The 126,286-nt window shown below is 45.3% G+C and overlaps 5 protein-coding genes and 1 pseudogene across 5 annotated transcripts; 2 read left to right on the top strand and 4 right to left on the bottom strand.

The window, feature by feature from the left end:
• The window catches only part of LOC144250828 (protein Tob2-like), a 33,705-nt pseudogene extending 26,902 nt beyond the window's left edge, over window positions 1–6,803 (bottom strand).
• Window positions 6,804–25,821: 19,018 nt separating this feature from the next.
• On the top strand, window positions 25,822–27,921 carry LOC144250829 (PWWP domain-containing DNA repair factor 3B-like). The gene has a single exon (XM_077794002.1). It carries the CDS (start codon window positions 25,822–25,824, stop codon window positions 27,919–27,921), a length of 2,100 nt encoding a protein of 699 aa, XP_077650128.1.
• Window positions 27,922–35,026: 7,105 nt separating this feature from the next.
• On the bottom strand, window positions 35,027–82,649 carry LOC113177664 (uncharacterized). The gene is made up of 5 exons (XM_077794003.1): window positions 82,461–82,649; window positions 82,098–82,298; window positions 36,274–36,522; window positions 36,140–36,190; window positions 35,027–35,887 (listed from the first exon to the last, which is right to left on the bottom strand). The coding sequence occupies exons 1-5, from the start codon at window positions 82,647–82,649 to the stop codon at window positions 35,027–35,029; spliced, it is 1,551 nt and encodes a 516-aa protein (XP_077650129.1).
• A 154-nt stretch (window positions 82,650–82,803) lies between these two features.
• On the top strand, window positions 82,804–84,255 carry Pnma6a (PNMA family member 6A). The gene is made up of 2 exons (XM_026403510.2): window positions 82,804–83,862; window positions 84,070–84,255. The coding sequence occupies exons 1-2, from the start codon at window positions 82,804–82,806 to the stop codon at window positions 84,253–84,255; spliced, it is 1,245 nt and encodes a 414-aa protein (XP_026259295.2).
• A 12,976-nt stretch (window positions 84,256–97,231) lies between these two features.
• LOC144250830 (paraneoplastic antigen-like protein 6B) lies at window positions 97,232–98,683 on the bottom strand. The gene is made up of 2 exons (XM_077794004.1): window positions 97,625–98,683; window positions 97,232–97,417 (listed from the first exon to the last, which is right to left on the bottom strand). Exons 1-2 carry the CDS (start codon window positions 98,681–98,683, stop codon window positions 97,232–97,234), a joined length of 1,245 nt encoding a protein of 414 aa, XP_077650130.1.
• A 12,787-nt stretch (window positions 98,684–111,470) lies between these two features.
• Window positions 111,471–112,862, bottom strand: Pnma3 (PNMA family member 3). Its single transcript, XM_026403543.2, has one exon. The coding sequence runs from the start codon at window positions 112,860–112,862 to the stop codon at window positions 111,471–111,473; it is 1,392 nt and encodes a 463-aa protein (XP_026259328.1).
• Between the last annotated feature and the right edge of the window lie 13,424 nt (window positions 112,863–126,286).

The following is a 126,286-nucleotide window of genomic DNA, read 5'->3' on the forward strand; positions in this document are numbered from 1 at the left end:
ACAGTGCCTGGTACAAAATTAATTAGATGACAAAATATTTTATAAATCTATTGTGTATGATTCAGAAAACAGAATCCTCAAACACAAGGGGTGGGAATGGTGTGTTACCAAATTCGACAGACCTCCAAGTATTGCTCACATAACTCTCTAAAGGCTTTCATTTTCTGGCTCTGAACAAATTGAGATTGTTGGAAAGCCTTTTGTTGCTGTTGAAATATACCCTACAAGCACAAAAAGAGACAGGTGTAATAACAATTGGAGGAAAACTTAAAACTTAACAAAACACAATAATTTTGAGATACACTCTCAATATTTCCTCATTTAATAGCATGACCAAATTTCCATGATGTGAGTTCACCAACCCTAGAGGAAAGCTAGGCACCAGTCCTGTCTCCTGTGCACTTAGGGGGCAATGTTCCTTTTTAACAACATCCAATACATCTGGCTCAGGTCTTGAAGATCTGAAGAACCACACAGTGAGGTGTTCCGGTAATGGTGGACTCTGTGTTTTCAGTCCCAGCTTACATTACACGTCAGTCACCAGACCTCCACCCTTGCATATATACTCCACACCCACTCCCCATCCAGGACAATCCAACTCTCCAGCTGCTTGGCCACAGCCATGCCAACTGGCTTCACTTTAAACTCCTGCTCCCTAGGTCACAAACCAAAGTTGGTACGAATCACCACTCAGCATTTGTTTCCCTCGTCCTTCCAGCGGCCTGCTCATAGGAAACAATCCCCTGCCTTCTCCTCTGCCCTGAAGGCAGCATCTGCTCCCCATCCCCACTCCCAGCTGATGACTTTGCCACCTCACCACGGAAGCACTAGCAATCCCAAGGGGACATCCAGTCGCCCATCACCACACCCTCCTCCCACCTTGGTCCAGCTAGCCTCCTGCCCTCCACCTTCCCTCCTGAGTGTTTTGCATGAACTCTTGCCCCTGGAGATGGTGGTAAAATGAGTAGCCGTAAAGCTAAGCCTGATACCAACAGCCAGTTTTTCTCCTTGCTCCTTGACTTTCTTCACATCTAGATTCCACATCTGAACCAAAGTCGCAAACTGCTGAGAATATTCTTCATAAAGCTCCTCCCTGTAAGAGATAACGATAAACATGGCGATATGCCACGACAATCAGAAAGAAGTAAGAAAAATTCAAAAAAACTGATTCGTCCTGATTTGTGCCAGCAATGGAAGAGGGGCAAAAGAACAGCTGAAATCTTCTGAGGGGAAATTGCAAAAATGAGAGAGGTGATTTAGCCTTATTCCTAGAATATTTGCTCCTAACCTGCTGAGAGAGATCTCCATGTGCCTTAGCTCCAGAAAACTCAGCAAGATTTACCACATTATATAAATGTTCTGTGAAAATACACTTCACTAAAAAGAAGATTTTTATTTATAATCTTTTTCTGAATCATAAATTTATTGAGAATAATCTATGCATTCATCATCAAAGATTTCCAAGTAGGAATACTTCATTTTTCCCCCACTCTGTGCCCATAAGGAATTTGTACTAAACGCTGGTGAATCCCCATTCGGTCCATTTTGTTGTTGTTGTTGTCTTTTCTTTTAGCCAGGGTCCCACTATGTTGCCCAGGCTGGTCTCGAGCATGTGGGTTCCAGTCAACCTGCCACCTCAGCTGCTGTAATGCTCAGACTTCAGGTGTTTGCCACCGTACCCAGGTCATTCAGTAGATTTATATATTATTCACAAAGTAAGATGTACCTCCCTCTCACTATTATAAAATACACGTAGCTTGCACAAGAGAAATGGTCTGAAATATTTAACTTAAAGACATTTTTTTTTTTTTGGATACTGGGGATAAAACCCAGGAGTGCTCTACCACTGAGCTCCATCCCCAGCCCTTGGTTTAATTGGGATTTTGAGACACAGCCTCACTACGTCGTCCAGCCTGGTCTCAAAATTGCAATCCTCCTGCTTTGGCCTCCCGAGTGGCTGGGGTTAAAGGTGTGTGTACCTGAGTGTGGTGACTTATTTATTTATTTATTTATTTATTTTTAGTACTGCTTTATTGAAGTATAGATTGACAAAAATTCTTTACCCTGAGTGTGTTTTGAATTAGAATGTGTCTGAAGTCTAATATAAATATTTTGGTGCTGCAAAATGATAAAATGATGTTTGGTTAGTAATTAGTTTCCTCATTTGTAACAAGAATAAAGCAAAGTTCACAAGGAAAACTATAAGGAATGACAAAAATCGATCGATATAACAGTGCTGCACAGTGAAAATAAATGATAGTTATGATTATTACTAAGAGAGAAATTTAAGAATGAATGTAAGCCAGACATGGTGGCGCCTGCCTTTAATCCCAGCGGCTTGGGAGGCTGAGGAAGGAGCATCACGAGTTCAAAGCCAGTCTCAGCAACTTAGTGAGGCCCTAAGCAACTCAGTGAGACCCTGTCTCTAAATAATTTTTTTTTTCTTTTTAAAAAGGGATGGGGGCATACATGGCTTAGTGGAAGATACCAGAATCTACCATTCAGGAGTCTATTTATCTTCTTGAGATGTGTACCAGCAGGGTTAAGTCCCTTGATTTTTTTCCAATACTGAATCAACAATATTCTAAAACTACATTAAGGAAGGTGAAGTGAATGCAGTATTTTTTTAACCTCTAATACTTTTCAATTACATATGAAAGCTACAAAAGATACTGAGATAGGATGTCTTTGGTTTTGAAACTCCCATATATTTCAGAAACTTCCAACTTTCTTAACTAGAGCCATAGAAGCAAGATTAAATATAATAACTGTTTTAGAATGAAAACTGGGAGGTTTCTCACAAAGATCTTGAAATAATATATCTAGCATATGCTAAAATTCTAAAACTAATAAAAAGTAGATATCAATCACTGGATAATAATGAAATCATATGGTTAGGTTTGCTTGAAATTTGGTAGAAATGTCTAAAAACTCAGAATGATATTGGACAATGATTTCCTAATAAGCACGAAAGATATCCAGTTATACGAGATGTAGATAGAAAAAAGTATTTGGGGGAAAAAATAAGTTTGGAGAATTTGAATTTTTTTTTCTATTTTTGGTAGGGAGAGGGAAAATAATGAAGTGTTGATCATCTTCAAAAAAATAATTATACTTAGCAATAAAAATCCAGCAATGGTTGTCACATACACTATTTTCATTGTGTTAAATGAATGAGCTATAAACAGAATAGAAATCCGGAGAATATAGTATTAAGTGAAAAAAAAATTATCTTTTCTATTTTAATAAAATACAGCAATATCCTTCTTAAACATGCATTATTCTACCTAACAGTATTCATTTAGTTAATATAAAATTCATTTAGGTAAACCAAAGTAAATATATGACCAATACACTTGTGGAATACGATTAAGAAATCTCTTTACATTAAATTGCAGGGACCATTCTTGTTTTTTCACATGCCTAGCACAGTGCCTGACAGACAGCAGATGCTCCATAGATGTTTAATGAATAGCTAAGTACAATCTGTTTTGCACATACATTTAAAATCCAGACAAGTTTGCAAAGGTACATATGTTGGACATAGGCTTTCTGGGTGACTTCATGGGGTCCCATTGAAGACTAGGAGTGAATCTTCATATCCATAGAAAACTGGCAAGTTGATAATTGTCTTACTATTCTCATAAAATATAAAACTCTTAAGTGCTGTATGTGGTCTCGTACTTGACAGTTTCATTTCTTTCCTGCCCCCCACTTTTGAGTGCCTTCCCTGGAGCTGTGGAGGATGACACAAAGGGTAATAAAGGGGGGGGGGGAGTGGAGGAGGAGGAGGAGGCGAAGGAGGAGGAGGAGAGCTGGGGAAGTGGCTGCTCCTGGGTGTAGTGAGATGTCTCCAGCCAGGGCCAAGCAGCAGCCACAGCAGTAGCAACAGCAGCAGCCACAGCAGCAGCCGCAGCCGCAGCAGCAGCAGCAGCAGCAGCAGCAGCAACAGCAAAGGGTTTGTGTTGCTAAGAGGCTTTTGGTCTCTTTCTCTCCTCCTCTCAAGGCCAAAGAGAAGGAGGGTGGAGGGGGCTCAGGAGGGAAGCCAGTGGAGGGGTGAGGGGGTAGGAGTCTTGGATGGAGGATTTCGAAGAGGAAGATACTCCTTCTCCTTCTCTCTCAGACTCAATCCCCCTCTCAGGGCTCCGGGCTGGAGGGTGGGGGAAGGAACTCAGCTGCCTTCCCCCCACCCCCTTCAATTCAAGGTTGAAGCGGGGGTAAAATTAGTGTCCTATCCCTTTAAAAATAGAAATAAAAGGTGCCCCCCCAACCCCCGCCACTGCCTCTCTCTTCATCATCATCAGCTGCTGCTGCTGCTGGGGTCTCTCTGTGGTGACTTATTTAATTTTAACGAAGCAAACTTTCATGGAAAGAGTGCTCACTTCCTCCCGTGAAGGAAATTCAACTGCAATCTGAAGAGTCAAGAAGAGGTCATCTTTATTGATTGACCTCCAGGAAACTAATGATCAATGATCATGCAAGGATATAGGACAAAAGAAATTATTTTCCAAAGAAAATTCAAGCCAATTTGATTTACTTTACAATCTCTCTTCCAACAAACAAAAGACCATCCAAGTCTCAGGAGTAGTGTGCACCCACGGACACAAACTGTTTGGCTCCAGAATAGCAACAACCTCACCTTTGCTCATGCTGGATTTTCAGAACATGCTCAATTTTCTGCTGAAAGGTTTTGACAGAAGCACTGATACTCATTTTGAAATTTCTTCTCTTGGCCTGAAGAAGCTTCTTGATGTCCCCTACATAGAAAATATATCCTTGTTAACATGCAGCGTCAAGCCAGTAAGGGTAACCTGGATTTGACAGCATGATGGACACTTAGTGTCAACAAGCAGGCATTTCTTCCAAAGGCAAGATTATATGCATCCTTCCTTTCAGTGAAAATTCATGGCAGTTTGAAATTTGACACTTGCACTTCAGTCTCCATACTGTGGATGTAAAACATGTGTAAGGAGAGCCAGGTTCTATTTTTCCAAAACATACAAACGGGGTCTCAAGCGATAGTGTCCAACATCTTCACGAGAAAACACATACAAAGGCTAGTTTTTAACAAATGTACAAAAATATCCTCCAATTCAAGGTCACGTTTAGAGGGAATATGGTCAGACCGCTTCATGCAAAACACAAAACAATTCCTTTCACAGCCTGCTCCAAAGCACAAAGATCAATACTGGCATGTGAACACAAGAAAAGTCCATTTTAGTTTACCAGTCAGGCTTCTCAAGAAATTGAACTATGGGATAAAGACCACAAAGAGTTTAAGGGCATGAATAAATTCACTCACAGACCATTTCTACATGCTGGGTACATCAAGGCAAAAGATTCTAAACTGATTCTGGCTCTATGTTTAAGAGTCTGACACTGAACACAGTTAGTGGAGATAATATCCATCACAGCCATCTAAAACTAGGATTAGATCCTTATCATCCAACCATCACTCACATTCTAACAATGTTGGCTTCAGGCCTCCAATACAAGGGTTATTTATGTCAGTAAACAGTGAGGAGATATTAGAGAAGATTCCATCTTCGCTACCCCCAGCCCAAAGAAAAGAAATGGGGGTGGTCATACAAAACATGTGAAATGAAGTCTAAAACTTTAAAATAGATATAGCCCTCACTGTGTGACCTAATGTGGAGTACAGATATCTCATCCAATGTTCTTTTCACATTTCAGTGTACAGGAACAAAAGCACCACTCTTACCTGAGGCCTGCAAGTACCATGCTCTTCACATCAACAATTAAAATGGGTAGGGAAATCTATTAAGTCCAAATAGTCCATACTTGTGTAACAACCTGCCTCGGAGAACGAGGTGTCAAAGATGGTCCTGAGGTCCTCTGATGAATACTTCCTGGGATAAATGCCTTTGATTTGAAACCTTTTACTTAAACTACCAATATCTCCCAAAACGTACCTTGAAACTTGGCCAACATATTCCGTAGTTCATTCCTGTGAAGAAATTGCATCAGCTTTTTAAATGAATGTAGGCAAAACACCGCCCTTGGTTCTGCAGAAGGGCAGGAGGCCGAGCACATTAGGTCGACTAGATGATGTGTGAGCAGAAGGCAGACTTTTCTGAAATCACCCTATGTGACGCAGCAGGCAAAAAACGGCTTTAAACACATTACCCCATGTCTCGCTCCTGACGACCTGTGAAAGAACTCTCCTCCCCACTGTCATCAAGTCCTGAACTGGTTGCTGCATAGAAAAGAGAAAGGAAAGATGTTTTTCAAGCAAGTGTGCTATTTGATCCACTCTTTGCAGAGATATCCTCTCCCTTGTGCAATTTCCCTGGCTCTTCAGGCCAAGGAAAAGATCTTGATGCAGACAGACAGACAGAGGTGGAATCCCTTAGGTGTAGGCCACAATAAATTTGGTCAGGGCCTGGGGCCACTGGAAGGAGGAGGCATCTTTACCAGGGCCAAAGTGCATGTCCTGCACCTGGGACAAGTAGGAAGTGAGGGCTGCCAGCGGTTCAGAGGAGCAAGAACCGGAATCCCGTGAAGGTGCTTGAGACACAGGGGCTTCTCGGCGCTGGAAACACGTGGGGTAGCCCCAACCCAGGGCCAGGAACTCCAGCCGCCCACGAGCTTCACGGCCCCACAGGACAAGAGGGGAACACCTCTGACACGGGGATGCCCAGAGCAGAGCCTCCCCGCTGGAGGGACCCCTGGGACAGGAGCAGTGTTTCACCTGGGCACTCAAAGTCATAGACGGACAGGTCCTGAGGCTGCACCTGGGCCTTGGCAGCTCTCCTCAAGCTCTTCCTTGCCGTGGGTGCCATGGCGACGGCTGCCCTGTGTTGCACAGGAGCTCGAAAGCTCCAGAGGGCAGGGATGCACTAAAGAAGGTGGGAGGTGTCACAGAGGAGAATCAGGGCATGGGGCTTTGGGGCTGGAGATTGGTGTGGCCTTGTGGCCCGACACGTGCCCTGGAGCCAGGGGGAGGGGAAGGATGGTGCCAGGGTAGAGTCCCTCCCCCACCCAATGATGCCATGGTCATGTCCTGCCCCATCCAGTCCAGTCCTGCTACAGGAGGGCTGAAACCCAGGGGACAGGGGACAGGAAGGATGGCCCCAGTGTGAAGAGCCGACAGGCCCCATCCAGTCTCTCTCCCTGCTGGATCCCGAGGGACCCGAAGGAGAGCCCCAGGGTCAAGTCCCTCCCCCCCCCAAAAAAACGTCCAGTCCCACCCGCTGGAACCCAGGGGACAGGAAGGATGGCCCCAGAGTTGAGCCCCGCCCTGTCCAGTCCTACCCGGCTGGAACCCGAGGGGAAGGGAAGGATGGCCCCAGGGTCCAGTCCCACCTAGCTGGAACCTGAGAGGACATGGGAAGAATGGACCCAGGGTCAAGCCCTGCCCCGCCCTGTCCTGTCCCTCTGGAACACTAGGAGAAGGGAAGGATGGCCCCAGGGTCGAGCCCCGCCTTGTCCTATCCACTCCCACCTGTCCCGTCCAGTCCCACCCGGCTGGAACTGAGGAGACACTGGTAGGATGGCCCCAGGGTGGAGTCCGCCCCGTCCCATCCAGTCCCACGCAGCTGGAACTGGAAGGGACACAGGAAGGATGGCTCCAGGGTCAGAGTCCCACCCCGCACCACCCTGCTGCACCACCTCACCTATCCAGTGCCCGTCCAGTTCCGCACCACCCCGCCCGTCCAGTCCCACCCCCCTGTCCCATCCTGTCCCACCCAACCCATCCAGTCCCGTCCAGCTACACAAGGGCCCCAATTGCCCCGCGCTCCTCCAACCCTCCGCCTCAGGCGCCTCTGCGGGATCTCGCTGCTCGGGTCCCCAGATGACCCCGGCTGGTGGCCACTGGGGAGGGCAGACGGTGGCCACACGACCCACTAAATGACTCCTCAGTAAGTTCCGTGGGAAGGGACCCCTCTGCCTGCACCAGTCTGGCACACCAAGGGAGGACACAGCCCCTCTCTGTTCTCTCCCTTGGGAAAGCCTCAGGGTCGCCTCAGGGGCCCGCGTGTCCCCTGATGAGGGCGGCCCAGCACCAGGGACAGCGCGGGCGGATCCTCCCCGCCAGGCCTCCAGCATCGCGGAGACCCTCCCGCCGCCATCAGGGCCCTTCCCTTCCAGACGCGCGCTCCGGGGCCCGCCGAGGCCCAGGCCACACCCATGAAGTCACCTCACACCTCTGTCCTCCGAGAGCCCCACACCATTGGCCCCCCGCAGAACCACACGCCGATCCCACCTCCCCAGGCCTGGCGCCTCATCGTGGGGTCCGGAATCGCTACCCCTCACCCAGCTGGGCGACCGCGAAGCTCCTCTCAGGGCCTTGGCGTCCTCCTCGTGGCAGCAGCCCGCAGGTTGTGTTTGCGCGCCTCACTCGCTGATTGGCTGGCGCAGTGCGCCTGCGGGAGGCGGGGCCTCTTGGAGCCATACCCCCTGCAGCTCCGCCACCCGCCACCGAGGGAGGGGGCGGCACTGCCATGGGCTGGGGTCCCTGGGGCCCTGGGGCACCAAGCCTTGGCAGCACCTAGTCACCCTCCTGACCCCATGAGGACAGGACATCGAATGGACGGCAGCGAGCCCTGCACCTCATGCGGGAAGGACGGGCCAGTGGACAGCACTGCCGTCTCCCTAAGCCGCCTTCTGTGCACAGGAGGCGTCTTCGCCTTGACCCATCACCCTGGTGTCTTGGACTTCCCTTCCCCTCTTCCTTTATTTCCCACCATTTCCCACGTGCAATCCCAACAGCCAGCTGAACTCCCTGTGCTTCACATACTCACCAACACTTCCTGTAGTGACATTTCCTAAGGTCGCCATTCTAACAGATGCAAAGTGATAGCTGTGCAGGTCTTTTTCGGTATGCGTCCCATCGCGAAAAGATGGAGCAGTTCTTTGACGCTCCCTGACCACTTGTGTTTCCTTTCGCGTTATAGTACCCCTGAGTGATGGTGAGCTGAACATTTGTCCCTTTGAGGCTGTGTATTCTGCTCGGATTTGAAGATGTGCTTTCTACATTTGGATATCACTCTATATGGCTGTGTTTTCCCCTGCTACATCTATGAAATAGATTAGTGCTTGCTCTGAAGTCATTCGAAATTCTCCGTTTTCTAAAAAGGGTTTACGATTTTATTGGGCATTTTCAAGTCTGTGTTCATCAACAAGCGATTTGGTACTTGATGTCCTGCCAAGATCAATTGCTTTGTTTTTCTTGCCAAGGTGGAAATTCAAGTTTCCCATTCCCATTATTTGAATAGTGTCTACTTGTCCACCTGCCAGCTCACTTCCTCAAAAGCCATCCTTTGTCCCGGTAGATTCAAAAGGTAACTCCCCTTGCAATTCCCCAGATTCCCATGTCTTGTTGAGGCTATTTCTGGACTTTCTGTCTGTTCCTGTGGGCGCTCTGTATATTCTGCCTCAGTACATTCTGCCTCAGTACCACAGTGGGTGAATTGTGGCAGATTAGGATGTACTGGGTTATGGCATGGGCCAGTCAAGCTCTTCATTTCCAGTGCTTCTGTAGCTATACTTGAACTTTTCTGTAGGCCTTATATTACTATTTTGATATCTGGGAGTGGGTGGGGGGAGGCATCTGGGGCATTTGTATTGGATTGTTTTACGTTTACAAGTGAACATGGTGAGGATTGCATCTCCATGATGTGGGATCAACCTGGCCAGGAATGAGATATTTCTTCCCACTCTTTCAAGTCCATTTTGAGGACTTTTAAAAGTGTTTCATGAGGCCCAGAGCTGTGGCACATGCCTGTAATCCTAGCAGCTTCAGAGGCTGAGGCAGGAGGATTGCAAGTTCAAAGCCAGCCTCAGCAAAAGTGAGGCGCTAAGCAACTCAGTGAGACCCTGTCTCTAAATCAAGTACAAAATAGGGATGAGGATGTGGCTCAGTGGTTGTGTGCCCCTGAGTTCCATCCCTGGTACCCTTCCCGCCAAAAAAAGTGCTTCATGATCTCTCAAAATATCTTCATTTTATTAGTAATATCTCTTCTGTTGATCTCATAAATGAGATTTGCTTTGCCTTTTTATTGTGTTTTCCAAGTGCTTGTGTATGATGTCTGTGTGTGTGTGTGTGTGTGTGTGTGTGTGTGTGTTGGAGAGGGAGAGAGAGAGAGAGAGACAGTGTGCGTGTGTGTGTGTGTGTGTGTGTGTAGATGTTGTTGAAGTTTGCATGCTTATTTTATATCCTGGAAAATTTCAAGATCCTTTTAATGTTTCAGTTGGTTCCACACCTGATTTGGAATAGCACTCCAGGTACACTATGGTGTCCTCTACAACTAGAGTTCCTTGTACTCCCCTTCAAATCCTTTCACTATCAATTGCTTTGTCTCACTAATTGCATGGGCTAAGACCTCCAAGACAGTGTTTAAAAAGTCACGCACACGTTGGGCGTTTTTGCCTTCCTCTTTATTAGTAATGCCTATCCACCACACTTTTCGGACAATGTTCAATTTAGGTTTTCGTCTTCAAGTCTTGTGAAACATCTTTCAGCATCTCTGTGGGCAATCTGAATTTCCCCACTTCCATCTACTAATATGACAATTTAAAAGGTTTCCTAATACTGAACCCTGTGATCCCAGAATAAATCTTACCTGGCAGTGGTGTAGTATAGTGTCATTGTGATTTTTGGATTCGGCTTGATAATATTTTATTTAGGATTGCTGCACTAAAGTTGGCAAATGATGTCGACCGGTCTTCAGTGCTGCTGCCATTATGGGGCTTGGGCAATTTTATTCTGCCCTTGCCTGAGAGAGTCAATGTTTTACTTCATTTTCTAGGCTCCAAGCCAAACTATTCGTGTTGACCCATTTGGCACCAAAGGTTTGGCCAGAATTCCCTGGGAAACAATGCACGCCTTGTGGTCTCCTGTGGGTTATGCCTTCATCTTTCTCCTCCTTCTGTGGAAACTGTCTTTTTCAAAACCTTTTTGTCCGTGTTGGAGTCAGTGAGAGCCAAGTGTATTTCCCCAAGACATTATATATTTCATTTGGTTCTGCCAAGTTTTCTGCATAAAGTTACGTAAAGTGGTCGCCTGGATCTTAGAGTTTCTTCTCGCTTGCTTTGTGTTTCTCCTGTGTGCCCTGTGTCTGTTTCAGGTGATAGATTGTGATCAATCTATCAGCTATAAAAATATGCCTTCACTCTGTTCCTTTGAATAAATTAGCACCTACTCTAGGTCTTTCAGTGATTTACAAAGAGAATCTTGATTAAACGATTTAATCTTGTGTTTTTGGTTATTTTCTCTGTCACCTGCCTGCATTAATGTTATTTCCACCTCAATGGTTAGGTTTCCACCTAGCTTTGTAGGTGGAAATTTCATTTACTTATTTATTTTCATGTTTCCATTTTCACGCATATGAGTATTCATAGTCGTGCATTTTTCTCTGATCACTGCTTATATACATATATACATATATATGTATAGATGAGTGTGTGTGTGTGTGTGTGTGTGTGTATAGATATAGATAGATTGATAGATAGATATAGATAGATAGGTATATCAGGGTTTCTGACAAGGAGGCTCTTTATAATAATTTATCAGTTACTACTATGTGATTTCCTGTCTTGTCTCCACTTTCACACAATACAGCCTCAGTGGAGAGCCTTTATGAGTTCTGGAGTGGGGGCAGGGGGACTTTGGCTTCTTCATGCCACTCAGCACTATTGCACTGTGCTCAGAGAGTGTCCTTTGGATCTGTCTCCTTTCCTGCACTTGCTGATATTTCCTTTGAGACCTGCTCTATGATAAGCTTTGTAACTCTTCCTGGTGTGCTTGGGAAGGTGTATTTGCTAGGATCATGTGTTAGATTCCGCACCTTCTCTCATTCTACCTTGTCACATGTGCCATTTTAAGCACTATGCCACAGGTTCTTTTTGGCCATTGAACTTGTTGTGGCAGACTGTGTTTTCTACAGATGGCCGCAGCACCTTGGCCTCTCCCTGTGATGTGACTTTGGTACTTTTTCCATCAAGCAGTGGAGGCCTCCTGTCTTCCTACTGAACTCGGGTGGCCTCTGCCACATGAGGATGCTATGGGCGTGGTGAAGAGACTAGGTCGTGGAAATGCCCTGAAATCACTCCTTGCTCCTTGAGGCCACTCAAACTGGGAACCCACCCGCCATGCTTGGAGGAAGCCTTGTGGTCTCCTGTGGGTTATGCCTTCATATTTCAAGAAACCCATGGGGAGTATCAGAGAGGCCCTGGCCCTGGCTCATGAGCTTCCAGCCCATAACCCCTCTCCACTTCCAGCCATGGAAGCCAGCTCCCTTGAATATGGATCCTCCAGCCCCAAGTGGAGCAACCCCAGGCAAGGGACATGAGGCGCAACAGGGGTGACGCATCCCTGCCTGGCCCTGAGAAACACAAATGATGGTTTTTGTTTGAAGCCAGCTCTCCCGCAGGGTCTTCCTTGACACCCCCTTAGCCAGAGCTCCTTTCCCCGACAGGAGAGCCTCATGCCAGCTGCCAGCTCTCCCTTTGCTCTCTTACCTGCTCAATCCCCACCTCATCCTCTGCCAATTTCCCTCCTTCCTGGCAGCGCACCTGGTTCTTCTCCTTCCAGTCTGTCTGTCTGTCTTGTGTGAATGACTTGACTCTCTTACTTCTCCTGCAGCCTCAACTTACCCCTGCTCCAGAGAAACTCAGAGCCTCCTTAGAAGGTTTGGAAGGGGCAAGACCACACAGAACTAATTTTCGTGCTTTTACAACGATCTTTAGAAGCCTCAGAGGCATAATTTGCAAACTGGTTCTCCTAGGAAGCCCTCTCTAGCAGCAGAGTCACCCACCACTTGTCCTCCTGTATCTGCTCACTGTGCCCTTCGGGACAGTCTTCTCACACCTTTGCATGCCCTCTGGCCTCTCGCTTCCTTGATGGCCTCATGTAAAATGACCTGATGCTGCATGCCACTCAATCCTTGACTCCTGGGAGGCACCTGTAGCAGCTCCCCTTCCACATCCCTCCTGCATGCATCTTGCCCTGGGAGCACAATGTGTTGAGAGCCACAGCCGAAGGGGCCCCAGCAAACTTCCAGCTGGCCCCAGCAAACTTCTAGCTGCCAACTGATTGGCTCCTCTGCGGTGATGCTCATTGGGCTGCTTCCCCGCCCTTTCCAGACCACGGAGCTGCTCATTGGGGGACTTTTTGGCTCCGCCCACATGGCCCAGCCAATCGGCCTCAAGAGCAGGAGGAGTGGGGGAGGTGGAGAGGCTTGTGGGAACCCGGTGGTGGCAGTTGGGCTCTGAAGGTTTTCCTGAAGAGCTGTGTAACCAGTTTGGCGTAGTGTGTGTGTGTGTGTGTGTGTGTGTGTGCGTGTGTTCTAAAAATAAAGTTTGTTTCTTTTGACAAGTGGCTCCTGAATTGTGCCCAGCCAGACTGTGGCAACAATGTCCAATCCTTGCAGCCTGCAAAGTCCCATGAGCATCCTACAGTCATTGGCCAGGCTATCAGGTCACCTGCTCCCCAGGACCATTTTCCTTTTCCACCATCCATGAGCCCCACCCATCTGCTTAGATTTGAGGTCTGCCATTTCTGTCAGTCTGTTCTGGAAGCACACTTCCTGTGCTTTCTGTACATTTGCCGGGCATAATCTTATTTCTGTAAAAACCCAAAATGCTCCTCCTCTTTGCCAGCCTCTTCCTCTGTTAGGGTCTGTAAACAAGTCAAGATGGCACCTGGCATTTTGCCAGGGGGAGTGGTTTGTGAAGTAACGCCAGCGAGCCATTAAGTGTGGAGATTCCTTATTGGTTGACTGCTGTATCTAGTTTATGTTAATTAAGATAAGCTGTGTGTAATGTATATATACCCCTCCTGTCCTACAATAAACGGCTCCCACTCCTGCTGCATCAATGCACACAAGTTGCTCGTCACGCCCCGGTTATTTTGCTGCAGCCGGACTGCAGCATCCTCAGTACTCATGGTGGAAATTGCCTACTGTGGCACTGTCTCACCATCTTGAATTTATGATTTCTAGCCTCAGGTTGGCATCCAAAGAGTTCCCTGATGTCCCACTTCCATCTGCTGGATTCTTTCTCCCTCCCAAGTGCCTCTTCAAGCCCTTTCCACTATACTCATTCTCGGCACCTCCTCTCACACCACCTGGTCATGCTCGGCATTGGACACCTCTCCATTTCTCTGACCCAATGTTTCAGGCAGAATCCTCCCAAACTCCCTGCATCAAACCTACAAGCCACCTGCATCCGTATCCAGTGTGTTCCTCCATTAGGGAAGGCGCATGTCCTCCCCCCTGTGCTCCAGCTTGCATGGCCTCCTTTCTTCCAGGAACCTCATATTTTCCATCATCTCTCTCTGTCCTCTATCTTCAGCATCTCTTAGCACCCCATCCCTCCCATCCACCTTTGCACAGAGTCAAATCTCCCCTTCCTTACAAGCCTGGGCCTCACCCTCAACCCGAGCCATCCTCCACTTAGGGTCAATGCTCTAGGAAGAATCATCTATGCCCAGGGCTTCCATTTTCTCACCTCCCACATTGCTCTTTAACACACTGTAAGCTGGTGTGGCTCCCACATCTCTTTCCAAGAGGGCTCTAGGTCTGTTGACCCAAGGGCCTTGGTGGGACTGTATCAAAAGGACATTCTCTGGACCTCATCTCACTTGATTGGCAGCAGCAGTCAGCACTGTTCTCTCTCTCCTCTCTCTCTCTCTCTCTCTCTCTCTCTCTCTCTCTCTCTCTCCTCTCTCTCCCCCCTGCCCCCCTTGCTATTCTATAATTGTTCTGCCCTGTGAGTCTCTTCATTCTGGCCACTTCTCAGTACCCTTGCTAGCTCTACCTCCTCCAAGAGGCCTTTACATGATGGGGTTTCCTGGGACTTGATTTTCCTCAGATCGCTTCTAGTTTACACTCTATCTCTGCAGACGCTTTCCTGTATGCCCAAGGCTATAATTAGCATGTATAATAGAGAATCACAAGCACGGTTTGTGGACCAACTTGGATCACGGTCTTGAGATAGATGACTGTTGAAATTCAGATTCCTTGGTTCTACCCAAAGCCTACCTAGTTTACCCTGTGGCTGGGGACGTGAAATCTGCATTTGAAATCACTCCTCTGGGTGTTCTCATACCAGGCACCTTGGACCCAGTCACTGACTGGCAGTCCTCAAATGTGAGGCTGAGATTAACAAGGGCGGCTCGATATCTCCCTCTGGTGGCTTCTTAACACCATTGTTTTGTTTTGGAGGCTACTGTCCATCCACTTATGGAAACCATTAGGCATGTGGAACCAAGAGCAAGGGATGCGAAACCAGAGTCTGTTCTGGGAACAAGCAAGAATACATGGGTGCGGGGGGCGGGGGGGGGACTGGAGTTATGACTCAGTGGTAGAGTACTCGCCTGGCTCATGAGGGCGGGGGGGCACTGCATTCGATCCTCAGTACCACATAAAAATAAATAAATAAAATAAAGGTATTGTGTCCATCTACAACTAAAAAATATATTTTAAAGAAAGAGTAAATTGGATCATCCTGTGACTTTGTGGCACCACCACAAGCTGCTCTGTGTCAAAAGGTTGAGGGACAATTAAATTGGCACCCTTCCATTCCCGTCCCGGGTGCCAGAACACAGGGCCACGCCCCTCTATGGATCCTCACACCAAGGTCCTGAAGTCTCACAGGGGTGCCAACATGTGTCATGAATTGCCAAAGTTACGCTTCCAGGGGGCGCCTGATCAAGAGCCTTCAGCTTTCCACTAATAGCTCATCGTGGGACACACTAGGGAAACTTATGTTCTACCCCCAACACTTTATTCTCATTCTGGAAATAATGAAGCTTCACAGTAAAATGTTACAAAAATCTATTCTTCAAAGGCAGTGCAATTCGCCCATTGTTCCACAGTTTAGAAGCAGTGTGCCATGTGTCGGGTGAGCAATGACGGACGGGAACAACCCTGTCGTGTCCTGAGCTACCAATGTAGCTGTGTCCTGCTCTGATTGGGTAGAGTTTCCTACTCTGGTCCTCGCTGAAGATTCTCTATGCTTCCCCTTCTATGGGCGTGGCAAACACGTGCAAAGATTCACCTCCCACCACCTTGGCATGTTACTCCTGAAGAGAGTATATGGAATAAGAAGGTATGAGGGGATTTCTTCACGGGCCCTAAGAGAGGATGATCTAGGACAATTTATTACAGATGTGCCCAGATTTCAGGACTGGACTCAGTGCCGAGTCTCAGAAGAGCACACTCTACCAAATACCACTCCATGCTCAGCATTGCCTCTTTGCTCCTCTGCTTACCTGGATGCGGGACCAAACACTCGCACTTTTAGAAGACTGTGGTGTGGACATCTGTGAAGGCTGTTTGACAGCAGCCCAAATGCCGCATGCTTTGTTTTTCTAGCAGTAGCCTCAGAACTCGAGGGGAGGGTGGGGCTTTGGGGTGACTATCTCAGTAGATGGAGAACTGAGGTTGGCTCCTGAAGCACTAGGAGGAGTTCTCGGCAGCGAAAACGAGGGAAGTCATCATGGTCCAAGCATCTGCGAGGTAGAGGGGTATGGAAGAGGCGCTCAGTCTCAGGAGCTGTCAGGGCAATGCAAACGAAACCTCAGTCAACCCAGGTACCCCCCCCCCCACTCCACCCCTTCTGGATGCCTCTTAGGAAAAGGAAAATAAGAACTGTTGCTGAGACTGGCAAGCTGTGGCCAGCCTCAGGCGCTGCCTGTGGGAATTTCAAATGGCACAGTTACAGTGGGAAACAGTTTGGGGGTCCCTCAAGCTATTAAACATAGGATTACCATGACAAAGTACTTGCATTCTGCGATGGTGTGGAGGTGAGGTGTCTCTTCAAACCTCCCCGTGTTCACGCAGAAGGAGGAACAATTGGATGGTGAGAGCTGCAGCCCCAACCGGTCCGTCCTAGTTTGAAAGGACTGTCTGGGTCTCTGTAGACAGGTGGGGTGTGGCTGGAGGAGGGGGTCACCTGGAAGGGTAGTTCTTCCCTGTACCCCTCCCCAATCCTCTCACCCTGCTTCCTGGCCACCACGAGGCCAGCAGCTTTCCTCTGCCACTGCCCTTCCACCCTGGCGTTCTGTATCACCTCTGGCCCAGACCAAGGGAGTCGGTCGACTCAGGACTGAGACCTCTGAAACTGTGAGCCAAAATAAACTTTCTCTCCTATGATTGTTCTCATCACATCGATTGGTCACAGTGAAAAATGTTGACAAACACTCACTCCTGGTGCATGTCACCCAAGGTGAAAGAGGCACTCAAGGACATACAGGTAACTGAATGTTCACTGGTGCTTCCAAAGGAAGCATCCCAAGTGTCACCTCAGCGTGGCAGGATGGCCAGCAGTGGTCTATCCCACAACACAAGGTTGGGCAGCCTTCGAGAGGAGTGAAGTCTGGATGCACGTTCTAACTTGGATGGACCTGGAAATGATTTCAAAGGAAATGAGCCAGACACCAAAGGTCACATCGTGTCTGAGCCCATTGAAATGTACAGAGAGGCAGGCCCAAAAATTAGTGTTGGAAACCCGAGTTGTCTTAGAAAGCAGGTTCATGGTGGCAGCGGTTTACAGGGAGGTGGGAGTGAGGAGCCCACACTCTGTGGGTGCTGGTTTTCCCTGGGGACCGATGAAAACCTCATGTGGGTGCCGAGATGGGCTGAGTTCACAACACGGTGAATTGACTTCATGCCACTGAAGGACGTCCTTCACGGGCTTAATTTCAGGTTCAGTTGAATTTCACTTGGATAAGCAACTTTTAATTAGAAAAGCACAACAGTTATTAGACTAAGTCTCAAAACCTTGAAGTATTCTGAAAAGGCTTAAGCGACAAATTCCTAAATATTTCCATTGAACCTTCCCATGAAGCCCGTTTATTCTCACTAATAAACATGGCTTAAAAGATAAATCTGCTTTTGAGGGGAAAACACATACTGGAACGTGCAGCATTGTTTCTCGTGCTTGCCAGCCTCGCGCCCACCCGAGTGGAGCTCAGAAGGGCTGGATTTCTCCAGCTGCTTCTTCATTGATCTGAGGGGAAGCACGCACCAGTCCCAGTAGGGCCAGGGACCACTGCCTAGGGCTTGCAAAATCACCACTGGGGAACCGCTGCAGACCTTTTTTCCTCTGTCCTCAACCCTTCCAGAGTAGACACACTTACAGTTCTTTTGGACAAATGGAGACAAGGGACCGGAGATGTTAGGGCACAAGGTGCACACCCCACAGCCGAGAAGTGGCAGAGCTGGGAGTCCAACCCACGTCCTTGTTTGAGAACGTCTCTCTGAGTTGAAGACATACATCACGAATGCACCCCGCTCTCTGCCCTCCCTGGGGAAGTAAAGAGGCCCGATGGTAGGTCTTGAGATCTGGCCCCCTTTCCTCCACAGGAGGAGGAACCCTTCATTCAGTCAGTGCACAGGCACAAATGGCAGTCCTCCCGTGGACGACATATGGAATCCAATGCTTTGTCTTGGTCTATAGAGGCCCACCCCCCACACCCGCCACAGGGCACCCCAGTCTGATCAGTGTGATGCTGGGCAGGGGCTGTCTGCCACCTCACGGTACAGGGCTGACTGTGGGCGCCACCCTGCCCCACTCAGTGTTCAGGGATCTCCTGCTGAGGGCTCGGAGGCAGTCACCATGGGGGTCTTCACACCAAGGGAGGGGGCATGCCCTCCCCATCAGAACTGTGTCCTCCTTCCTGAGGACTCCCCACAGCAGGGACGCCTCTAGACAAAATCGGTGGAAGAACCTCATCCGACGGCAGCTCTCTGTCTCTGGTCTCTGATGTGAATGGCTGACGGGAAGTGGGTGCTGTGTCCGCGGTGCCCTGTGGTGTAGGAAGTATGTGCCCAGCACACCCCAAGCAACTGTGAGGTTCATCCTCACCTCCCTACCATCCCAGGCCACAGGCACGCTGTGCAATCGCTCTCGTCACAGCATCCTTTGTGTGCTGAGCACCCCATCAGCATGCTGGGGTCCATGCACACCCAGGGTCCTGTGGTCCCGTCACCACCTAAGTTTCGGCTTCACCTTCCTCTGGGCTGAAGTGCTTTGCTTCACAATGTTTCTCTCTCAAAGGTCATTTTACAGTGACCAGGTGTCCTCGATCCCCGCTGCACAAACGGACCTGACCTCATGTGGTCTGGCGGTGTGTCTCAAGGGACAACAGAACGTCTTTTGCTTCACTCTCCTCCCCCCAAAACCCATTCTGGGAAAACTCCCTGCCTGCCAAGCCCATCCCATGGGGGGTGTAGTCCCGTGTCCAGTGCTTCACTCATTCATTTATCTGCTGGTGCCTTCCTCCATTCATTTCCTGGATTGGGTGGGTGTGACCGAATGAGATGGAGATCAACACTCTGCCTCTGAGGGTGTATTATTACTTCCTGGTTTCCATAGTAAACTAACGTCAAGGAGAGCATTTTGATGACATTCTGGTTTCTATGACAACCGGGGCAAGCCATTCCTTCCTGGCGGCAGGCACATTTCACAAGGATATTTACAGACTGGAGAGATGGGATAACTGTAGAAACCTCAACACTAGTAGGTGTCTGCTATCAACGTGAGTGAGTGCAGGAGTGTGTGTGTGTGTGTGTGTGTGTGTGTGTGTGTGTGTTCACAGGCGTGTGTTGGGTGTTGGGAGCCTGTGTGTCCTTTAATCGCACATTAAGGGCTCTCATCCCTTCTGTTTGTTAGGGAGGCTGGCGGCTCCTGATGAAAGGCGGGCTGGGGAGACTGAGTAGTAACGTGTCATCATGTCCCTAGATGACACCTGTTGTGTGAGGGCTTTGTCTTCCGAGTCGCCGAAAGCGGAGATCCCCTTGTATTTTATGAACGGCCACCTCCGTTTTGCGATTGTCGCGTGTACCCTTTACCGTGTAACTTTGCTCTTCTTACAACTCCTTGTCATAGAAACCTATTTCGTGTAGGGAGGTTGGGAGAGAGACACTTGAGGGCAGCGGGTGATGAGACAAGGCGGCTGGAGAGTGGGACTGGAAGATCACACCGTGTAGCCTAGGTGATAAATCTGTGCTCACCCTGGGTGCTGACACACACACACACACACACACACACGCACGCCCACAAAGAAGTGTCTTCTCTCAGACACATCACCTCTTGTCACACCACTCACCGCAGTTAGGTGGATTAAGCCTGAAGCAGTAAGTACTACTCGAGCACCTTCGCAAAGGGTCTGAGTTTGTTCGGTGCCTGTGAGGAAGCGCATGCCAGGGAAGAGGTGTTGTCTGTGGCTACAGAAAAGCCTAGGCTTTACAGGATAGCTGGCTGGGGTCTTTCCCAAGATCTGTGTGTTTGGAAGGAGCAGGATTTAGGTACAGGACAAGGAAGCCTCTCACTTTTACCCAAGGCGCTGCTCCTGATTCTGAATCTGGGACTCTGCCAGCCCTGCTCGAACCTCAGTCAGTCAGTCAGTCCTCATCAAGATCTCTCTGTCTCCCTGCATGTCCATCTCCCTATGCCTCTGCCTTAGCTGCCCACCAATCATCTTTCCTTCTGTCTATCTGCCCGTCCATCCATCCATCTGCCTGCCTACCTACCTACCTGTCAGTCTCTCTAGAGGGAGAGAAAACTGCTGTTTTCCCAGCTGTGCCAAGTGAGAACAGAAATCCACATGCAAGGGCTGTATGCAAGCCCTCCATAGCAGGTGTTTGGGCAACGGGCCAAAGCACGTGCTGAGAGGAGCACTTAATTAGGTGACCAAACACATGCGTCTTCTCATTGCCTCTCTGAAGGAGGCACTGCTGCTGTGACCAGAAAAATACGGGTAAGACACGTTTTGATTGCCTGCTCAAGGTCCTCTGTTAAAGTGTATGGTACCTGAGAACATGTAGCCAAATGGGGATGCTGAACAATATTGAAATAGGCTGGGAAGTGCTTAAAGCGTCTTGAATCCTTATAGAAACAAGCCTTTTCTTTTCCTTTTTTTTTTTTTTTAAGAGAGAGAGAGAGAGAGAGAGAGAGAGAGAGAGAGAGAGAGAGAATTTTAATATTTATTTTTTAGTTTTTGGCGGACACAACATCTTTGTTGGTATGTGGTGCTGAGGATCGAACCCGGGCCGCACGCATGCCAGGCGAGCGCGCTACCGCTTGAGCCACATCCCCAGCCCTAGAAATAAACCTTTTCAGTGGAAAAACATTTGTGGGTCCAGCCCGTGGCCTCATTTGTCAGCAGAAGGCATTGCTTTCCTGGATGATTGAATTCCGGATGCTTCGCCTATTGCTTCCTTTGTCATTTTAAACATGAGTTTAGATGTTCCCATGTATGTTTCCAATATAAGGAACTAAATGGACCTGAAAATAGTATCTATGCTGGAAGCAGAAACATTTTGGGGGACGGGAATGTGGAGAGGCAGTGAGCACGCATTGTACACGTGTGAACATGCGACCCAGGCATCTTGCATCTCTAACATCAAGGGATCTGAGTGTGCATGTGGCGGTGTGTGCATGTGCCCCAGCGGCTGCATGTTGGGGTGCGGTCCGGCTTCAGAAGGGTGCACAGTCATGCTTGCTGTGTGGGCTGGGCCGGCAGGTCAGTGGAGGAGAGACAGAAGGTCTGGAGTCCCCTGTTATTCCTTGTCCCTCTTATCCTGTGTCCTCAGGTGCTCCAAGGTCTCCTACTCTGAGTTTGCTTAATCAGGGGTCCCCCAACCTGTGCAATCTCACCCAGGAGAGGTTTCGCAGCGGTTACTCCAAAGAAGGTCTAGCTCTTCCTTCTTAGATGTTTCTTGTTACGTCTACCCTAAGTGCTGCTCCCTGATTCTGAATCTGGGACTCTGCCAGCCCTCTTGTATGTACATCAGTCCTAATCAAGACCTCTCTATCTCCCTCCATATCTACCCAAAGATGTGCACGTGCGCCTTTACTTTAGCAACACCTTTTTGCATAAGAAAACATATAATTTTGTTTTTGTGGGGGTTTTTGGAAGTGTAAGGTTTTGTGATGTACTTGTGAAAACTGGGTGGCCCTCGAAGAGGCATGATACTTGCCCTCCAGTAGCCTGGACTTATTAAAAGGACTGTCCTTGTGAACCATAAAGACATATAAGAATACAGCAGTATTGGTCCATACTGGTGAAATCTGGAAGGAGAGGAAAGAGGATGTGTATTGAAGGAGAGACAAATAATGAAGTGTGAGGAAAATGGATTCTAGGACCCAGGCGTATGTTTGGTCACATTACCTCCAGGATAACAAATAGTACAAAACACCACATAAGTGTCACAGAGAGGTCACATCCGTGTACTACTTCACACACTACATGCAACATGTTTTAAAAGGAGCTATGTAGAATTTGCCAGAGAATGAAATCTTACAGAAGCACGTGAAGACTCAATTACACACGAGGTGCATGTGGATAAAACTCACCATGACATCAGGCTGGGCCGTAGCTCTGTGGTAGAGCATTTGCCTTGCACATGTGAGGCACTGGGTTTGATCCTCAGCACCGCATACAAATAAACGAAAACAAAATTCGTCATGACAATGACAGCAATGTTCCCTCAATGTCATCTATAATATTTTTTATTTATTTGTTTGTTCTTTTTAGACACACATAACAGTATACTTTGACTTAGACATGTGCGGTATAACTGGTTCTAACTAGGATCTCATCCTTGTGGTTGTACGTGATGTGGAGGTTCACTGATCATGTATTCACATATGAACACAGGAATGTATTCTACTGTCTTTCCCATTCCTATCCCCCTCCCTTCTCTTCATTCCCCTTCGTCTAATCCAGTGAACTTTTATTCTCCACCCCCCTCCTCTTGTTGTGTGTGGGCATCCACATATCAGAGAGAACTTGTGGCCTTTGGTTTGGGGGGACTGGCTTATTTCGCTTAGCATGATAGCCTCCAGACCCATCACTTTACCAGCAAATGCCAAATTTTCTTTCTTCATGATGGCTCAGTGATGTTCCATGGTGTATATATACACCACATTTTCTTTATCCATTCATCTGTTGAAGGGCACCTCGGTTGGTTCTATAGCTTAACTCTTGTGAATTGACCTCCTAACCTTGCTGTGGCTGTGTCCCCTTAGTATGCTGATGTGAAGTCCTTCCAGATAACTAGGTCAAATGGTGCTTCCGTTCCAGGTTTTCTAAGGAATCTCCATGATGCTTTCTGGAGTGGTTGCACCAACTTGCAGTAGTCCCACCAGCAATGTATGAGTGAACGTTTTCCCCACATCCTAGCCAACATTTATTGTTACTTGTGTTCTTGAGTGAGATGGAATCTCAGTATAGTTTTAATTTGCATTTCTCTAATTGCTAGAGATGTCGATCATTTTTTTTTTCATATATCTGTTGACTTTTTGTATTCCTTCATCTGTGAAGTGCCTGTTCAATTCCTTTGCCCATTTATTGGTTGGGTTATTGGTTTCTTGGGTGTTAAATTTTTGATTTCTTTATATGTCCTGGAGATTAATGCTCTGAGTGCTCAGTCTGAGGTGCCAATGGCAAAGATTTCCTCTCATTATGTAGGCTCCCTCTTCATTGTTTCCTTTGCTGAGAAGAAGCAATTTCGTTTGGTAATGTCACACTTATTGATTCTTGATTTTACTTCTTGTGCTTCAGGCATCTTGTTACAGAAGTCGGTCCCTAAGCCCACATGATGGAGAGTTGGGCCTACATATTCTTGGAGTAGATGCGGGGTCTCTGGTCTGATGTCTAGGTCCTTGATTCTCTTTGAGTTGAGTTTTTTTGGCAGGGTGAGATAGGGGTTAAAGTTCATTCATGGGTTTCCAGTTTTCCCAGCACCATTTGTCTGAAGTAATCCATTCATGGTGAAAAATGTAAATGAGGAATAAAACGCGTTTGTGCAATGGATAGAACTAGAGGGTTTCCACTGCGTATTTGGGGGTGGAAGAGTAAGAAGAGAAGGATCATGGGAACGATTTCATGGGCTGCCCTACACTTTTCAGTAAGGTTGGAAGTTTCTGTGGTTGAAGTTTGGCATTTACGACAGTGATGCTGGAAAATGGCCCTTCACAAGAAGATGCGTGTCATAATGCTCCTATGATAGGAACTCTGGTTCCACATACCTGAGTGTGAGCGTGTGCCTGAATGTGCAGGTAATATGTTGGAAGCACACAGGTCCTTCCACTAAGAGTGAGTGGCTCGGAAAGTTCTCTCTGATCTGCAGATGGTAACACACATTACGTTTTTTTTTTGGGGGGGGGGGCGGCGGGGAAGAGTAAAAGTACTTTGGATTAGACAAAGGGGAATGAAGGGGAGGGACGGCGTGGGAAGGGAAAGTCAGTAGAAGGAATCAACATAACTTTCCTTTGTTCACATATGAACACAGGACCAGTGCAGCTCCATATTACATACAAACACAACAGTGAGAAGCCATACTCCATGTATGTACGATATGTCAACATACATTGTACTGCCATGTATACCCAAACAGAACAAATAATAAATAAAAAAAAACTCGAGTGAGTGGCTGCTGCATGCTAACCCTTGGCAGACCTTCCTATGCATTTCACGTTCTCAGCAAGCCTGGTTAATGTGTTCTAGAGTCAGACAAACCCCATTTTTTGATTCACACACCCTCCAGCACCCAGACTGATAATAGGAAATCTATGTGGCCAAGGCACATGAGGTCCTGAAAGGTGTAGTTCCTACTCTCCTGCAAGAGAAGCGATCACGTTATACTGAGTGGAAGAAGGTGGGTATATTCTGAAATGCAAGAGATGCAAGAAAATAAATGTGACATCTGCATTATGGGTGACATTAGGACATGGCGTCTGCTGCAGAAGTCATGCATTCCAGAGATGGGGAAGGTAGTCACACACAGTCGGCTTATTTTCCTACCTGTTTTGGGGTTTTCCAGATTAGCATCACAGGGCAACAGGTCGTGGCCATCTGCATTTGGGTGCCCTGGAGTCCCTGGAGGAAGAGTGCAGTTTGGAGGCACGGAGCAGAGTGAAGGTTCTGCAGGTGAGGAGTTGCAGCAGCAGATGTGGGACTGGACCTTCGTGACCCTGGGTAAGCCTCTCCCACAGCCCCCTGTTGCACCTTGCTGTTCGTTCAGACCCTTGTTTTCACGGTAAGAATCACAGATTTGGTATTGGAAGACAGAAGATGTAAACCACGAGACAGCAGTTCAGGCCACAGCTGGAGACCAGAGCCTGAACCAGTGTGTTCTTCCTCACCCCGCTAGGCAGGAAGAACCAGCAGGAGGACCTTCACAAACCCCTGGGTTCCACGTGCAAGCTCTTGAACGTGACATTGCACAAACACCTCCTGCAGGAGGGCAGGGCGGCACAAACCCCTCAGAAAAGAAGAAAATCCGAGGCATTCTCCAGGGGAGAAGCCCCAGGAGCCAAAAAGGCACAGAATGTACAGTTCGAGAAAGGGTACCCTGGCATGACACCCACTTCCTCGTGTGCTTGCTCTTTGAGCTGCACAATCCTTACAATTAGGACAAGATGTTGGATTTGCCTTGTTATGGAGCCCCCCTGACACCTCCAGGGTTTTGTCTGTTTTTCCCCCAAGTACTTTCCATTTATAAACCCTTCTGTGAAGGACGCGCTCTCTGTGTTTCCTTCTTTCATCCCTCAACAATCTCATAGAGCAGGGTGCTTCTACTTGCACGAGAGGAATTTTCCCTTTTGACACTTTTCTGCTTTTCCTTTTGTGAACTCCAGGTTGCTCCTGTATCACCCACAAAAACAAGCAGTCAGCCCAGCACCTCAGGGAGACTCGGGCGGGAAGAGAGCCACTCAAGCTGCCAGCCCTTTGCAGTCCCTGAGGACTGCACGCAGCCTTGGGACAGAACTGCATTAGCAGTGGTTTTGAGAGCCAGGCGTCCTGCCCTCCTCCAATCACCTCCTGACCCCCCAACTCCAACTGCAATGGACACCCAGTATGTCCTATGCTGTTGGAAAGGCCGCTTGTGGCCAGCCAAGGTTTTGTCCAGATCTTGGACTTTGCCGAAATATAAGAGGAGAAGGGTGCTTTCTCTCCAAGTCCAGATCCTCTCTGAAGACCAAAAATTGAGAGTGAAGGGCAAAGACGCAAGGGCGCTGAACAAGTTGGAAATCGAAGCCCTGGCCACCTCAGCCCGGGCATGGTCCAGGGCCACTGTGCCATCGGGGGAGAAAAGAAGGTACAGAAGAGCCCTTAGAGTGGCGCTGGAGATTCTGACTGAGAAAGCCCACTCGGATCAAGGAAGAAAACCCGAGGAGCCAGGGACCCCTAAGGTGCCTGCAGAGGTACTCCAAAAGCCAGCCAGCTCGCCACCTGGCAGAAAGTATCAGAGGCGCAAAGGGCACTTCTGGACTAAGAAAAGGGGACAACGGGGATCCCTGTGCGTGCGTTCAGAGAAGGGGCACGGCCTGCATGGCGAGAATTCCCAGGTGCACACAGCCATCCGCCTGTCTCCAGCTGAAAAGCAAGCAGAGGCATCGCAAGACACCCACGAGCATCCAGATTTCCTGCCTCCTAGTGGAGGTGACCGCCAGGAAGAGGGGGCAGAAGAAGCAGGCCCCTTCGCGCGTCCTCCCGCCGTGGGGGAGGATGCCTGTGCTAAAGACCAACAGCCAGCTTGGTCGCCTCCAGCAAGACTCTTTGCAGCTGTGCCCAAAGCTCAGCACCAAGAGGCGGGGGACACCCGCCCAGAGACCCCGGCTACTTCCCAGGAGACCACTGCCTTCGCAGAGAATGCAGAGGGCCCAGGCGAGGGTGCCTTGGAAGGGATGGCAGCATCCTCCACCGGCTCTACCCCGAGCCTGCGTCGCTCCCTCGGTTTCGCCCACAGGAAAAGGAAGCTCCAGGCGCCGGACCCCAAGAAAGGACTGCGGGGGCGCCCACGCCGTGTGCGCTCCCAGGCGATGAGGGCCGCCAGGGCCAGCACCATAAGGGCTGGCGATCGACCAGCGCGAGGAGCCGCAGCAGGGCCTTCGGCACGCGAGCCCTGCCCTATCAAAAGAGGGACGATGGTCTGGTTCAAGTTTCAGGATCATCCGTTTTGGCCGGCAGTGGTCAAGAGCGTGTGCAAAACCCAGAAGACGGCCCGGGTGCTGTTGATTGAGGCGAACCTGCGCGGGGAACGCAGCGGCATTCGGGTCCCTCTGCACAGGCTGAAGCACCTGGATTGTGAGGAGAAGGAGAAACTCCTGAAGAGAGCCAGCAAGGCCTACCGGCAGAGTGTGAACTGGTGCTTGTCGCTCATTGCCCACTACCGAGAGCGGGTGGGTCGGGGCTCTTTCGTGGGCTCCTTCCTGGACTACTACGCGGCCGACGCCAGCTACCCCATGCGCAAAGCCATCCAAGACGGGGACCTGGACGTCAGTTTTCCAAAGGTGAATTATGCCGACCTGGAAGATTCCGAGGAGGAGACCTCGGTGGGCGTGGGCGGCAAGAGGACCTGCAAGAAGCTGCTCCCCGACCGCAGGAGGGCCGCTCGGGACCGAGCCAACCAGAAGCTGGTGGACTTCATCGTGAAGAAGAAGGGGGCCGACCACCATCTGCTGGACATCGTGAAGGGCAGGAAGCAGTCCCGGTGGCTGACGTCCTTTCTGAGTGAAAGCCGGTACGTGTTCTGCATCGAGACGTACCTGGAGGACGAGGATCAGCTGGATGTCGTCGTCAAGCATCTGCAAGACATCTACGAGCAAACGGACAAGGCCTTGCTCACTCTCATCAGAGGTGACAAAGTGAGATTTCTTCTGGAAGTCCTGCTGCCAGAAGCGATCATTTGTTCAATCGCTGCGCTGGACGGACTCGACTACAAGGGAGCAGAAGAGAAGTACCTGCGAGGGCCACCTGTGCATCCACGGGAGAAGGAACTGTTTGACAAGGACATCTTGAAGCAGATGAGGAAGAGATCCAGGAGAGGCAGAAAGGTGGTCAGGTCTCTTCCCCAGCCCTGCACCTCCGCAGGGGCCTCCTCCTCTCCCCAACCCATCAGGCCGCCCCTCTGTGTGAAAGGAGGCGCCTCACCCCCTCCCTAGGCAGTCCCATATGCTGTGCACCTTCCAGACTTTTGGAAGGTGCACTCTTCATGGTGGATCCATCTCTCTCCCCTTGGTGGATGCCACCTTCAGCCACATTTCTTGTCCCCAAACCCCTCACCCGCTATTTGGCTCAAATACTGCAACACCCTTTGGGAGGCAGAGCTGCTCATATGTTGCTAGAGGAACATAACACCGTTTCTCAGGACACTCCTTCCCTTCCCACTTGATACTTTCATACAAGACACACACCAGCAAAGGCCCGGCCTTCAGCTATCTAGCAACACTAACCTGGGGAACCTCATGCGTGTGCTCACACAAACATCCCCTGGATTTTTCATGCGTCCAGGGACATGTGGATATACATATGCCTTGGGCTCCTTCTTGACATCATCCCCAAACTTTCCCTGCTACACCTATTTGCTTCTTGAAGTCAAAACCAATGACAGAGATGCTTTCTCCTGTGATATCATCACCTTCTGATACTTCTTCAAAAGCCATTCTGGAAGTCCAGCCGAGCACAGAGTTGCTGGATCACCAGCCCACCATCCTCCGGGCATGGGTGAAATCCTGGCACCCAAGGGCCCTTTTGTCCCGTGGGATCTTGCCTAGGAGCATCGACTTGGTGCATTCATGAAATTCCGCCTCTGGGAGCAGGGAGTGGCCCTTCTTCACAGGCTGAAGAGCAGCGGCTTCCTGAAGCACACAGGCCACAGGCCCCCTCCCATCACTGGCAGTGACTGGATCCTCCTCACATGGCCATCCAGTCCCAGGTTGACCACTTCACAGGCCAGCCACTCCATGGAGTGGATGGGAGAGGAGCCCATCCACAGAGGATGAGTTACAGGACAGCAAGCATTTGCTCTGGATCCCACAGGCCCTCACACAGAGACATTTGTCTCAAGGTGTATCCCCCGACTTCTTCACGGGCCAGCAGGCTCCCACCGCAGAAACGCAGACTGGGTCAGTCTTTCCAGGCAGCTGGCACAGTGCCAGTACCGGGACTGCCAAGTTGCAAATGGAAGATAGAAACAGCCTCTGCTCGGCCCTACCTGGCCATCGTCCAAATGTAATTAAACACACACCCTCAAATGACGCGGGCAAAACCCACGGATTCTCCTACTAACTTGAAGCGAAACGTCTTTCTGAGAATACGCGTGAGAAAAAAACAGTTTACTTTGAAAACTTGATTGGATGAAGCATTGAGGGTTGAGGGGATCCTGAGCGGGTGGGTAGCTGTTGGAGGAAGTCCCTTGTTCTCGTGTGTTAGGCTATGCTGTGTGTTCCCATGGCAGGTGCTTTTCTCGACCTTGCAAGGTGGCTCTCTGGATTCACAATCCAACTGTTGTGTCTTTCCCCTTGGACTCCTGCTCCATCACGCTTGAAATTGCACCATGGCTCCGGTGGAGCATCCAAGAAAGCGTATAAGCACACTCACCACGAAATAATATCACGGAAAGTATCATGGTGGCTGTTGTCATTTTGAAGGCTCATTGTGAGTTCCCTGCTCATTCCAAATAAATATTCATGTTTGTGGTTGACGTTGTGCAACTTTACATGTCGCCTTCCAAATGGTACGGGTGTCAGGCCTGACCTACCTCTCTTTGGACTCTGCCTGACAGAGAGCAGCCTCCTGGGGCCCCCTGAAGCCCTCATGGTCCTGGGAATCATTTTCAACAGACTGTAGGCCTCGGCACTCTGTGCAGACCCCGTTCACCTAGACAGTGCCCTCTAGCTTCTCCACGACCCTGTCTCTCTCTCTCTCTCTCTCTCTCTCTCTCTCAGCTGTCTGCTGGGGCCATGTTAGCATCTGGGTTCCACTCTCTCCCTCACTGCCTCATTCATTCATTCATTCCTTCATTTTTCATCAGGAGAGCAAGTGAGCTGTGGCTTAAGGCTCTGCTCTGAAGATCAACTCCAGGTGCCCTAGAAAGGGACGGGAATCTTGCAACCCAGGCGACAATCGCACTTGTGAGGGAACAAGGATATGACGCTTTGTCCTGTTAGTGAGAAATGTTGACCAGCCACATGGGCTGACTCCCTGCATTTGAATCCAGATCCTGCTTCCCCCCCCCCTATTTTTCAGGTCGGAGGTTTCTGTTGGTTGGGGTGAAGGGAGAGAGGCTGGTCTCTTTTGCATATCATCTACAAGTGGCACCTTTATCCAGGAGAGGCGGCCATGTCTCCCATGAGCTCCTATCTTCCTCCTCTTTGAGGCAGGGTCCCTGCTGGATCTCCATCGCAGGTGGGTTTGTGTGATGCCATAGCCTCACCTGTCACCTATTGTAAACCCTATTTCCAGGAGTCCACTTCTCCTCCAGCTGTAAGGCACGCTGCTGACGGCCAGGTCCTGTGCTAATGGATGTTTGGCATTGCTGCAGAGAGATGGCATGCGCTGGTGCACAGGTCTCCACCTCCACTGGGGAGCGGAAGAGGGAGGAGTAGAGCCCTGAGACCTGGAAAGCTGATGAGCACAAGGATTTGGAGCACCAGGAACCCCCAAGCTGTCACCCTAGAATCAGCAATCCCCTAATCATTGTGAACTGGGGAGCACCTTTTTTTGTCTCTGTAGGCCACAAAGACCGCCTCTAAGGGAGCCACCTCAAAAGACGTTGCTTGTCTTGGGCAGCATCCATCCTGTTAACTGTCCTTGCTGCAGGACCGATGACAAGGGCAAACTCAGAGTAGGTAAGATCACAGCCCATCGCAGCAGGGGAGGGAAGTACAGTTCCCGTGTGGGTGGGAGATGCCTTCTCCTCAGATGAACTGCAGGGCCTGGCTAAAATGTTCTCGTGTGAACTGGGAGAAGGCATGTGGGGGTGGATTTGGGGGATGCTAGACCAAGGCATGGTAAAGAATATCATTCAGTGGAGGGGGGGACTTGTTGGCTCACAAGCACAGAGCTGTGGCAGAGTTTCTGTGACCCAGGGAGGCCTATAGGCTGCTTAGGTGGCACTTCAAGCCTGCACAACCATAGCCAGCGAAGTAGATGCCAGCATAGGAATTGGCCTTAGCAATGGTGTTCAATATTAGGGATGATTTTTCATGTGAGTCTAGAGGTCCTGTCAGAGAACTTTTGTGACCTTGGAGGTCAGAGCTGCAATGACACTACCAAAACAAGGAATGTCCTGGTGTGGTTGCACTGGTATCTTTGAGAAGCACCCTGTTGACTCTTTTCTGATAGAAAATAAAATTAGGATGAATTGTCGAAAAGTGGAAAGGTCATACACATTCTTACAAAGTCCCAGTTCATGATAGAATAATGAAACTAATACTCAACATCTCTTGTGGGACCAAAGAGTAGTCATATAGACATCCCTATGCACAATTTACATTAATAGCTAATGTAAGAATGCTGGAGTACTACTGCAGTTTCCCCAGGGATGAATTCCTATTTCTGATTTCTTTTTTTATTTTTTTTTAGTTGTAGGTGGATACAATATCTTTATTTATTTATTTTTATGTGGTGCTGAGGATTGAACCCAGGACCTCACAAGTGCAAGGCAAGCGCTGTACCACTGAGCTACAATCTCAGCCCCTCTTTCTGATTTCTTAATGCATTGGTTATGAAAGGAATTAGTGGGACCTAGGTAAGTAGTTTATTAGATGACTATTGATATCTAGAAAATCAGATTGAATAAAGGAAGTTGAAAAACAACATTTTCAACTCTAGGTTTTTATTGCTTCTTGGAATAATACATTGGTACTATAGGTAAATCCTTGTACCTATATTACTAGTTATCTAGAAAGTCTTAAAAATAGAGGTTATTTCTTATGCAAATACTATGTTAACACTAAATATAATCATTGTTACCAATGTGACTATTTTACTATTTGTAATTTGAACAACTGGCTAAATATAGGTAATAGAAAAGTAGATTCTTCTCATCCAAATTCTTGGAATATTAAGTTATTACTAGAAACAGAATCATTCAAGTAGTATTTACATTAGGATAACTAATTTTAATTAGAATGTGTTGGTTCAGGACACTGACCTAAGTAAGAACTCTCTACGAGATCAGAGGTCACATTAGGGAGGTAGGGGGCAGAGGGATCAGCACCAGAGAAGTGTGTGGGGTTCATAGAGGTTGGATCTGTGGGTACTGGCAAGGCACACTAGTGTGATAGACAGAATGACATCCCCTGCTAGGATGTCCACATTCCCATCCCATGAACCTGTGAACATATTACCCCATGTGGTCGAAGTGATTTTTCAGTTATAATTAAGAAATTATCTTGGATTATCCATGTGGAGCTATTATTATCACAAAGGTTCTTATAAGAGGAAGGTAGGGGTCAGAGTAATAGTAGGTATTATGATGGAAGCAAAGTCAGAGTATAATTTGCAAATCCTACACCTTTGACTTAGAAGATATAAAGAGGGGCCGTGAGTCAAGAAATGCAAGTAGTCTCTGGAAACTACAAAAGGCAAGGCAATGGATTCTACCTCCAGAAAGAACACAGCTCTGCTGACACTTTGATTTTAGCCCAGCAAGATCCATGTTAAACTCTGACCTCTAAAACTGTAAGAGAATAAATTTGTGTTATTTAAGCCACTGACCGTGTGGTGACTTGTTATGACAATCCTTCAGAAGCTAATACAACTAGTAATAGGACAGTCTAGCTAGGATGTATTCTGGAAGCTTGAGTATTCATGGTGGGCTTTCAGGGCCAGCAAAGGCTGGGAGGAGTCATAGGGCACTGACATGGAATAGGTCACTGGAGCTAACCAAGACAAGAGTCAAGAAACTGGGTTCCTATTGATCTGGATTCGAATCCAAGTTCCCTCACTTATTAGTCATGTGACTTTGGCAATTTATGATACCATTCTGAACACTGATTTCTTTATCTATGAAATAGGAATGAGAGTACCTTCTGAGGCAGAGTCGTTAGGAAAAATAAATGGGAAAATTCCCATATGCTTGGTATAATGCCTGCATGACACATAGATGTGCCTAAGAAAACAGATCAAGATACTTTGGCTTTCAGCAGCAAAAAAGAGAAAGCCCACTTCCCAGTGGTCCCAGAAATATGTAAGATCTGTTATCTCACATCACGTGAGGTCTTGAGGCAGGAGCTCTGGGATTATTGTTGTGGTTGCCCTTTGAGGTCATTAGTAGCCAGGCTCTTTCTGTCTTTCAGTTTGACAACCATTAATGAGCCATGTGTGTCTTTGACTGGCTTCCTTCACAGTGAAGAGGCAACTGCTACAGTCCTTTCTAACATATAGTTGTGAGTAAGGAACAAGAATTCTTCCTCTGGCCCTTCCCCTATGCCTCAAGTCCCCATGCCTAAGCCAATTGTTGGAAAGAGCGATCATCTAAGGCTAAAGATGATCTGAGACTCCCCTGAGAACCATGGCCTTATGAAAAAGTTAGATACTTGGGCAAAATTGGAGTTCTCTGAGGAAGAAAAAGAAGAGATGTTTGGATAGTTTAGCATGTGTACTGCATATAGAAAAAAATGGTAAATATTTTTCTCAGATTAAGAAGGAAAATATGGGGCTGATTGTCTAAGAGGCATAGAGATGTTAACTTGAGTTCCCCTTTTCTTATTTTTCTTCTTGGAAATAGGGTAAGAACTGAATGAAACAAACCCAAAGGAAAATTTACTAGAGAAACTCCTGCAGAATCAAAAGAGAGAATATCATGCACATTTTTCCCCACATGAAATATCTTTAAGGCTGCATGGGGCAATTGTCACAGTATGTATTCTGATGGTTGTGCAGCAGAATTGCCCTGGGACATTTTTAAAAGTATATTTCTGAGAGTGGGCCTAGCCCTGAAGATTCTAATTTGGCAGCTTGAGAATGATCCCAGGAATGTGAATTTTTATTAAGCTACTCCAAGTAAGTCTGAAGCACCAGATAAGTTGAGAAGCACTGTCACCTCTTACCAAAACTGACAGATCCAAAGGTAGAGGAACTCCTCTTCTCCTTTCTGTCATTCATTACCCTATAGGCTCTCTCAACATGAAGTATATTGGCAAGTTCTTGAATGTTGGCATCAGTCCCATTTCCCCCAGCTCCCACCTGCAGCCCAGCACAGGCACTTCATTGGCAAACTCTTTCAGGTATCTCTTTAAATTCTGGCAATGAAAAATCTGGTAGGGGGCCAAAGCGAAGCATGAATTCAGAAGGAAAAACAGGAGGCATCAGGAGAGACACAGTTGGTAACATGTTATGTTGACACTTGAATATGGAGAAAACGGATTGCCTTGGACACCAAGTAAAAGAGAGATCCAACTTGAAATCAATCACAGAAGAATTTATTCAAAGGGCAAATTTTTAATGGATGTGAAATTTGATCTCTTTGTGTTCAAGTTAATAAGAATAAATGTGGAATAAAAGAAAGTTGATACACCTATTTGACTATTACTTAGATATGGAACAAATATAGAGCAATGAACTTATTACAATCCCCATTTAAGTATTAACTGACTTAAAACTTTGCCATGTAACCAAAGAATTCCAAATATATTTTTTTCTAAAATTTATCAAATGTTTAAAGTTACTAAACAATATGTAACTTTAAACATTTGAAAATTTCTAGACCAGATGACCCCACATGACCTTCTAATATTTTTCTCTTTCTCTCCCCTCTATCCAGAGTTCTCAGCATTCCTTACTGCCCCTTTCACACTACACAACCCTATCCACTGTCAGCATCACTCTAGCTGTATCCCTCCCTTCCAGTGTCTGTCACTTTGGGCCTTTTCTAGAGGCCCAGAAGTAAATAATAACAATAATAATAACACATGAGATCATCATGCTATGAAAATTCACAATTGTGTTTTATGTTAATATTTAAACAATATTTTTAATACTCAACATTTATACTTAGACCCATCTTTGATTTCAAAGCTCCAATAAGATTTAACCCTGGATTTCCTCTAAATTACAGCAGAGAAAGAGTTGCAATGGTGTCTTACCCCCACAATGTCCTATTCAATCCTAGGCAAAGAGGAGGACCCCAACATTTCTTAACCACATCCCAGGGTGAGAAGGGATGTTAAATGTTCCTTGGTGGTGGTTCATACAAGCAATGGTATCATTGAGCACTCCCACTCATTTATAGGCTCTTTCTCCAGAGTGAATACTCTGCTGCTAAACCAAGGCTGTGGATTCACTGAAGGAATTGCAACATTCATACGACTGTTCTGTGGAATGAGTTTTCTGATGATGCATAAGGGATGAATTCCGGCTGAAGGCCTTCTCACATTGTTTACATGTATAGGGTTTGTCTCCAGTGTGTGTCCTCAGGTGCTTTGTAAGGTGTGAGCTCTGGCTGAAGGCCTTCCCACATTCTTTGCATTTGTGGGGTTTCTCTCCAGTGTAAATTCCCCGATGTTCAATAAGGTGTGCACTTCTGCTAAAGGCTTTTCCACATTCTACACATTCATAAGGCTTCTCCCCTGTGTGTGTTCTTTGATGGTGAATGAGCCCTGAGGGGCCACTAAAGGCTTTTCCACATTCATCACATCTGTAGGGTTTCTCACCAGTATGGACAAAGAAATGCCTAGAGAGGGACCAGGTGTCTGTGAAGGCTTTGCCACATGCATCACATTTGTAGGGCCTCTCCCCAGTGTGGGTCCTGCGGTGCTGGGTCAGGTGCGTGCTTCTGTGGAAGGCCTTCCCACACTCGCCACACTCATAGGGCTTCTCCCCAGTGTGGATGTGCATGTGCTGGGTCAGGTGCATGCTCTTGCTGAAGGCCTTCTCACACTCTGAACAGCCATAGGGCTTCTCTCTGGTGTGGATGCGTTGGTGGTCAATGAGAGATGAGCTCTGGGTAAATGCTTTGCCACATTCATTGCACTCATACAGCTTCTCCCCGCTGTGGGTGCGAAGGTGCTCTGTCAGGTGTATACCCTGGCCAAAGGCTTTGCCACACTCTTTGCACCGGAAAGGCTTCTCTTCGGTGTGAGCTGTCTGGTGGTGGATGAGCAACGAGCTCTGGCTGAAGGCCTTCTCACACACACTGCACTGAAAAGGCGTTTCCCCCATGTGAAACCTCAGATGTTTGATCAGGGATGAGCTCTGGCTGAAGGCCTTCCCGCACTTGGGACAGGAGTATGGTTTCTCTCCCATGTGAATTCTCTTGTGCTGTACGAGTCCTGAGAGGCCGCTGAAGCCTTTCCCACAGTCAGGACACTTATAGGGCTTCTCTCCCCTGTGAATCAGCATGTGATGACTGAGGGAAGAGGCATCTGTAAAGGCCTTCCTGCACTCCTGGCACTCATAGGGCCTCTCTCCCGTGTGGGTCCTTCGGTACTGGGTCAGGTGTGTGCTTCTGCGGAAAGTGTTCCCACACTCGTCACACTCGGGGGCTTCTCCTTGTTGTGGATGCGCATGTGCTGGGTGAGGTGGGTGCTCTTGGTGAAGGTCTTCCCGCACTCGTGGCACTCATAGGGCTTATCGCCTGTGTGGATTCTCTGGTGGTCACTGAGCGAGGAGCTCTGGCTGAAGGCCTTTCCACATTCACTACATTTAAAGGGTTTCTCTCCTGTGTGAGACCTCTGATGCTTTGTAAGTGAAGAGCTCTGGTTGAAGGCCTTCCCACAGTCCTTGCATGTAAAGGGTTTGTCTCTAGTATGACTTTCCTGAAGGCCAAACAAGGTGGAATGGTCCCAGAAGGAGTTCCCTTGTTGGGTACACTGCCACGGTTTTTTATCCATACAGAAGCCCTGCTGAGTAATCAGGTCTAAATTTGGGCCTAGGCTCCCTACATGTGTGTCACCTGTGCCAAGACTTTTTCATGTAGGGATCCCTGGCTGTGAAACAGGAGCTGACTGGAGGCTGAAGCTTCCTTGGAAATCACTGCATTCACTGGGAATGTCCTCCCTGGAATTTCTCTTGTGCATTATTGCTGTTTGGGAGATCTCTCCAAGTGGCCCTCAGTCCTCCATGCCTCATACAACATAGAGTCCCAGGGACTGTTCCCTGTCATTCTATGTATCAGAGTTCCCTGGAATAAGCCTCCTTCAGAAATGTTCTGCTGGAAAGTTGATTCCTTAGCCTCAGGTCTGGTTCCCCAATCTGAAAGAAAATACAAAACAGGGAGTTCGACCAGCGTCATGTGATAGAAAACCTAGCCCCTAAGGCATTCATGGTGTCAACAACCCTCAGAGTTGGCTCTGCTGTTTCAACACAGGATGAGATGAAGGAGAGATGGACAGGAAAGCAGATAACCAGGTGACACAAGTGGTGCATGAGAAATGAACACCCAGAAGGGTCTGGAAAGGACAGAGGGAAGCTGGGAAAGAGAGGCACAGGAAAGGTGGCAGAGAAGGATGGAAGATAATGGGGAACAACAGATGATGATGCAAGGGCTCATTCTGGGACTAGAAGACATGACAAAGTCCCTTCTGCATTGTTGTCTCCATTTGCTTGGATTATCTAATGGCCTCTTGGAAAGGTACCTTCATTCCATTCCAATCAATCCTGCATATTGTCAGGGTAGAAAACTAAAAATTCAGATGCAGGAGTAGAATTTATATGCCTTATTCTAGTTGATAGTTACCTTTTTCTGACAAAGGAGAATACAGAAGGCAGAAAGATGCTGTGGTTTTGCTGATAAAGGTTGTGAACATGGTTCATAATGGTAGATGGTAGAACGGTGATCTCTTTGCAAAGGCTAAAGAGCTCATCTCAGAATTACTTTTGAAATATATTTTACAGGAGATTCATCAAATTGATGAATAAATTATTTTGAAGGGACTCAAGAAAAAAACACACTGATAAGTCAAACACTATGGTAGACAAGATTTGTGACACAGAGAAATACTGTCCAGTTATTTTCAAATGACAAGATAGGATGAGCAGTTCAAGATTAAGTCTCCAGCTGCCTCTATACTAATACATAGAGTAAGGGGACAATGATAAATTGAAATTGTTTACATAAATGGGTTTGACAGAGACTGCACTTTGCTCAGAAGGATTCAGAAACAGATTGTGGCAACAGAATGTAGACCCAAGAGATGTGAAAGTGACAGAAACATCAGAAGAAAGTTGCCAACTTAATTTTGAATTACTAATAGTGGGGAAAGGGAACAAACTTCATAACTGCATACAGTCAAGCCCTCTGCTCCTAACACCAGCTTCGTAGGCCTTCCATGATACTACCCCATACTCCAGCCTCTGAAAGTGAGCTTTGTCTCTTAGGAACTACCAAACCCTATGTAACTCTCTTCTAAGTCACATCACTGCCTATGTAGAAGCTGCGTTAGATTCCAATCTGTAACCCCACAAAATTTAAGCATGTAAAAGTGCTTAATACATTTTTGAATGAGCAAAAATGTTTTGAGAAACTAATTAAGAGATCTAAAAAGGAAACTGCCGCCTGAGGAATGGGAGAGACTATAGTATAGAATTCGTACTCTATAGCAGAGAATATCCCCATGAAAATGGGGGCCACATACCTAGGGATTCAGTTTGGCTACACTGGAGGTGTTCTTATGAACAATGCTGTAACAAACATGTGTGCAAAGAAAGAAAAGAATAGCACACCAGTAACATTAAATGTGGCATGTGGCTTACTTTCTCTTCCTTGGCCACCAAGATATTATTCCCTCCTGGTTTTTGCCCCACCTCCCCGCAGCTCCTTTTCAGTCTATTTTGATGGTTTCCCATTAGACCAACCTATACTTCCTCTTACCCTCTGTCTCATAGAGTTGTGTACACAAATACATGCACACTGACTTCTCCCAAATTTATCTCTCCATTCTGTCATTGAGCAAAAGACTTATGCATGTTTTTCTATTTGTATATCTAATTAGACATCCCAAACTTAACATGGTCAAAAACAAAAACCTTGGGGCTGGGGTTGTGGCTCAGTGGTAGAGCACTCGCCTAGCACATGTGAGGCCCTGGGTTCGATCCTCAACACCACATAGAAATAAATAAATAAAGGTATTGTGTCCAACTACAACTAAAAACTAAATATTAAAAAAAAACCTTTTCTGATCCTCAAATCTATGTCTCCCACATCTTCCCCATCTCAGTTATGTCAACTGTATCCTTCCAGTAGCACAGATCAAAAAACCCACCAGCAAATCTGCTAACTCTATTTTCAGAATCTGACTGCCTTTAATTACCTCCAGTGCTACCTCCCTGATCCAAGTCACAATCACCTTTCTCTTGGAATATTTCAGTAACATCCAAACTGGTGGCCCTGCTTCTGTTTTACCCCAGCCATATCCCCAACAACCCCCCAACACACACTGACACACCTTCCTTATGGCAGACCAAGTGATCCCATTACAACATCATGGCAAATCAATCACTGGTATACTCAGAACACTCCAGCAGCTTGTGCTCAGCCCCGACTAAAAGACCAGGTCTTTCCAATGTTGCTCAAAGTTCATGACATTATGGCCCTCAGCTCCTTCTGTCTCACCTATGCTCCCTCTTCCAGTCCCACTGGACTCACTGATTTACTCTAAAACATCAGATGCCCTCCTTCTTCAGAGCCTTTGCCCGGAACCTTCTGCAAGATAAGTTTTTTGTTGTTGTTGTTCTTGTTAAAATGCTGCTATGACCCAGTTTTTGAGGTCCTGTCCAGGGACAGGAAAATACCCTTGTTGAGTAGCTGGTTAAGTTCACAGTCCAATCACTTCTCTTATCAATCTCTCACATTCCAGACCACTATGCTCCTTCCCTAATTGTCCTGATGCCAGGAACCAGATAACTAGGGAGAGCTCTTATGCCCTGGAACCTGAGAAATTATTCAAATTAGCCAATCTGCAGAGAACCACAAAACCTAGCCACCCCAGCCCCACTTGCCATCAACATGTTGCCCCTAGAGCTCCAGCTTACTGTTACACTGTCCCCAGGCTTTATGTTCTGTGTAGCCGTGCATGGCAGCTTTCTCTCGTTAGGATCCATAAAAACAAGGAGTTCTACCATTTGTCTGGGCCAATATCGTACCATCAAAAGAATCTTTAAGTCCTGATACAACACTGTTTCCTTGGAAAGATCCATCATTTGCTCTATTAACCCCTTCAGATATTTTCTTGCTGAGGTTTTCTCTGACTGCACACCCCCCTCATGCTTGGCACCCCATCTCTTCTCCCTGCTTGACTTTTCTTCACCTTTGCCAGGTCTCATGTATGCATTATTTCAATTGTCTTTTCCTCTTGGGACATCATTTCTGTGGGAAAAAGGGTTTTGCCTCACATTACATGTTCAACAAATGCTTCTTGAATGAGAGTGAGTGAATGCATGAGTGGATGAAATGGTAAGAGGAAACTAGAGAAATACCAGGAATACTAAAGTTTCAAGTGACTGGCAAACACACATACACATACACACACAAACATGTCGGAGACCAGCTCCAACAGGGGGTCTCAGGAGACGAACGGATGGTGAGGAGTCGGTGAAAGAGGGGGTGGAGAAACAACACAGACACCAAAGTGAAGGTGTTGATCCCAATCTTTACTTGTGAAGTTGATCATATATACTTTTCATTTTGGCAGGCTTACAGTACTTTGTGGTTACAAAACAGGAATCATTATTCAAAGAAACAAAATATTACGTAGTTACAATTAGAATAGAAGAATGTATCTTGGCTTATGCATAAGCAAGCATTTGTACTTTCAGTTCGTGTTTTGCTTTGAGCTGTTTCTGCTTAGTTAACTTTTAATAATAGTTACAAATGTCCCAAACTATTGGCCTATACCTTGACTATTCTTTCTTGACTTACTGACTGGAACCGGTGCCATGGTTACGGCAAGTGGTTGACTTGTTATTAATTTAATCAAACAAGAGTAAGAGCACAAACCATTGTGCACAGGAACAAGAACAAGTTGCCCAGTACTAAGCACTAATCTGTCTTCTTAACATTAATTTTTCTTCTCTAGATTTTAATTTAATTTCTCAAAAACTTCCTTGACAGGAATACAGGGAGTTTTTCATTAGGCATTAACAATTTACGCTCCACAGCTGAATCATTGCATTTAGAGCAAACAGATCTATGATTTAGAAGTAGTTGCATTAGTTGGGAAAGTCATGATTTTTTCTTCATACTTATTGGTCATACGAGAAATTGCAACTATACTTATTAAAGGAATACAAAAACAAATCAGCCCATTCCCAGAAACATACTGCACTCTTCCAGAGGATGGACGTCTTGCGCCATCCACCTCAGTAGGGCCTTGCCATTGCCTGAGTCAGGGGAGGGGCGCAGCACAAACACACACACAAACACACTCTCTCTCTCTCTCTCTCTCTCACTCTCTCTCTCTCTCGCAAAAATATTTTCAGCAAAGCAATCCCTCGAAGATTTTTTAAGCTACATATGAAACAAGTTGCCCAAGTCCCTCTAGCAAAACATCCCTGTAATACTGCTAACCACAGATTCTATTTCTTCCAGCTACTGGGCTATAACTGGAATGATGTGTGTTGCTTCTAGTCCTAAGCACTTAAGAGCTGTTATTATTTGTTCTTTGGGTCTGAGGAGGTTCTTTGTTCCAGAGGATGCAGCTACAAGGAGTGGAGTCTCTATCAGCCCAGGTCCCTGAATGACTCTATGGAACAGAGACTTTTGTGATGATAAATGATGGAGATTAGAGGATATCAACTTTGTAGCACAGACTGTCCTACCCTGACTAATCCACATAGTCTTTCATGTGGTACATCTGGTCTCATAGGCTAGTGATTTATATATTCATTATAACTTTGAATATCTATAAGTGACATTTTATGTGGTTAATACAAATCATAATATAAGTTATATTTTAATTCAGGATGTCTTGCTTTGTTTTTCTTTGAGAGACAATGTGCACAGTGGTTAAAAGCCCAGGCTCTGATGTCAGGCTTCTTGTCCTAAATTCTCCAAATATACTCGCTACTCTCTGGGCCCTGGAACCTTATCTGTGTGATGAGAATGATACTGGAGTGATGAGAACGATACTGCAGTCTAGGTCTGTGAAGACTGAGAGTTAACACACATCATTTGTACACTTGGACACCAAGATGTGAGGTAAATGTCTTCCTGGGTCTGATACTCATTTCTGTTTGCAGAACACTCTCTTCCCCCTCTCCCTGAAATACCAAACTTTCAATATCCTATCATCAGACTCTAAGCCTCTCCCCTTCTCTACTCAGGGTCAGTTGCTAACAATAGTTCCTTGATGACAGTTCACATATCTCTCCAATTCTTGAGGGGAGGTGGCTCTTCCCTCCCCTCCACCTGCTGTTTCTTTGTGTTTCCTGTTCCTTTCCTTGTCCTGTCTTGAGCTCCCAAAAGTGCTTGTAGCTGCTGGGTTTCCCCCTACCACTATGTTTTCACCTCACTCTATACTCTCCTTGAATAATTTCATCCTGGCTTCAACTAGCACCTCTAATGATGGCTTTCAAAATCTGTACCTCTACCTTCTACCTCTGTCCCAAGCTTAAGACTCAGATTTCTAGGATGACTCAAAATAGTGTGGGCTTCTTATTTGCAGTGTGCCCAAAACCAAACATTATTTTCTTTACCACCCTTGGCATCCCTTCCAAAAGGAAATTAGCTCGACCAATTTCCTTCTGCATGAGGAGCATCTCCACTGTTGGCATCATTTCAAATTTAATTTAATCCAACAAATAAGTAATATGTATCCACTACAGCATCACACTCCATTGAATTCAGTCCAAAACATGTTCTGACTGCCTCTTATGAACCTGACCTAGGAAACCAAGCAGAAAAAAATAAATAACTCTGCTCCATGTACTGTGTGTGTGTGTGTGTGTGTGTGTGTGTGTATCAGATATAAGATATGTAGCCAAGGAATTACAGAAATGCTACATTCAGTATAGCCAGCCCTCTGTATCCATGGGCTCCACATTCTCAGATTCAACTATGGTTTAAAAATATTTGAAAAATAATTTCACCTATACTAAACATGTGCAGATTTTTCTTGTTATTATTTCCTGACAATATAGTGTAACCATATTTTCAAGATTTACAAGGGCATCATAACCTTCTGATAGCTACCAGATTTCACAATGTCCTGTTCTAGACCACCAGAATGGTGCCTAAAAGTCTCCAGTCATCAGTTCTTTCCAAACATCTTCCCTTTGTCTAATGGTAAAAGGAGCTTGAAACTTATGCTGAGGTACATTTTTTTTTCAGGGCATTAGTCAGCCATCTTCTTGGCCTTATGGTTTTCTGAATTAATCTTTTCTTTTCCCCAACAACTTGTTCTTGATTTTTGGCCCCTATTTGAGCAGTGAATAAATGGACTTGGGTTTGGTAACAACATGGAGTAAAACATAAAAGTTCACCATAATCCTCTTGCAGTCTCACATACTGCATTGCTCTGCCCAGAACTGCCTCAGCTTAGGAATGACCATGTCTTGGGTCAGACAGGAGCAACATCAGTCAGCGTAGGTTCTGCTTGGGGAAAATACTTAAAATCACTGACTAATGCTTTCAAAATATGAATTTTAAGTGATGTGAATATTATCTTAGACACAAGTCACAACAGACACTGAAGAATGTCACTAAGGATCAAGTAATTGAATCTCAGGTAGCAGAGTCTATGTTTTATATATATTCTATATAAATTGAGACTGCTTCAGGTCTTTAACATAATATTTCATGTTATTATTGTGGGACAAAAACACACCTTCTACTCTATAGCATTTGTCCTGGCTCCTACCACTCTTTCATTGGTCTTAGAATTAGAATCACTTGGGTACTTTTGTCACAAGACATGTAACCATGTCCCAGCACGACTTGCCAATTTAGAAATGATCTCTCCCTCTGGGATCTATGAGCTCTTTCTTTCTTCCTAAATTGTACCACATTCCCAAAGGAGTCCAAGCTGGAAGCTGGGTACTATTTTCTCATACCTCCTTTTTTCCATCTTCACAACATTTACAGTCACCAAATTCTGTCCTTTGAACGATCTTCCCAGTCCATCCACTTCTCTCTAACTCCACAGCCATACCCTGAGTCTGAGCTGCCATAATCTCTAGCCTAAACTACTGGTTACATTACACCCCCTATCCCGTCCTCCTGTAGCCTCACTTGTCCTATCTTCCTCAAAGGAAACAGAGAATCCTGTAAAACTTAAATCTGATCCTATAATTTCTTCTCTGAAAATATTCCAGTAAGAGCTCCTTAGAAATAAAACCTGATTCATTCTCATGGCCTTTAAGTCCTGCCTCACTGAGCCCAGTACCCATCTGACCCTCCCCTGTGCCAATCTTCCAACTCACTTGGTTTCAGCCACAGACCTCTTCCTTCTGGGGATACACCAAGTTCTAATGCACATTTCAGATGGCTCACACTTTCCCATCCTGCAGGTCTTTATTCTAATATGACTGCCTCAACAGATGTGGCAGGAAAGTTCACTTGGCTCCTTCCCCTTACTGCTTTTGTCATAGTTCACTGTAAGTGGAATATACTTCCACATTTCATTGCCTTTAGGTTTTGACCCATGACTTGCTTTGGTCAACAAAATGTGAGTGGACATGAGGTACACCATGTCCAGCCCAAGGCTTTACTGTGCTTGAACAATTTGACTTGGCCTGTTCTGTTCCTGTAGTGGACCATCATGAGACATTACCTCACTGAGCTAACCACTTTCCTTTCCATCAGGGGCTCAGAATGAGAAGATATGTGGAGTGGACCTGAAGCTATCCCCACAAGCTCACATAGCCACAACTGCCTCAAAGGCCCTAGATTGAGAAATAAATGTTTTTGTAAAGCATTAAGTTTGGTTTGTTATGCAGAAGTATTGAAGCAAACAATGGCCTCAGGGATGAAACACTCAAAACTAGAGAATGAAGCAGAAGTCTTCCAACTCTTTTCCAAAATACTGGTGACCAGGCAGAAGATAAAAGGAATTAGGTATGGTAGAGAAAAAAAAAATAGCTCAAGAGAGAAGACCTTCAAACATTAGCTATGAGAAACTTACCTTTAAAAAGTCAGTCCACCCAAACAAAGCCCTCCCCCACCCCACCACCACATGCACAAAACTTCCAATCAGTTCCAGTCTGTTTTAAGTGACTTGGTCTTTCTTCAATGCAAATATATTAAATTGCCCATTTTGATGTGGAAAAAGTGAATGCCCATCAAAACTGGCCCTTCTAATTTATGAAGGAGGTTATGGTATGCAGCCTGGGGCCCGAGCAGCCACACAGTGCTCTAACTCACTGCCTGTCTTCATGCCACTGCAACATTTGGCCTGGATAATTCACTACTGCTCTCACAGTCTCCCTTCCTTCTATCCCCATTCTCCACATGGCACATAAGAGGGTCATGTTAGAAGGCTTATCAGCCTCACAACCTTCCAGTGGCTCCAGATTCCTCTCTGTGGCCTATATGGACCCTGGGCTCACTTTTTCCTAGTCCTCCCAATTGTGGGCTCCTTCTCATCCTTCTCTCACTTTCTTTAAATCATGTCTATAGTAAGCATCCCTCTTAACGTTTGTTTTTCATATTTTGTACATTGACTATGATTTATAACTGTGTTTTCCCATTCTTCAAGTACCATTGATTTCTCTCCTTAGACTACAAGGAACACTAGAGAAGGCCTCACTATGGCATTCATGGTTAACTCCCCAGCATCTGGTATAAGGCCTGGTCCAGAGGAGGTCTTTTAGAAAGGACACTGGATGAAAGGAGATGATAGGTATGAAGTCCCTGATATCATGATTTTGTGTTTGGAAAGATAGGACATATTTATATAGAAACCCAATCTGGATATTTCCAAATATTGCCCCTTCCTTCCTATCTTAGTCCCACTGCTATCTTGAGTCACCCAGCTGATGCCTGCAGCAAAGGCAGGGAGAGAAAGGGAAAGCCTGTGTTCCTTATGCAGATTTAGGGGCACAGAAGAGATAGAACACAAAAGGGCTGTCAAGGATGGAGATGAAGAAATACTGGAGTCTGTGTAGGGAAGGAGGGAGGGGACTTCTGGATGGTCTCAGCAGTCCTGAGCCCTGAGAAAGGAGGCGGACACTCAGGCCCCCTGTGGGCACAATGGCAACATGCAAAGGGAAGTCTCCATCCAGATCAGAGTGGTGCAGGGTGGGCTCAGTGGGCCAGTGTGAATTCCAGCCCTCTCTTCCTTCAGTAACAGAGAAATACAAGACCCTCCTCTCCCCATGCTCACATCAGGGGAGGATGGACACTGAGCCAGGCCTGAGGACAGCTCTTCATATCCTAAGGTCCCTCAGGAAAATCCAGAGACAAGCAACACGGCCTGAGGCTGCAGGGTCCCAGGACTGAACTGCGCAGATGGAGCCCCAGAAGGGGGAGTAAGCAGAGAGCAGGGAGGCATCTGCCAGGGGCTGTCTCCTGACAAGGTTGATGGCCTCCATCAGCAGAAGATGTGCTGGGCTCTGGGCCAAGGAAGCCCCATCTCAGGAACACCAAGTATAGTGTGTGTTTGTGTGTCGGGGGAGGGGGGGGACATTCCTTGTTGCAAACTGGGAAGCTGCTGCTAACTGATGATGAGAGGAAGGAGGTCCATGGCCTAGCTAGATTGCTTGGGTCTGTTCTGTACCTGTGGGCACTGGCCCTACCACATGTCTAGGGCCTTCCCCAGGGCTCCTCCCAAGGGACATGTCTGCACTGAGAAGGATCCTGCAAGCTTTGGAGGGAGGTAGTTAGAGGCATCCCCTGAGCCAACTCTGACTCCACTGGCCCTGCAGGGTGGGGTCTCCCTGCCTTCCTTTCCAACCTCAGGGTACCCCTTCCCCACACACCATGGGTCACTCTCTCCAACTACAAGACTATGCCAGGCCTCTCCGAGCCTTTCTCCTTGGCCTCTAATGGAGAGATGGATTTCTAGTAGGCAATTCTTCCATGACATAGAGGAGGGCACAGGGATCCCTGAGGTCAGGCACAGTGGGGATTATAGCCCATACCTACAGACCCTTTGTCTGGCTTTCCAAAATAAAGCTGGGGGCAGCTGCCTTAGCCTCCCACTGTTCTCTTCCTTGTCATTTTTAGCAGGAGCTGTCCATTTTGCTTGTCATCTAGCATAGAATGAGGCACTTGCCTGACAGTTGGATGGAAAGAGACACAGCCCTCACAGAGTGCGGCTGGGATGTGACAACCCAGGCATTGCTTGAGAGATGCCCTAACCCTGGTCTAGCAGAGTGCTAGCCACAGGCTCTTCCCAGGAGAAGTGGGAGCAGTGGGAGCTGAGACCTGGCCCTGGTGTGTGCAAGCTGGGCCTCAGGGGCACAAGATTCCATGGATGCTTGGATCACTGCAGACGCTCAAGGAGAAAAGTTGAGAGGTCACAGCCATTTTGACCCCATGAAGACAGAGGCACTCACCGTGAGCATGTGATGTGTGTCCTTCCAGTCTCCTTCTTGGAAGACTTAAAAACATACTGAATTGATTGAGATTTTTTTCCCAATTATAGAAACAACTGGCACTCACCACTGAAAGAACACTGATGACTGTTTACCAAATGTCCTATGGCTGTTTCTCCAGCTGTTGTCCCATTAAGTACATGCTACATGTCCCTTGGCCATGATTCCAGAGGCTGTCACCATTAGCATGCTTCAAACCCCTTGGTTCTATTTCTAGGGCCTGCACTGTGGGGCTGCCAGCCTGAACTGGAATCCAAATGCTTCCACTCAATAACTGTGTGACTTCAGGAAAGTTCCTGAACCTTCCTGTGTCCAGTGTCCTGCCCAATTCACCTCTTGAAGGCTCCTGAGAGGGCTCGCCCATTTTCTTTCTCAATGCTAGCAAATGAAATGCCTATTTGTTTTCATTGAAATTATCATTTAAAAAATATTTTTAGTTGTATATGGATGTGATAGCTTTATTTTGTTTATTTATTTTTATGTGGTGTTGAGGATCAAACCCATGCCTCACTCTGCCATCGAGCTACAGCCCCAACCCTGAAATTAATGATAGAATTATCATTTTAAATTTATGTTTTATATATGGCAAAATTTATCTTTCTTTATTTGCCTTTCTTTGATGAATTACTGTAGCAGGACTGAATATTTACTGGCTACTTGTGCTTTCTCTTTGAAGAATTGCTTGTACCTACCAGTCACCTACTTAACTGGGGATTTCCTATTTATCCTCACAATTTAAAACTGATTCATATATTAACCTGTAGTCCACTATATTTCCTGCAGATGTCTTATTCCACTTAGTTGTGTCTATGATACTCAATGTATTTAAATTTTCTATACCATTGAATGTATCAAGATTTTTTCTGGGGCTGGGGTTGTGGCTCAGTGGTAGAATGCTTGTCTTGCACACGTGAGGCACTGGGTTTGATCCTCAGCAACACATAAAAATAAATAAATAAAATAAAAGCATTGTGTCCATCTACAACTACAAAATAATTTTAAATATTTTTCCTCTGTAATTTATTTCATTGATTTTAAGCTCAGATAATTCTCTCTTATCCAGGGAGGATGTATGCATTGGCCTTTAGCCTTTTTGACATATATTTTGGAGGGTGGCATGTGTGGATCCATACTTTTTCCTCTAAATAACTAAATAGTCTGGTCCCATTTTTACAGCATTCTTCAAAGGTGATCATTGGTATTCCCTTTGTTTATATTCTACATATGCATGTGAATTACACAGAACATTCTGTTTCTGATCCACTGACATGTCTATTCTGATGCTGTGGTAGCTTAATTACCCTACAGTCTAGAGTTTTATCATGTGGCACTGGTAGAAATGTAAAATTCTAACATCTAGTGAACCACAGGCAGAAATATGTGAAAAACTATTTTTAATTATCAAGTTTGTTGTGAAGATAATCAGTATGGTCTGAATGGGTTCCCCCAAATGCATGAATTGGAAACTTAATCCCCAATGCCACAGAGGTGAGTGGTAGTCTGGGAAATATTTAGTTCACAAGGGCTCTGCCACCAAGAATGGATTAATACCACTGTAAAAAGGGCTGATGGGGGTGGGGGGGACTTCACTCTCTTTTACTGTGTTGTTACATGAGAATTAAATGTTCATCCCCTTTGGTAATCTGTCTTCCAATATGTGAAGATGCAGCAGGAAGGCTCTTACCAGATGCTGACATCTAGACCTTGGACCCCCAAGCTCCAGAACTGTGAGAAATAAACTTCTCTTTCTTATAAATTATCCAGTCTTAGGTACTTTATTCATAGCAGCACAAAATGGACTAAGACAACAACCTACAGTTTGTATAGTGTTACTACTTTCATAAAATTTGGTCTTGCCCTATATTTTGACAAGGAAGCCAAATATCAAGAAGAAGGTAGGAAACATCCCCTGCCCCTGAAACTCCAGCCCTTGGGTTAGGAAGTTTCTCTCCCAGAACTCTGAGGCCCACAGCTCCAGCATTTACTATGGAAGCTCTCCCACTGTCAACAATACTTAATTACTATGGGGCAAAGGTCTATATGTCAAGAAAACCTGCATGTGCTCAAGGGCAGAGATACAAGAGAAGAAAGCTAAGTGCTCACTGATCAGGACCTCCTTCAGGGACAGGAGCACATGCTAAATAGACATCTGTGTAATTTTTTTTCAAATTAAGGAAACACACTAGTCACAAGAAGAAATAGGACCATGCATTAATCTCCAACCCTGATGGGAGTCAAGGCGGGTATGACTTCAGGAGAAAGAGATGAATTTTATGAATTAGGAGACAGAATAACAATAGGGGCAAGAGTCTGAGGAATCAAGGATGCCTTCTTTTATGGGATAAATATTTGGTTCTCCATGATATTGAAATTCTATCCCCAATGGTGATGATATTAGGGGGTGGGGACTTTGGCAGGTAATTAGGTCATGAGAGTGAAGTCCTCATGAATGAGATTAGTGCCCTTATAAAAAGAGACAGAAGCAAGTCCCATATTTCTTCCCAATGAGGACATAGCAAGAAGATGGTCATCTGCAAACCAGGAAACAGGCCCTCACCAGACACTGGATTTACGGACATTTGATCTTGGACTTCCCAGCCTCTAAAACTGTGAGGGGAAAAAAATGTCTCTTGTTTAAGACACCCTGTTCATAATTTGTTCTAATAGCTCAAGCTAAGACAGCTCCAAAGTGCATGTTGAAGAGCATGCTTCAGAGAGGAAGCTCAGAAGGATAGGAGAGTCAGATGTCAAAGTTAAGCATCTAGTACCCTCCAGGGCCCTGGCCATTAAAAGGGGACCATAGGAGGAGGAGAAATCAAGAAATGGCCAATAAACATTTGAATTTTTTTTTCAACTTCTTAGAAATAAAAATTAAATTTAAACTATTTTCCCCTTTTCAAATTGGGAAGGATTTGTTTATCAAAAAAGCAGCAGTACATACTGATAGGGTATAGTGAAATGTGTGTTCTAATACACTGCTGTAAGAGTCAATTAGAAAAATGTTTTGGTAAGCAATTTGTAATATGAATCAATCACCTTGAAAATTCCTGTTCTAGGATTTACAATGGAAGGGAGAAAGCAGTTGTGCAGAGAGATTTAGGTACAAAGATGTTTATAACAGTGTGAACAGTCACTTTGAAAAATAGGAAATTAAAGATGTCTGACAACTGGAAAATGATTAAATAAGTCATATACTAGATGATGGTATACTTCACAGTCATAGATCATGATTTTGAAGAAATTTTAATGGTTTGTGAGTTATGATTAAAATTAGCATATAAAATCACACACAAGTACATGGAAAAATCTTAATTTTAGAGCTATAATATATAACTATACATGCATGAAAAAATATTAGTAAGAAATACACCAAAACATTAGTTGTATTTCTCTTACAAGTGATTTTATTTACTTCTTTATATACTTTTCTATTATGAACATATGGTATTTTTATGATTAAAACAAAGTCCACCAAGAAACATTATTTCCAAATTAGAAGGGGGAAATATCAGTTTTCTCCAAAGAGCCAGGACAGGCAAGAGGAACCACATGTTGGCCCTCAAGGATGTGTTCACATAGCAGAAGAGGAGCATGGCCTGTGTGACCTGACCAGAAAGGCACATCAGCTGAAACATGACTGGGTGCCTCCAGAGCCATGCTGCATGGGTTTGGTTCTTGACTCAGCCACTTATTTGCCATATGAACTTGAACCAACTATGGACTTTCTCAGGGCCTCAGTTTCTTCATGTATAAAATACAGAGGATGGAATAGTCTACCTAAGACATTTTAAAGAACAACTAAATTGTATGTGAGAAGTACATGTAACTGCCTGGCACACTGTAAATGCTATACAAGGGCTCTTGTTCTTAATATTTGTTCCCATCCTGATGTGCAATGAATGGCTGCTAAAGAGTTCAGCACTGAAATAGAGGGGAACTTCCTTCTGTCAGAGAGGCCCCCAAAAGTGGGAATGATAAATGAGACTTGGGTGAAGATAAGGAGTTTAAAGAAATGCTGCTCCTACCCCAATATTATTCATCTTCATCATAGGCCTGGGAAATTTTTTTACTAATCTTTTTTGTTGTTCTTTTTAGATATACATGACAATAGAGTGTACTTTGATATATTATGCAGACATGGAGTATAACTGATTCTAATTAGGATCCCATTCTTGTGGTTGTGCATGATGTGGAGTTTATTCATATATGTTCAAGTATTCATATATAAACATAGGAAAATTATGTCCAGTGCCCTTCAACAGATGAATGGATAAAGAAAATGTGGTACACATACATAACGGAATATTACTCAACCATAAAGAAGAAAGAAATTATAGCATTTGATGGTAAATGAATGGATCTGGAGACTATCATGCTAAGTGGAATAAGCTAGCCCCTAAAAACCAAAGGCTGAACGTTCTCTCTGATATTGGATGCTAGCACACAATGGGGGTGGGGAGAATAGAAGTTCATTGGATCTGCTAATCTTTAAAGACCAATTCAATTCTACCTTGTGTCTAGTTAAAATGACTCAAGAGTGTTGCAAACAGAAAGGAAATAAGGTATTTAGACATTTTACCCTTTATCATTTGTCTCATCAATCCCACTCTGAGGAACTGAGTCACAAAGCATACCCTGTAAAGATTTAATGTAAGGTTGTTCATTTGTGTGTTGCACAGAATAATGAAAACCTGGAAACAACCTAAATAGTTATTAATAGTGGACTGGTTATAGATTATGATATATGAGTATAGCAGAATACTATGTAGCCATTCCAGAGAATGAAAATCTAGTTAAACCTATATGTTCACTGACATGGAAAGCTGTCCACCACACATGACTAATGGCAAAATATCAGGCAGTGAATCACAGTACATGCAGCAGAGTATCCACATTTCCACACATAACTGCAGAGGCCTCCTTGAAAGAAAACTCATGCAAAAGTTGATAGTGAATGGGAATGGGTGGTAGGATTTCAAGACTTTTCTTCATGTCTTTCTATATATTTTTATTTCTAGAATGGGCTCACACTATCTTTGTAATGAAGCAAATTCAATTGGGTAAAGTATCTATTTGTTAAAAGAATGAGTATAATGTCTTTAAAAAAACAAAAAATAAAACAACTCGTTTCCTTTGTCACTCTCCTTTCACTCCTTTCTTTGGAGTTAAGATGCCATCATTAAACATGCTATAATTTGAACTGGAATGTGAATTTCCTGCCAAAAAGAATGCAATTAGGAACATACCATAAATAATTAATACTAAATGCGAAGAGGTACCAGTGATCAACAAAATGCCCATACATTTAGAATGTTTAAAACATTCTCTTTTTTTTTCTCTTTAGAACTGGAAATTGCAAGCCTTATTCAACCCAGGTCCTGCAAATGGTTATTTTCCAGGCTTTGTATGAATTGATCAGGTATAAATGCCTACAATAAATAGAAACCTACTCTCAGTATCAGAACTTGAAACAGATCATGCACTCCTTCACTGACTAGAACGGTGTCGACTTACCTGGTTTTCACTCACTCACCTGTATAGAAGCCTTGCAACCTTTCTTTTTCCAGTACCCATGGTTCTTCTGTTGGCTCTAACTGGGAGAACATGTCTGACTTGGAAATTGGAATCTCTGGTTTTTGGAAAAGAAAAGAGACTTAGCTATTTGTGCTGGGACACAATGATATCCTAGAGTTCCACTCCAATTGCTTGGTATGCAGGGAGAAAAGGCATCCTAGGAGATCCTATGGACTTTTCCACAGGGCTCAATTCAATTTTCAAAAAGTCCTGAAAGTAGAGATAGGGTGGGCACAGCAGCAGAGGCAAGAAATTGACAGCTACAAGGAACAATTGGCTTTGCCCACGTGGATGGCACAGGAATCACATCATCTCTAATGGGAACTTATATGAAAATACTCCTGGTCTAGAAGATCAGAGGAACAGAGAGACCGGAGCCTCTGAAGAAGCTTAAATAAGTTTGTCAATAACACCATTTGGCACTGGCTTTTAAACCTGGAAGAGAAGCAGAAATTATCTGTCTTGTTTGCCAAGAAAATGGAAATCTAACCCCTGCTTCATCCAGCCACAGCTCAGAACGCCCAGGAGAAGGAATGCTGTTCTTATGCAGGGAGATCAGGGGTCTGTACCTGGTCATCATCTCACCTTTACCACATTCCTCTGAGTAGGGTCCAGATGTACCCCCCTCCTCCTGGCATAAGTCTATGAATATCACAGACTCATAAAATACCCAAAGCATTCTTACTTGCCCTGAGCCTCCTCAGGGAGGGTTGCAGTGGGCAGCATTGTAGGAAGAGGCGAAGATTGACAGGAAGAATGCAAAAGTAAGTAAGGGCCCTTCTTCAGCAAGTCCAATGCATACTGAACATCTAGTGTGTGCCTAGTTGAGTGCTTTACTCCACAGAAGCTACAAAAAAGAGTTGATGCATTTCTTCTCCTAAGAAGAAAGTCATTTTATTAGGAAGAAAAGAGCTAAAGAACATTCCAAAAAGTTCTTACATGCTGGACATAGCAGGATGAGAAATTCTCTCAGTAGCAAAGAAATTACTTGCTTGTCCCTTGGTATATACTGAGAGTTCCCAACTCCAATATCTTTCAGCCTTAGTTCTATGCCTATTATTGACTTGATAAACAGGATAATCAGGTGAATGAAATGATTTGAGAATTAGAGCCCTAAGGATTAATTTAAGTGGCTTTTTTTTCTTTTCGGTGCTGGGATGAAACTCAGGGGCTCATGCATGCTAAGCACACACTCCATCACTGAGCTATAGTCCCAGTCCAAGTGACTAATATAATGGTATATGTCATATGGCCTGCTGAAAGGAGGAGTCTGGGGTGAGGATGGTGATGCTGGAAAAACAAGAGCAGCTTTATAGGGGAGGTGGCCTAAGGAAGGTAAGACTTGAATAGGATGCTTCACACCCTTGGCCTATGTCAAAAGAATTTCTTAGGGCAGGGGTTCAAGACCCTTCAATTCCATTTGTGTGTGTGTGTGCATGTGTGTGTGTGTGTGTGTGTGTGTGTGTGTGTGCAGATATCTCCACTGTGATGGCCCTCATGGAGTTTTCTGCTGGATCATTGCAACTATCTCATAACTGGTCTTCCTGGCACCTTAAACTTCACACTCTACTGTTCCACTGTCTATGCTGCTACCAGCATAGCTATCCTGTAATGCAAATCTAGACATAGTAAGCTTCTGTTTAAATTCCTCTTCAGATACTCCTATGATGAAGTCAAGTTCCTTTAAGTGGCACTGTAGATATTTCCCAGTGTAGATCAAAGTTACTTATCTGGCCTCACCTTCTCCTACCTGTGGCCCCATAGATCCCATACTCCAGGAAAGTTGTCTTTTCCAATGCTCTTTTATTTATTATGCTCTTTTATGTTTCCAATGCTACTGTCCTTACCTTTAAAACCATTCAAGTTCAAAGGCAATTACCACCCAGTTCTAAAAGTGCCTTCACTGTCTCCTCAGGTATTTAAGAAACATACAGACCCTTAAAATTATATGAAAACATGAAAAAGGAGAGTCTGATGACAAGAATGGATAAGCAAATGAATGAAGACCACAAGGAAATACATAAATTTGAAATCAATTGTGTTGAGTAATAGAGATACGAACAATTTCCTTTTCTTCAACAACTTGTTAATGTTGGTTTAGCACATCTTTTTATTATTGAAAAATACCACAAGCAGTAATGTACCAAATGATAGCAAAGTAGGCGAGATACAATCTGACTATACTTGGTACCTCAAACTGCTGCCTGTGTGGCTGGTGTCTGAGAATACATATAAGATGCTAGAGCCTCTGAGAGATTCTACAAGAGCTGTCTTTGACACAGGCTGACTCTAGAATCCCAGGCATTTCTACACAGCCACAGGACAGATGAGCAGGCCAGAGATCAGCAAGCTCTGTAACCCACAGACAGAGCAGTTTTTGGTCCCTGTGCCCACAAAAGTTAATAAAGAAAAGTCACAGTGTGGGGGGAATAAGGCTGGTGATATAAAGTTGATACTGGTAACAACATGTTTCTGCTGCACAGCTAAATTTTCAGATGGTATTCCAAATGTGATGAGAAACAATTTTATATAATGGGGGTAATACAAACTAAAGTGATGTATACTCTGGCTAGTCCATAAAATGCCACAGAACCCCATTTTTTTCTAATATATTTGAAAGATCTGATTGCTTAAACTGTGTCTCAGCATCACAGTTTAAATTCAGTGTCTTGGAGTATATATGGTATTGTTTAACAAATGAGCCAAAATTATGGTAAAGCTAGTTTTATTTAGATCTCAAAGACTCTTAAAATCTTGTATTAATTCATACCTCATATACAAGCAATCAATATAAAGGAAACCTGAAATCTTATTCATTTATTTTCTATTCTATCTTTCTATTCTTTCTATTTATTTTCTATTATATCCATTTACCTGGTTTTGAAAAGAGTTCCACTGATGTTATTTGATCTGTTGATCTTATATGCAATAAATTATTTTAAAGCATACTACTTTGAAAATTGATCTGAATTTCTTAGCTGAAAGGTGACTTTAAATCACTGGAACTAAACACTTTTATTTTGCTGAATACAGCAGTAAAAGTGTAAACTCTCTTCTGCCTGAGTTTCCTTGAATCCAGTAAAAAGAACTAGCTGATACCAAAGAGCCACCAACTATTTCCTGGGGGTCTCTTGTACACGTTTGACTAGGTTGAACCTTATTACTGGGCCATGGGAAGGGAATCCTCCAGCAATCCATGAGCTAACTGGCAGGGGAAAAGTGGGGGCTTCTTTTCTTTTTTACTCATCAGCATGGTTTAGCATGTTAGATCTTTAAGATCTTTCTACTCTGTAGAACGATGGACTTTTGGAGGGTTTCGTAAGGCTCACTAATAGATTCTCACTTAAGTAACATGGGGATTGACATCCTGTTTCTCAGTGTCTACAATAAGTTTCAGTGAAGCTGATAGCCAAGAGTGTCAACCTCACCGTGGAGGATATTATATTCAGTGGAAGAAGCTAGACACAAAAGAGGATTCCACTTACAGGAGAACCCAGAGTAGTCCAATTCATAGAGACAGACAGTAGAAAGATGGGAGAGTTTTGTTTTTTTTTTTAAAGAGAGAGGGGGGGGGGGACAGAGAGAGAGAGAGAGAGAGAGAGAGAATTTTAACATTTATTTATTTTTTCTTAGTTCTTGGCGGACACAACATCTTTGTTGGTATGTGGTGCTGAGGATCGAACCCGGGCCGCACGCATGCCAGGCAGGCGCACTACCGCTTGAGCCACATCCCCAGCCCAGATGGGAGAGTTTAAGTTGGGGAAGTTGAAAAAATATCTAGAGACAGATGGTGGTGACAGTTGCATAACAATGTGAATATGCCTAATGCTACTGGACTACACACTTAAAATGGTTAAGATAGTAAATCTTAGTATGTATATTTTATTATAATACAAAAAATTAAAGAGTGTAGACACCCACTGGCTTCACTCTATGCATGAAGTCTGGACCTCCAGCCTGTCTCTCATTAGTCCCCCAAAAGGCTGTGTTCATTTCTGTTCCTGAGTTTTTGCTACTTTGCTCTACTCTGGATCATTGCCAGTCATCATTTTTAGTCTCCAAATGAAGGTTAAATTTCTCCTTCTTTTGTTCCCCATATCACTTTCTGTTTAAAATATTAAAAGGGAGCCAAGTGGGGTGGCACATGCCTGTAATCTCAGTGACTCAGGAGGCTGAGGTAGGAGAATTGCAACTTCAAGGCCAGAGTCAGCCTCAGCACAAACCTAAGCAACTTAGTGAGAACCTATCTCAAAATAAACAATGAAGAGGGCTGGGGATGTGGCTCAGTTGTTAAGTGCCCCTGGGTTTACTCCCTAGTTCCAAAAAATATTACATATATATAATTAATATTATATATATCATTATAGATGTGATTAATATCATATCTATATATATGAAATTCATCTTGCCACTTCTTGTTATTTGAGTATTTCATGCTCACAGTTTGCTCTGTTCCATCTCCTCCAAAAGGTCCCAAGTTCTTTGATGGTCATGGCTGGGTTTCACACTTGGCATAACAGAAACCTCTGAGCTACAGAGCAGGTTTCAAAGATGTGACAAATGATCAAATGGTGGGTTGAGGGGAGAATATTGCAGAAAGATGTCCCATGAAAGGTTCAAATTACTGGAGAGAAATGGGTTCAGCACAGATACTCCACAACAGGGGAGGAGAATGTATACATTACTTCTCCAAGAGTTGAGGGAACCTTTTGGGAGGAAAGAAGTCACAGCTTACCTCTAGACAGGCTGTCAGGAGCTCATCAGCATTGCCCTCTTCTTCTGGGTCATCTTTGTGGGAAACAGCAGAGTCCTGGGAAGGAAACACTGAAGGAAAAGGAAGAAATCATGCCCTGCAGCAAGGATGCATGCACCTAAATTGACAATGTGCACACTGCTTGGGTGCTTCTCACCTGTGAAACAGTACTACTGCCTGCTTTACCTGTCTTCTTAGTAAGGCTACTAGAAGATTTAAAAAGCATATATGTGACTCAGTGACTCACATTATATTTCTATTGAACAGTACAGACCCTGAGGGTGGCTGTCTGGCACACCACTGCACGATAACCTGATATGATTAAGGCATCAGAGGACTTCTTAGGTGCAACCCTTCAGCCTGGGACTGCCTACTTCCTTTGACCCACCCATGCTGTAGCATTGGTCTCCCCTCACTGAGTTTGGGGAAGGAAGGGGCTGATTCCTCCCCAGTCCACCACAGCCAGAGTCTTACCTCTCCATTCTGCCATCCGGGTTGGTTCTTCCATAGTCTCCTTTTTTTTTCTATTTGAAGAAAGACCTGTGTACCAAGCCCTTGGTCTGCTAGAGCCCCTGCTCAGGGCCCTTTAGGATTTGAGCATTTAGAATCCTCCATGGGAACGGAGGGCACAGTCCACTCTCGTGGGGAATGTAGTCAACCAGTCCCTGGTGGCTCTCATATTAGCGCATGCGCTCTATGCCCTAGTCGCAGCTAGGACCACCACTACTGTTAATGTCGCTGCAGCAGCCTCTGTGGTTCCTCCAGGACCTGAAGCCGTGTTTCCGGGGTGGTCGCCTCCTAGCCCGCAGCGGAAGAAACAAGCAACGGCTCCGCCGCAGCACACCTTACAAAGGAATGGTTCCCCTCTGTAACCCCCAAGCATACACGGGTGCACCCAAGTTCTCCCAGAGGGTCCTGGGAGTCCTAGTCTGCCGCCCAGGCACAGACCAGATCTATTTGGCCGCTGCCCCTTTGCAGGCTCAGCGGCGGGAACTTCAAGGAAGAAGAGTCCTAGGGACGACGCCCGCACGGCACTGCCAAACTATGCTCTGTATGGTGGGCACAGGCTCGGTGTGAGTGCCTTTCTCACACCACTGGCACCCCTCTGTGGTGTTCTTACAGACGGCAGGGGACACTGTGAAGATTAAGGAGTTAATTCCAGCTACAGTTTTGAGTTGAGTACCTGCGTTGGGCCAACCGCTGGTCGGGTTTAGTGGGTCAGGCAACCCAGAATGGCACACAGGCTGCCTTCAGGGAGTTTGGGGTTTGAATATTGGCGCCAGCGGGAAAGGGAGAGGCAGGAAGAGAAGCCCATCAGGCGCCATGTTGGGGTTTTGGCTGCCGTTATATGTTTTCCCAACAGGAAGCAAATCCTAAATTTCTCAGGCCTCATCTCCACAGATCCTAACTCAGCTCTGGGTCTATGGACTGGCCACATTGACCAAAGCCATTATGAAATATGGGAGTCCTCTCTAAATGCCCCAAACACTGTCCAATCCAACACAAACTTCAATTGATTTTACCTTCCAAATATCTTTCAGATATGCTTACTTCTCCCCATATTCTTCACTATCACCCTAATCCAAGTCAGGAATTTTCAAAATTGGGGTTCAGGGGCTGGGGTGCAGCTCAAATGGTGAAGCACTTTCCTACCATATACAAAATCTTGAGTTCTGTTCCCAGCACCAACACACACACACACAAACACACACACACACACACTTCTTAAAATTCTGTTGTGTGAAAACATGTTCCAAGACTTATGTGGAACAGTGCTAATTTTACTTTCCTATACAGTTATATTTCTGTCAGACTTTCCTAGACACTAAATGCTTGAAACCTGGCAACTGCCTCATACAGACACCTTGGCTATGGTCACAATTACCATTCTTCAACTAGCCAAAACAAAAGCATATCCACCCTGTTCGGTGACAAACCCTGTAATCCCAGTGACTCAGGAGACTGAGGGAGGAGGATGGAAAGTTTAAGACCAACGTCAGCAACTTACTAAGAACCTGTCTCAAATAATTTTTAAAAAGGATTGGGGAGGTAACTCAGTGATTAAGTGCCCCTGGTTCCCATCCCAAGTAATGAAAAAGAAAAAGAAAGAAAAAACAAAAACATACCCCTTACTCAACCTCAGATTTTTATCCTCATATACTGAAGTACATAGGCCTAGGATCTAAAAACTAACATAGCTGGCAAACAACTAGGTAAGTGCAATTACTATTTTAGAGGAAACTCCTTCAATGATTAATCAAATTAAACCAAGAACTTACATAGAACTAGACATTTCCATTCTTACTCAAATAGTATTTCTGTTGGGAATAAACCATTGTTCAAAAATAACAATATTTTATCCTATGATGAAATTTTATAAATTCAGATATATTACAAAATAGAACAATAGGAATGATTTGGTATCTACTGTCACATGATATCATTGATTTTTTTTCTCCTGAGGAAGAGACACCTGTCTTTTTCCACATGACTTTTTCCAGTTATTTTTTAAATATTTATTTTTTAGTTGTATTTTGACACAATACCTTCATTTTATTTATCTATTTTTATGTCATGCTGAGTATGAAACCCAAGGACTGGCATGTACGAGGGGAGGGCTATACCACTGACACACAACTCCATGGCTAGCACATGTCAATAACTGGGGATAAAAGGCACAGAGGAACAACTGAATTTACTTAGGATTCTCATTATTTTCAGGATATCTAGGATATTTTCTGATACTTTTAAATAATCAAGATATGGTAGCTAGAATTCACAGTTAAAAGGTTTACATGATTTTTTCAGATACAATGTACTTTATACAATCAGGTACTTAATATATCTACTTTTAGTATATTAAATCGTTAAATATTATTCCAATTACAATGACCTTATTTCACCATAAAAATGTTTTATATTTTATTTTTAATAAAAAAAAATGATAGGGGCTGGGGATATAGCTCAGTTAGTAGTGCTTGCCTAGCATGCACAAAGCCCTTGGTTCAATCCCCAGCACCATAAAAAAAATTATAGCCATCAGAATACTTAATTTTTAGCTATATATTTCTTTCATTAATGATATAGGAAAAGTTTTATCATACTACCTAATAAAATTAATAGTTTTGTTTCTTCAGTTTAACTGATTCTTTAATATTTACACCCCAAAGACCAACACCAGAGTTGAATGTCTGCAAGGATACATACCATGATTTTCATTATGATACTTTCTTTAATAATATGAAATTTCAGTAACAAATCATTGCTTTATTATAAATTAGGACATACAACATTATTACTTTGTTTTGCAATTTATGAGAAAATGAATGAATTCACGATATTAACTCTATAGCATTTCAATCTTAATGATTTAGTAATACCTACATTAAAAAGTATTCTAAAATTTTTAATGGTTTTTAAAATATCCTTTGAAATGCATATTAATATTATTATTTATTTTGAAAAATAAAGTCAGACTGTTCTGAAAAAATCGAGGCTGCTTTGACCCTTCAATGTGACAGTGATGACTGCTTTTTAAGTAAAGCTTTATATTTACCATATGTTGAATGAGCCAAATCTGAAGCTGATCAAAGATTATTATATGACCATAGACAGATATCATGGAAGGAATTTGAGGAATGAGATGACATACTACATAATTTTCATTTCCCTTCATCAATATCTTATTTTTAATGGTGCATAATTAGACCTAATAGTGGGATTCATTATGTCATATTTGTACATGTATATAAGATAATTTGGTCTATCTCATTCCCCATTGCCTTCCTTTCCTTCCCCACTTTCTTCCCCCAATCCACTTGTTCTATTCTACTGATTGCCCATCTATTATTATTATTATTATTTAATTAGTGCATTATAATAATATATATTGTATTAGGTTTTTCTCATTATGATCAAAATACCAACAAGAACAACTTTGAGTAGACAAACTTTTATTTGGGTTCACAGTTCTCAGTCCATGGTAGGCGAACTCCATTACTCTGGGTCCCACATGAGGCAGAACACCAAGTCCAAAAGGCATGGTGGAGGAAGGCTGCTCAGCACATGGCAGCCAGGAAGTAGAAAGGAAATGGGAAGAGGCTGAGACAAAGTATATAGCTCCCAAAACATGCCTTTAGTGACCCACTTCCTCTAGCCACATCCCACCAGCATACAGTTGTCACCCAGTTACTGAATTTTTTATGGTTTTCATGTGAGGTGTCCCCCCAAAGCTCACGTGTGAGACAGTGCAAGAAGGTTCAGAGGACAAATGATTGGGTTATGAGTGTTTTAACCTAATCAGTGAATTCATCACCTGATAGGGATTAACTGAGTGGTAATTGAAGTGGTAGGGTGAGGCTGGAGGAGGTGGGCATTGGAGCATGGTTTGGGGTATATATTTGTATCTGGCAGTGGAGTCTCTCTGCTTCCTGATCAACATGTGAGCTGTTTCCCTTTGCCACACTCTTCTGCCGTGATGTCCTTCTTTACCTGGAACCCTGAGGAATGGACCCAGCCTTTTATGGACTAAGACCTCTGAAACAATGAGCCCTGAAATAAACTTTTCCTCTTTTAAAATTATTCTGTCAAATCCTTTAGTCACAACACTAAAATAGCTGACTAAAACACCATTTAAATTATTAGTCCAGCAAATGGATTAATCCACTGATCAGATCACAACTCTCATAATCTCATCATTTCACCTCTGAACATTCTTGCATTAGCACAGGAGATTTGGGCGGACATTTTATATACAAAGTTACACATACTGTGATTCATTCTATTATATTTGTTCATAGGTTTAGAATAATTTGGTATATTTTATGTCCCAGCACTTCCCCATGCTTTCCTATACTTCCTTTCTCTGGAACCCCTTCCTCAACTCTATTGGTCCTCCTATTTTTGTGAGATTCCCCCCTTTACATTCTTTCAATCAATCAGTCTCTATCTTGCTTCCACATATTGGGAAAAAAAATTCAGTCCTTGACTTCTGAGTCTAGCTTATTTCACTTAGCATGATGATCTCTAATTCCATCCATTTACCAACAAATGACATAATTTCATTCTTCTTTATGGCTGAAAAAACTTTGTTGTGTATATACCACATTTTCTTTATTCATCATCTGTTGACAGGCCCCAGGGATGGTTCCATAATTGGATATTGTGAATTACACTGCGGTAAACATTGGTGTTCATGTATCACTATAGTATGCTGGTTTTAGATCTTTTGGATAAATAGCAAGAAGTGGGATATCTGGGTCATGTGGTGCTTCCATTCCTAGTCTTTTGAGGGATCTCAATACTGCTTTCCAGAGTGGTTGTACTAATTTATACCTACCATGTATAAATGTACCTTTTGCCCACATCCTTGCAAGGAAATATTATTATTTATATTCTTCATGATTGTTATCCTAATTCAAGTTAGAAGAAATCTCAGTGCAATTTTTTTTTTTGCTGTTCTCTGATTGCTAAGGATGTTGAATTTTTTATATATTTGTAAATCATTTGTGTTCCTTTGTTTTAGAAATGTCTGTTTAGTTCTTTTCCCAATGATTATTTGGGTTATTTATTTATTTATTTATTTATTTTGGTGCTAGGTTTTTTGAGGTCTTTATATATTCTGGATAGTAATCCTCTGTGTGAGTAGCAACTGACAAAGATCTCCCATTCTGTAGGCTCTCAATGCTCTTAATTATTTCCATTGCTGTGCAGAAGTTTATAAAATTCATGCCCTCCCATTTGCTGATCTTGGTTATATTTCTTGAGTTTTTGGAGTCGCATTAGGAAGTCAGTGCATGCTGTAATATGTTGAAGTATATTTATGTGTGTGTGTGTGTGTGTGTGCTGAGATTTGCTTTGTGACCTAAAATATTATGTTTTGGAAAATGTTTCATGAACTACTGAGAAACAAGTGAATTTGAGTATTGTTGGATGAAATATTCTATGAAATATTAGGTCCATTTGATTTATAGTATTATTTTGTTCAGAAGTGTCTTTATTGATTTTATGTCTGGAAGACCTATCCATTGATGACAAGGGTGTGATAAAATGACCTAGTATTGTCATAGTGAGGTCTACTTGGTAGTTAATGTCAAAAAGAATTTGTTTTATGTAACTAGGTACACTGAAATTTGGAGCGCAAATATTTACTATTGTTATATCTTCTTGCTAGATTGTTCCTTTTACCAGTATATAGTGACCTTTCTTTCCTCTTCTGATTAATTTTTCCTTGAAATCTGTTTTCTCCAATGTGAGAATAGGCACTCCTGTTTGATTAGGGGCTACATTTTCACAGAATATCTTTATCATCTTACTTTCACCCTGTGAATGTTTTTGCCTTTTTTCCCCACTGGGAATGGAACCCACAGGTGTTTATCCACTGAGCCACACCTATAGCCCTTTTTATTTTTTATTTTAATACAGGGTCTCACTAAGTTGCTGAGTAATCCTCCTGTCTCAGCCTCCTGAGCCACTGGGATTACAGGCATGCACTGCCATACCCCAGCAGATGTCTTTGCTTTTAAGATAAATTTCTTAGACAGCATTTACTTGGATCATGCTTTTCAATCCATTCTGCCAATCTATGACTTTAAATTTGAGAGTTAAGATTGTTTACTTTCATAATTATTGTGGAGAGATGTTTACTATTTACTGCCATTTCAGTTTTTTCATGTTTGATTTAATCTTAATTTTTCATTTACTTAGCTGCCCTTCTAGAGATATCCATCCATTTGAGGGCTCTGGAGGTTGTTTTTGAATTCTTCCTTGTGCAATATTTTTAAGCATTTTTTGCAGTTCTTCCTTAGTTGTTATGAATTCTTTTAGCTTATGTTTATCATGTTTTTCCAAAGTTTGATTTTTGTCCTCAATTCCGAATCATATCTTTGCTGAATTTAGCAGTCTCAACTGGCAAGTATTTTCTTCCAGAACTTGGATTATCTTATTCCGGGTCCTCCTGGATTTTAGAGTATGAGCTAAGAAGCCAGAAGTGAGTCTTATTGGTCTTCCTCTAAATGTGACTCAACATTTTCTCTTGCGGCTTTTAATTTGATCCTTATTGTTTATGTTAAGTATTTTGATTATGATGTGTCTCTCAGAAATTCTTTTTTGATCTTCTCTATTTGGTGTTTTATATGTCTCCTGTATGTGGATATCAATCTCATTCCTAAGGTTTGGACAATTTTTTATTATTTCATTGAAGCATTTCTTAATGCCATCAGCCTGTATTTCAATTACATATTCTGTCGTAGTGACTCTTACATTTGGTCTCTTAATGTTGTTCCAGAATTCTTGTATATTCTGATCATGGTCATTTTTTTATTAGTTACTGAGTGTTAGAGTTCATATACCCTATCAGGACTGAAGTTCTGCTTTTTAAGAAATGTAATCTATTGGTGATAATGTCAAGTACATTTTTATTTGATTTATTCTGTCTTTCATTTCCAAGAGTTCTGTTTATAGCCTTTTTGGATTCTCTATCTCTTTTTTGAAATGGTCTTTCACCTCCTATATTTGTTCTCTTACTTTAATCACTTATTCTCTTTTACCTCATTAATTATTTAAATAATCAAATTTTGTAATCATTCTCTGGAAGTTCATCTCCTTAACATGTGTAGATTTCTTTGGAAGATTGTGAATTCGAGGGGAGAATTGTTTGCTTCCTCGTATTTTTAGAGATCTTAGATTTGTGCATCTGTTGAAACACAATCCTTCTTTTATGAGAGTGTCTTTGGTGTATAGGACCTCTTTTGTTACAAATCTTATCTTGTTGATTTTTCTTAGCTTTAGTACATAGGCTAAGTGCAATGCAAGTGCTAATTTTATTCATCAATGCCTCTCATTGCCACTGCAGACTGATGATTTAATTTACTCTTAGAGAGCTGTTGCAACACTGTGGGTTCCTATGAACCATCATTTTGGAACATCTCTTTTTGCTCTAGGAGCAGACGTCCAACTGGGGGACCTGAGGTCTATCCCAGTGACTCTTACCTGGAGCCTTGTCCTTGATTTGGGGTTTTCTCTTCCCTATACTATGTATTGAAGTTTTCTTGAAGCTTGAGCAGGGCTGGTTTGTGTGTGGAGCCAGATGCACTTTCACTTGGCTGAGGTGTGAGTGCAGCTGAGAAGCAGAGTCTGTACTCTGTGATCTCAGCAGTAGCAACCAATACACAGAATTAAAATAAATGTCCAGAGCCTATCATGACATTTACCAAACTAATTATGATTTAAAAAAGAATGGCAGCATCAGCAATTAGCAACAACAACAAGAAGAAACAACCACAAACTAGATCTAGCATTAAAGTAAAGATGAAGTGGCAACTATGACATCTACAATACTGTAACAACACGAATGATGGGGCAGGAATTATGCAAACTAAATAGTTCTAAAAGATAGTGAAGTTACAGTTCATTAAGAGGAGAGAAAGGCTGCAGGAATCTAAAAGAAATTTTAAAATATTCAAAAAGTGAACAGAGCAAAAGCAGAAGATGGGTAGCAAGTAATGGTATAAAGAAAAGGCATAAAAATAATGAATAGAAAGAAAGAAAGAAAAAGAGAACAAGAGAATTTTGTTACTAGCAGGGGAAGAAAGGAGAAAAAGAATAATAAGGGAAACAAAACAATATCAAAACAAACAAAACAAAACAACAAACAAATAACCTTAAGCTTCCAAAGACAAAACAAGGTGAAATAACAAACAGGTGAAAAATGGTAAAAATGAAAACACCTATGTATACATATTTATTATCTATGAATCAATCAACACATGCATGCACACAATCAATAAAAATAGAAAAAGGAAACATTCTTAATGAAAAGTGAAGAAATTGTCTCTTTCTCTGCAGTTTCATCCCTTTAGATATCTAAGGTGTCTTTTGTTGTGGGATTGTAAATTTGAGGGGCATACTTGTTTACCCATTTGCTAAAGTTTCCAGAGTTCTTGAACTTGAACCATTCATTGAGATGGATTTCTCTTCCTCTTTTATGGGGAGTTGCATTGGTGTGCACTTACCTCTTATAATAAGTTATATGGCATGCTGTCTTCAACACATAGGCTCAGTGCAATCCAAACATAGATTTCAACCATCAATGTCTCTCAGTTTGCCTCTGCAGAGCTGCTGATTTAACTCAGTCTTGGATGCTGCTGAAACACCATGGGTTCTTTTGAGCCCAGGTGAAAAAAAAAATGACACAAATGAAGAAATATGTACACACACACCTACATATCCACCAGCACAAAAGAACATACACATATACACAAAAGAGGAAAAAAATCTTGATGAAAAATGAAGGGGCTATCTCTTCTGAGATGGTCAAAGCTGTTGACAATGGTGGATTTTCACTGCCTATGCCAGACTACCTGCCCTTTTATCATTTTTTGTTGGGCTATGTACTCCTTACAGAGAGGAAGGCGTGGGGGATATGAAACTCATCGTTTTTGTGTTGCTCATCAATTTACTAGCTGGAGTGGCTTAGAACCAAAGATGGTTGTAATAGGTCTCAGCTTCCCTTTTCACTGGTATAAGGTAGGACAGAATGAGAAGTACTGACAATTGGAGTTTTGTCAGGACAGACTACATCAACACATTCCCAGGGCAGGGCTGATATAGAGTTCCAGCAGCAGCTGGTGGCTGATGGCTGGTGCTTAGCTCTGATGAAAACTTTAAAACTTTGCCAGGTGGTACCTGCTGCAGAGAGGTTAGATCAACACACTCTGGAGCCAGGCTGATGTCAGCCTCTGCTGGGCATCTGGATCTTAGGGTCCTCCAGAAAACTCCATTCCTAGGGTGGGGTAGATAACCCTCCACAGGTCTCACACACTTAACTGCCTGAAAATGTGGTCTTATCAGGATCAGGTCCCAAGTTCAATGGTGCCCATCCCCTACCTCTCTACCTTCTGGACTCTTCCAGGCTGGTACCAAGAGCTGCCAGGCCCAAAAGGAAAGTGAGCTTCAGTCCACAGTCCCCTCTGTATTGGCAGCCTGAATATCCCTGGGCCAATCTTCTCTGTTTCCATTTCAATCACATTCCACCAGGTACACACCAGACCCCACAGTCGGGGCTTGCTGGTGCAGTCTGGCAATGCTTGCTATGGCCTCCTGGGTTCCCATAGTAGAAAGCCATGGCATGACCACTTCAAGATGGCTCCCTGCCTCAGCCTTCCACTCACCAGCCTAGAAACGTGGACCACTTTTCAAACTCCAGTTGGCCACACTGCCTCTGATTCAGTTAAGATCGTGAGACCTCTCCGTTCCACAGATTCACTACCAAATTTTTTCAGTGTGTTTCTCTATTCTTCTGCCTGTGTCACGCCTCCTCTCTGGGGTAAAGTGGTGGCACTGGCACCCCAGCCAGGCTCCAAGGTATTCTTTCTTGTCCTATGTTCAAAGCACTGGAACTTCTATCTTTCTTACTGTCCATATTGAATTTCAGTGAATTCCCTCTGTTCCCGACCTTGCAGAGAAGCCATATTCTTGCTGCTTGAATCCTGAGGCTTGAAGCACCTGGAAAATATACCCTTCCTCTCTTCCACTATCGTTCCTTCTCCCCTTATCCATTTCTTGAGGTTAAAGAAAAAGAAATAAGTAGGATGAAAATTTAAGTAGAATTCTGTCTTATACTTTCTATATCTCATACTTGTTCAGAATACAATAATTCATTGAAAAAATTCCAGTCATCTCATTTAATAATTTCTTTACAACCTAATTTTATTTTTCATATCTCATAATCATTTCTCAAATGTTTCACTGTCTTTGTTATTTTTGAACAACGAAGAACTACAAGCAATAATTGCAATGATGGAAATTTTACAAATTTAATCTCAGGCTCATAACGAATAAAATTAATTCAATTCATTTAAATATTTTTGTAACAGAAACACAATAGAGTTTTTTTTTTTAAAGGAGATTTAAGATTTTTTTTTATTTTTTTTTTATTTTTTTTAATTTATTTATTTTTTTAAAGAGAGAGTGAGAGAGGAGAGAGAGAGAGAGAGAGAATTTTTAATATTTATTTTTTAGTTCTCGGCGGACACAACATCTTTGTTGGTATGTGGTGCTGAGGATCGAACCCGGGTCGCACGCATACAAGGCGAGCGCGCTACCGCTTGAGCCACATCCCCAGCCCTAGAGTTTTAAAAATGCATTCAGGATGAAAGAGATCATGTTCAGATAAATTTATATAGGGAAAGAAGAATGAAAATAAGAGTACAAGGAAGTTAAAATCAAATGTAAATTTTCCAAACCAAGGAAAAGTTTATCCATGTATTTTAAATAGATGATGGTAGGATCAAATTTCAAGAGTATTTAGATTCCATTAGATTCCAATGGGTGCCATTTAAAACACTGACGTTAGAGTTTTATTTTTAAATGTCAATATTACAACATAGCAGAAATTACATGTTTATAACCATTTACGCAGTGAAATACTTTAAATGTCAACTTCAATGTGTGAGAGTATACATAGTTTCTCAGAAATATTGTGAGCCAAAACTTAGCATTCTCCACCTAAGCTGTCCTCCTCTGTGGACTACAATTCTGCAGTAGTCCACAAACTGACTTCCAAAAGACCATCTTGACTCTTGCCTCCTTCAAAACTTTCTCTGCAGCAAGAGTGAGCCTTAAGTGAGAAGCAGGTGTCTGGGGGCATCTGTGTAGACAAACAGACAAATGGAAGTATGGGTGACAGTCTGAGACATCCCTAACCAAGCTGGGAACCAAAGAGATGGCTGAGACTGATCCCAAGACCATGCAGGAACTCATCCTGGTGGGTGCAGACACTCCTGCAGCAGATGCAAGATAAATTTTAGACTACGTCCAATCAGATCATTGAAAGAATTGATGATAGAAGTAATTGAATTGATGATCTGGAGAAAATCATTGCAGACCTCATGAAACAAGCCAGGGTGGAAGAATTGGAAAGTGAAAACAAGATAGTTGAAGTTTGCTAATTACTTTGAAATCTGGAACACCATTTTTTCAAGGAAAAAGAAGACTGTATGGCTTTTTGCAAGTAACTACTAAGTATAGACAGATTTTATATTATAGTGCATTTTTATTACATATTATATAATGAGTTTTTAGAGTGATTTTTCTCCCCAGTTTCTCAAACATGGTGTCTTCACATCTTGGGACTTGGTCAGTTGTACTCTTGATCATTAAACACTAAAATTTTGGAAGTTTTCAGCTCACAATATTTTTTATCACAGTTTTGGCTCACAATATTTTTGCATAAAATGGTCAAATTCTTCAGTGCATTTTTGTGAAGTCCTTTTTTCATGCCATTCTTTTATAGTAGTTGCTGTTTGATAAAAATTGCTGTATAATATTTATTAGGTAAGTAGTAAATCTTTGGATTATTGTTGGACTTGGTGAAGTAAAACATTTGTAGAGTTTGGATTCTTTCATTTTCAGCACAAAGTGACTGTTTGCTAACACTAAATAATGTGTTGGCTATGCTTTCCAAATGGCTTGAAGTTGTTTATTCAGAAATGTGTGTCACTACTTTGTTACCAAAACTCAGAATTGAATCATAACTTATGACTAGTCTGTGAGATCAGATGTTAAAGTCGGTGAAAAGGAACCATGCCACTGTACTGCGTTAACACTTTTAAATACAGGAAATACCCAAATAGCCTGATGTAATGAAGAATTTATTTGTTAAAAGAGTTTTGCTTGAGATTCTAAGACTTCAGTAGGCCTCTAGCTGTTCATATACAATGGTTACTACAAAAAAGGTAGAATTTTAAACACAATTATTCCATCGTTTCTTTGAGCTACTGATTGAAGAAGAGAAAAATAAGACAGAGAAACAGTGTTGTCTGTGCCAGTCACTTGGCTAGAAAATGATGAGTGACTGGTAGAAGGTTCAGGTTTTTGAACTATTTGTTACCTGAATCCTTGTAGAATAGTAATTTTTGTTATTGATATAGAAGACAGAGAAAATAATAGTTACCATTGAAAAAATGCAATGACAAGAGTGCTGAGCGTAGAGGCCAACATTGATGACTTGGAAAGCAATCCATATGATTTTCACCACAAAGTAATTTCCTACAACCAAAATGTGAATACTGGGCTGGGGTTGTACCTCAGTGGTAGAGCGCTTGCCTAGCATGTGTGAGGTGCTGGGTTTCATCCTCAGGCCACATAAAAATAAATAAATAAAATAAAGGTATGTGATCATCTACAACTAAAAAACAGTGAATGCCTGGTAATGTTGAGGAATGGTATGTTCTTGATAAAGGGAAACCAATGAAAACAGTAGGGTTTCAGTTTCACATATCATCAGTCTTGTTTGTATTGCAAATATATAATATTTTTAAAAAGTGAGATTTTTTTCTTTTTAGTTATACAGTAGACTGTATTTTGACATATTATACATATATGAAGTGTAAGTTCCCATTCTTGTGGTTGGACATGATGTGGCGTTACACTGGTCACATAATCATATATGAACATAGGAAAGTTATGTTCAATTCATTCTACTATCTTTCCTATACCCATCCTTCTCCCTTCCCTTCATTCTCCTTTGTCTAATCCAAAGTACTTATATTCTTCCCTCCCCTTCTTTGTTTTTTGGGGGATTGATTTATTTTGCTTAGCATAATAGTCTCCAGTTCCATCCATTTGCTTGCAAATGCCATAATTTCATTCTTGTTTTTATATATATCCCACATTTTCTTTATCCATTCAGCTGTTGAAAGGGCACCTAGGTTGATTCCTAGCTTAGCTGTTGTGAATTGAACTGCTATAAACATTGATGTGGCTGCATCACTGTAGTATGCTGATTTTAAGTCCTTTGGGTATAAACTGAGGAGTGGGATAACTGGGTCAAATGGTGGTTCCATTCCCAGTTTTCCAAGGAATCTCCATACTGCTTTCCAGAGTGATTATACCAATTTGCAGTCCCACCAACAATGTATGAGTGTACCTCTTTCCCCATATCCTCATCAACATTTATTGTTACTTGTATTCTTGATAGTTGCCATTCTGCCTGGAGTGAGATAGAATCTCAGTGTAGTTTTAATTTACATTTCTCTAATTGCTAGAGATGTGGAACAATTTTTTTCATATATTTGTTGACTATTCCTATTTATTCTTCTGTGAAGTGCCTGTTTAGTTCCTTTGTCCATTTATGGATTGGAGTATTGGTTTTTGGGGAGTGCTAACATTTTTGGAGTTCTTTGTATATCTAGAAATTAATGCTCTATCTGAGGTGAAGGTGGCAAAGATTTTCTCCCATTCTGTAAGCTCTCTTTTCATGATCTTGATTGTTTCCTTTGCTGTGAAGAAGCTTTTTAGTAAGGGAATTCCTCAACAAGACTCCTAAAGTGTAAGAAGTAAAATCAAGAATCAATAAATGAGATGGTATCAAACTAAAAGAATGAGCTCTTAAAATGTAAATCTGATCACATTAATCCTTCTTTAAATCCTTCAGTGATTTCCCATTGTGCTTTGAATTAGAACTGAAATCTGCAACATTTTTCACATAGCCTAAGGTTTTGGAAAATATCTACCAAGCATGATTCTCAAACCAGCCTTCTACCTTTGCTCACTCTACCTTATTTCATCTCCATGTACATAATATTCTTCCACCACTGACTTGTTTGAACATTATTATACACTTGACGTGGATTGCTTTTCCCTTCCTTCTCATCCTCATTATCTCCTACATGTTCTTCAGGTCTCAGGACCAATGTCACTTCAAAAAATTTCCATGGGCTGTGGCTGTGGCTCAGCAGTAAAGCACTCGCCTAGCACATGTGAGGCTCTGGGTTCAATCCTCTGCAACATATAAAAATAAATAAAATAAAGAGTATTGTGTCCAACTACAACTAAAAAATACATATTAAAAATTTTTTTTAAAGTTTCCATGTCTTTTCCTACTAATTCATATCCTCTTATCAACTTCTCATATAGCCCTGTGTACCTTTCCTTCACAGTTGTAGTCATATTTGCAATATTACAGCAGTAGCAAGCATGACACTTAAGTCCACAAAGACTAAGAAGTTGTTGTTTTTTTTGTTGAAATTATAGTCATTCCACATTCCCATTCCCATCCTCAAATCAAACTCTTAACTTCTTTTCTATAAGAGAACCAGGTTTTGGCCTCCCTTCATCCTTCCCCACTGTGGTTTTCAGGACACTGTCCATATTCTGGGCTCTTCACATTTGTCTTGAGACCCTAAAAGGGAAGAGTTGTTTTTATTGTACATATTTAAGGTATACAACATGATGTTTCAATACACTATACACAGTGAAATGCTTACTATATGCAAGCAAATTAATATATCCATCATTTCACATAGCTACCTCTGTGTTTTTTGTGTTTGTGTGTGTGTGGTGGGGGGTGAGTGCACCTAAAATTTCTCCCTGATTTCCAGTATGCAATTTATATATTATTAACTCTAGTTTTTGTATTGTACATTAAGTCTCTAGACTTATTCATTCTACAAAACTGAAAAATTGTATCTTCTGGCCCATATCTCCATTTCCCCATTCCTATACTTTTCCCACCATATTCGCAACCAGTCTACTCTTTTTTTCTATGTATTTGAGATTTTTTTAGAGTTCACATATTACTGACTTCATGCAGTATTTGTCTTTCTTTCCTGGATTATTTTACTTAGCATAATGTCCTTCATGTTCATCCATGTTGTAATATGGTTGCAAAAGGCAAGGTCTCCTTTTTAAGGCTAAATATTACACACATGTGTGTGTTCGTGCACATACAGACACACTGCCTTATTCACTGATAGATGTGTAGGCTGATTCCATATCTTGGCTATTGTAAATAGTGTTGAAGTGAACATGGGAACCTCTACATGGTTCTGATTTCATTGCCTTTGGATGTAAACTCAACAGAGGATTCCTGGGGAGTATAGGAGTTCTAGTTTTAAATTTTTGAGAGATTTCCATACTATTTTCCGTAAAGGCTGCAATAGCTTACATTCCCATCAACAGTGTAAAGGTTTCACTTTTCTCCAAATCCTCTCCAATGCTTGTGATCTGTTGTCTTTTTGATAATAGCCATCCTACTAGGTATGAGATGATATGTCATTGTGGTTTTTATTTGCATTTCCCTTATTATTAGTGATGTTGAGCAACTTTTAATATATCTATTAGCCATCTATATGTCTTCTCTGGAGAAATGTCTATTGAACTCCTATGTCCATATTTATGGGATTACTTGAACTTTTTGTTTGCTTTTTGCCATTGAGTTGTGTGAGTCCCTTATTATTTTGGACATTATCCCTTTTTGACAAATATAGTTCACAGATATTTTCTCAAATCCAAAAGGTTCATTTTAACTTTGTTGATTATTACCTTTTTCTGTATAGATTAGTTTTAGTTTCAGTTTCATGTGACCCCATTTATTTATTTGTTTTCCATAAAGGAATTTTATATTAGTCTATTTTATTTGGTTGCCTGAGTTTTTGGTATGATATAAAAAAATATTGCTAACACCAATGTCAAGGAAATTTCATCCTATTTTTTTTAGTTTTATAATCACAGGTCTTTTTTAAAAATATTTTTTGTTATTGATGGAGCTTTATTTTATTCATTTATTTATATGTGGTTCTGGGGATTGAACCCAGTGCCTCACACTTCCGAGGCAAGTACTCTACCACTGAGCCACAACCACAGCCCTGATCACAGGTCTTTTATTTAACCCTTTAGTGGATTTTTGAGTTAATGGTGTAAGACAAAGCTCAAATTTCATTCTTCTAAATGTGAATATCCAGTTTCCACAGCACCATTTATTGAATAAACTGTCATTTTCCCAATGTGTGTTCTTTGTTTAAAATTGGTTGGCATAAGTGTGTAGATTTATTTCTGGGCTCAATTCTGTTCCACTGGTCTATTTTCTGTTGTTATGCAAGTACCATACTGTTTTGATCACTATACCTCTGTGATATCTTTTGTAATCAAGAAGTTTGATGCTTCCAACTTTGTTTTTCCCTTTCAAGACTGTTTTGGCAAATGCATCTTGGTGATAAAACTCACTTGGTCATGATTCATTAATCCTGTTTATATTGCTGCATGTGATTTGTTAGTGTTATGCTAAGGATATTTACATCTCTATTTTTGAGTAATATTTGTGTTTATTTTCTTTTTTCTCATGATATCCTTATTAGATTTTTATATCAGGGTTATACTGGAACCTTTGAAAGTGTTCCTTTCTCCATATTCTAAAAATTTGTGTATTATTTCTTTTCTACATGCTTGATAAAATTTGTCAGTGAACCCATTTGGGCCTGGTGATTTCTCCCAAGCTATTAGGTAAAAATTCAGGGTTTTTTTTTTTTTTTTTGTAGATATAAGGTAGTTCAAATTTTAAGCTTCTTTCTGTGTAGATAAAAAATCAACTTCTTTGTTGATTATCATTAATAAGGTTAATCTACCCTCTTATTAGTCTATCAGATATTTTCATTACCCTTGAGTGTTTTTCCTAATGAACTTTGGATAAAGAACCCCCATAAACTGAGAACTACGTGAACTGGGCAATTACATCTGAAAATGTAAATGCAGTCTTCTTTATTCTAGTCATGTGGTAGTTTAATTTCATTAATATGTATCAAAATAGAAGTTTTTCTGTGTTTTATTTTTATAAAAAAACAAGTTATCAAAATTCTGCATTATTCTTTTTTGTTGTTTAGGAAAAATGTTAACCTTAGGATTTCCTCTCAAGATGTCCCATATTCCCTCAGTTAGTGACAGTTTTCAAACAGATGGGCATGGATATATTTTAGATTTCCACCCTGAGATAGACTATTTTTCTTTCTTTCTTTTCTTTTCTTTTTTATGTGTGTATGTGTGTGTGGTGCTGGGGATTGAACCCAAGGCCTTGTGCATGCAAGGCAAGCACTCTACCAACTGAGCTATATCCCCAGCCCTGTGGTAGACCATTTTGAATAGCAGGGTTGGCTTAAGCAGAACTTTGTCATAAATACAAAGCCCTTAAGCAGGGCTTTGTCATATATAGACTACTATGAAGCACTCACAAAGAATGACAGATTTATATAATACTAACAGAGAATATCCTCAATCCAGCTGAAGAATGATTAAATATTTTTAAAATTTCAAATGAATATTTATAATATTTGAATGAATATTCAAATGAATATTGAGGATCTTGATATGTTATGAATATGCAGAATAAAATATCTAGAAGTAAGCACAAACTAGTAATAGTTAAATGGAAGAGTGAATGGTGATTTGGGAATTGTAGTTCATGGTTACTTGAGATTTAACTTTTTCTGAAATGTTTAAATTTTTGTGATAACAATAGCTTACTGTAGAACTTGTGTTTTTAGAACTGTAAATGGCCTTGATAGATTTATTTATGACTACAGGGGACATGCTTCTAAGTTTTTCTTTTTGTTAGCAATTATTGTGAAATTGTTGTAAACCAACCTGTTTTTTTTTTTAATTATGGCACAAAGACAGTGATGTTTAATGTAATTTAGAATTAAAATTAGAAGTTGGATATTACTCTGGCTACCATGAAATAATAAAAGCAAAATATTTAATAACAAAAAAAAGACTGTTTTGGTTCCTTGGGGTGGACCATATAAATTCTAAAATTGTTTTTATTTCTATTTTGGTGAAAAATGCCTGAAAATGGCCATTCCATTTAGTCAGAAAGATTATTTATCATTAAAGAGTTCTGAAGTTACAAGAGGTAGACCCTGGATAGAGGGGTAGTATCCATCTATCTACCAGGCACATTGTGACCACAAACATGATATCAACCATGTGAATACAGAAGCTCAGTCTTCAAAACACTACAACATATAATTGCACATGGGAGTATCATGCCCAACCTATAATTCTGTCACATAACTCCAAATGACAGATAAGGACTTAGAAGTTACATCCTCAAGCAAACACAGTGACACACAATCCTTCTTAACCCCAGAAAACATAGTTTCCTTCACAGCCACATCTATTTCAGATGTATATTCCTATGAATGCTGAAGACTGTACAGACTTTGTAACTAACAAAGACTGCTGTTGCTGTACAGAAGAGGTAAATCTTCCCAAAGAGACCATCTGAGGTACTTCACCAGACTACTTCCCAAGACAGGAAAAATATGTGAATTAGCCACACAGAGATTATCATGCCTGTTTTTGCTTTTCGGAGAAACTGAGTCATTTACTATTGTTCCTGTACCTAGTTTCAGTACTGAATATAAAGCTAAAGAGATGTATCCATGTGCTTCCAAAGGTCAGAACTCCACTCTTCATCATTCTAAGGTCATAGAACAATAGAAGGACTCACACCACATCCCTTACACATTCTCAAAAATTTACCTACCCTGAAGGTGGGAATACTATGATTAAAGCTGATACAGACATCATATGTAAGTCTATTCATGGACATTTATCATCTGTCTCATGTAAACAGCTACCACTACAAAGACTGGATCACAAGATAAACATAGGTTCAAATATATTTTCAAAAAAATTTTAGCACAGTTAATCAAAATTATCAGAAAAAAAATATTCTGATGTTTCACAGAAACTCCATAATAAATGTACAGAAAAACCTTAAATATGAAGTAATTGAATCACGTGAACAGATATTAAAGTCAGTGTTTACCAGAGGTTCTGAGGAAGGATCCATTGCATTCCTTCCAGTCAGTTCCTGGTGGCCAGAGGTATTCCTTGGCTGAAGGCAGCTTCACTCTAAAATTCACTTGGCAAGTAACAAAGACTGCCTTGGGTTCGAGTCTGTCTCTGTATCCAAACTGGCCCTTTCCACAAGGACATCAGTCATCTTGGAGCGGAGGCCCACCCTCTTCCAGTATGACCTCGTCTAAATTTAACAAGTTACAACTGCAGCGACCCTATCTCCCAATAAGGTCACATCCTGAGGTAGTGGGCGCTAGGACATCCCCATATGAATTTGCGGGAAGTGAGGGGGTGCCCAATTGAACCCATAACACTCAGGAAACCAGAACCACGGAGTCCCCCAGCTGCAGACAGGCGCACAAGTCACCGTGACCAGGTGCAACCATCTGAAGGCCTCTCTCCTGGAAGCTGTGGCCCTGCCCATAAACGCTGGTCAACTCCTGAGGCATCGCCAAACCCCACAGCTGCAGTGGGCAGGCCTGGCAGGCTCAGAGAGCAGAGAGAGCAGGGGCAGGGGACTCGGACAGGGTCTGCATCTTGCAGATTCCTGGAGAGAGGAGCCAGCTTCCCCCTCAGGATGCTGCCTAAAGAGGAAAGCGAGCCCACCCCTTGGGTTGGGAGAGCCATTGGCACACGCACAGGGCGGGGGATCCTGGCAGCTGGAAGGAAGCATGGGGAGAAAATATGCCAATGGAATTTAGCTGGCTGCAAGCTCACTGCAAGCCCAGGGGTGGGCTGCACGTGCTGTAAAGGGGATCTCAATCCCCAGCCTAGGCAGAGAGGAACTGCCCTGGGTCCAGAACTGTGAGAGATCAATATCTTTTCTTTACAAATTACCCGGATTCCGGTGTTGTGTTACAGCAGCACAAATGGACGAGGACGTACAGGCGAGTCCCCTTCTGGTGGGGTGCCAGCTTGCCATCTGGGGAGGGAGCCCCTGAAACCTGAAAGCATCTATCTGGTGGTGACATGCAAATCAGTGCCACCAGTAAGAACATGAACAGAGAGGATTCTGAGGTCCACTAGTGTGGCCAGGCAGAGGAAGTCCGTGGGAGAAGGGGGAGGATCTGCTGAACCAAGAGGAGGAAGAACCTGAAGAAGAGGAGGCTGCCACCATGGGCAGCTCTTGGGGTAGGGTGGGGTGGGGTGGAGCGTGGCACACAGAGGAAGGAGGGAAGGCAAAGGCTGAAGGTAGGGATGAGCTGAGTGTGCTGGGGGCCAGCCCAAAGGGCCAATTCAGCAGGCATCAGATGAGAGGGGCTCGGGAATAGTGGCAGGGGAGGAGGACCCTAAGAGAAAGCCAACTGTGAGGGGTGAGGCAGGGCCGCCGACAAGGGTGGGGACCTTGGGTTCACTCTAAGGAGATGGGGACCCAGGGGGAGTACACCTCAAGGGGAAGAACAGGGTCTGGTGGTGTTGCCAAGAGCTAGATCTCCCCAGTTGCCATGGGGATTGGGGAGTAGAGTAGAGACTATGACAGGTTGGATCTGGGGGTGAGAAATAAAGGAGAGGAGGGAAGGAATCCTGCCATCCATCTTAGCTTGAGCAAGCAGGTGGAAGAGGAGCCCTACCTGGTGGTGATGCAGCTGGGGAAATCTGGGGTAGGAGCAAGTGCACTGAGAGGGGCAAAGCGCTCCAGTTTGCACACCTGAATTCCGAAATTCCCAGGGGGCATCCAAGTGGGCAGTTTGATGCACATGTGTGGAGCTCAGGGGAGAGCTTGTGTCCAGACACGGAAGATCCCTTAGAGGCACTGAATGTCCCTGGGCTGAGCCTGGGAACCCTCCTCCACCATGCTGAGCCCCAGCAAATGAGGAGGAGGAAAAGGGGTTGGGCAGGGAAGGTCCAAGGACAAACAAAGTAAAAGCCAGCAGAGAGGGAGGAGGTCAATCTGAAGGGCGGGAATGGGTGGTTCCAGAAACCAGGGAAGGAAAGGGTTGGGGAAGCCAGGAGAGCCAAGCCTGCTGAGAGGTGGAGACAATGGGGCAGAGAAGTGACAAAGGAAAGACAGCTGAGGTGTCACAGCTCAAGCCCCCGTGAGGATGCAGGGAGCTGAGCCCACACCCATACCCCAGACAGAGCCAGAGTCTTGGGCTTGGAGTCAGCAGGGAAGGGAAGGAGGGAGAAGGTGGGAAGAGAGGGAGAGTAGAAAGAGGTGAGGCTGAAAACAGGACAAATGCTGGGCCAGTTGGTGACACTAGACCCACCCCAAGAATATTTCCATGGGAGTGCTCTCCCTAGAGAAGGACCCCAGAAACATCATGGCTGAAACCAAGAAAGAGGGTGGCATGTGGTATAAGCCATGGCGAGTCTAACACTGAGGTCGAGGAGACAGAAATTCTCACGGTGGGTGTTAAGAGCAATAGTGGCTTGTATCAGAACAAGCAGTCTAGGTCCTCAAGGAGAAGGGGAGGGAGCAGACACATGAAGCCAACAGAGGAAGCTGGTTTGTGAGAGAAGACACCTGTTTCTTTGTTTGCACAGTGGGTCACTGTGGACCAGACACCTGACAGTGACAACTTAGGGGAGGAAAAGTTTGTTTTGAGGTCACATTTTCAGAGGTTCAGTCCATGGCCGGCCAGCCAGCTCCCTTGCTCTGGGCCTGAGAGTGAGGAAGAACATCATGGTGGAGGGGTGAGGTGGAGGAAAGCTGCTCACTTTGTGGCAGCCGGAAAGTAGAGAGACAGACGGAGAAGCCAGAGGGACAAGATATTGTCCCCAAGGGCACAGCCCCCAGTGACCCACCCCCTCCAATCATGCCTCACCTGCCTACAGTTACCACCCAGTACAGCAGTCCTTTCAAATTATTAACTCATCAGATGGATTAATCCATGGATTAGGTTATAGCTCTCATAACGTAATGGCATCCCTTCTGAACATTCCTGCATTGACACAGGAGCTTTGGGGGGGGCACCTCATATCCAAACCATAACCCCTAGCTTTTACCACTCCCAGCCCCCAGAAGGGGTGGAAACGCCTGGGGAGCAAGGGCAAGCCAAAGTCCAACCACAAGGTCAACTCCAATGTGATGTGCTTCTGGACAATGGCTGAGTGTTCAAAATGAGAATGCCTTCGACCTTGACGCTAGCAACTTTCTCCTGGAAACAGGCCAACAATATGTCTCTGAGATGGGGAGGAGAGGAGTAAAGGAGATTGATGGAAGAGGAACAGGGAGTGTCCGGTGAACTTGTGGGAGGATTCCCAACCTCGCCACTGACTCAGGGAATGCAAGGCACATGATGACCAGGTAGCATTTCTCCCCTTGGGATGGGCAAACGTTCAAGGCTGAAGAGACCAAAGGTTGCTCAGGCCTTGGGGCTTGCAAGGACACTCCCATGCTGCGGGTGGGAGGGAACACAGATTTAGCCATTCACGGGAGAAAACCAGTGAGTAGCACATGGTCATGGCAGTGATGGGTACAACCCAAGACCCAGCATAGCCACTTCTTGACAACGGCTATGTACACCCTGGAGCCTGCCTCACTGATGGCGGCTCAGAGAGGCACGTGGGACTTGGGCGGCAGCAGTGTCTGTAACAGCCCTACACTGGGAACAGCCCAAATGCCCCAAATGCCTCAGGGGTGGTCGGACAACCATGCTGCCCTCCGGGCCGAGACAGTGTTATGGTTTGGAAGTGAGGTGTCTCCCAAAAGCTCAGGTGTGAGACAGTGCACGAAGGTTCAGAGGAGAAATGGTTGGGTTGCGAGAACCTTAACCCAACCAGTGAATACATCCCCTGATCGGGATTAACTGAGTGGTAAGTGAAGTGGTAGGGTGAGGCTGGAGGAGGCGGGAATTGAGGCATAGCTGTGGGGTATATATTTTGTATCTGGAGAGTGGAGTCTCTCTCTCTCTCCGCTTCCTGATCACCATGTGAGCTGCTTCCCTCTCCCACTGCTTCTGCCATGATGTCCTACCTCACCTTGAGCCCCGGGGAATGCAGCCGGCTGTCCATAGCTGAGACCTCTGAAACCATGAAGGGACCCCAAATAAACTTCAACTGCCCTACACTTGTTCTGGTCAGGTCTTTCAGTGACAGCAGAGAAAAACCTGACTAAAACAGAGAGCAACGCCCCTCACCCCAAGCTCATCAAGCTGTGGAGGGCCCAGGGTGGGTGGGGGGGGTGACTTGAGCACCCTCCTCCCAGCTGAATGCCTCTTCCTACACACACTTAGGCAGAGGCCTTAGAGACCCCGGTTATGTCTCTGACAAGAAGAGGCAGGGACTCGCCAAAGGACAGGCAGTAAGATAATACAGGCCCAAGGAGAAGAAACTGGTTCAAAGCCGCAGAAACTGGTTCTTGGGCCTTGGGTCTTGGGTCTTGCAGCACGCACAGCAGGAAAGGCCTGGGCAAACCCAGGAGCTGGGTCACCCTCCTATGCGAGGGCAGTGAAGCACATAGGCCCGTGGTATACCCATCGTGCTCCAGTGGGATACGCAGTGCCAGGTAGATGGTGGACCCTCGGCAGGGTGGCATGGTGAACACACATTCCCGCACGTATCTACTTCATGGAAGCACACCTGGACCCGGTGCCCTGGCCTGGCCCAGAGACCAGAACAATCCTATCCTGGGTGGGGATGGAAAAAAGGACTGCAGGCAAAGAAGCCCCAGAGGGCCTGCTCCCCACCCCTGGCCAGAACGCAGAGCTGGTGGGCCCACCCCAGGCCGCTTCCTAGTGGACACCTTGGGCGCAGACCCCTCGCTGTGCTGGCGCCCAGGGCACATCCAGGAGGAGCAGGGGACAGGGCTGGACCCAGACGGACGCGGGACCGGGTGGGGAGAGCCAAAGGCGTGGGGTCTCCAGACACCGACACTCAGACACCCCCTCCCGGGGGGGGGGGGGGCTCCACCTGTGCCAGGGCGGGGGCGGGGGAGGGAGGAGGAGCAGGTGACGTCACCCGCGGTCCCTGGGTGCCCGCGGCGGCGGCGACAGCCCGGCCGCGTGACCCGTGCGCGCCAATGGCCCGGCGGTCTCCGGGGCGACGCGGAGGGTCCCCGCTCCACCGCCACCGCGCCCCCGCCCCGCGTCCGCACTGCAGAGAGCGGTGGCGAGCAGGCGCCGGCGCACTGGCCCACGTGCCGCGCCGGGAGAGCGAGAGCTGGACGCAGAGCCAGCGACAGGGCGAGGGAACCAGGGGCGACCGACCCCGCCGCCGCCGCCGCCGCCGCCGCCGCCGCCGCCGCCGCCGCTCTGCTCAGCCCGGAGGAGCCCGCGCAGCGGGGGCCCGGACCAGGGAGGACCCCGCCCCAGCAGGAGGTACCGTACCCCCGGGAGGGGCCGCTCGGGCCAGGGAGACCCCGCGGCCCTCCGCCCGTGCTGGCCCGGCCACAGCAGCCCCGCGGGGCGGGGGGCGGCGTGGGAGGGTGCTGGGGCCCGCGGGGACCCTCGCGGGGTGGGGCGGGGGTCGGGGCACGAGGGGCGGCTGGGGTGGGAGTGGGGGGTTGGGCATTAACCTCGCTGTCGCCCCGTTCGCATTCACAGGTTGTGGAGACCTGGGTGGGCTGCTCTCCCCGATTCCTAGGCTCCCGCCCCTGGGTGTCGTCCCCCAGCGCCAGCCTGGTCAGCCCCTAAAATCAGCCCAGCGTGGGCCGAAATTGTGGGCGATGGCGGTGACGATGCTGCAGGACTGGTGCAGGTGGATGGGCGTCAACGCTCGCAGGGGCCTGCTCATCCTGGGCATCCCGGAGGACTGTGATGAAGCTGAATTCCAAGAGTCCTTGGAGGCTGCCCTGTGGCCTATGGGCCACTTTACCGTGCTGGGCAAAGTGTTTCGCGAGGAGGATAACGCCACTGCGGCCCTGGTCGAGCTCGACCGGGAAGTCAACTATGCTTTGGTCCCTAGGGAAATCCCAGGCACCGGGGGCCCCTGGAACGTGGTCTTTGTGCCCCGTTGCTCGGGCGAGGAGTTTCTCGGTCGCGTGCTCCACTTCCTGGAGCAACAGGGGCAGACAGTGGAAAGCGTGGCCAGTGTGCTGGGTCTGGGGCTGCGCAGGGTGTGCTGGCTCCGATCTGTCAGTCAGGCGATCCAGCCCTGGGTGGAAACCGTGAGGTACCAGCGCCTGGGCCTGTTTTCCGGGAGGGACCAGCCAGCCCCTGGGGAGGAGTCCTTTGAGGCCTGGCTAGACCACACCACTGACATGCTGCATGTGTGGCAGGGGGTCTCTGAAAGGGAGAGGAGGAGGAGGCTGATCGAAGGCTTGAGAGGGACTGCCCTGCAGCTCGTGCATGGGCTCCTGGCGGAGAATCCCGCCAGGACTGCGCAGGACTGCCTGGCGGCCCTGATCCAGGTATTTGGAGACAATGAGTCCCAGGCCACGATCCGGGTGAAGTGTTTGACTGCTCAGCAGCGGCCAGGCGAGCGTCTCTCCACCTTTGTGTTGCGGCTGGAAGTCCTGTTGCAGAAAGCCATCGAGAAGGGGGCCCTGGCCAGGGCCTCTGCTGACCACGTGCGCCTGAGGCAGGTGCTCACCAGGGCCAACCTGATCGAGCCTCTGGATGAAGCCCTGAGGAAGCTGAGAATGGTTGGGAGGTCTCCCACATTCCTGGAAATGCTGGGGCTAGTTCGTGAGTCTGAGGCATGGGAGGCCAGTCTAGCCGGGAGCGTGAGGGCCCCGGCAGAGGAAGGGGCTGGTGCCCCCGCTGATGCCCAGGCAGATGCCAGGGCCAATGCTAATGCAGAGGATGAGAAGGTGGAGAAGGAGGAAGAGGAGGTGGACCAGCAGCAGCAGGAAGAGGTGGTGGTGGAGGAGGAGCAGGAGGAGGAGGAGGAGGAGGAGGGGCAAAGGGAAGACCACGGCAATGATCATGCTCCTGTGGGCCCAGGCCAGGCAGGACCCACTGAGGCCCCAGGAGGCCCTGCCCCAGCTCAGATGGGCAGTGCTTCTGATGCCAGCCCAGGAGGGCCTGGTTGTGGGCCAGAGAGCTTGGCCCAGGCAGAAGAAGAGCAGGAAGCTGAGGAGCCCGTGCTGGAGGGGCTCAAGGACATCCCAGAGGAGTCAGGAAATGAGGATGGGGCTGGGGAGACTGGCCACCCCGAGTCTGCCCCAGGTGAATAGGCTCAGAAGGCCCAGGGGCTCCTCTCCTCTCAGGCAGCAGAACCTTGGAGGGAGGGGCAGGACTCGGGCCAGGGCCTACCCTCACCCCACATCAGGAGCAGGGCCCAGGGAAGGGCTCACCCAGCCCAAACCAAGCCCCTGGATCCCCCCAGCTCCCCAAAGGGGCCCTGGCCACCACCACCACCAGACTTTTCCAGTGACCCCAAAGACCATATTTGCCACCAGAAGGAGCAAGGAGGGGTGCCCCTCCTCATGGAAGCCCCAAACCCAAACCCTGCCAGTCTAGGGCTGCAGGCCTAGAAGTGGGGAGAGGGGCTGAGGTCACCTGCCACCTGCACTGGACTGGGAGACGTCGGGGAAGAGAGTCCATCTCAAGGGTGCCAGCTGCCTGGCTCTCCCAACAGGCAAAATCCCAACCCGATTCACCGTCCCCGGGGCAGGGTGCTCCTGTCCCTGTCCCTGTCCCTGGAGGCCCACCTTATCTGTAAGCCCCCTAGTGACCCACCTCAAGCAAACGCCCACCCCCACGCTAGCCATCGTTCCTGTGCAAAGCCCCCGTGAGGTGTGTGTCAACCCCGGGCAGAGGACCGTGCCCTCGCGGCCGGCCACCCCCAGGCCCGGGCACGTGCCGTGAGCTTCCGGGCGAGCCAAGGCTCTGCTCGCTCCTGTCCAGTGTCGTGAGCTCAACCTCTGCTTTCTCGGTGTAGATCTAGGCCAGCTGCCTGCCGCTTGGCTTGTTCTCGTGGAGATGTGTGTGTGTTCTTATCTGAGCAGCTCCCCCCAGGAGGCCCTGAGCCCAGTCCCCAGGAGTCGGAGACGGGAGCCGGCGGGAAGGATGGACGGCTAGGGCGTGGTGGACGCACACCCCCTCGGTGATCAAGACCGTGGCCTCACCTCGGGCAGGAAGCACTGGACCTTAGATGGAGGGGGAGGGCCAGGGACTGTGCTTTGACGTTCCACCCCCGTTGTTCCTTGTGACTCAGTTTCCTTGGCTTGGGGGGGGGCGTGTTCCCTGTTATGCTTTCCACTGTCCTGTGACCGTTCTGTGCCAGCCATAGGGCAAGGGCCACCCCACAGCAAGTCAGCCCCTCAGGGGGCTCCCGGAATGGAAGTGAGTGTTCATTGCCAGAGGCCATTGTCCTGGCAAGAGGCAGAGCTGAGGTCCTCAGAAAGGGAGACTGTGGTGGGAGGGCCCCAGCGTGGAGATAGAGGAGGCTCCTCGTCTGCAGCCCCAGGAGGGGGAGGCCCGGGACCTGTGGCCTCGAGTGGTCGTGAAGAGTCCCTTTAGGTGTTGTCGTCACCCCTTCTCTTCAATGGTTTCTGTAAATGTTTCTCTTCAATAAATCTCATGGATGTTCCAGCCAAGTTTTTTGCTTCCTTTAGGGATGGGACAGGGTGGAATGGAGGGGACAACTTTGGCAGGGTTGAAATGTTGGGGTATGTGTGGGGCAAGGACCATGACAAGCTGTTGGGATCTTGGCTGGCTGGTTCTGGATGACAGGATGCTGTTGGTTGTGGGTGGGCACTGTCTTTCTGGCTCCCCAGGGCACTTGGGAATAAGTGGGTTAGGCATTGAAGGGAGGGCACAAGACCACAGGATTCCCAGCAGTGCACCGGGGTGGAGGCGGTGGGAATCGGGGCATCCAGGCAGGTCAGACAGGCCACGGGTGTGCTCCCGGGCTAGCAGACAAGGTCAGGGAAGGGCCGTAGAAGGGCCCTGGCATGAGGTCAGATGTCCCCGCTAGGAGCTATGTGGTGGTGGCTCAATTGTATAGTGCTTGCCTAGCATGCATGAGGCTGTGGGTTCGATCGTCAGCATCACATAAATGTAAATATATTGTGTAAACCTAAAACTAAAAAAATAAATATTAAAAAAATTAAATCATATTTCATGTTAGAACATTTCTGTCAATAACCAATGGTATGTAAGAAGGTATTCCCACACTATTACAATGCAGGGGCTGGGGATGTGGCTCAAGCGGTAGCGTGCTCACCTGGCATGCGTGCGGCCTGGGTTCGATCCTCAGCACCACATACAAAGATGTTGTTTCCGCCGAAAACTAAAAAATAAATATTAAAAAAATTCAAAAATAATAATAATATTACAATGCAGCTAAAAAATTTGTGTCATGTAGTAATTTTGGAACCATGCTTTTGTAACCCTAGAGTTTGTGGCAATGCCTGTGTACGTAAGCCTTATCTGCTGCCAGGTTCATAAAGTATAACACATGAAAATATGTATAGGACATAGTGATTGATAATGATAATAAATATCTCTGATTTTTGTATTTACTGTATATTTTATCATTTAAATGTATATTCCATATGCGTTTGTGTGTGTGTGTATCATTATAATGTAAGAGCACACACCTCTTATTTACTGTGTCTGTTGATTGCACCATTTTCTCCTGTGCTTGAGATAATCTGTTGTTTTATTCATCATGGCCACTGAGAATAGAATGTCCTCTGTAATGTTATCAGTAAGGGGCTATATTGGTGGTTGATAGGGAAATGAAAGAGAACACAACATAGGACTGATGTGGCACATCAGTGATCATTATTTCTCTCAATTCATGTCCCATTTCACCATAGCTATTGCCGCAGTCTGGCTGGGCACAAGATCACGAGCCACTCACAGCTTTGTAGATTCAAACAGCAATTCTTTATTCCCAAACTCACACCGGCCTCTACACACGTTCTGGGGAAATCCAAGTTCTGGGCCCAAATTCATGTACTCCACCAAGCTTTGAATCCCAAATACTTTCTGAATCCCACGAGAACTCAACGGGAACTCAGGCAGCAGGATATGCCCTATTCCCAGCAGGAATAACCTTAAACCTGGAACTGCCCTAAACCCAGATTGTCCTAAACCGGGAACGCCCTAAACCCAAGGAGCGGGATACTTCCTAAAACCTGCAGGATACACCCTAAACCTGGATCCACCCTGGTCCTTGAGCAGGGTCACCTTTCTCAAACATACATGCAATGTCACAGCGAATGTCCAAGGCAAGTCCATTTCCACAAGTCCTTCCTCTAAGCAACATGGGGTATGCTGGCAAGGAAATTTCGATGCGTCATTCCTACTTGGCAATGGCCCTTAGCATCTCCCCCCTTCTGATTAATTAAACAACAAGCAATGTGGCTTAAGGACTGTGCCTGGTAGGTTGTCCAATTCAACATACGGTTCTTACCCGTCATGGGAAAAACTGACCTCTAGGCGTCAGCCTCCTGTCTTAGGTTGATACCACTGCAATTGGATCATACCCCTCACTGACTACCGGTCCAGTATACAGCCATACTTGTGGATAGGCCTATGCACCAGTGGGGGGGTGAGGTTCTTGCCTCACCTCTGTTGGCCCCCAAATTTAGCCTTGGTGCCAGTGTGGGGGGGTGAGGTTCTTTGCCTCACCTCTGTTGGCCCCCAAATTTTAGACCATCACTAGTAGAAGGGAGGAGGATACAGAAATGCCACGACACCAAGCCAATTGACGGCTCCTTTGGAAAAATTGCATCACTGGTGACACCATCAGCAAAGATATGCCAGCACTACCACAATTCGCTGCACCAGATGATAGTTCACAATGCATACAACTGATATATAGTCCAGGCAAGTTCTGCAAGCAGTTCAAATCAGAGGAGTCTATCAATATGTCCATTTCCTCCCAAAGTAAATCGAGTCCTTGATTGAGCATTACTTGTTGAGTTATATTCATTGATGCATCAGTTTATACAGTTTACTGTGATAGCTATCATAGAAGCTGTAGTTTGGTTTTATCTTAGTCTTCACCGGCACTGGGGTGGAGATGGGAATTCTGGCAATGATGCTAAAGAGACATTATCCTGAACAGAATTATTAAATATAATGAGAAGGAAAGGTGAAAGTAAACAAACAGATCTGTTAACCTCCTCTAAAAACAATCCTTAACAGCTATTTACCTAATTTAAATTAGTAAACAAACAGATCTGTTAACCACCTTTAAAAACAATCCTTAACAGCTGTTTACCTAATTTAAATTAAACCATTAAAATCACGTGAATAAAAAAAATTCGGATCCATTTTTTCATGAACACTCCTCATATATGAAATATGGACATACACACATACAGACATACAATACAAAACAGAAGTGTGCACACATAACATACAACACATAAGACAATAGTAAAGGCCTTGTAGCTTTACCTAGGTGAAATCTCCATTGCAATGTTTAAAAACTCCACAGTCAAAAAATAAAACTGATCAGAAAAACATTAACCTAGGTTTGTATGAGCTCAAAAAATAAAATAGAACTTTATGATGTGGGAAAAATGCAATAATAAAATAGATATCGAACAAAACATCCTGGTTAATCACTGTCACAGATGTAAGAATAGCCAAGCTGGAGCTCTGGATATCAGCTGTTATGGATTTGAGTCAAATCATCTTCTTTTTCTGTAGAAATTGCTTTAGTTAATCTCTCTGGAATCCAAATCCGCTGCTGTTCTCCCTGTGGAAAAATACAAACGGACCCCCGACTCCAGACAATCACTGGGTCAGCACCTTTCCATTGTCCTGTTAAAATATCTTTCCAAAGTACCTTAGGCTTATGTACATTTTTTGGACACATGTGCCTTTCCCCAGCACTAAGTCCTGATGAATCCAAATTTAGAAAGTTTAGAGTAAAAAGGGTTAATTTAAGTTTATCTTTGGGGGATATATACCCCTTTGCAATTCCCTCTTTTTGCTTTAATAAGTACGTTTTAATAGTTTGATGAGCTCTTTCAACTATGCCTTGTCCCTGTGGATTGTATGGGATTCCTGTTATATGAGTAATACCAAAAGATGAGCAAAATTGTTTAAAAGAGGTAGAAGTATAACCAGGACCATTATCTGTTTTTAACTGTTTAGGAAAGCCCACAGTGGAAAAATTTTGTAAGCAATGAGCTATAACATCTTTAGTTTTTTCTCCAGCATGAAGGGAGCCCATCAAAAATCCAGAAGAACTATCAACTGTAACATGTAAATATTTTAATTTTCCAAATTCTGGCAAGTGTGTGACGTCCATCTACCAAATATGGTTAGGTATCAGTCCTCTAGGATTGACTCCAAGATTAACTTGTGGTAAAAAGGTCACACAATTTTGACATTGTTTTATTATGTGTCTGGCTTGTTCCTTAGTTATTTTAAAACGCTTTTGTAAAGTATTAGCATTAACATGAAATCTTTTATGAAAATTTGTAGCCTCTTCTAGTGTAGAGAAAATATGTACGTCATGTGTAGTTTTATCTGCTAAATCATTGCCCAAACTAAAGGCTCCAGGTAATCCTGTATGTGCCCTAATATTTCCTATAAAGAATGGATCTTTTCTGTCCCAGATTAGACTTTGTATAGTGGAAAACAAAGAGAAAACAGTAGAAGAAGGGGAAATCCTACCAGCATCTTCAAGGGATATAATAGCATTAACTATATATTGACTATCAGAAAATAAATTAAATACAGAATCTTTGAACATCACAAAAGCTTGTAAAACTGCATTAAGCTCTACCTTTTGAGCTGATTGTTTGGGTACTAAAAATGTAAAAGTTTGATCAGGGGTAACTACTGCTGCTGTACCATTATTTGACCCATCAGTGAATATATTTGGAGCATTCATGATAGGTGTTTTTCTTGTCATTTTTGGAAAAACTACAGGATGCGAAAAAAGACAACAAAGGATTAGATGGTAAGTGGTTATCAAATGAAACATTAGATATGCACATGATTATTGCCCAAGTGTTTAACTCATTAGCTAACTCATCAATTTGATCCATAGTATATGGAGTAATAATTTTATTGGGAGAAATTCCAAACACTCCCTTTGCTGCTTTTATTCCTTTGAGTATTAATTGTCCTACAGCCTCAGGATACCTAGTAAGAATAGTGTAAGGAGAATAAGATAAATGTATCCACAATAATGGACCTTCTTGCCAAAATACTCCCGTAGGAATGTTTTTTGTTGGTAGTACAATAAATAATAAAGGCAAATTTATATCAATTCTATCCAGATGCATATTTTCCATATATGTTTCAATAATTTTTAATGCCTTTCTAGCTTTAGGAGTTAACATTCAGGGTGAATTTGGATCTGATGGACCTTTTAGAATATCAAATAAAGGTTCCAACTCTCCTGTTGGTATGCCTAGATAAGGCCTTATCCAATTTATGTCTCCTAATAACTTTTGAAAGTTGTTAAGCGATTTGAGTTGATCTACTCGTATTTGAATTTTTGGTGGACGGACCATGGTTGAGGATAATAGAACTCCTAAATAATTAATTGGAAAATTTAATTGTACTTTATCTATTGCTATCTCTAGATTATAATTTTTTAATAAGTTTGTAAGTGTGGCATAACATTCCAGCAATGTGTTTTCATCTTTATGTGCTAATAATACATCATCCATATAGTGAAATATTTGTAGTTCAGGATTTTGATTTCTAAGTGGCTGGATTGCTTCATTAACATAGATTTGACACATAGTTGGACTGTTAGCCATCCCTTGAGGGAGTACTTTCCATTCATATCTCTGATCAGGACCTTCATGATTTAGTGCAGGGATAGTAAATGCAAAACGTGGACTATCCTCTGGATGAATTGGAATCGAAAAAAAAAACAATCTTTAATATCTATAGCTAAAACATGCCAGGTTTTTGGTAAAGCAGACAATTGAGGAATCCCTGATTGAGCAGGTCCCATAATAACCATCTCCTTATTAATGGCTCTTAAATCTTGCAATAATCTCCATTTACCAGATTTCTTTTTGACGACAAAAATGGGAGTATTATGGGGAGATACGGAAGGTTGTATATGTCCTTCTGCTAATTGTTGTTTGACCAGATCATGGGCTGCTTGTATCTTTTCTTTAGTCAAGGGCCACTGAGGAACCCATACTGGTCTTTCTGATTTCCAAGTAATTTTGATTGTCTCAGTGGCCCTTTCTGAAAATCCAACCCATGTCTATCTGTTCCTTGATCTATTTGAATTGGTGCTGCTATACCTTGTTCTTGTTCTCCTAATCTTTTTTCTTTCCTACAACCTTGTCTAGCCCTAGTAGTGGGCGCATTAGGATTGATGTTATTTGTTAATGTCAAACCTAGTTGATCTAGGACATCTCGTCCCCATAAATTTATAGGAAGGTGATCCAATACATATGGCTGTATAGTTCCTTCACATCCTTCAGGATCCTTCCAATCTAATATCATTGCACTTCTATTGGGATTAGTCGCCACTCCTAGGCCTCGAAGTGTTTGAGTGGCTTGTTGTAATGGCCAATGTTTTGGCCATTCTTGACGAGATATGATGCTAAGGTCAGCACCTGTGTCCAGCAGACCATTAAACTCGTGTCCTTGAATATTTAGTTTTAGCATTGGGCGAGAATCTAAATTTAATGAAAGCATAGCCCAATCTACACCTGTGGAGCCTAATCCCCTGGAACCTCTTTCTACACTACGACTAGAGAATTTATTATGTAGGCTGGGTATTATTAACAACTGTGCTATTCTATCTCCAGGTGAAATTACTGATATACCCTTTGGAGAACTAGCTATAATTTTTATTTCACCTACATAATCGGGATCAATTACCCCAGGACTTATCATAAGTCCTTTTAATGTAGATGAACTACGTCCCAATAATAAGCCTACTGTTCCTTGGGGAAGAGGTCCTTTTACTCCTGTAGGAATGATTTAAACTCCCATCTATGGAGTTAGTACTGCTCTGGCAGAGGCGCAGATGTCCAACCCTGCGCTCCCTCGGGTTTGTCTGATGAGGGATCTAATGGACAATGTGTCCTGGGCACCACCCTGATGGTGTTGCTGGGTTCCTCCAGTGCTCTGTATATTTGTGGTTGTGGGCCCCGGAGCATTGGGCCCCCCAGTCCGTTTTTTGGCAATGAAGCCTGATGCCTTTCTCCTCGATATCGTGGGTAAATACCTGATCCTTGTCCGTTTTTTGATAAGGGAGTACCCTCTATGGTGGTTTGAGAATGGCATTCATTAGCCCAATGTCTCCCTCTATGGCATCATGGGAAAATACCCGGTATTCTACTCCTTTGATTTCTAGTTTTGTTAAACCCTCCTCCTATGGAGCAACTCCTTTTAAAATGTCCTGTTTGTTCACAATTATAGCATGTTTTTGGCCTGGCATCTAAAGCTTGTTGTACTGCAGCTGCCAAGACTTGCCCTTGTTCATTAATATTTCTACATAATTTAATATATGTGTTTAAATCTTCATGTCTCCATGGTCTAATAACCTCTCTGCAGCAACGATTTGCTTGGTCATAAGCCAGTTGATTTATTAATGGCATTGCTTGTTCTCTATCCCCCCAAATTTTGGCAGCTGTTTGAATAAGCCTATCTACAAAGTCACTGTAAGGTTCATTAGCTCTCTGTATTACCTTAGATAGCTGACCTTGTAAATCTCCATGTCCTTGTAAAGTCTTCCATGCCCTAACTGTGTCTGCAGCAATTTGTGCGTATACGCTAGGATCATATTCAATTTGTTGCCGTTGACCCTCATAAGGTCCTTTTCCTAACAACATATCTAGATTTCTTTGAGGGTAACCGGCTGCTGCATTTCGCCTAGCTGTTTCCGTGCAAAATTCCTCATTGGCAACCTTCCATAACAAATATTGTCCTCCATTTAGCACAGATTTACACATGCTAGCCCAATCTGCTGGCGTCATGTCCAAGTTAGTAATGGACTTGACCATGCTTACCATGAAGGGAGCTTGGGGACCATAGGTTGTTACAGCCTCCTTTAACTGCTTCACTGTTTTAAAATCTACATCACGGTGAATTCGCTGCCCTCTTCCCTGTTCAAATACAGGGCATGCTAATCTTTGAGGTCCTGTCTCAGGATCCCATCTATCAACTACGACGGGGTTTGAGGGCCACTCAGCTGTCTCCATCAGTGGGGCTGTTGGTTGAATTACGCCCTCTGGTAATAAAACGGAGTTAGTAACAGCCTCTTGTTGTGGCCTTTTTCCTAATAACCCCTTTTCCTTTAAATTTTCTTCCTCTCTCTGACTAGCTCGAGAGACCTTCTCTTTTGCTTGATCTAAAATGTCTTTCTCCATGGTCTGAACCTCTAACACTTTACTTAACACCTTTTCGGTTTGTTTTTTACTAATTTCTAATCTATTATAAAGATAACGCAACCCAATAAGATAACACAAAACAAAACTGAAACTGAATGAAACAAAAACTGAATAAAAAATTGATGTATCAAATTTCTCTTCCTCAGGGCGGACAAACTTCAAACCTTGAGCCAACCATTTTCCCAGTTTGCCTGAGAAATTTCTAGGGATAGGCAGCTTGAAACAAAAACGAAATAAATCAAAACAAGAACACATTGTTTTTTGAAATGGTCACCCATTCTCTCGCCTTCCCTCAGGGGCGAGCAATCTCACTTACCTCCAAGTTTCAGACATTCTGCATACGGACCACCAAATGCCGCAGTCTGGCTGGGCACAAGATCATGAGCCACCTCACACCTTGTAGATTCAAACAGCAATTCTTTATTCCCAAATTCACACCGGCACTCTACACACGTTCTGGGGAAATCCAAGTTCTGCCCCAAAATTCACATACTCCACCAGGCTTTTCCCAAATACTTTCTGAATCCCACGAGAACTCAACGGGAACTCAGGCAGCAGGATATGCCCTATTCCCAGCAGGAATAATCTTAAACCTGGAACTGCCCTAAACTCAGATTTTCCTAAACCGGGAACGCCCTAAACCCAAATTGTCCTAAACCAGGAATGCCCTAAACCCAAATTGTCCTAAACCGGGAATGCCCTAAACCCAAGGAGCGGGATACTTCCTAAAACCTGCAGGATACACCCTAAACCTGGATCCACCCTGGTCCTTGAGCAGGGTCACCTTTCTCAAACATACATGCAATGTCACAGCGAATGTCCAAGGCAAGTCCATTTCCACGAGTCCTTCCTCTAAGCAACATGGGGTATGCTGGCAAGGAAATTCCGATGCGTCATTCCCACTTGGCAATGGCCCTCAGCAAGCTATCATCTTGAAGGACAAGAACAAAGTAATGGAAACTGTTAAAAAAAACACCCTACATTATTGAATCCCAAAGGATAACAAAAATTCAGGAAGGATGTATATCTGATATGAAGAAACTTCTAAAGATCAGAATCTTCCTTGCAGCCCCATGAGGATCATGGCCACAGCATATATTTCATCTTATATGTCTAAAGGGTGGAACCCACTATGATGGTGATCATAAAGCAAGCTTCAGGTGGTTTAAACAGTTCTAGAGTCATTGTTCATTACATAACGTGAAAGTGAGCACTGAGTCTGCACATGGTTATATGAAGGCAGCTGAATGATTATCAGAAATGCTAAATAAGATGTTTGTGGATGAAAATCATTTGTCTGACCAGATCTTCAATGAAAATGAAACTTCACTATTGTGAAAACAGATGCCTAAAAGAACTTTATCTATAAGAAGCCACATTACCAATGCTCTACAGTAGTAAGATGGCATGCATGACACAGCTCATCATGCAAGATGCCTTTCTTATTTGCCATGCCAGTGAAATGGAGAAGTAGCATTTGGAGAATGATATGCCTTTTGAGATTGTGCTTATTGTTGTTAACACTCCAAATATTCCCATGCAGTTTTGGAAGAATTGAAACTCCTATGTCTGCATCAAAAACATGACTTGGGTTACTCATGGCCTTGCTAAAACACGTAGGGTAGATATGCCAGGCACACCACAGTGCCTCCAGAAGGCAGGTAGAGGATAGTGCAGCTGGGGCTATGCTCTGTTCCTGCAAGATGCTCCAATGTGACATGTCTGAGACCCAGATACAAAGGCCAAGGCCTGTGCATCAAGGACACTACAGGGATAACCTAATGATTGGTCAGCTACTATTGCTTCTACACACACCCCAAAACAATCCCACTGCCCAAGTGTGCTCACAGTCCCTGAAGACACATCTCTGCATGGCTACAGTCAGCAGCATAGAAGGATTATTGGTATATCTAGATGCAAACATCCTGCAGCAGATTTGCCCAGCCCAGATTTTCTGACCATTGCTCTTTAAATACTTAGAACACTGTGTCCATCATCTGTACAGTGGAGATGGTCTGAGCTAGCAATAGCCACCTGTTGGCTACCTGAGGAAGGAAAAAGCAGGTGGAGTGGTTTGGAGAATGTCACCCCTGCCCTCCAGGTCTTGCACACAGCTCCTGCTGGGGGCATCTGACCTCATGCCAGGGCCCTTCTACGGCCCTTCCCTGACCTTGTCTGCTAGCCCGGGAGCACACCCGTGGCCTGTCTGACCTGCCTGGATGCCCCGATTCCCACCGCCTCCACCCCGGTGCACTGCTGGGAATCCTGTGGTCTTGTGCCCTCCCTTCAATGCCTAACCCACTTATTCCCAAGTGCCCTGGGGAGCCAGAAAGACAGTGCCCACCCACAACCAACAGCATCCTGTCATCCAGAACCAGCCAGCCAAGATCCCAACAGCTTGTCATGGTCCTTGCCCCACACATACCCCAACATTTCAACCCTGCCAAAGTTGTCCCCTCCATTCCACCCTGTCCCATCCCTAAAGGAAGCAAAAAACTTGGCTGGAACATCCATGAGATTTATTGAAGAGAAACATTTACAGAAACCATTGAAGAGAAGGGGTGACGACAACACCTAAAGGGACTCTTCACGACCACTCGAGGCCACAGGTCCCGGGCCTCCCCCTCCTGGGGCTGCAGACGAGGAGCCTCCTCTATCTCCACGCTGGGGCCCTCCCACCACAGTCTCCCTTTCTGAGGACCTCAGCTCTGCCTCTTGCCAGGACAATGGCCTCTGGCAATGAACACTCACTTCCATTCCGGGAGCCCCCTGAGGGGCTGACTTGCTGTGGGGTGGCCCTTGCCCTATGGCTGGCACAGAACGGTCACAGGACAGTGGAAAGCATAACAGGGAACACGCCCCCCCCCAAGCCAAGGAAACTGAGTCACAAGGAACAACGGGGGTGGAACGTCAAAGCACAGTCCCTGGCCCTCCCCCTCCATCTAAGGTCCAGTGCTTCCTGCCCGAGGTGAGGCCACGGTCTTGATCACCGAGGGGGTGTGCGTCCACCACGCCCTAGCCGTCCATCCTTCCCGCCGGCTCCCGTCTCCGACTCCTGGGGACTGGGCTCAGGGCCTCCTGGGGGGAGCTGCTCAGATAAGAACACACACACATCTCCACGAGAACAAGCCAAGCGGCAGGCAGCTGGCCTAGATCTACACCGAGAAAGCAGAGGTTGAGCTCACGACACTGGACAGGAGCGAGCAGAGCCTTGGCTCGCCCGGAAGCTCACGGCACGTGCCCGGGCCTGGGGGTGGCCGGCCGCGAGGGCACGGTCCTCTGCCCGGGGTTGACACACACCTCACGGGGGCTTTGCACAGGAACGATGGCTAGCGTGGGGGTGGGCGTTTGCTTGAGGTGGGTCACTAGGGGGCTTACAGATAAGGTGGGCCTCCAGGGACAGGGACAGGGACAGGAGCACCCTGCCCCGGGGACGGTGAATCGGGTTGGGATTTTGCCTGTTGGGAGAGCCAGGCAGCTGGCACCCTTGAGATGGACTCTCTTCCCCGACGTCTCCCAGTCCAGTGCAGGTGGCAGGTGACCTCAGCCCCTCTCCCCACTTCTAGGCCTGCAGCCCTAGACTGGCAGGGTTTGGGTTTGGGGCTTCCATGAGGAGGGGCACCCCTCCTTGCTCCTTCTGGTGGCAAATATGGTCTTTGGGGTCACTGGAAAAGTCTGGTGGTGGTGGTGGCCAGGGCCCCTTTGGGGAGCTGGGGGGATCCAGGGGCTTGGTTTGGGCTGGGTGAGCCCTTCCCTGGGCCCTGCTCCTGATGTGGGGTGAGGGTAGGCCCTGGCCCGAGTCCTGCCCCTCCCTCCAAGGTTCTGCTGCCTGAGAGGAGAGGAGCCCCTGGGCCTTCTGAGCCTATTCACCTGGGGCAGACTCGGGGTGGCCAGTCTCCCCAGCCCCATCCTCATTTCCTGACTCCTCTGGGATGTCCTTGAGCCCCTCCAGCACGGGCTCCTCAGCTTCCTGCTCTTCTTCTGCCTGGGCCAAGCTCTCTGGCCCACAACCAGGCCCTCCTGGGCTGGCATCAGAAGCACTGCCCATCTGAGCTGGGGCAGGGCCTCCTGGGGCCTCAGTGGGTCCTGCCTGGCCTGGGCCCACAGGAGCATGATCATTGCCGTGGTCTTCCCTTTGCCCCTCCTCCTCCTCCTCCTCCTCCTGCTCCTCCTCCACCACCACCTCTTCCTGCTGCTGCTGGTCCACCTCCTCTTCCTCCTTCTCCACCTTCTCATCCTCTGCATTAGCATTGGCCCTGGCATCTGCCTGGGCATCAGCGGGGGCACCAGCCCCTTCCTCTGCCGGGGCCCTCACGCTCCCGGCTAGACTGGCCTCCCATGCCTCAGACTCACGAACTAGCCCCAGCATTTCCAGGAATGTGGGAGACCTCCCAACCATTCTCAGCTTCCTCAGGGCTTCATCCAGAGGCTCGATCAGGTTGGCCCTGGTGAGCACCTGCCTCAGGCGCACGTGGTCAGCAGAGGCCCTGGCCAGGGCCCCCTTCTCGATGGCTTTCTGCAACAGGACTTCCAGCCGCAACACAAAGGTGGAGAGACGCTCGCCTGGCCGCTGCTGAGCAGTCAAACACTTCACCCGGATCGTGGCCTGGGACTCATTGTCTCCAAATACCTGGATCAGGGCCGCCAGGCAGTCCTGCGCAGTCCTGGCGGGATTCTCCGCCAGGAGCCCATGCACGAGCTGCAGGGCAGTCCCTCTCAAGCCTTCGATCAGCCTCCTCCTCCTCTCCCTTTCAGAGACCCCCTGCCACACATGCAGCATGTCAGTGGTGTGGTCTAGCCAGGCCTCAAAGGACTCCTCCCCAGGGGCTGGCTGGTCCCTCCCGGAAAACAGGCCCAGGCGCTGGTACCTCACGGTTTCCACCCAGGGCTGGATCGCCTGACTGACAGATCGGAGCCAGCACACCCTGCGCAGCCCCAGACCCAGCACACTGGCCACGCTTTCCACTGTCTGCCCCTGTTGCTCCAGGAAGTGGAGCACGCGACCGAGAAACTCCTCGCCCGAGCAACGGGGCACAAAGACCACGTTCCAGGGGCCCCCGGTGCCTGGGATTTCCCTAGGGACCAAAGCATAGTTGACTTCCCGGTCGAGCTCGACCAGGGCCGCAGTGGCGTTATCCTCCTCGCGAAACACTTTGCCCAGCACGGTAAAGTGGCCCATAGGCCACAGGGCAGCCTCCAAGGACTCTTGGAATTCAGCTTCATCACAGTCCTCCGGGATGCCCAGGATGAGCAGGCCCCTGCGAGCGTTGACGCCCATCCACCTGCACCAGTCCTGCAGCATCGTCACCGCCATCGCCCACAATTTCGGCCCACGCTGGGCTGATTTTAGGGGCTGACCAGGCTGGCGCTGGGGGACGACACCCAGGGGCGGGAGCCTAGGAATCGGGGAGAGCAGCCCACCCAGGTCTCCACAACCTGTGAATGCGAACGGGGCGACAGCGAGGTTAATGCCCAACCCCCCACTCCCACCCCAGCCGCCCCTCGTGCCCCGACCCCCGCCCCACCCCGCGAGGGTCCCCGCGGGCCCCAGCACCCTCCCACGCCGCCCCCCGCCCCGCGGGGCTGCTGTGGCCGGGCCAGCACGGGCGGAGGGCCGCGGGGTCTCCCTGGCCCGAGCGGCCCCTCCCGGGGGTACGGTACCTCCTGCTGGGGCGGGGTCCTCCCTGGTCCGGGCCCCCGCTGCGCGGGCTCCTCCGGGCTGAGCAGAGCGGCGGCGGCGGCGGCGGCGGCGGCGGCGGCGGCGGCGGCGGGGTCGGTCGCCCCTGGTTCCCTCGCCCTGTCGCTGGCTCTGCGTCCAGCTCTCGCTCTCCCGGCGCGGCACGTGGGCCAGTGCGCCGGCGCCTGCTCGCCACCGCTCTCTGCAGTGCGGACGCGGGGCGGGGGCGCGGTGGCGGTGGAGCGGGGACCCTCCGCGTCGCCCCGGAGACCGCCGGGCCATTGGCGCGCACGGGTCACGCGGCCGGGCTGTCGCCGCCGCCGCGGGCACCCAGGGACCGCGGGTGACGTCACCTGCTCCTCCTCCCTCCCCCGCCCCCGCCCTGGCACAGGTGGAGCCCCCCCCCCCCCCGGGAGGGGGTGTCTGAGTGTCGGTGTCTGGAGACCCCACGCCTTTGGCTCTCCCCACCCGGTCCCGCGTCCGTCTGGGTCCAGCCCTGTCCCCTGCTCCTCCTGGATGTGCCCTGGGCGCCAGCACAGCGAGGGGTCTGCGCCCAAGGTGTCCACTAGGAAGCGGCCTGGGGTGGGCCCACCAGCTCTGCGTTCTGGCCAGGGGTGGGGAGCAGGCCCTCTGGGGCTTCTTTGCCTGCAGTCCTTTTTTCCATCCCCACCCAGGATAGGATTGTTCTGGTCTCTGGGCCAGGCCAGGGCACCGGGTCCAGGTGTGCTTCCATGAAGTAGATACGTGCGGGAATGTGTGTTCACCATGCCACCCTGCCGAGGGTCCACCATCTACCTGGCACTGCGTATCCCACTGGAGCACGATGGGTATACCACGGGCCTATGTGCTTCACTGCCCTCGCATAGGAGGGTGACCCAGCTCCTGGGTTTGCCCAGGCCTTTCCTGCTGTGCGTGCTGCAAGACCCAAGACCCAAGGCCCAAGAACCAGTTTCTGCGGCTTTGAACCAGTTTCTTCTCCTTGGGCCTGTATTATCTTACTGCCTGTCCTTTGGCGAGTCCCTGCCTCTTCTTGTCAGAGACATAACCGGGGTCTCTAAGGCCTCTGCCTAAGTGTGTGTAGGAAGAGGCATTCAGCTGGGAGGAGGGTGCTCAAGTCACCCCCCCCACCCACCCTGGGCCCTCCACAGCTTGATGAGCTTGGGGTGAGGGGCGTTGCTCTCTGTTTTAGTCAGGTTTTTCTCTGCTGTCACTGAAAGACCTGACCAGAACAAGTGTAGGGCAGTTGAAGTTTATTTGGGGTCCCTTCATGGTTTCAGAGGTCTCAGCTATGGACAGCCGGCTGCATTCCCCGGGGCTCAAGGTGAGGTAGGACATCATGGCAGAAGCAGTGGGAGAGGGAAGCAGCTCACATGGTGATCAGGAAGCGGAGAGAGAGAGAGACTCCACTCTCCAGATACAAAATATATACCCCACAGCTATGCCTCAATTCCCGCCTCCTCCAGCCTCACCCTACCACTTCACTTACCACTCAGTTAATCCCGATCAGGGGATGTATTCACTGGTTGGGTTAAGGTTCTCGCAACCCAACCATTTCTCCTCTGAACCTTCGTGCACTGTCTCACACCTGAGCTTTTGGGAGACACCTCACTTCCAAACCATAACACTGTCTCGGCCCGGAGGGCAGCATGGTTGTCCGACCACCCCTGAGGCATTTGGGGCATTTGGGCTGTTCCCAGTGTAGGGCTGTTACAGACACTGCTGCCGCCCAAGTCCCACGTGCCTCTCTGAGCCGCCATCAGTGAGGCAGGCTCCAGGGTGTACATAGCCGTTGTCAAGAAGTGGCTATGCTGGGTCTTGGGTTGTACCCATCACTGCCATGACCATGTGCTACTCACTGGTTTTCTCCCGTGAATGGCTAAATCTGTGTTCCCTCCCACCCGCAGCATGGGAGTGTCCTTGCAAGCCCCAAGGCCTGAGCAACCTTTGGTCTCTTCAGCCTTGAACGTTTGCCCATCCCAAGGGGAGAAATGCTACCTGGTCATCATGTGCCTTGCATTCCCTGAGTCAGTGGCGAGGTTGGGAATCCTCCCACAAGTTCACCGGACACTCCCTGTTCCTCTTCCATCAATCTCCTTTACTCCTCTCCTCCCCATCTCAGAGACATATTGTTGGCCTGTTTCCAGGAGAAAGTTGCTAGCGTCAAGGTCGAAGGCATTCTCATTTTGAACACTCAGCCATTGTCCAGAAGCACATCACATTGGAGTTGACCTTGTGGTTGGACTTTGGCTTGCCCTTGCTCCCCAGGCGTTTCCACCCCTTCTGGGGGCTGGGAGTGGTAAAAGCTAGGGGTTATGGTTTGGATATGAGGTGCCCCCCCCCAAAGCTCCTGTGTCAATGCAGGAATGTTCAGAAGGGATGCCATTACGTTATGAGAGCTATAACCTAATCCATGGATTAATCCATCTGATGAGTTAATAATTTGAAAGGACTGCTGTACTGGGTGGTAACTGTAGGCAGGTGAGGCATGATTGGAGGGGGTGGGTCACTGGGGGCTGTGCCCTTGGGGACAATATCTTGTCCCTCTGGCTTCTCCGTCTGTCTCTCTACTTTCCGGCTGCCACAAAGTGAGCAGCTTTCCTCCACCTCACCCCTCCACCATGATGTTCTTCCTCACTCTCAGGCCCAGAGCAAGGGAGCTGGCTGGCCGGCCATGGACTGAACCTCTGAAAATGTGACCTCAAAACAAACTTTTCCTCCCCTAAGTTGTCACTGTCAGGTGTCTGGTCCACAGTGACCCACTGTGCAAACAAAGAAACAGGTGTCTTCTCTCACAAACCAGCTTCCTCTGTTGGCTTCATGTGTCTGCTCCCTCCCCTTCTCCTTGAGGACCTAGACTGCTTGTTCTGATACAAGCCACTATTGCTCTTAACACCCACCGTGAGAATTTCTGTCTCCTCGACCTCAGTGTTAGACTCGCCATGGCTTATACCACATGCCACCCTCTTTCTTGGTTTCAGCCATGATGTTTCTGGGGTCCTTCTCTAGGGAGAGCACTCCCATGGAAATATTCTTGGGGTGGGTCTAGTGTCACCAACTGGCCCAGCATTTGTCCTGTTTTCAGCCTCACCTCTTTCTACTCTCCCTCTCTTCCCACCTTCTCCCTCCTTCCCTTCCCTGCTGACTCCAAGCCCAAGACTCTGGCTCTGTCTGGGGTATGGGTGTGGGCTCAGCTCCCTGCATCCTCACGGGGGCTTGAGCTGTGACACCTCAGCTGTCTTTCCTTTGTCACTTCTCTGCCCCATTGTCTCCACCTCTCAGCAGGCTTGGCTCTCCTGGCTTCCCCAACCCCTTTCCTTCCCTGGTTTCTGGAACCACCCATTCCCGCCCTTCAGATTGACCTCCTCCCTCTCTGCTGGCTTTTACTTTGTTTGTCCTTGGACCTTCCCTGCCCAACCCCTTTTCCTCCTCCTCATTTGCTGGGGCTCAGCATGGTGGAGGAGGGTTCCCAGGCTCAGCCCAGGGACATTCAGTGCCTCTAAGGGATCTTCCGTGTCTGGACACAAGCTCTCCCCTGAGCTCCACACATGTGCATCAAACTGCCCACTTGGATGCCCCCTGGGAATTTCGGAATTCAGGTGTGCAAACTGGAGCGCTTTGCCCCTCTCAGTGCACTTGCTCCTACCCCAGATTTCCCCAGCTGCATCACCACCAGGTAGGGCTCCTCTTCCACCTGCTTGCTCAAGCTAAGATGGATGGCAGGATTCCTTCCCTCCTCTCCTTTATTTCTCACCCCCAGATCCAACCTGTCATAGTCTCTACTCTACTCCCCAATCCCCATGGCAACTGGGGAGATCTAGCTCTTGGCAACACCACCAGACCCTGTTCTTCCCCTTGAGGTGTACTCCCCCTGGGTCCCCATCTCCTTAGAGTGAACCCAAGGTCCCCACCCTTGTCGGCGGCCCTGCCTCACCCCTCACAGTTGGCTTTCTCTTAGGGTCCTCCTCCCCTGCCACTATTCCCGAGCCCCTCTCATCTGATGCCTGCTGAATTGGCCCTTTGGGCTGGCCCCCAGCACACTCAGCTCATCCCTACCTTCAGCCTTTGCCTTCCCTCCTTCCTCTGTGTGCCACGCTCCACCCCACCCCACCCTACCCCAAGAGCTGCCCATGGTGGCAGCCTCCTCTTCTTCAGGTTCTTCCTCCTCTTGGTTCAGCAGATCCTCCCCCTTCTCCCACGGACTTCCTCTGCCTGGCCACACTAGTGGACCTCAGAATCCTCTCTGTTCATGTTCTTACTGGTGGCACTGATTTGCATGTCACCACCAGATAGATGCTTTCAGGTTTCAGGGGCTCCCTCCCCAGATGGCAAGCTGGCACCCCACCAGAAGGGGACTCGCCTGTACGTCCTCGTCCATTTGTGCTGCTGTAACACAACACCGGAATCCGGGTAATTTGTAAAGAAAAGATATTGATCTCTCACAGTTCTGGACCCAGGGCAGTTCCTCTCTGCCTAGGCTGGGGATTGAGATCCCCTTTACAGCACGTGCAGCCCACCCCTGGGCTTGCAGTGAGCTTGCAGCCAGCTAAATTCCATTGGCATATTTTCTCCCCATGCTTCCTTCCAGCTGCCAGGATCCCCCGCCCTGTGCGTGTGCCAATGGCTCTCCCAACCCAAGGGGTGGGCTCGCTTTCCTCTTTAGGCAGCATCCTGAGGGGGAAGCTGGCTCCTCTCTCCAGGAATCTGCAAGATGCAGACCCTGTCCGAGTCCCCTGCCCCTGCTCTCTCTGCTCTCTGAGCCTGCCAGGCCTGCCCACTGCAGCTGTGGGGTTTGGCGATGCCTCAGGAGTTGACCAGCGTTTATGGGCAGGGCCACAGCTTCCAGGAGAGAGGCCTTCAGATGGTTGCACCTGGTCACGGTGACTTGTGCGCCTGTCTGCAGCTGGGGGACTCCGTGGTTCTGGTTTCCTGAGTGTTATGGGTTCAATTGGGCACCCCCTCACTTCCCGCAAATTCATATGGGGATGTCCTAGCGCCCACTACCTCAGGATGTGACCTTATTGGGAGATAGGGTCGCTGCAGTTGTAACTTGTTAAATTTAGACGAGGTCATACTGGAAGAGGGTGGGCCTCCGCTCCAAGATGACTGATGTCCTTGTGGAAAGGGCCAGTTTGGATACAGAGACAGACTCGAACCCAAGGCAGTCTTTGTTACTTGCCAAGTGAATTTTAGAGTGAAGCTGCCTTCAGCCAAGGAATACCTCTGGCCACCAGGAACTGACTGGAAGGAATGCAATGGATCCTTCCTCAGAACCTCTGGTGGACACCAACTCTGTTGACACCTGACATGTTTTTTTTTCTCACCATTTTGACACTGTAGATTTCTTTTTTCTTGACTTTCACAATTTCAGTTACTTACATTAGCTCTCTTAGGTGAATACACCTCTGATATTTCGAATCCCTTAATATTTGTATCCTCTTTTATGGAATATATTTGCCCTGTCATCCAGCAATGGCTCTGTTGTGCCTTTGCAGTGCTGTCACATCTTCTGCGTCATTGTTGGGATATTGGTTGCCAAGGATACCAAAGGATTTGGCTGGACTTAACTGTGTATATCTGCTGTTCTGTGTTGCTCTGTCATGCTCTGAAGGACAGACCCTTCTTTCAGTCCTTATTGGTGGGTCTGTTTTATGTCTTGTCTTCAACATTCCAGGAGCTACAAAAGAAACCAGCCTGTTAATTTTACATGAGAAGTGTATAGGCCCTAGCCAGTTTTCAGGACACTTTGAATGCTATACAAGATTCTCTTTGTTGAAAAGGAGGTAATGAGATGTCCATTGGGACACATGTAACCACCAGTAATAGTTGAAAGAAAGAAGATGTCTGGTTGAGCAATGAGACCTTCCTTGGGATCATCTGTTTTGGCTTACCTGCACTTAATGGGGCCTGCTTGAAAGCATAATCCTCCTATACACCCTTGCAGAACTAAGCCTTTTTAGGGTCATCTCAGAGAAGAGAAGGCAACCAGAAATACATGGCCTCCAGGCAGACTCCAGGTCCTCCCTCTTAGAACTGAGTGTTACCAGTCTGAAGCTTTGGTCAGTAGTATAAGAAGGAATAGAAAGTGCCTCTAGGGGCTGCCTGATAGGCAAAATCATAGTTTCCCACAGATAAATTTGGTTTAGTTCTGCAAAGAGACCCTGTCCATCAGAAATCTTCTTGAATCTTAGCTCCAATGTGCCTCCAACTTCATCACATGAGAATACTTCAACAAAAGTGGTCTCTGTATTCACTCACCACCTCTGCAGCTACCTTTGGTGTGACAAATGTGCCCCCTCCATCTTTTCCTAACACTAGTTTCTCACTGATCTTTCTAGTTCACAGACATGAGCAGGTCATTCTTCTCCTTCACATAATTCTAGGACAATGGTTCTTCTCTGAATATGCACGTGGCTTGCTGCACATCTGGGGCAGATATCCAAAGACCTTGGTATGGGTACTCTAGGACCTTCATGGCCCTATCCCACCTTCCCATGAACTTCTCCTTTCTTCCCCATTAATTGCCCTGGTCCCCTTCCCTCTTCAGTCCCTCAATATCCACTGACCATCCAACCCCATTTACCTCAGGATGAGCACCTTGGCTTTGGCAAGTTTGTTAAGACTGCGATTTCTGTGATAAGGAAGTCAAAAGAGGTGTGGCCAACCAACAGCCACACCTCATTGGTATAGGCTTGGAGACACTTTCCAGTTGATGGCAAAGGAAGGGGAAAATTCAAAAAGCATGTGTCATTCTCACTGAACTGTGGAGTTGGGAGCTACTGAGGCATCTATAATTTGCAGTCATTGTGTAAGGGAGAAGGAGATCAGGCATACAAACAGTTCCTGAAAACTTCACAAACTTCCCACTAAACCTTTGGCAGCATACTGAGCTCTGCATGCTCAGATTGAGACGCCACAGGTTGGACACAAAACACCTTCCAGAGAGCTACCAACAGAACTACCAGAAATCACACAGTGTTCAGAGACATTCAATTTTGCATTGGCCATAGAGGAGAAACCACATTGAAATCTCTGGACATTCAGTACAGAACAGAGAAAGGCCATACCTTAGGAAGAAGACTCAGCCCTGCAAGATCCACATTAACAAAACATTAGAGTGACCTGAAATTAGAAGAGGGAATACTGAGGAAAGGGAAAGGAATGGGGAGGAGTTAGGGGGAGGAACTCAAGAGGGGGTAAGAGGAAGGTTGCATATGATCAAAGCACAATATATGTATGCATAGAAATGTCAGTCAAACCCATTAATTTATACAATTAATATGCAGTAATAATAATAATAACAACAACAAGCCTCAAAAAACTCAGGATGGTCTGTATTTTAACAAGTCATACAACTCAATAACAACTGCCTGCTGGAACAGAACTCAACACAAACTTAAGTGAAACAACAAAATCAAGACATTCAACAACCTGACAGTGAAAATGTCCACCTCTGGGAAGAATTGCTAGACATTAGAAGGAGTAACATGATCCATAAACAAGGATAAAATGTTTCCGAAGGCCCTGAAATGGCAAGAACTATAGGATTAGCAGATGAGGAATTAAAGATAATTAATGGAAATAAATGTTGTTCCAGAATTAAAAGAATACAAATGAATATAATTAAAAACCAATGAGGAAGAACTCCATCAAAAAAAATAACAAGTATAATTAAGAACCAAATAGAATATCTACAACTGAAAAATACCAAAGAGAAAATATGGAACTCTGTAGTAGACCCACAGATACAAAGTCAAATATTTTCTACCAACACCCCAAAAAATCAGTATCAAAAGAAAAGTCTTTTCAAATGCATCTTGACCCCACATCTCACTTATGATACAGAAACTAATTTAGATTCATCCTATGATGAAAAAGCAAAAACCACAAAAATAAAACATAAGATAAAATCTTTACAAATGTGGACCAAGGAAATATTTCTTAGATAGGACCCTAAAAGTGTTAATTATAAAAGAAAAAATGTTACAGCAGACTACTTCATCTTAATAAAACCAATTTGCTTGTGAATGCATACCATTAACAATATACACGGGGAATATATAACTGGTAGAAAAAATACCAGCACATATATATGACATAGAACTTGTATCCTGAGTATTGTAACAAGGCACACAATTCAATAATGAAAGAGAAGAGGATCCCAGTTGAAAACTGAGCAAGAGACTTGAACAGGTCCTGCACTAAGGGAGAAAGACAGTTAATAAACAAACATACAAAATGCTCAATATCATTAGCCATCACAGAAATGCTAGTTAATGCAACAACAAAATACCACAATGAGTTCTCCAATACAGTGCCTGAAAATTCAAAGATGAAAACACAAGATTTTTTTGGAGGACCCCGAGAAACAGGATACTGTGCATTGTGAGTATAAGTGATCACAATAGCTTTGAAAATCTGCGTGAAGTTTCTTATAAAGTTAAATATACTCCTACCCTGTGGCTCTGCCATCTCATTTCTACTTATTTACCCAAGAGAAGGGAAAAATAATGTCCACAAAGGGACTCATGCAAGGAGTGCATTTTAATCACACAACAGTAACAGTAACATACAATGATAGGAACCGTGAAAACGGGCATGTGCCAAATGTTGAAAGTAAATGAGGGCATTGTAGGACCAGCTATAGTGCTTACCAGTTTGGGGTCAATAAAAGTCTTATGGCTGTTTTGTGAGAAGCAACTTGTACTTTACTCTGCCTTCTCCCTAACTCTCTTGTTTGATTCCTTAAACAAATAAAAAGCCCATCAACTAACCAAAACATGCACTCATATAAATTCAGCTAAATATCACATGTTCTCTTATATACGTGTGCACGCGCACACACACACATATACACAGACATCCATTACCACACATTCACTCACAATCATGAACTCTTTATACATTTGCACATTCCTTCATGCATACACTCAGGTCACAGTCAGGTACACTCAGTCATATTCACACATAAGCACACACTGTGGCATTCTCACACATCATCGCACTAAACACATTTACTAAGACACTTATACATTTATGTACATTCATAAACATACACTCACACACCAACACACATTCACACACCAACATTCACTCATACTTGAAAACATACATACTCATACTCAAACACACACTAACATACTCACATTCACACACCATTTCACATGCTAAATCACATATCCACATGTTTTAGTCAGCTTTTTCACCACTGTAACCAAAAGGCCTGACAAGAAAAGTTTTAGAGGAAGGTAAGTTTATTTGGTGCTTACAGTTTCAGATGTTCAGTACATAGATGACTGACTCCATTGCTCTGGGCCCAAGATGAGAAAGAACATCATGGTGGAAGGGTGGAGGTGGAAAGCAACTCAGAACATGACCATCAGGAACCAGAGAGAGCTCTGCTCACCAGGAACAATATGAACCCCAAAGCACACCCCCAGTGACCCACCTCCTCCAGCCACACCCCACTTGAACCACTGAGCTAATTCCTAGTAGTGAATTAATGCACTGATTAAGTTAAGCGTCTCATAACTCTATCATTTCACCTCTAAATTTCTAGTATTGTCTCACACATGAGCTTTTTGGGTGTACATCTCATATCTAAACCATAACAACATACATTCACTGATATATTGACACAGATATTCACAAATTAATAATACTGTCACACCACCACAAATAAAAATGCTTACAAACATTCACGCATATTCTTTTTAAAAAAAATTTTTTTAGTTGTAGATGGACACAATACCTTTATTTTGTTTATTTATTTTTTATGTGGTGCTGAGGATCAAACCCAGTGTCTCACACATTAGGCTAGTGCTCTACCACTGAGCCACAACCCCAGCCCCCCCCCCCCCGTTCATACATATGCTAACACACACTCATATTGATACTCACAATTCCCCTGCATGGTGAAATTTTAATTCCATCTCATACATACACACACTGGTCTTGTTTTGATGTCTAGATCCCATGTGTTGAGTGTTTGGAGCACTTAAGCCATCATGGGGCTATGGGAACATGGGTCCTGCCTGTTGCCCCCCATCCACCCTTTAATATCTGATCCACTTCTATTGGAAAATCTCACAGAGTGCCCTAGGTATCTAACCAGTCACTATCTAGATCCACCTATGTAATGTTCAGCTATGTTTCATCAGGGTCCATAAGCTAGTAACCCTGGGTTGTGATCACTTTGGCAGTTAGTGTACCCCATAGCCTATCTGAAATTTACCCTGCACACACCACAATGGTAACCCTGCCAAAGTTGTCCCCTCCATTCCACCCTGTCCCATCCCTAAAGGAAGCAAAAAACTTGGCTGGAACATCCATGAGATTTATTGAAGAGAAACATTTACAGAAACCATTGAAGAGAAGGGGTGACGACAACACCTAAAGGGACTCTTCACGACCACTCGAGGCCACAGGTCCCGGGCCTCCCCCTCCTGGGGCTGCAGACGAGGAGCCTCCTCTATCTCCACGCTGGGGCCCTCCCACCACAGTCTCCCTTTCTGAGGACCTCAGCTCTGCCTCTTGCCAGGACAATGGCCTCTGGCAATGAACACTCACTTCCATTCCGGGAGCCCCCTGAGGGGCTGACTTGCTGTGGGGTGGCCCTTGCCCTATGGCTGGCACAGAACGGTCACAGGACAGTGGAAAGCATAACAGGGAACACGCCCCCCCCCAAGCCAAGGAAACTGAGTCACAAGGAACAACGGGGGTGGAACGTCAAAGCACAGTCCCTGGCCCTCCCCCTCCATCTAAGGTCCAGTGCTTCCTGCCCGAGGTGAGGCCACGGTCTTGATCACCGAGGGGGTGTGCGTCCACCACGCCCTAGCCGTCCATCCTTCCCGCCGGCTCCCGTCTCCGACTCCTGGGGACTGGGCTCAGGGCCTCCTGGGGGGAGCTGCTCAGATAAGAACACACACACATCTCCACGAGAACAAGCCAAGCGGCAGGCAGCTGGCCTAGATCTACACCGAGAAAGCAGAGGTTGAGCTCACGACACTGGACAGGAGCGAGCAGAGCCTTGGCTCGCCCGGAAGCTCACGGCACGTGCCCGGGCCTGGGGGTGGCCGGCCACGAGGGCACGGTCCTCTGCCCGGGGTTGACACACACCTCACGGGGGCTTTGCACAGGAACGATGGCTAGCGTGGGGGTGGGCGTTTGCTTGAGGTGGGTCACTAGGGGGCTTACAGATAAGGTGGGCCTCCAGGGACAGGGACAGGAGCACCCTGCCCCGGGGACGGTGAATCGGGTTGGGATTTTGCCTGTTGGGAGAGCCAGGCAGCTGGCACCCTTGAGATGGACTCTCTTCCCCGACGTCTCCCAGTCCAGTGCAGGTGGCAGGTGTACTCAGGTGCCCTCATCCAGGCTATGGATGGCCGCTGAGTAGTGCTTCAAGGCTGGCCGCCCTAGGCTGGCAGGGCTTGGGGCTGACCCTGGGTTGGCAGCTCTTGAATTGTGAGTTGCCAAGCCAGGCCCCAGTTCTCCCTGCTTGCTCTCTCCACTTCTCCAGTGGTCCTGCACAGACAAAACAGAACAAACTGCCCCCCTCCAAGTCCTCCCTCATACTCCTCCCACTCCTTTCCTACCTCCTCCTGTTTGGAGCAAAAGCTGCCTTCTATATCCACTCACGCCTAAGCCAGCTCTGGGGGCACTGACCTAGTGGGTGCCAATGCCCCGGCCTGGGGGTCTTCTTAGTCTCTGGTGTCCTTGCCCATACAGCCCTGTCAGGCTGCAGGAAAGGAAACTGCCTCTGGGATGGTGCTGGGCTCCCAGGGCTTTGGGGTCTGGAGACCCGGCCTTTATGGGCGGAAGGGCTCAAGGGTACTGCCTTCCTGGGGCTCCCCTAGAGCAGTGTAGATGATCCTGAAGACAGGTTGGACCCTGCGACCTCCCCTGCGGAGCATGACTTCTCTCTCTTCGAGCTCTTCCTCAGAGGAATTGGCTCCTTCTGACACAGATGGCCCCAGGGCAGGCTCCTCCATGCTCCATGTATCCTGGTGTCTGGTTGGCATCGTTAGCTCTGAGTCTGTAGTGTAGGAACTTGGAGGTGGCCAGATGACACTGCAGACACGCATGTCAGAGCCCACCGTCTCACCATCTTCATACTCTGTATCGCTGGGGTCTCTGTGTGAGGCTTGAGATTCCCATGTGCAGGGTGTGGCAGCTCCCTGCTTGGTACTCTGGCACCCCTTGATGATCCTGTGATGGACCCTCACTGAGTTGCATGAAGTCTGATTTTGGTTCTTGGAGTCCCTTCCCACTGGTAGAGGGTGACAGGGTTCAGTCTGGACCTGATTGCTCTGTCCTTTTTCCCTACTGAAACCCTCTGCTCTTTGTCTGAGCTGCCTCTGCCCATTCTTCAAATTTGTTGTTTGTTTTCTAGGCCTGTGATAAGAATTGTTGCCCTGTTTTCCAGAGCCTACTTGGCCTTGGACTTGGGATGGCTCTTGTCCCAAGCCCGGCTCCCGTTTCCCAAATCAATTGCAGCCTGTCTCTTCTGCTTCACCAAGGGCAGATTGGGGGGGTTGAAACACTGCGCCCTGATGTGGCCATCTTCCCCACAGCCATAGCAGAATGTGTGGTGTTTCCGTTTTCTTGATCCTCTAGAGCCAGCCCTCATCACACCTCCTCTCCTGTGTTGGCCTCTGCCCCTCCAGCGTCGGGAACCCTGGGAAGGCCTTGCCTCAAGAGTATTGCCAAGGGCAGGAACAAGCGCTGCCCTGACCCCACTGACTCTGGCAGATGGCCTTTGGCCTATTTCCAACCCTTCCAGAATCTCCCTCTCCGGACCTATGGTGGCCTCCCACTCCTCCTCCTCACGTAGGAGCTTTACCAGGGCCAGGAAACCAGGCGGCTTCCTGCGCTGTTTCATCAGCTTAAGCTTCTCTCGAAGTTTGTCAGGAAGGGTGGCCCCACCTAAGATGCGTTTCAGGCGTGTCTGATTCACATTCCTCCGGGATACTGCATTTTTCTCTACAGCTTTTTGAAGCAGGGGTTCCAAACGTACCACAAAGCTAGAGACTTTCTCTCCTGGCTCCTGATAGGCCTTACAAAATTTCACCTGGGCAATTTTTCTGCTCTCCACAGGTCCAAACACCTGCTGCAGGGCTGCTAGGCACTCCTCCACTGTGATGGCAGCATTGTTGGCACGCAGTACACTGACCACCTGGAGAGCAGGGCCCCGCAAGCATTCCATCAGCCTCCTCCTCTTTTCCCCCTCAGGCACCTGCCACATCTGTAGCATCTCAGTGGTGTGCTCAAGCCAGGCATCAAAGGCCAATGCCCCTGGGATAGATATGGTGTTCCCAGAAAACACTCTTAGTTCTCGGTATAGCATTTGTTCTAGCAGAGGTTGCACTGCTGCCCCCAGGGTCTGGGCCCAGGTCCAGAAATCTGGTGATATAGCCAATCTGGGAGCTGAACAATTAGTGCAGGACCCAAGGACTCTGTTCATGTCTGACACGGACCGCCTCTCCTCCTCTAAGAAGCGGTTCAGTCTATTGAGAAATTCTTCATCAGTATTTCGGGGTTTTACAATCACTTCCCAGGGTCCCCCCTTTCCTAGTATTTCCCTGGGGACCAAAGCATAGTCAAAATCTTGTGCAAGCTCCAGTAGAAAGGCTTGGGCATTCTCCTCCCTCCTAAACATTCTGCCAATAACCCTATATCTGCCCAGATGCCTGAGAGCCTCCTGGAGAGTCTCTTCAAATTCATCCTCACTACAGTCCTCAGGAATTCCCAGGATCAACATGGACCTCTGGGTGTCCAAATGCTCCCCCCTACACCAGTCCTGCAACAGGGTCAATGGCATGTTCCCGAACTTCAGCAGATTCTAATTTGGGGGTGGGTGATCAGAACGCGTGCACATAAATATATCAGCCAACTCCCAGGACGACTGCAGCCCACCCAGGTCTCCACAACCTGTGAATGCGAACGGGGCGACAGCGAGGTTAATGCCCAACCCCCCACTCCCACCCCAGCCGCCCCTCGTGCCCCGACCCCCGCCCCACCCCGCGAGGGTCCCCGCGGGCCCCAGCACCCTCCCACGCCGCCCCCCGCCCCGCGGGGCTGCTGTGGCCGGGCCAGCACGGGCGGAGGGCCGCGGGGTCTCCCTGGCCCGAGCGGCCCCTCCCGGGGGTACGGTACCTCCTGCTGGGGCGGGGTCCTCCCTGGTCCGGGCCCCCGCTGCGCGGGCTCCTCCGGGCTGAGCAGAGCGGCGGCGGCGGCGGCGGCGGCGGCGGCGGCGGCGGCGGCGGGGTCGGTCGCCCCTGGTTCCCTCGCCCTGTCGCTGGCTCTGCGTCCAGCTCTCGCTCTCCCGGCGCGGCACGTGGGCCAGTGCGCCGGCGCCTGCTCGCCACCGCTCTCTGCAGTGCGGACGCGGGGCGGGGGCGCGGTGGCGGTGGAGCGGGGACCCTCCGCGTCGCCCCGGAGACCGCCGGGCCATTGGCGCGCACGGGTCACGCGGCCGGGCTGTCGCCGCCGCCGCGGGCACCCAGGGACCGCGGGTGACGTCACCTGCTCCTCCTCCCTCCCCCGCCCCCGCCCTGGCACAGGTGGAGCCCCCCCCCCCCGGGAGGGGGTGTCTGAGTGTCGGTGTCTGGAGACCCCACGCCTTTGGCTCTCCCCACCCGGTCCCGCGTCCGTCTGGGTCCAGCCCTGTCCCCTGCTCCTCCTGGATGTGCCCTGGGCGCCAGCACAGCGAGGGGTCTGCGCCCAAGGTGTCCACTAGGAAGCGGCCTGGGGTGGGCCCACCAGCTCTGCGTTCTGGCCAGGGGTGGGGAGCAGGCCCTCTGGGGCTTCTTTGCCTGCAGTCCTTTTTTCCATCCCCACCCAGGATAGGATTGTTCTGGTCTCTGGGCCAGGCCAGGGCACCGGGTCCAGGTGTGATTCCATTAAGTATGCATGCGCTCACGTGCACAAACCTGTGCTCACGTGTGTTAATGTGTGCTCATCACCCCACCCCACCAAAGCATTGGGCAATGCCCATCCCACTGGAAGAGACCACAGGGCTGGGGCCATGGAGGGTACACAATGGGTCTATGTGCTTCATTGCCCTGAGTGTCAGTGACCAGCCCATAGGAAGATCTGCCATGGCCTTTCATGGTCTGCACACTGCACATCCACGGTCTTGGGAGGCTGTTTCCCGGACTTGAAGCCCCACCCTTTGGGACTGCCTTGTCTTCCTGGCTCTTAGCAGGCTACTTCTATATTAGTTGTGTTCCAGGGCAGCAATGAAATGAGGAAGGGACTGACTGTCCTTCATTAAGAGCCCTCATACCAACCCTGTGTTCTTTGTGCTCCTGCCTGCTCTGCCATCTCCATCCTGGCCTCCTATGAGCAGGCCTCCAGCCCCTCTCCAGCCTTCAGTTGGGGCCCACTTATCCAGCCGGGTCTGGGAACCCAACTTATATAGGGATGTGGAAGAGAACTGCCCACATTACTTAAGTCTCACATTGTAGTTGTCAGTGGTCCACTTGTTGGCCTGCCAGTTGTGACTTCCCTGGTCAGACTAGATTTTCTCATTTCCTTCCTCTCTTCCTTCCTTCCTTCCATTTTGCTTTCTTTCAGCTGTACTGAGAATGGAACACAGGGTCTTGCACACGCTGAACAAGTGCTGTATCACTGAGCTACATCTTCAGCCCTTTTAAAAGTTTTATTTCTTGTGTTTTTATTAGTGCATTATAATTATACAGAATAATGTGGTGCATTGTGACATTCATATATGCACAAAAGATAATTTTACTCCAATTAATCCCCAGTGGTTCTCCTTTCCCTCCCTACTTTCTCTACTGTTTTGATCTTCCTTTTATTTATTTACATGTATATGTTGTTGATGTGTCATAATCATACATAAAAAATTGAATTTATCATAATGTATTCATACGTGTATGTAGCACAATTTGGTCGATTTTGTTCCCAGGTTCTTCTGCTTTCCCTCCCTTTCTCCTTCCTCCTTGATTCTTTTCCTCTCCTCTATTCATCTCTTTTTGAATTTATTTTTTCTCTCTAGCTTCCACATGTGAGGAAAAAAAATTGACCCTTGACTCTCTAAGTCTGGCTTACTTCACTTAGAATGATGTTTTCCAGTTCCATTCATTTACTTAAATTTTATTTTGGGACAGGATCTCCCTATGTTGCCCAGGCTGGCCTTGAACTTGGGATGTTCCTCGGCTTTCTGAGTAGCTGAGACTACAGGCATATGCCACCACACCTGGCTAGACTAGATTCTTAAAGTGTCTGTGTAACAATGATTTCAATTATTCCTTACCAGAACAATGTGAGGTGTATGTTGATATTATCCTTTTTTAACTCATGAGCCTCAAAGGGCTGAAGAGATATATTCAAGTTTACACACCTTACTGCAAGTAGAATTGACACTGAATAGGACCTTCTCAGAAGTGCTTTGAAGGTCAAGTATGTGTATATAATTCCTTAGAAACATCTAAGAGGTCATCAGAATCTATCTTTCTCACAAAACACTCATACAGGGGCTGGGGCTGGGGCTTGGGCTCAGCAGTAGCATACTTGCCCAGCATGTTTCAGGCACTGGGTTCAATTCTCAGCACCATATATAAATACATAAATAAAATAAAGGTCAACTAAAAAAATTTAAAAGAAAACAACACTGATATACAAATTTCCAAATCAATATTTGGTGCTCCTAGGAAAGGCAATGAAATAGAATAGATGTCTGATAGAAAGGATATGGGGGAAATGGTACACTCATACATTGGTGGGACTGTAAATTGGTATAACCATTATGGAAAGCAGTATGGAGTTTCCTCAAAAAACTAGGTATGGAACCATCATTTGACCCAGTTTCCCCAATCTGCAGGTTATATATCCAAAGGGTTTTAATCAGCATACTACAGTGATGCAACCACATCAATAGGTATAACAGTTCAATTCACAATAGCTAATCTATGGAATCAGCCTAGTGCCCTTCGGCAGATGAATGGATAATGAAAATGTGATACGTACACACGGTGGAGTATTACTGAGTGATAAAGAAGAATGACTCTATGACATCTGCCAGTAAATGGATGGATCTGAAGACTCTCATGCTAAGTGAAACAAGCCAACCCCCCCCGCAAAAAATTCAAATGTTTACTCTGATATGTGTAAGCTAACCCACAATAAGGGGGGTAGAAGTTCAGCAAATTAGACAAAGGGTAATGAAGAGAGAAGGGAGAAGGCATGGGAAAAGGAAAGATAGTAGAATGAAGTTGATATAACTTTCCTATGTGCATATATGAATATACCACAGTGAATTTCACCTTCATGTATATCTACAAGAAATTAATTTAAAAAATAACTATGGGTAAGTGGTAGAAAGATCGACAAATGGAAGTGAACAGGGAGTGGGAAGAGGGAAGGGGCAGGAGAGGTAATGAAGTCTGAATTAGAATAAGATATATTCCATGTTTTTATAATTATGTCAAAATGGATTCTACTGCCATGTGTAACTATAAAAATAAAAAATGTCACAAAAAAGAATAGCTGTCTAAAAGCCTCAAACTCTGGCCATAGCTTTGCCATTCCATACATTCAACTAGTCCCAAACTAAATTTTCATCTACTCAGCTTTTGGGTCAGAAGTGGAGTCTCAGAGAAATGACACTACTGATCCAAGGCCGAACAGTGAATAAATGGCAAAGTTGTGAGATGTCAAGTAGTGTCAAATAGTCAAGTAGTAGATTCCACTAGTGTCAAGGCAGAGGACCATGCCAGGAATTTCTCCAGAAAGGAGTGTGTGGAAATCCCAGTCAGGTACAGTGATCAGTGGATGTTCTGCACACCAGGAAAAGAGGATTTGGGAACACTAGGATTTAGGCAATAGATAAGAATGTTTGGTTTGAGAAGTTTTTGAACATTTTTATAACTGAAGTTACTCTTAAAGCCAGTGGAACTGTCTTATTTGCATTTATGTCCTCATCACCTTGTATCGTAGCTAACATTTGGTCAACTTGTAGAGTGAAAAGTATAATAGACTGTGGGGGGAGCCAAACTCCACTGGAATAGCCTTATCCTGGCTTAGACCAGTATAACAGGGTCACTCAGAAGACAGGTTCATGGGTTCCACCTCTGAGAAGTCTAATCTGCTGAGTCTGAGACAGTCCTGGGAATTTTTTATAAGAGCTTCTGATAATTAAATAAAAAATACATTCCAAGTATTTAACACAAAAAAGTAAAATGAAAAGTGCAACCAATGCTTTATACATATTGCCTGGATTAAGATCTAAAACTGCTGTTGAGGTATGCCCCTTTTATATTGCCTTCCCAGTTGTCTCCCACTCTCTCCTCCATAGAGGGAAACATGATCCTACATTTGCATTTCCTTGTGCTAAATTTTACTGCAAAAGAATATATCCTTGAACAATTGGCAGGTTTGTGTTTACCTGCTTAAAACTTTACATAAATGGCAGTATATTCTCATTGTTCATCCATTTTATTAATCATTATGTCTATAAAAATTACCATTGTGATACATGAAAATCCAGTTCATCAATTTTTAATGTTTAGTATTTTATTTGTGCTGTGTACACAAATTTATTTACCAATTTCCCCATTGACAGATTTTTAAGTTATTTCCCCTTTTTAGCTATCACAACAAAAATTTAAAAATATACTTGGAGAATTTCACTAGGTTTTATACATAGCACTAGCATTGATGGATCAGACTATCTTCAGTTTTAAAAGGTATTGCCAAATTGGTTTCTGGGTTGTCTTACCAATTTATTCCTCCATCAAGCTCCATATTATCACCACTATTTCATATTACTCCTAACTGAGGGGTTTCAAATGTGATCTCTTTGCACTTTTATTTAGAATTCCTTGGTTATGAATGTAGTTTAATACCTTGGTTAGGGGGACATTTCTTTTTTAAATTCTTAGTAGTTTCTTTCCCACATTTCTCAATAAGATTCCTTCTTATTTCATAGGAATTCTTCATTTGGTCTGGATATTTCTTCCCATTAAGTTCCTATTGTTGTGTGACCAATTTCTCAAAATATCCACTCTCAGAAGTTCATGAGTCAGAATCAGGGGAAAGTTTAGCTGGGTAGTTATTTTTTGGGATCTCTTATGTGGATGCAGTAAATGTGAATTAACAGTTTAATGCTCAACTGGGATGGACACCCAAGATGGTTCATTCCCATGGATGGCATTGAGTCATATATTTGGTACTCACAGTTAAGAGCATCTTATTTTTTTACAGATGTTCAGATTACAATAGCTCCTTCTGAATCAGTGGGGATTTTTGTTTGGACTTGAAGAAATTTCTGTGGGAGGGTACATAGATGGACAGAAAGTGTCCCTCTTAATTTAAAATTGTTATGGACCAAATTGTATCTCCCCCCAATATTCATAAGGTGAAATCCTTACCCCCAGTAGCTCAGGATGTGAACTTATTTAGAAATACGGTTATTATTTATGTAATTAGATAAATTAACAAGAGGTCATACAGGTATGGGGCAGGCCCACAATCCAATATATATGGTGTCCTTATAAAAAGGAGAAATTTGAACACAGAGGTATGCACACAAATAAGCACCACATGACGATGAAGGAAATAACACCAGAGATTGCCCTTAAAAATACAGACGCTAGGAAAGAGACCTGAAAGGGATGATCCCTCACCACCCTCAGAAGGATCAACCCTGCCAATATCTTTAGTTTGGACTTCTGGCCTCCAGACAAAATATTTCTGTTGTTTTAGCCACCTACAGTGGCACTTTGGTATAGTCACCTTAGGAAACAGTAAGTTAAGTCCCACGTTGTCTAAGGGTAAAATGCTGAAAGTTTTATGAACTAGAATGAGTAATAGATGGTATAAGTATCTAATAATAAAGATACATAAGAGCTGGTATACAGCAAAAGAATATTAATGTGATAAAAGAAGAATATTTTGCACATTAGATGGAAGTCATGATTGGTACTATCTGGTTGCCTATTTATTTGCCTTATTGTGCTCTCTGTTCCTGACCAACAGAAATCCAGAGGCCCATGAGAAAAAGGCCATTCTGGACCTTAGGATGGTATAGAATCACAATCATAAAGTTGTTAAAATCATAAAATTCCCATGCAGACAGTCATTCATTCATTATGTGTCAAAGGGAGGGAAAGAATAAAAAGCTGGTTCAAAAAAGATGTGAAGAATTCATGTTTGCGGGGAAAGGAATAATGAGATCAATTGCTAAGTCAGATTCAAAACTGACTTATGCCCAACATGAGACAATAAGACAATGGAACTTTGTTGTTATATTTTCTCCTATTCAAGGAAAAATGATACCCTATTTACCTAACAGGATTGTAAAACATCTGGGCTCCAGTTAATCTTTAGTAAATCAACGTTATATTTCTGGTAACAGTCAAGTAACTCCAGAATTAGCAATTTCTCTCTCCCAATGTAAAAGAGCATAGTTCTAATTTTAAATCAATATACTTTATTTTTAACAGTTTTAGGTTCGAAGTAAAACTGAACAGAAAGAAGAAGGTGTCGCCATACCTCCCTATGCCCACACATACAACCTCCTCCACTATTGACACCCTGTACCACAGTGGTACATTTGTTGCTAATAATGAACCTACATTGACACATTGTCATTAAGTCAAAGTTCATAAGGGTTCACTGTTGATGCTGTATATTCTGTGAGATTTGGTTTATATATATAATAACATGCATCCTCCACTGTAATATAATATAGAATCCTTTCAGTGCCCTAAAAATCCTCTGTGTTCTGCCTATTTATCCTTTCTCCCAGTCCTGGAAATCACTGATCTTTTCACACTCTCCATAGATTTCCCTTTTCCAGAATATCATATAATGGGGATCATACAGTCCGTACCCTTTTTAGAATGGTTTCTTTCACAGTAATATGCATTTAAGTTTCTTCCATATTTTTCCTGGCTTAATCATGTTTCATTTTAGTGCTGAATAATGTTACATTGTAAGGATGCACCATAGTTTATTAATCTATAATAATTGACATATAGATTAATGCTATTCCAATCACCACATTGGTGAAAGACATCTTGGTTGCTTTCAAGTTTTGGCAATCATGAATAAAGCTGCTATAAATATCCTCATGCATGCTTTTGTGTGGACAAAAGTTTTCAATTCATTTTGGTAAAAATCAAGGAGTATGACTACCAGATCAGATGGTAAGAAACTGCCAAAATCTCTTCCAAAGTAGCTGCAGCATTTCATATTCTTAGCAGCAATGATTGCGTTCCTGATACTCTATATCCTTGCTGGCATTTGGTGTTGTCAGTGTTCTGGATTTGGGCCGAAGAGTTGTGTAATAAATCTCATCTTTGTTGTAACTTTCATGTCCCTAATCATGTATGATGATGAACATCCTTTCGTGTGCTTACTTACCATCTGTATATCATCTTTGGTGAGGTACTTGTTCATTTTGTGCCTATTTTTTAATTGACTTGTTCATTTTCTTATTGTTGACTTTTAAGAATTCTTTGTATTTGTTGTATAACAGTCTTTTATCAGATGTATTTTTTACAAATATTTTCCCCAGTCTATGGCTTATCTTTTCATTCTATTTATATTTTCTTTCACAGAGCACAGAGCACAAAGTTTTAATTTCAATGAAGTCCAGCTTATCAATTGTTTCTTACATAAAGTGTGCTTTTGGTGTTGTATCTAAAGAGTCATGGCCATACCTAAGATTTTCTTATATGTTATCTTCTATAAGTTTTATAGTTTTGCATCTTATATTTAGGTCCATAATCCATTTCAGTTGGTTATCATGAGGGATATAAACCTTGAAGTCAGATAGTGTCAGTCTTCTGACTTTATTCTTCTCTTTTCATATTATGATGGCTATTTATTTTGGGTCTTTTGCTTCTCCATATAAACTTTAGAATAATTTTTCTGATACCCACAAAATAATTTATAGGACTTTGATTGGAATAGTATTGAATCAATATGTCAAGTAGGGAATAAATAAAATCATGACAATATTGAATCTTCCTAAATTTGAGAGGTTATTTTTGTGGTTTCAATCATTTTCCTGCAGAATGGGGAGGAGCGTATAACTGTTATATTTCAGTACTCTGGAGTCCAGAATAGTGCTTAGAATGGAGGTACTATTGAAAAAAATATTTAGATGTATCATGAAGAGAAATAAGCAGAAAATAAAAATTAGCTATTGAACTGTTTCAAAGTAGGAAAAAAAAATGGGCAATGGTTTCATGGAAGAGAAACATGGAGGAATAGAATACAGGTTCACTCAAATACTTGCACCTTCATGAAAAACAAGAACAAAATATTTTGTATAATAACCATGTGCCATTATATTTCATACAATTTGCAGGGTTATGTGAAGAGCTTTGGACTTCAGGGGCCTTTGGTATTTGTCCTGAAAGTAGATGGATTTTCTCCTTATTTCAGTCTGGCCAGTTGGGATCACCATGATGGCCATTTTAAAGCACAGAATAATTGGAGGGTTCCCATGAATGAAGTTGACCTTGACACTTCTGGGGAAGATATAGGAGGTACAGGGTTGGTATAAGCTTGGTGTCTGACTTTTCATTTCTGGTTCTCTTGTGTAGTGCACCACGTAAACTAGAAATACTGGATTTCTTGTTAGTCATCGGGTTCTGTGGTCTGGATATGTTCCCCAAATTCAAGTTTTGGAAGTTTGATCCCAATATAGTGGTATTGGTAAGTAAACCCTAATGAGAGCTGATTGGGTCATGAGGAAAGATCTCCAGAAGTGGCAGCTGACCACATCTGAGGAAGAAAAAGTTGTCTTTCTTCTTCTTGTGTTTTTATTTTCCTGTTGAGAAGTCCTGTTACTGCTCTTTGCCTCATGGTTTCAACTTTATCTTTTGCACTTTCTGAGACAGTTCCTCAATGCTAACTTCAAGGTGTTTAATTTAGTCAACAGTCATCAGTCTTTCTGTTAAGTTTTGTTCTTATTTTGGGGCAACATAGTTTAAAATTTTCAAGAATTCTGATTACTTATTTTTCAAGTCAGACTCTAGTGTTCTCCAGGTTTACAGCATTAATCTGTCCCTGATTAATGCTGTCATCATGGAATGGGTTAGTTATTACAACAGTGGGTTAAAAAAATGAATCCAGTCCTCAAACTTTCCTTTTCACAGGTACTCATTTGCCCTTCTGCCTTTCCACAATGGGTTGACTCAGCCAGAAGACCCTCACCAGGTACTGGAACCATGCCCTTGGACTGCCCGGCCTTCAGAATTGTGAGCTGAAGAAATCTTTACTGTTTATAAATTACTGTGATATCCTGTTATAGCAAGAGAAATGAGCCAAGACACTGGAGAAGACCTTAAGTTTCTCATTTTTTAGATGTCATTTTGCAAGAGGTGCTGAATTCACAGACCAGTGTGGTTTTCAGTCCAAACACTCCTTTCACTGTCTTAGTAACATTTCTAAATTTTTCTATTACTTCTAATGTCAACAGTGGCTTCTGGCAACCAAGCGATCTGGAGATGGAAACACATCCTGTAAGTTTAGCCATCACAACAAACAACCATTTGATTTCTCAAAAGAGAAAACAGGAAAAATAAAGTCATCTTCTTCCTATTGAGATGCAGAGAACTCTCTTTCCTGGGGTCTTACACTTCTCTTCCACTTTGTCTCCCTTCTGTGTTCTCCAGCAGGTAAAAGGCTATTGCAGAGCATTGTAACTTGGCTAAATCCACTTTAACTCTGGTTGGGAAATTTGGAAGGACTGTGGTTTGCCCACAGTCAGACAGTATATGAACCATGCACACATACTCTTCACATGAATCTGTGAGAATTCTCTTCTGTTTCCACAATCCTGTGGGAAGAGCACTTCCCTAGTTGTCCAGGTTGGTGATGAGCCTCAAAAGGCCCATCCCCAATACCTCTGAGCTCTCCTTACTTACTACCCCTTCTACCAGTCTGAGAGTTGATTCCTGATAGTGAGACATTCTAGTACAACACATGTCCTAGAGTCTAGGCCCAGGCCACCATGAGCTTCAAGTTAAAACTTCCTCCTGCTACCACCTATGAAGTGAATGCTGCAACTCAGAGATGCCATCTAGTCCTGCCTATAAAGTTGTTTTAAAAAAAAATAAAGAAGAGTTTTATGTGCTAGGCAAGTATTTCCATTAAATACTGAAATTGGAAAAAAAAGAGTTAGGAAGATGGTGGAGTGGATCTAGGCAGCAATCCCTGACCCCTCCACATCCCAGAAAGTGGTGAATGAACAGCTGACCAGAGGGGTGTTCAACTCAATATTGAAGAGTTTGAGACTTGTAGGGACTTGAAGTTTGGTTATTGGTGTAAAAAATGGGGGAAGATTTCCTTGATCCTTAACCTGTACCAGGGTAGAGTCAGGGAAGAGAGATAACAGAAAGATGGAGATGAAAAGCACATATGCTTACTTCTTTAACAACAACTGGAAAGAAAAGCAAAACAAATTAAAACTGGACAGGAACATAAAAGACAGTGAAGGAGATCAAGCCATTTAACCCAAATTGTGGACTGATAGCCATGTCAGCCATGGCAGCCATTTTGTAGAGTCTACAGCTAACTAGCTTCCTTAGAAGAAAATAAATCAACTCAGCTTCTCCTCACCTTTAGATAGCAATAAATAGAACCAGAGAGAATGCTTCTGAAACAGGTTGTCTCAGTAATCCACCTAGAAGGAACTTGCAGAGAGATCAATGCTAGCCAAAAATTACTGAAACCCTGTACCCATCATCACAGAAAAGGTAAATGGAGTGGAGAAACTCCCAGAGTTAATCACTCCTGAGGAGTGCTAACCTTAACTCAGTGCTCAATACAGCATCCACAGTAGCTCAGGCAAAGATGAGCCAGGTAACATCCCATCCCCATCATGGTGACCAATAAGACCCCTTTGAGCTATACCAGCCAGGATGGAGGCTTTGGTGCCACAGAAGGCCCACAGAAAGCCTGGACCTTCAGGCTCCATGGTTCTAGACAGGCACAAGGTTCATGCCCCAGGGAGATTACTGTGAAGGGGAGCAGGCCCCTGTGATTCACCACCATGAGCAGTGACAGCTCAGACATAGGCCAACCAACTCAAAGTCACAGAGATGGTACCCTGATGATCTATATCAGCCTAAGCAGAGGCTTCTGCATCAAAGCCCATGGACAGCCCATGCCCTAGGGCCCCATAGTTGCAGATTTAGGTCGCACCCCTCCAGGGGATACCCAGCAGACAACAGCAGAAACCAGTGGTTCATAACTGTGGATAGTGGGACCTCAGATGCAGGTGAGTCAACTGACTTTATATCTCATTAATAGGGATAGTACCTCAGTGATCTACATCAGTAATGGGGGATACTTTTCACCTCAGATCATCCAGCAAGAGCCCACAATCACAGATCTCATTTTTGGAGATAGCCACATGTCTCTATGCCACTTTAAAAAAGAACCTGTGGACAGGAGTAAGTGCACAGCATCTCGTAGAAATCAGAGTGACAGCCCTGAGCCCTGCATCCTACGCTCCTGTACCCAACAGAAATAGCCAGCAGATGAAACAGATTATTCTCTGCACATGTGACCTCAGACCCCAGAATGACAAACAAGGAGTAGCTGATGAGAAATATATAATACCCTGTAGCTCCTGTACCCCAGCACCTATAAGAGAATCCAAAGCTGTAGAGTGATAGGTACCTTCTAAAAGTACCAAATCCTGATGAAAGCCAAACCAGGAATACCCAATAAGAATTTTCTCCACCTTGTCATGGCTTACTATAAGTAGCTCTAATATCAGTTTTGATCATACATATGTTACTCTTCATTTTGATTTGACAGTTGTTTCCCTAGTATTTGTTATCATGCCTCCAACACATGATTGTATTTTTTTAACATTTTTAAAGTATTAATTGGAATCATCCTGTTTTCCTAGCTCAGATTTACACATGTTCCCTTAGTCCCTCTTCTCTCTCTGACATTACCTGCTACTCCCTCAACCAAACCTGCTCGATACTTTTCTTTTTTAACCTTTATTTATATTATTCTCTTCTATTCTTTCTTTCTTTTTCCTTATTCTTTTCTTTCTTTCTTCTTACTTTCTTTCTTCCCTTTTTCTTCCTTTGCACAATTATATAATGCAATAGTAAATTTACTGACTTTGATAACTAATTTCTCATCCTCTTCCAGAACATTACTACAATTTTATACTTGGATTAGAGGAAATGTGGAGAACAACATCAGCAAGTTTTCATATTTCTTAAGACTGATTAGTACAAGGCTTTGCTCTGAAATGATTATACTTAATAGGGTTCAGAGTCTTCTTTCAAGGTGGTGCTAATATTGGGAAGAGCAGAAGATACACATCAAGTGAAAGTATCAATACCTGGATATTCACCCAGCCAAGAACTTTTTTTCTTTATTTTTCTTTCTTTCTTTCTTTCTTTCTTTTTTTTTTTTTTTTTGGTACTAAGGATTGAACCCAGGGGTGCATTACACTGAGCCATATCCCCAGCGCATTTTTAATTTTTATTTTGAGAAAGGGACATGTTGAGTTGCTTAAAGCCTTCATAAGTTGCTGAGACTGGCCTTAAACTTGTTATCCTCCTGGGTCAGCCTCCTGAGTTGCTAGGATTACAGGTGTCCACCGCCACATACCTAGCCCAGGACTCTTAAGAGAAAAGAACTCACTAAATAGTCCCTTGCATAAAAGTAGAAACAGTAATTATCTCAGAATATGGGTAGACATACAAGCAATATAAAAAAGCAAGGGAACAAACCACCTCAAACAGCACCACAACATTTCAACAATTTGACAACACAATGGAGGAAATGTTGAAGAAAGAATTTGGAAAGTTCATAGTGAAGATATTCAATAAGATAAAAGAAAATGTATGAAATTAACTTAGAAAGAAAATACAAGACGTAAAATATCATTTAAATAAAGAGATAGAGATTTCAAAAAGAACCAAACAGAAATCCTAGAAATGAAAGACTCAATAAATCAAATTTACAATTCAATGGAAAGCCTTGCCAATAGATTAGACCACATTGATGACAGATTCTCTGTCATTAAAGACAAAGTACATAATCTTCAATATAAGGTCAACTGACACTAGGATTGCTATATGTATACACATGGATGTATAACCAATGTGATCCTGCAATCTGTACATGTGGAAAAATGAGAATTCATACCCTATTTGAATCAAATGTATGATATGTCAAGATCATTGTATTGTCTTGAGCAACTAATAAAAAAATTAAAAAATAAATTAAAAA

Source organism: Urocitellus parryii, chromosome X (genome assembly GCF_045843805.1).
Source record: "Urocitellus parryii isolate mUroPar1 chromosome X, mUroPar1.hap1, whole genome shotgun sequence".
In the NCBI taxonomy this organism is placed as follows: domain Eukaryota; kingdom Metazoa; phylum Chordata; class Mammalia; order Rodentia; family Sciuridae; genus Urocitellus; species Urocitellus parryii.

Coding starts and splice junctions, on each gene's coding strand:
- LOC144250829 (XM_077794002.1), top strand. CDS start 25,822: ATGGACACCCAGTATGTCCTATGCTGTTGGAAAGGCCGCTTGTGGCCA.
- LOC113177664 (XM_077794003.1), bottom strand. CDS start 82,649: ATGCCCAACCCCCCACTCCCACCCCAGCCGCCCCTCGTGCCCCGACCC. Junction 82,299..82,460: donor CGGCCCCTCCCGGGGGTACG/GTACCTCCTGCT, acceptor CTCTGCGTCCAG/CTCTCGCTCTCCCGGCGCGG. Junction 36,191..36,273: donor GCACCCACCTCACCCAGCAC/ATGCGCATCCAC, acceptor CTGACCCAGTAC/CGAAGGACCCACACGGGAGA.
- Pnma6a (XM_026403510.2), top strand. CDS start 82,804: ATGGCGGTGACGATGCTGCAGGACTGGTGCAGGTGGATGGGCGTCAAC. Junction 83,863..84,069: donor ATGCCCAGGCAGATGCCAGG/GCCAATGCTAAT, acceptor GCCCCAGCTCAG/ATGGGCAGTGCTTCTGATGC.
- LOC144250830 (XM_077794004.1), bottom strand. CDS start 98,683: ATGGCGGTGACGATGCTGCAGGACTGGTGCAGGTGGATGGGCGTCAAC. Junction 97,418..97,624: donor ATGCCCAGGCAGATGCCAGG/GCCAATGCTAAT, acceptor GCCCCAGCTCAG/ATGGGCAGTGCTTCTGATGC.
- Pnma3 (XM_026403543.2), bottom strand. CDS start 112,862: ATGCCATTGACCCTGTTGCAGGACTGGTGTAGGGGGGAGCATTTGGAC.